The sequence below is a fragment of the Arvicanthis niloticus genome, chromosome 29, assembly GCF_011762505.2.
Source record: "Arvicanthis niloticus isolate mArvNil1 chromosome 29, mArvNil1.pat.X, whole genome shotgun sequence".
Lineage (NCBI taxonomy): Eukaryota > Metazoa > Chordata > Mammalia > Rodentia > Muridae > Arvicanthis > Arvicanthis niloticus.
In genome coordinates this window covers 25,034,757-25,161,213 of record NC_133437.1, presented here as the reverse complement: position 1 = coordinate 25,161,213, position 126,457 = coordinate 25,034,757, and the positions used below count along the sequence as shown (strand labels likewise).

The 126,457-nt window shown below is 47.5% G+C and overlaps 4 protein-coding genes across 15 annotated transcripts; 3 read left to right on the top strand and 1 right to left on the bottom strand.

Moving 5' to 3' along the window:
* Positions 1–10,768: 10,768 nt before the first annotated feature.
* Positions 10,769–69,064, top strand: Sae1 (SUMO1 activating enzyme subunit 1). The gene is made up of 9 exons (XM_076927351.1): positions 10,769–10,963; positions 19,060–19,171; positions 25,901–26,074; positions 28,135–28,277; positions 30,055–30,154; positions 38,972–39,077; positions 60,346–60,490; positions 65,720–65,789; positions 68,155–69,064. Exons 1-9 carry the CDS (start codon positions 10,860–10,862, stop codon positions 68,245–68,247), a joined length of 1,047 nt encoding a protein of 348 aa, XP_076783466.1. The 5' UTR covers positions 10,769–10,859; the 3' UTR covers positions 68,248–69,064.
* Positions 69,065–77,330: 8,266 nt separating this feature from the next.
* Bbc3 (BCL2 binding component 3) lies at positions 77,331–86,276 on the bottom strand. Of its 3 annotated transcripts, none has more exons than XM_076927350.1 (4): positions 86,187–86,276; positions 82,654–82,942; positions 81,212–81,402; positions 77,331–78,411 (listed from the first exon to the last, which is right to left on the bottom strand). In XM_076927350.1, exons 2-4 carry the CDS (start codon positions 82,925–82,927, stop codon positions 78,295–78,297), a joined length of 582 nt encoding a protein of 193 aa, XP_076783465.1. In that variant the 5' UTR covers positions 82,928–82,942; positions 86,187–86,276; the 3' UTR covers positions 77,331–78,294. The 3 variants fall into 3 exon arrangements, with proteins under 3 accessions (XP_076783465.1, XP_076783464.1, XP_076783463.1); XM_076927349.1 differs by lacking the exon at positions 86,187–86,276 and adding an exon at positions 85,172–85,471; XM_076927348.1 differs by lacking the exon at positions 86,187–86,276 and adding an exon at positions 84,499–84,623.
* Positions 86,277–104,576: 18,300 nt separating this feature from the next.
* Ccdc9 (coiled-coil domain containing 9) lies at positions 104,577–117,203 on the top strand. Of its 10 annotated transcripts, none has more exons than XM_076927342.1 (15): positions 104,577–104,728; positions 106,789–106,840; positions 106,961–107,111; positions 108,394–108,492; positions 108,637–108,885; positions 110,482–110,565; positions 110,652–110,825; positions 112,451–112,632; positions 114,205–114,251; positions 114,348–114,483; positions 114,680–114,773; positions 114,869–115,280; positions 115,592–115,684; positions 116,508–116,557; positions 117,002–117,203. In XM_076927342.1, exons 3-15 carry the CDS (start codon positions 106,998–107,000, stop codon positions 117,017–117,019), a joined length of 1,752 nt encoding a protein of 583 aa, XP_076783457.1. In that variant the 5' UTR covers positions 104,577–104,728; positions 106,789–106,840; positions 106,961–106,997; the 3' UTR covers positions 117,020–117,203. The 10 variants fall into 10 exon arrangements, with proteins under 10 accessions (XP_076783457.1, XP_076783452.1, XP_076783455.1 ...); XM_076927337.1 differs by having other exon boundaries at positions 115,592–115,708; XM_076927340.1 differs by having other exon boundaries at positions 114,872–115,280; positions 115,592–115,708; positions 117,002–117,202.
* Positions 117,204–117,481: 278 nt separating this feature from the next.
* Positions 117,482–118,923, top strand: Inafm1 (InaF motif containing 1). Its single transcript, XM_076927347.1, has one exon. It carries the CDS (start codon positions 117,631–117,633, stop codon positions 118,015–118,017), a length of 387 nt encoding a protein of 128 aa, XP_076783462.1. The 5' UTR covers positions 117,482–117,630; the 3' UTR covers positions 118,018–118,923.
* The last annotated feature ends 7,534 nt before the right edge of the window (positions 118,924–126,457 follow it).

The window sequence follows — 126,457 nt, the reverse complement described above, 5'->3', positions numbered from 1 at the left end:
AAATTACACCTTGTAACAGATCTGGTATAAAGAGAATTTGGGGGGGAAGGGACAGGAGTGAAGGTCTGGAGAAGGGGTAAAGGCAGATAGACTGGGGCAGAGCCATAAGAACAAAGGACAGACAAAGGGGGCACCAGAGACTGAAATAGGAAGAGAGATCGCAGAGAACACACGCATACATGCGGGGGAGGGGGAGAGACAGAGAGGAAATTGAGGCGGAGGAGTCCTTTTATCCGGAGCACACACCTGCCGAACCTAGCAGCAGGAGGTGATGACTTAAACCATCACTAGGTACCTGGGGCAGGACAGCTGGATCTTTTGTATGCTAACATGGGGGCCTTGACACAAAACTCTTCTGAGAAACTAGTGAGCCACTCATCTGAGACTGCTTGCTAGAGCCTCTTGTCTGGATACAATCCTTAATCTAATTTCTTTGGGGTATAACCCAAAGCCTTGTATTTGCTATACAAATTGCTAGAGTAGACACATCCCCAGCCTCAGTTCCTAATCTAATAGGGCTAGACTGGGCTACATAGCTCTGTCAAGAAAGAAGGACGCCAGGTGTGGTGGCACATGCCTTTAGTCCTAGCACACCACAGGCAGAGGCTGATGGATCTCTGTGGTTTGAGGTTGAGTCCAGCCTGCTCTATAGAGAAAGTTCCAGGACAGCCAGAGCCGTTACACAGAGAACCCCTGTCTTGAAAAACCAAAAGGGGAAAGAGGAGGAGGGCGCGGGAGGAGAAGGAAGAGAAGGAAGAAGCAGCCAGCAAAATGAATACAGCCCTTACTGCCAAGTCTGATGACCTGACTTAGGTCAGCCAGGGTCTGCTGGGCCCCGGCATGGTAAGAGGAAGAGACTGTTGGTCTACCTAACTAGATCGATAGATCTTTATCCCAGCAAGGTCATTCTTACTACACAGTGTGTTTTAGCCCAGGGCTAAATAGCAAGACCTTGTCTGAAACAAGCAAAATTTTCTGTGGAAGCACTGTTGAACCATCCCAGCAGAGCATGGTGGGATACACCTTTACCCCAGTACTCAGGAGCAGAGGCAGGCAGATCTCTGTGAGTTTGAGAACAGACTGGTTTACAGTTCCAGGACAGCCAGGGTTTTGTAGAGATCCATCACACCCTCCCTAGCAAAACGTCTTCCTAGGAGATTTCACATACTGGGCAGATACTTTTGAGTCTCATCCTCAGTACTTTAACTTGTTGACTTTTTAAAAACAAGTGTCAAGTGGTGAGGGCACATGACTTTAGTTCCAGTGCTCACAAGGCACAGGCAGGCAGTCTGTGAGTTCAAGGCCATCTGGTCTGCAGAGTGAGTTTCAAGACAGCCATGTCTACAGAGAAACCCTGTCTTCTGCAGGGGTGGGAGATGGGGTTGGGGGTGTGGACAGTATCATTTAGCCCAGGCTTGCCTTAAACTTTATATAGAGCTGAGAAAAACCCTAAACTCCATAACCCCCATCTCCAATTTCTACTTGCTGGCAGTACAGATGTGTCACCCTACCTGACTGTTGCCATTTATTATTGGAGAAAAAAACAAAAAACAAAACAAAACAAACAAACAAAAAAAAAAAATGCCAGTAGACCTCCTCCCTGGATCTCTTTGTGCCTTGCTTTGTCCCTTGTCATCCCACTTCTCTTCCCAAATTGGCCTTTGTTATGTTACTGGAATAGCCTGGAAGTCCTAGGTTATTCTCTCTAATCCTCTAACCGAAGATAAGACTGGAGGTGCCCATCACCACCCTCAATGCTCTCCCTATCTGGATATTTGACAGCCTCATGTAGACCAGGCTAGCTTTCAGCTTCCTATATAGTGGAGGATGACCTTGAACTTCTGAGCATTCTGCCTCCACTTCCGGGGTGCTGGAATTACAGTCAGGCATCATCCTATCTAGGGGATCAAAGAGAATTTCCTGTGTACCTAGTAAACTCTCTAACCAACTGAACTCTGTCCCCAGACCAACAAGGTTTTTTTCTGTCTGGCTCTAAGGAGGGTTTTATTATGTCAAGGAAAGGGTTCTACTGAGAAGATACTCTCATTCTCTTTGAGTAAGGAAGTCTGGTACCAGCCCCTAGAGCCATCTGGAAGAGAAAGGAACCCATCAAAACCTAGCAGTGCAGGTGCACACCTTTAATTCAGCACTGGGGAGGCAGAGGCAGCTGCATCTCTGAGTTAGAGGCCCAACCTGGCCTGGTCAACCGAGCAAGTTTCAGGAGAGCCAGTGCTACTCAGAATAACCCTCTCTTAAAAAAAAAAAAAAAAAAAAGAAAGAAAGAAAGAAAGGAAGGAAGGAAGGAAGGAAGGAAAGAAGGAAGGAAGGAAGATGGGAGACATTACAATAACTTGTCTCTGCTGCATGCAAACCAATTACTCTTTCCCTCTTATTTTATAATTCAACCCAGCTTTTAGCAAAAATGTGCCAGAGAATAAAAATCTAAACGGACAGATTCATTCTCTTCTCAGGGGATGATATCGCCCCCTAGAGGACCTCTGTGAAATTACTGAGGAAATTAATGAGCAGTTTTCAGTAATCAACTTTCTCCTGGGAACAGCATACCCTCCCTCAGGATCGCTTGTTTTGGTTTGGTTTTTGGGTTTCTTTTTAATTAATTTTTTACTGTTAGTTACAATGATGAGGGGTTTATTTCCAGGGACCAGACGTTCATCATAAGTGATTACCTCATTAACAGGTAATGAAAGCCAGGCCTGGGGCAAAAGGCAAAAATTCCAGAAATATAGAAGTCTAAACAGCACAATCAGGAGTTCATGGTCATCCTCCATTACATGGCAACTTGGAGTTGAGCTGGGGCAACGTGAGATCTTGTCAAAAAAAAGAAAGAAAGGGCTGAAGAGGTGCCTTAGTGGTTAAGAGCACTGAGTGCTCTTTCAGAAGTACTGAGTTCAACTCCAAGCAACCGCATGGTGGCTCACAACTGTCTGTAACTCCAGTCTCAGGGGATCCCAGGAGTGTGCATGTGGTGCATAGACATACATGAAGGCAAAACACCCATACACAAGATAGGTTTTATGATTATGATTATTACTAAACTATGGAGAGCTTTTGGGGCACTTGACAAGAATCTGACATTGGCCAAGGACAAGGAAATGGGCTTTAAGCAGAAATCTGACTTTGGGCCATGACAGGGAAGTAAGTTCAGGCAGGAATCTAATTTTAGGCTAAAACAGAGAAGTAATTTCAGTCAGGAATCTAAGTCTTAGGCTAGAACAAAGAAGTAGGCTCAGATTGAAGACCCCCTCTCTGGGGAGACCCTCACTCAAGTCTCTGGAAGTCATGGCCACCCAAAAACTTGCAAGACACCGAATCTGGATGCAAACAGCAGAGACTTTATTCGGGAGAGTTAGCCGGCTAATGGTCAATTCATTTGCCCACGCAGGAGCTGAATTGACAAAGACTGGCTGGCTGAGGGGCTTTTTAAAAGGGGAAAACCACAAGCTAGGGGAGTGAGGAGGGGGTGAGGGGTTGCTAAGGAAATATAACATAAAAATATCAGAGAATTCTGGAGGAACCCAACCTAAGTGAGTCAGGGCCATGTGGAAAACACTCTGTATACTCATTCTTCTCAAAAATGTGGTCTTGCCATGCCACTGTGGCCTTGCCCTGTCACTGTGGCCTTGCCCTGTCACTTGTTCAACTATTTCTCAGTTGCTCCGGACACAGCCCTGCTCTGTCATCGTGGTCACTAGTTTCTCAGCCCCACCTAGATGACTTGCATTCCTCTCCTCCCTTTGTGGTTAGGCAGTTCCTGAAACCGGCCAGTCTACATTTTTAGCTTGCTTCAGAGAAAATTTTCCATGTCCTTTAAAGTGGGGCTTAGGGAAAAGCCTATATATATTTTATAAGATGATTTTTATAATTTTTCACTCTACAAGATAGTTTTGTCATCCTGATGAGCCCTTAGAAACAGTGATCAGGGAGTGATCACAGGACTTTGTCTATTGCCTTGTTTGTTCCTTGACTATTTGTATCATATTGCTGCCTCCTTAACCTAGAACTGACCTTAATACTTGCATGCAATTAAAATGGTTTAAAAGAAAAGAGAAAAAATAAACCCGCCTCAGCCTTCAGCCTCAGAATTGGCTGGGGTCATGCTATGATGTTGTCTAATTGTCTTTTTTTTTTTTTCTTTTTAATCCTCACTCCTGCGCTGGAGAACCTGTTGACTGACTGGGCTGGCTTGGTCACTAAAAAATACTCAGGGTTGAAGGTGGTTTAAAGATGCTTATAGAGAAGAAATAAGAATGGGCTGTAGATTAAGTCAGTGATAAAGGTTCATGTCCCAGCCCTGATTCCATCACCAGCAGTGCAGAAAAAACAAGCCAACAACTTGTATGTAGTAGCCCAGCATGGTTTCTTATACCTGTAATCCTAGTACTCCAGATGCTGAAGCAGGAGGATTGTTTTTAGTTGCAGGCCAGGCTATGATACTGAGTGATATCTCAATCTTTAATCCCAACACTAGAGGCAGGGGGTCTCTGAGATCCAGGCTGGTCAGGGCTACCTAGTATGTGCGTACCACATACATGTGGACATCCCTGGAGGCTAGTTGAGGGTGTGGGTTGACTGGAACTTGAGTTACAGGTAGTTGTAAGCAGCAGATGTTCTAACCTTCCTACCAGCCCCTTGCGAGCCTCCCCCCCCCCTTTTGTTTTTTATTTGTTTTGAGACAGATTTTTCTCTTGTGTAGCTCCAACTTGAATTCACTCTGTAGACCAGGCTGACCTCAAACTCAGGAGTCCAACTGCCCCTGCCTCTTCCCAAGTGCTAGAAATAAAGGCTTGTGCTACCCATTCCCAGGTATTTGTTGTCATTGTTGTTTGACCAGGTGGCCTTTAACTCAGAGATTTACCTGTCTCTGCCTCTCAGCTGCTGGGATTTAATGGCTTGCAGGCCATTTCCAAGTATTTAACTCACAGTGACACTTAGTACACTTACTGTATGTCTTAGACAGGGTTCTTTAGGGTCACAGAACTTATGGAATATCTCTATATATTTAGGGAATTTATTGTAATGACTTACATTTTGTAGTTCAGCTAAATAAACAATAGGCAGCTGTGAACAAGAAGTCCAAGAATCTAGTAGTTACTCTGTCCCACGAAGCTAGTTGTTTCAGCTGGTCTTCTGTAAAAGTTTAGATTCCAACAGATGTGCTAACAAGTAAGTGCCAGCAGTCGAAGAAGAGCCTTCCAAAACCCTTATGTAGGCCTCTAGCAGAACGTGTGGCCCAGATTAAAGGTGTATACCACCTTTGCTTTGGCCCAGGCTGACCTTGAACTCAGAGATCTCCTTGCCTTAGTCTCCTGGGATTAAAGGCTTCTACTACCTTGCTTGGGTCTAAACTATTCATAGCCACTATGCCTCAAGATCACCAAGGCAAGATCCAGGCTAGAGACCTGTGTCTTCTAGCCTCAAGATCTGGATGATCTTCCAATCATGAGCCTTCCAATTCTGGACTGTAGTTCATTCCAGATATGGTAAGTCGACTACCAGGAATAGCCACCACACTATGCCAGCCAATCACTGGCTCTAATGACACAAATTTTTTCTTTCTTTCTGTCTCTCTCCCCCTCTCTTTCTCCCTTCTCTCTCTCTCTCTCCCTTCTCTCTTTCTTTCTCTCTTTCTTTCTTTTTTTCTTACTTTCTTTCTTTTGTTCTTTCTTTCTTTTGTTCTTTCTTTCTTTCTTCCTTTCCTTTAAGGTTTAGTTATTGACCCTCTGGCAGTGGTTTGCCTTGCTTTCTTCATTGATCTTCCCTGGTCATGACTTTTTAGAGAAGAAATACACCAAAGAACTTCTGGAGGTGTTCTGGATGCTTCCTGCTGCCTCAGCAGACTCAGGCTGATTAGTTTCTTCTGGATTGAGCTGTTGCTGCTTCCAGTGGATTGACAGCAAAGATTGGAATCCCCCCAAGGAACTCCTGCTAAACAGGTCCATGTCCCCCTTGTCCTGCTAGCCATTTTTTCTCCCCTGCCTTTGGTCTGTGTGCTATAAGAGAGGTTGAAACGCTGGGCAGTGGTGGCGCATGCCTTTAATCCCAGCACTTGGGAGGCAGAGGCAGGTGGATTTCTGAGTTCGAGGCCAGCCTGGTCTACAGAGTGAGCTCCAGGACAGCCAGGGCTACACAGAGAAACCCTGTCTCAAAAAAAAAACAAAAAAAAAAAAACAAAAAACAAAACAAAAAAAAAGAGGTTGAAGTGATTAAGAACTCCTATTAAAGTAGGTTTTGAAAAATATAAGCCCAGACTTCCTGTTTCAGATAAGAGTGTAAAAAGTCTAACTGTTTGTAGTAAATCAACAACCTGGACCTGGTTTTCATTCCCAGTGACCATATCAGGAGACTTTAGTTGGATATATATATATATATATATATATATATATGGCTATATAACTATATAACTGTAATAGTATGGGGTTGGGGTGGTTCTTCTGTCCCTTTGCTCCCCAATAACTGCAGGCATTTCTACTCACAGGCTGAACAGTTTCTTAAGACAAAGCAACAAATGATTCCTTCCAAGTATGTGCAAAGGAAACTAAACATAGCATCCCCAAGACCTGTTGGTGCTGGTGTGCTCCTTTCCATGAAAAATTGTATCTATTTGTTACCTGATAGAAGCAGTTTTTGGATGGAAGAGTCTGTTCTGACTCACAGTGTGAGGGGACCTTCCATTGTGGTGGATGGAGCAGGTTTGGAAGCAGAAGTTTGTGGTTGCTGGACACATGGAATCAGCAGCCAGAAACCATAGAAGCATGGATGCTGGTGCTTAGCTTGCTTTCCACAGTCTGAGATGGCAGAGTGATGCTGCTCTCAGTGAGAGTGGGCCTTTCTCTCGCTCTCTTTCTCAAATTAACCTAAGCTGGAAACTCTCACCAGTATGCCAGAGGTTTGTCTCTAGGTGACACTCTCATCTTGTAAAAACAGACAAAGTTAACCATTGCATCAGCTCTAGTCCTTTTGAAAATTATTTTATTACATTTGTTTTTATTTCTTTAGTTGTGTGTGTGCGCGCACACACATGTCTATCACCACAGATTGGAGAATGAATTTTGGGATCGGGTTCTCTCCTTCCTCTGTGTGGGTCATGTTGATTAACTCAAGCCATCAAGCTTAGTGGCATGTACCTTGTTCCACTGAGCCATCTCACTGGCAGGACTGAGGATGTCCTTGAACTTCCTCTGATCCCCCTGTCTCTACTTTGTTGGATTTACAAAGTGTTGCAATTGTAGGTGTGGTCCAGTATGCTCAGTTTCATACATAAGGTGCTAGGAATCCCATATAGAGCTTTATGTTAGATAAATACTCTATTAGATGAGCCACATACTCAAGTACTTTGTAAATGATGTGGGTTTTTGTTGTTGTTGTTTTTTGTTTTGTTTTTGGCTTTTCTCGACAGTGTTTCTCTATGTAGCCCTGGCTATCCTGGAACTCACTTTATAGACTAGGCTGGCCTCAAACTCAGAGATCCTCATACCTCTGTGTCCTGGTGTGCACCACCACTACCCTACTAAGTATTTTTAATTTACTTTTGACGATTCTATACATACACATAATGTGGTCCCATCATATTTTCCAGCTCCCACTATCCTTTTATCCCCTTCCCCCTCCCCATCAATTAATTGCTCTTCTAACAAAGGACCTCCAACTTCCAAGCTTTTTGATTTTATTTCATTTATGAGTGCATATGAGAGCGTGTGTGCATGTGTTTGCATGCATGCATATGTGTTTGTCTGTATGCGTGTGTGTCTGTGTCTGTGTGTGTCTGTGTGTTTGGCCCAGTACATTTAATTAGGGTTGCTTTCACAAGCTTTGGTTGGGAAAGTGTTAGCATTTATAATATTGTGTGTGGTGTATGGGAGCTCATCGGTGTCCCATCCTACCTGTGGAGGTCAGAGGATAACCTCTGGTGTCAGCTTTCATCTCCCACCTTGAATAAGACCACATCCCATTTTCACTGGAGCTTATGCTAGGCTATGGGAGTCTGTCTTTGTTTCCTATCTCAAGGTGTGAGTGCTGGGATTGAAGACATACTGACTACCAAATCTGACTTTATATGGGTTCTGAAGAGCCAAGTTAAAATTCTCACATTTGCAACACCATTGGCTAGTCTGGAGCTGCTATGTAGACCAGGCTAGCCTCAAGTCACAGGTCCATCTGCCTCTGCCTTTCAAGTACAGTATTAAAGGCATGTGTAACCATATTTGGATTTATTATTTATTTATTTTTTTTTTGAGATAGAGTCCTGCTATGTGGTCCAGGCTGGCTTTGAACTCTTAATCTTCTTATTTTTGCTTTGAGTGATGGGATTGGTTGCAAGCTCTATCATGCCCATTAATGAGCAATGATTGTCTCCGGGGACTAGATAAAGACTATCTGGAACCTATGACAAATCACTAATTTTTAAAAAAGATTTGTTTGTTTGTTTGTTTATTATGTATATAGTGCTCTGCCTGTTTGTATGCTTGCAGGACAGAAGAGGGCACCAGATCTCATGATAGATGGCTGTGAGCCACCATTTGGTTGCTGGGAATCAAACTCAGGCCCTCTGAGAGAGTAGTCAGTGCTCTTAACCACTGAGCCATCTCAACAGCACCAGACCAGTAACTTAAGCCTGGACTTTATTTTTATTTTATTTTATTTATTTTATTTTGGTTTTTAAAGGCAGGGTTTCTCTGTGTAGCCTTGACTGTCCTGGAACTCATCCTGTAGACCAGGCTGGTCTTGAACTTCCATTCATCTACCTGCCACTGCCTGGGATTAAAACTGTGTGTTACCATGCCTAGCACATATTTTATTTCTGTTTTGTTTGAAAGGCATTTTGAGACAGTCTTGCTATGCTATGTAGTGATACTGGCCTCAAACTCAAAATGGCATTGTTCCTGCATTAGCTTCCCAAGAGTGAGCCTAAACATGCTGCTTTTGGGGCTGGAGAGATGGCTCAGAGATTGAGAGCACTGTCTACCCTAGAGGTCCTGAGATCAGTTTCCAGCAACCACATGGTGGCTCACAACCACTATATTGAGGTCTGGTGCTCTCTTCTGGCCTGCAGGCACACATGAAGGCAGAATGCTGTATATATAATAAATCTAAAACAAACAAACAAACAAACAAAAAGCCATTCTGCTTTTGTTGTGTGTATGATGGTATCACATGCATGTGTGGAGGTGAAAGATTAATCTTGGATGTACTTAGGCGCTGTCTATTTTATTAGGGTTTTTTCAATTACTCATTATTAATGTGGAGGTGGGGAAGCCTGGAGAGATGGCTCAATGATGAACAGCACTCATTGTTCTTCCAGAGGATCTGGGCTCAATTCCTAGCACCTACATGGGGGTTTCTAACTACCTGTTTCTCCAGTTCTGGAGGAATTCAGCCTTCTCTTTCTTGGACCCAAAGATCCAAGACCGGGGACGCGCTCCCACAGAAACACTCACAGACAGGGGATTCGCTGCAAAAACATGAGGTTTAACGATAACCAGTGCACTGGGGCTCCCTCACACGCAGGCAAGAGAAACCCTGAGCCAAAGCTGGGAGCAGTTTTTATACAGAGACAACCACAAAGGCTGACCTTCCCAGGTCCAGTCTCTAGGTGACTCAGATTCACACATTATTTTTATGACAGTGAGTGTCTTCCGTTTGCCCAGGTTTACCACATTAAGGGCCCAGCTTCCTAACCACCTTCCATCCTGGGCCCCTCACCTTGCTCTGGGAATGTGTCTACTTGCTCTGGGCCTTCCTCACCTGCAGGTGGGTTCCCTCCCCTATGGTCTCTCTTCTTCCTCTGAATGTTAATCCAGCAAGTGTCCTCTGACTAGGGAATGTGCTCCTCCCAGAATGCGCCCTGGGACAGTGAATTCTAAGTTCAAACTGAGACCTGGATTTCCCACATTCCCCTGAATTTCCCACATCTTCTCATCTCCTTGTGTACACATCCATTGCACAGACAAAATATCTATACACATAATTTTTTTTGTTTGTTTTTTTCCAGACAGGGTTTCTATGTGTAGATCAAACTCAGATCTGGGCAAGCACTTTACTGAGCCATCTCTTCAGTCCTTGTTGGTTTTGACGTAGGATCTCACTTATAATAATTCTGCTTGAGCCTCATGAGTATGTGAATGCTGGGATTCATGATAATGCATGAGCCTATAAACCTAGGTTTGTGTCTGTTAACAGGATCTCATGTAACCCAGGCTGGCCTTGAACTTTTGATTCCTTTCACTTCTTTTTGTCCAAAAGCTGTGATCATAGGCATGGCCCACCATGACCAATTTGACTACTGCATCTTACATAAGGATTTGAGAATGTGTCCCAAGAGGGGAGGTGATGGGGAGGGGAGTCCTTCCTTCCTAAGCACTTCCAATTCCCTCCAGGAGGAATGTCTAGTTTTTTGTTTGTTTGTTTTCCCCTCAATAGGTAGTGAGTTCCATGTGGACAGGTCATTATTTTAAAGTAGTATCTTTATTTCGACACACCATCGACGCTGGAATCCCCGTGACAACTCGATAAACACCAGAACAGCTTCATAAATGACCGCGTGGACATCCTCGAAGAATCAAAACACCCGCCACTTTTCTTTTCTCTCTCTCTCTCTCTCTTTTTTTTTTTTTTTTTTTTTCTTTTTCTTCTCCAGGATTGATTGGCGTCTCCGACACGTGATCGGGGTAGCTAGGGAGCCTTGGAGTCTTGGGCATTCACGTGGTCTCCCGCAAACAACGGGGGCGGGACTACGCAGGCGCGGCAGTCTGCGCAGGCGCAAGCGCAAGCGCTTCCCTGGCGCACGGGTTGTCTGCTGGCGGTTAGAGCGAGCGGGAGCTGGTGAGCTGAAAGCCGGCGCCATGGTGGAGAAGGAGGAGGTCAGCGCCGGCGGCGGCATCAGCGAGGAGGAGGCGGCGCAGTATGACCGACAGATCCGCCTGTGGGGACTGGAGGCCCAGAAGCGGTGAGGGTCGCCGCGGGCCTGGGTCGGCGTGTGGGTTCTGAGGGAGCGGGTGCCGCCCTGTTGTAAGGCGGAGTCGGGATCGATGCAGTTGGGTTTTCTAGTGCCTCGGAATGGACGGATGGAGGAGGGTGTTTCTGCAAAGTATGGGAGGTGGAGATATCCCCTGAGTAGTAAGTAGTGCGAGTGTCCTCGGAGGAGGCAGGGAGCAGGGAGGATTCGAACTCTAGGCTCCCTCGGTGTCTGTACCTGGGGATGATGGGATTTAGGTGAAGCTTTTAGGGTGCAAGAGGAGTGAGCATGAGTGCACATTGTGGGGGCGGGCCCGAGCTCAATAATTTCTAGTCAATGGGAACCAGTGTTGGAAGCCCTGGGGACTTGACAAACGCCACAGGCTCCTTTTGAGGAGTGCTCGAGAGCAAGTCCTTGACAAAGGGACTCCTGGAGAGGCGCAGAGTGGTCGAATTTATTGACCACACAGCTACAGGTGCTGTCCCCCGTACCCTCAGACCAGGTTTCTCTGGGTAGCCCCGGCTGTCCTGGGACTCACTCTGTAGACCAGGCTGGCTTCACACTCAGAGATCCACCTGATTCTGCCTCCCAAATGAGTGCTGGGATTAAAAAGGCATGCGCCACCACTCCTGGCTTCCTTCACATTTTCAAGTTCTATTTTGTGGGGGGCAGGGTTGTTCATATTTTTAATTCTGGTACTCTGAAGGCAGAGGCAGGAATATCTCTTTTGAGTACAAGGTTAGTCTGATCTATGTAGCTCCAGGACAGCCAGGGCTACCACAGTGAGACTCTGTCTCAAAACAAACTCCAAAGTTAATGGTTTTTCTAGCATAGGCTGGTTTTGAACTTGCAGAGATCTTAGCCTCTCAAGTGCTGGGATACATGCATGCACCATCACACATCAGCTCCCTAAGCATTTTTAGGGGGAGAGGTTTTAGAATTTTATGTATTGACTTCTGTACGTTTTCCACGGTGTTGATGTTTTGTGCAGTCAGTTCTCTTCTTTCACCTTTATGTAGATTCTGAGGTTTAAACGCAGTTTGCCAGGTGTCCCCCAGGCATTTGAGACAAGCACTTTACTTGGTGAGGCATCTTGCTTGGGCTCCTTCCCAGGTTGAGGATTATATTTTGATACTGGCTAAGGGCAATATTCATAAATAATAAAGTCCCGTAGTAATATGGCTCTAGGATAGTGGCACACACCTGACATTGACATTGCAGTACCTAGGCTGAGGATGCAGGAATGAGCTCAAAACTAGTCTTCAGTACAGAGTTTGATTCCATTGTGAGATACAGGGACACCTTATCTCCAAAACCAAAAAATACTTCCAGGCATGGTGATACAAGCCTTGATCCTATCAAGAGGCAGGTTAGGTCTACGTAAACACCCCAACAAGCCAGAAAACTTTGTTCTGTACATTGTTGAGGTGGCTCACACTTGTAATCCCAGTATTCAGGAGGCTGAGGAGGGAGGCACCATATAAGCAAGATGTGTTGGTGTGTGTCTGTGATCTTAGCCCTCAAAAGGTGAGTGCAGGAAGATCAGAAGTTCAAGGCCTTGGCATGGTGGCATACTCCTTTATTCCCAGTGAGCTTGAGGCCACTCGGTCTATATAGTGAGACCCTTACTTTAAAAGAAGGAGTGGGTAGGGTGGGTGCTGGAGAGCAGCTCTTGGAAGTCAGCTCAGATTTTGTCCCCCCCTCATCCATGTGATGACTCACAACCACCTGTAACTCTGGTTGCAGGGAATCTGAAATCCTTTTCTGGCCTCTGGGCACTGCACACATGGTACTGCACATGCATCCTCTCAAATGTTCGACATACACAGTCTGAAAAAAAAAGGAACAAATAGACTCTATGATATTGTGTTATAAATGAGACAGCACATGGACAACTCCTACGCTCAGCCGACATCACAAGTCTGAATATCGAGCAACAGAAGAAAGGAAAATATTAAAAGAGTGTTGAACCACTGACATCCCTAAGAGGTTTTATGAGCAGTTAATAGTTTCAGGGCTAGAAGTGGAATCCCATGCTAGGCATGTGTGTTTTATTTGGGTTACAAATACTCCAGCTTCCCAGCCTATCTCAGCAAATGGCTTATTTTTCCTTAGACAGGGTTCCATTCTAGCCCAGGCTGGCATCAAACTTGGAGCAGTCCTGCCCAGTGCTAGGAGAGCTGGCATCATGGTGCAGTGATATTTATAATCCTAGTGTTTCCAAGGTGGCTTCAGGAGGACCAGGAGTTCAGGGCGAGCCTGGGCTACATGGGACTATCAAAAAAACAAAACAAGAAATTTCTGTTTTAAGGCCTTTTCTCTCTGAGGATTTTAATAATGTCAGTTAGCATAGAGGTTTGTGTTTTGTTGGCTGAAATTTGACCTGTGCCTTTTTATCCAGCATGTCACTTAAGCATGGTGTCATGCTGTTTGGTGTATAGCTCAGTTGATACAGTGCTTACTTAGCTTATACAGAGTCCTAGGTTCTGGTTCTTGCACTGTATAAGAAGCTGGTGTCCATAATCTCAACCCTGTCTCCCCCTCCTTAAAACCAAAACCAAAACAAACCCTGCAAAGTTTAGGTCATTATGGGCTTCTCTAGGAAAACGCTACTTTCCTAGAGAAAGTCTCATAACTAATGAATGAATCATTTGTTTAAACTTGGAGAGGTCAAATAAGATCCTTAATACCCAGGTCCTTTGTTGGGAGCAGCCTTACTTCCTGAGAAGAGAAGCAGGTTTGGCTTTAGCAGATTAGTGAGTTAAAGAGTATAGAATGAAAAATAAGGATCCACAGGACTGATTTTGCACCAAGCTTGCAGAGACCATTCAAAGATTTGAACATGTGACCAAATGTAGCTTACATTGTAAAAGGTTTATCTGGGCTGGTAAGTGGCTAGAGCAAGGGCCTAGCATATGAAGCCCTGAGTTGTGCCCAGTAGGTTAAACAAAACATGTCTTCCCCCAACCTCCCAAGATAGGAATTCTTTCTCTGTGTAGCTTTGGCTGTCTTGGAACTAAATCTGTAGGCCAGGCTGGCCTTGAGTTCAGAGATCATCCTCCTTCTGCCTCCCTAGTGCTGGAACTAAAGGTGTGTGCTACCACTGCTTTCTTACAAACATGTCTTTGAAGTGGGGACAGTAGATTATAAGGGATAAAATGGAAGCATGGGAGCCAGATGCATTTTGACAGGGTCTCCAGGCTTGCCTTAGACTCAGCCTGATTGACATCGGCCACAAGTCAAGTGGGTTCACCTGAAAGGGGGGCTGGGAATGAAAGGGGACGGAGGGCGAGAAGAGATGAAGCCAAGACAAAGTTCTCTGATCAAGGCTTGAAATTTAATAATTGGCTTTCACATATAAAGGGAAAGCCCCACCCCCAGATTCTCTTCTCAGTTCAGCCCAGGGGCTGGGCAAGGAGATAGCAGTCTGGAAGGTGTCAAGGCTAGCTCAGCAGGCAGTCCATTCTTCTTAGCTCAGGTAGCAGGCTCCAAGGTGCCAAGGCTGGTAATGTAATGCCTCTCCTAGGTCTTACAATTGCTTGATCTATTGTGGTAAAAGACTTGCAGGCCTTCTCAGGCCTGGGGGAAGGGCACACCTGATCACCTTGAACTTCTGGTCCTCCTATCTCTTGCCTCTCTCTCTGTCTCTGGAGTGCTTGGATTACAGCTGTGTGCCACGCACCATTTATGCTGTTCTGGGGATGGAGCCCAGTATTTTGTGCTTGCTAGGCGAGTACTTTATCAACTGAGTTATAGCCATGGCTTCTTTGTTTTTGTACTTTTAACTTGGGCTGTTGAGATGACTCAGTTAAGAGCACTTATGCTCTCTCAGGAGATTGGCGTTCAGTTCCTGGAACACACATGGCAGCTTACAACTTCCTGCAACACCACTTCCAGGGGATCTAGCCACCTGTGCCTCCTGCACACATGTGCACAAAAGTGTGTGCAAGTGAATACAACAATATTTTTTTTTTAAAGAAAGAAACAAGGTCTTGTTTTGTTCTTCCTGTGTTCAAGTAATGATCTTTCTGCCTCAGCTTCCAACATAGCTGGAATTATATATGCTTGCTTATTGTACTCGTGGGTACAGTTGAGAAGTAATGATCACAGGTATAAGATATCTAGAATATCTTATACCTAGATAGATAGATAGGTTGGTCAAGTAGAAGAATGTATATGGTGTACATATTTTTTCAACTCAAATATTGTGCCTCAGACAAACCTCATTGACTACACTATTGCCACAGTGCAAGCTTCTGTATAATTTTTATGTTTATGTACATCTGTAGGATTGAATCCTAAAAGGGGAATTGCTACTTCAGAGAATATAAATAATAGCTACTTCATTAAGTGCTGACTGTGTGCCAGCTAGTGTTTTAAGCCTTTTTCATATAATTGGGCCATAAGTAAGCTATGGTCTCTGGGGCCCTGGCATGTGTGGTTAAGATTAAAGCATGATACTCATTTCCATTTGCTGCTAAAGAAAGAGAATATTCTAGACCCCTCATTCTGAAGAGCTGTGTTGTAGTGGATGGGGGTTGGGGGACTGGAGAAGCCATGCAGTAACCTGAGACTGGTCAGAAGCCTTTTCTCCCTTTTTGTAAATTTGTTCACAGAATAGCCCTCTTTTTAGTGTTTCCAGCCGTCTGTGTGTGTGTTTTGAGACAGGGTCTCTCTGTGACAGCTGGTCTGGAACTTCCTTTGGCCCGCTGGATTTACAGGTATGAGCCACCTCTCCTAGCTAGCTTTACTCTGTACTTTTGATTCTGTCTCAGCCTCCTGAGCAGCTGGGATGGCAAGCCTGTGTCATTGGGACCATTAGAGACTTTAAATATTGCTGCTGCAAGAAAAGTTCTGGAGAGGTCATTCTCCCTTGAGTGTGCCATGGTAGGAAAGGCCCCCGAGGTTGGCAAGCTTGCTCAGCAGGTAAAGGTGTTTGCTGCAAATCCTGACAACATGATTTCAGTCTCAGGGACCTAAAAAGTGGAAGAATAGAATGGATCCCAGAGCATAAATGTGATAAAGAAGAATGTGAGAAGACTGGTGGAATTGCACACAATCAGCAAACAGGTGACAGTTGGTGCTCCGATCCCTGCTGTCCTTTTAAACGTTATCATTTTGTTTGTTTTGAGACAGGGTCTAGGAAGTAGTTATGTAGACCAGGCTGGTCTTGAACTCACACTTGCTACTGCCTCCTGAGTGGGAATTTTATTTATTATTGAATGTCTGTGACGGGGTGTATATCTGAGCAGGTATGCATGGAAGTCAGGGGACAGCTTTGTGGACTGGTTCTCATTAACTTCCTGTAGCTTCTGAGAATGGAACTCGTCCTCAGGCATGCATCCTCATGCAGCAGACATTTTGCTTGTGGAACCTGTGCCAGCTTTCTCCTTTTCATTGAATGTGCACCCACTCCATTGATTGACTGTGGTGCCCACAGTCAGGGTAGGTCTGGCCCCTTTTGTTGACCCTTATATAAACATTGTCATAGAACATACCCCGAGCTGTGTGCACATGGTGAGTCTAAATGATCAAGCTGACAGTGGATATTAACCTCCTCAGAACCCGAGGAAATGACACTGGAGGGGGGGAGGTGGTTGAATGGGCCAGAGAGGAAGAAGTATGTGTAAGGGGTGTGGAATGTTCTGATTTTGAAGTCCTGGTGAGCAGCCATGTGATAATGTTCGACAGAGCTGGTGAAGCAGTGCAGACCGTCCTGAGCAGCTGAGTGTGAGCTGGGAGCGGAGCGCCCTTGCTTGCCTTCCTTGCACGAATGAAGCCCGGGGTTTGATCCTAGTACCAAATATGCTAGGCAAGAAGGTACACACTGGAGGTAGAGGCAGGAGGGTTGGAGTTCAAGGCTATCCTGTGCTACATAGTTTAGGGCCACCTGATATATATGAGGCCAAGTCTCAAACAATTCTTTTTGAGAGTGGGTGCTGAAAAAAAAATCCAGATTCAAGTGTGTGACTAGCTAGGCTTTTTATAATGAAAGTGGTGGGGGTTAAGAAAAGTCTGTCTTAACACCTGTGTACTGTTTCTGTTTCTTACATGCCAGTTATTACCTCAGAATCTAGATGATGCTTCTGTTTGTGGTCCTGACAGGCTTGGAACTCAGTTCAAAGACCAATTTTGCAGCAATCCTCCTGCATTTGTCTGCCATTTGTTTTGTTTGGTTTTTAGTTTTTCAAGACAGGGTTTCTCTTATAGCCCTGGCTGTCCTGGAACTCACTCTGTAGTCCAGGTTGGCCTCCAGAGACCCATCACTTGTCTCTGCCTCCCAAGTGCTGGGAAGACATGTGCTGTTGCTGCTACTACCACCTGGCTTAAATATTAGCTTTTAAAATTTTTTCTTTTGAGAGTATTAATTTCTACTCCATAACCATAAAGTTGGCTTTCATATGAACCTGTGTGGTGTGTATTATGCCTTGTTGAGGTTTGTTTTTTTCTTCTTCTTTCATCTTTTAGAAAAGGTCTCATAGCCCAGGCTGACCTCAAGTAAAGAATGATCTTGAACTTTTGATCCAGGGGTTGGGATTACAGGATGGCCCACCATGTCCAGCTTTATTTTGTCTTTAGTTTTAAGATTATATAGTACTATAACTGGCCTCAGACTTCCCATCCTTCTTCCTTAGGATCTTGGGTATGCACCTCAGCACCTGACAGCTGCTGGGCTTACTAAAGACTCTTGATGTAACTCTAAGTAAGCACTCACTGATTGTTGTAGCCATTTTGGAGAAGAGCCCCTGGTGTTCTCCAGGTGCTTTGTTTGTTTTGGGTTTTTGTCTTATTTTTCTTTATAGAGATCAGAACAATTCCCCTACCTGTTGTTTTTGTTGTGCTCAGCTTGGCCTCAAACTTTACGATGTGGCAGAGCATGACTCTGACCCCTTATCCTGTCTCCATCTCTCCAGTCTTGGGATTCCATGTGTGCACTCATTCTTATGCTTCCATGTGTTTTGCTTGAGTGCTTCAGATTAAATAATGTTCCTCTTGCTGAGCTAGGGTTATACTTCATTGGTAAAGCACTTGCCTGCTCTGGCAGGAGTCCTTGAGTTGAGTCTCCAATACCATAATAAATACCCTGCCCTTTTCACCACCTCTTTGGTTATTGTACTAGTCTGAGTTGGTGTGCACACATAACCACTCCAGTCTTCTATTAACTGTGGCATCATCTCACCCTATGGTTTCTAGTGCCCGCCCAGAGCCCTCATGCCATGCACCGCATTTTCATCCCTCACATTTGTCTTTTCTGCACCACTTTGTAGCCTCTTTGTTTTTGCTGTCTCTGAAAACAGTCAAGCCAGGCACCCATCCCTTTTTCCTCTCCTTTTTCTTGTTTCTGAAACACGTTTTTTTGTGTAACAGCCCTGGTTCTCCTGGAACTCGTTTTGTAGACCAGGATGGCCTTGAACTCACATAGATCTGCCTACCTCTGCCTCCCAAGTGCTGAGACTAAAGGTGTGCACCACCCTTCCCAGCCTCAAGTATCCCTTCTCGGGCTTGTGTGTTTACAGGTTTAGTTTTCTATAGTTGGAATGTTTTCTTTTCAACTATCTGTATGTTGATTGGTTGTTTATTTTATTTTGATTAAAAACCACCTCTGGGTTTCTTTTTGTTGTTGAGACAAGGTCTTTGTAATCCAGTCTGGATGTGAACTTCTTGGGATCCCTCTCGTCTCAGCTTCCTAGCTGCTCAGATTACAGATACACTCCTTCAGAAAGGTTTTCATCAGTACCACTGGTCTGTTTAAAACTGCATCTTCCTTTTGTCTTCCTTTTATTCATTTATTTTGTGGTTTTGCGGATCCATGCAGGACCTCATACATGCAAGGCAAGTGTTGTACGTACTGAGCTATATCCCTGGCCCAGCATCTGGTCTTATGTGTGAAGAGCTGCTTTCTTTACTGCTCTGTACATTGTGGGGAGGATGCACAGCACATGCTTGATAAAGAAGTCATTGTCTGTGCAGAATTGTTTGGGACCAGTTTTCTAGATCTGAAGGTTCAGTGATGTTTCTGTGGTACATATAGTGAAAATCAAGTTAACATTTGGGGTCATCAGATTAATATAACATGTGTTTCATAGGCTTCGAGCTTCCCGGGTGCTGATTGTTGGCATGAAAGGACTTGGGGCTGAAATTGCCAAGAATCTTATCCTGGCAGGAGTAAAAGGGCTCACCATGCTGGACCACGAACAGGTATGTGCTGTCTGCTTGCCCTGTCTCCCCTCAAGAGGCAGTGCTGTGAGTGCTGCTGGGCAAATCCATGTTCACTGGCACTGTAGGTGGGAGACGGATGGAGGCTTCCGCAAATATGTAGCCCTCAACTCCTGAGCTGCTGATTCAGAAGGCTTAGAGTGGTTCAGGAATGGGAACATATAGATGTCTGGGTTCAATGTGATAGCACATACCTATAGTCCTCAGGAGATTGAAGCAGGATTATAAATTCAAGTCTAGCTTTTGCTACATAATGAGGCTCCTAAAAAAGTCGCAATGGGGCTGCAGAGATGGCTCATCAGTTAAATGTGCTGACTGCTCTTCCAGAGTTCAAATCCTAGCACTCACATGGCAGCTCACAACTGTTTTTAACTCCAAGATCTGACATTCTCACATAGACATACATGCAGACAAAACACCAATGCACATAAAATAAAGGTATATAAATAAAAAATAGTCAAAATAATTTTGTTGTAGATGGCTCACCATCATTACTTTGAAAAATATTGAATCAGAGAAAAGGTATATAGACTGCATATACAGAGTGGTGAGCATCTAGTGTTAAGCTGTACATCATACAGAGATAGCACAGCAGTGCCTGCCTGGTTCATGTGCAGCTCTCTCTGGCTTGTCTTTCCTTTAGGGTGGAAGTATTTGTTTATACATTTCAAGCTTCACTGACATGTAAATTTTCTAACAATTTTTTGTTGTTTATTTGCTTGCTTTTTGGTCTTTGGAGGCAGGGTCTCACTGTGTAGTGCAGGCTGCCATGGGACTTGGAGTGTAGCCTCAAACTTACAAGACCTTGTCTCAAAAAACTAGAACTTTCTACTGTTATATGAAGAAAGCCATGGGCTTTACTTGTTCTGTGTCACAACTTTTGTTTGTTTGTTAGTTTCTTTTGTGACAGAGTTTCTCTGTAGTTCCTGGCTGCCCTGGAACTTGCTATGTAGACCAATCTGGTCTTGAACGCACAGAGATCTACCTGTCTCCACCTCCTGAGTGCTGGATTAAAGGCAGGCATATATGCTCTTTCGTGCCTGGCAGGGTTGACTATGTAGGATTGGCTGGGAGCTTTCTATGTAGACCAAGCTGACCTCAAACTCACAGAGATCAGCCTGCCATCTGCCTCCACAGTGCTGAGATCAAAAGAATATGCCATGCTGGGCAGTGGTGGTGCACGCCTTTAATCCCAGCACTTGAGAGGCAGAGGCAGGCGGATTTCTGAGTTCGAGGCCAGCCTGGTCTACAGAGTGAGTTCCAGGACAGCCAGAACTACACAGAGAAACCCTGTCTTGAAAAACAAACAAACAAACAAACGAATATGCCATTGATTCTGGCTTTTTTTTTTTTTTCTTTTTGGTTTTTCGAGACAGGCTTTCTCTGTGTAGCCCTGGCTGTCCTAGAACTCACTCTGTAGACCAGGCTGGCCTCCGCCTGCCTATGCCTCCGCCTCCCAAGTGCTGGGATTAAAGGCGTTCGCCACCACTGCCCGGCAATTCTGGCATTTTTATTGCTATTGAGGTAGGATTTCAGTTAGCTCAAGCTAACTGAACAGGTGAAGGTGACTTTGAACTCTCTGATCTTGCCTCTACTTCCCCAGTGCTGTTACTACAGGCATGAGTCACCACACTATTTATAAAGCACTGATGGTCAAACCTAGAGCTGCATTGTTAGACAGATATTATTGCCAACTAGGCTATATCCCCATCTAAAAATTAAGTTAAGTCTAAGAAGGAAAGTGGTATGGTGATACATACCTATAACCCCAGCACTCAGAAAGCAGAGGTAGGAGGATTGCTGCAAGTTCGGATTCATCTTGGGCTACACATCAAAACTCTAATACAGCAAACATTTAGAGAGAGAGAGAGAGAGAGAGAATATGAAAATACATTATCTGTGAGCAAACAGCATAGATGATATTTCTAAGACTACAGTGCCCCCTACAGGCAGGAGCACATCTCGAGGATTAGTACATGTGCCACCAAGCAGTTGTCTGGCTGTGGGGCTCTAGTAGTTCTATTGAATACCAGATACGTGAGGTGGCTCTGATGCCATGTCAGCTCTGATGCCATGTCAGAAGAGTGCTAAGGGCTGCCAAGTGTTGAAAGGCATGGATGGGCTGATTTTCTTTCCCTGCTCACTTGGAGGGCCACAGTACCTTCTTGAGTGTCCTCAACCCCAGCTACACCATAGAGAACCCAGGCAGTGATACAAATACAAAAGCACTCCAGGGTTGGTGTTAGGTATGGTTTATGATGGACTTCCTGAAGCCTAGTGCTACTCCCATCAGATACATTTAACAGTCCATAAATACACTATGCTTTTCCTTCTGCAATTTCCTGAACACTGTTGGAGGCAGAGGTGTAAAATAGTTTGGAAGGCTGTGGAATCATGTGGACTTGGCTATAGTCCCAGCTTCTACAGCTACACAATGGACTTCTCAGACTTTGTTTTCATTTAGATGAGGGTTTTAATGTCTGCCCCTTAGGATTTTTAGTCTATATTCACACATCTTAGAGCACTTCCCGGGGATCTGAAGTCTGCTGTGCCCTGAATAAAAGGGTGCTTACAGTCTGGTTCACATTCTCAAAGCACTATCCAGAAGCCAGTCTGGCTTCCTTAACTCAGATTGTGATATGGAGACTTGAGAGGTTTCCTAGGGTTCTGATCTGAGTTAAGGAGGTGTTTATCAAGTTGAAAGACTTCTTTGGCAAGAGATCTTTTAAGAGGGTCTGCTAGAGCTGAAACTATTCATTAAATAGTTTCAAAGAAAGGGAGAAGGCAACCTGAACAGCCTTGGCCTCTATCACCAGTCAAGATGACCTCCATTATTGAAGTTCATCGCTAATCTAGATCTTCTAGGTGTGTTTGAGTGTATCAGTAATCACTGCAGTAATTGTTGACTCAAGATGTAAGGTTAAGACCATTTTACAAGTGTGCTACATACTGTAGATGAGCCGTGAAAAGGGTCTAAGCAGTTGTAGTGATGAGATGTCAAGAAGTGCACTGGGCCAGGCAGTGGTGGCGCACGCTTTTAGTCCCAGCACTTGGGAGGCAGAGGCAGAGGCAGGGGCAGGTGGATTTCTGAGTTCGAGGCCAGCCTGGTCTACAGAGTGAGTTCCAGGATAGCCAAGGTTATACAGAGAAACCCTGTCTCGAAAAACCAAAAAATAAAATAAATAAATAAATTTAAAAAAAAAGTGCACTGGTGTGAGAAACAGGAGAATCTGTTGGAACATACATGCATGAATTCAAAGCCAAGAAGAGGAACAGAAGATGACTTTCAACTGGGTTTTTTTGTTCTCAGAATTACTTGAGTTCTGAGACCTGTCACCATCTGCTAGATAAGTAAATCGAGGGAGAAGAAGTTAGGTCCTGGTTACTGCAGGCCTCAGTCTTGGTAAGGAGTCCAGGGCCCACACCCTTAGCCAGCTTACTTCAGGGCTACACTCAAGGGCTACATGCAGGCCAGGAATGTGAAGACAGGGTTTTTGGCTTTGGCAATTAATGTATTGTTTGTTTTGGGGTGGGGGGTTGAGACAGGGTTTCTTTGTATAGCCCTGGTTGTCCTGGAACTCTGTAGACCAGGCTGGCCTCGAACTCAGAAATCCACCTGCCTCTGCCTCCCAAATGCTGGGATTAAAGGCGTGTGCCACCACTGCCAGGCCGATTAGTGTTTTGTTAATGACTTATCTCCAGAAGGCAGTAGGTAAGAAAACTCAGGTCTGGTGACTTTAATAGACTGAGGTGGATGACTGGAGGGGTCCCAGTCTGCAGCAAGAGTGACTTTAAAAATGACACCATCTTTTGGTAGAAATTAAAAGTGCCAGTGAGTTGGTTTTGGAACTATGCAGAGTGAAGTCAATGGACCCTGAGATGGAATCTTACACACAGCTTTACTTCACAGGGCCTTATGGAGACTAGAATGTTTTTATCAATGGAAGAAGAGCCAAGATCTGATCTCAGGGTAGTAGCATATTGTGTGGTAGGTGATAATCTGTGGAATGATGAGTATCTATACTGTTTCTTATACACTTAGGCAGTACAGTCAGTGGTGACCCAGGATTTGATTTAACCAGAACAGTCCAGAGCCATTGCCCTTAGTCACAGATTTCTGCCTTGCATTAAGGGAGTGAGATCCCAACAGGATGTGGTAACTCAAAACATGACACTGACAGAGCGCTGCTTGGAAAAAATGCCACCCCTTTTTATTATTAATATTTCAAGACAGGGTTTCTCTTGTAGCTCTGGCTTTCCTGGAACTGGTTCTCTGTAGACCAGGCTGGACTCAAACTCAGAGATCCACCCACCTCTACTCCTGTGTGCTGGGTTTTAAGACATGTGCTACCAACTCCTGACTTGGCTCTTCCTTTTTAAATACTTATTTATTTTATGTATATGAGTACACTGTAGCTGTCTTCAGACACACCAGAAGAGGGCATCAGATGCCATTGCAGGTGGTTGTGAGCCACCATGTGGTTGCTGGGAATTGAATTCAGGACCTCTGGAAGAACAGTCAGTGCTCTTAATCACTGAGCTATCTCTCCAGCCAGACTTGGCACATTTTCTTGATACTAAGAAAGAGTGTGTCCTGCCAGGCAGTGGTGGCGTACACCTTTAATCCCAGCACTTGGGAGGCAGAGGCAGGCGGATTTCTGAGTTTGAGGCCAGCCTGGTCTACAGAGTTGAGTTCTAGGACAGCCAGGACTACACAGAAAAACCCTGTCAAGAGTATGTCTTTTGAATAGTTGGGAGGCAATGGGAGGAGATGACTCAACTTCGCCTGAACCTAATTCTGGTGAATTCATTTGGTAAGTTAGATGTTTTGTGTATGAAATATTTTTGAGTGATATGGATGGATCTACTTGGTAGCCCTGGTCTCTGAGGCTCTGCTGGCATCTACCCTTGATGAAGAAGTCAGTTACTCTGCTTGCTTCCATGCCCCCACAGGGTAGGGAGGGGTTCTTCCCATTCAGGGAAGGAAGGAAGGAAGGTCCTGTGTCCTAGGGAAGGACTTTACTACTGAATTAATAGTCGATTGTTTTACTAAGTAAAATGTAAGTAGAGGAAATCTTAAACTTTGCTTGGAGAGTTTCCCTTGTAAACACAAGAGGGTGCTCTTTAACCATCAATGGCCAGTTTTAAAAAGTTAACTGCAGTGATTACAGCCTCAGAAGGAAGAACAGTCAGCTGGGTTTCTATTGCTGTGATAAATACTATGACCAAAAGCAGCTCAGAAAGAAAACACTTTATTTAAGCTTGCAACTTTCAGGTTACCTCATGACTGAGGGACGTTAGGGCAGAAATGTGGAGGTAAGGATGGAAACAGTCACGGGGAACAGTGCTTACTGGTGTGCTTAGCTTCCGGTCTCACGGAGACAATCAGGGACACCCCTACCTGTAGTGAATTGGGCCCTCCTACAGCGACCATCAATCAAGAAAACACCCCCCCACACACCTTGCCTGTGAGCAATCTGCTTGAAGGCATTCTCTCATTTTGAGTTTCCTCTTTCCGAATAATTTTAGCTTGATAAGTTGGCCAAAAACTCCCCTCCCCAAAAACCAAAAAAACTAACACATCACTAATTATATCTTTTCCTTTCTGATTTGTCCCCAATAAGATACTAAACAGTCTTTTTTTTTTTTTTTAAATTCAAGCACTTTAACAGTTCAGTCTCTTTAAACATTAAGAAATAACCAAGTCTCTTAATTAACTGTGTGCTCCTGCAAAATTTTAAAAAGAAAGAAAGAAAGTTAAGTGCTTCCTTACTCTTAAGAGGGAAAAACCTGAGCTCAGTCAAAGTCCAACAGCGCAAACCTTGGTGTCAGACGCCTGTGACGCAGGATCTTCTGGTCTCCAAAGAGCCTGAGGAGCACCATTCCACAGCTGCTTCTGTCTTTGGTACTAGCATCTCCAAGTGCTGGCATCTCTGTGGCAACTGGGCTGCATCTTCACCACAGGCCTCTTTTGGGCTCTCTTCAGGCACTCTGACCCTGCAGTACCTCAGCTGCTATCATAAGGTAGGTCTAGGCCCTGTCTGGACCACAGCTGTGTGCTGACCCTGAGCAAACATTTCCCAACAAGATTGGCCTCAGTGATGCTGGCTGACCTCTTGCTTTGTTTTGTTTGAGACAGGGTTTGTCTGTGTCCTTGGCTGTTCTAGAACTAAGCAGACTCTAACTCAGATCATTTCTGTCTCTCAAGTACCAGGATTAAAGACATGCATTGCTACATCCAGCTGCCTGTTTCCTTCTTAATTACAGTTGAGTCTTCAGCTCCACTGTGGTTGCTGGGGATTGAACTCAGGACCTCTGGAAGAGTAGTCAGTGCTCTTAACCACTGAGCTATTTCTTCAGCCCTGTCTGAGAGTTTCTATTGCCTTGATAAAACACTTGACAAAAAGCAGTTTGGTGAGGAAAGGGTTGGTTTGTTTGCCTTACGTGTCCCAAGTCCGTTGAGGGGAACAAAGGCAGGAACTGAAGTAGAAGCCATAGAAATGTGCTGCTTACTGGCTGGCTCCTCCTGGCTTGCTCGGTTTACTTTCTTTCATACCAGGACCACCTGCCCTGGGATGGACTGGACCCTTCCACATCAATCATTAATCAAGAAAATGCACTACAGACTTGCCCACTGGCCAGTCTGATAGAGGCAGTTTCTCAACTGAGGTTTCCTCTTTTCTAGAAGAATTAAGGAGAATTTTTTCCTAGGTATCTCCAGAAGACCCTGGAGCTCAGTTCTTGATTCGGACTGGGTCTGTGGGGCGAAATAGGGCCGAGGCCTCTTTGGAACGAGCCCAGAATCTCAACCCCATGGTGGATGTAAAGGCAGACACTGAGGATATAGAGAAGAAGCCAGAGTCCTTCTTCACAAAGTTTGATGCGGTAAGTTTGTTGGTATTAAGCCTGTTGGGAGAGTCAAGCAAGTTGAAGTAGTAGTGGAAAGCTCCGTGTGGATTCATACTCTAACCTAGTGCTTAGGAACCAAGGCGGGAAGGAGGACTGCTCCAAGCTGAGGCCAAACATCTTGTTGGTATCAGGCTCCAAACCCAGTAACATCACATCTAGGCGACCCCCACACCGTTGCCAAGGCAACCGCTATACGCTCTCAGACTCCACCTGGCTACCTCACCTTTACCTGGGAGCTACTACGTCACTGCTCATGTAAAACAGGCAGGACCCCCTGACCTCACTCTCTTCTTCCATCTTCTTCCCTCCACCTTTGCCTTATCTCCTGAATAAGCCTCCCCTCCCCCCTCGCCCCCCTTGGAACTGTGTGGTCTGGAGTGGTCTGTTTGCTGCGGTCGGACGTCTGAGCTAACAACTTAACAGGACTGCCTAACAATATTAATTGTGGGTGTACAAGAGATTTCAAATCACACACACTGAACTTTTCTCCCATGTGTGTTTATAGACTGTTCTCTTCTATAGGCTTGACACATTGTGTAAATGTTTCTAAGTAGGTCCAGTCTTTTAGACCTATTGTGGTTGTTTGTAAGGTGCCTGCTGTCTTCTCTGTCTGGGCTTCTGTTATCCGAGACTAGGTTTCAGCATTAGCGTTTATCTTTCTTCAGAATCTTTGCCCGTGTGTTCTGAAAATTTAAGTTGTTGATTAATTTTGTTGCCAGCTGCACGTAATTTGATAGAAATATCAAGCTATAGCCTATGTTTTGTGTTAAGGAAGGAAGCAAGCAAACATACCTGGTCAAGAGATCAAGACTGAGTTTGAGGCCAGTCTGGGCTACCTGAGGCTGTCTTATTTTGTTGGTTTTTGTTTTAAGACAGTTTCTCTGTAGTCTTGGCATCCTGGAACTTGCTCTGTAGACCAGGTTGGCCTTTGAACTTGAAGATTTGCATGGTTTGCCTCCTGAATGCTGCAATTAAAGGTGTGCACCACCACCTCCTTGCTTTGTCTTAAAAAACAGAGATAACTAATAACCAGCACATCTGCTCTCAATGTGTCTGTGCCTTTGTTTTACACAATCACTTTGGCTATGGAATTGACAGTGATACACCAAATGAGGCATATCTAACTAACCTCATCTGTTCTCAATTCTGTGTCAGTGTCCGTTAGGTTTTCTTGTTTGTTTTTCAGGCAGGATCTCTCTACAGATCTCTAGAGTCCTGAAACTCACTATTGTAGACCAGGCTGCTTTGGAATCTTGGGAGACAGGCAGAGATTTTATTTTCCCTTTCCTTGCCTCTCTAGTGCAGAGATTTTTGTTTTTTGTTTTTTGAGACAGGGTTTCTCTGTGTAGCCCTGGCTGTCCTGGAACTCACTCTGTAGACCAGGCTGGCCTCATCAAACTCAGAAATCCACCTGCCTCTGCCTCCGCCTCCCAAGTGGTGGGATTAAAGGCACTTAATTCCACCACTGCCCTGCTAGTGCAGAGATTTAAAGGCTTGTGCTGCCACATCTGGCTGACTTCAGCCTCTTAAGACAGGGTTCCCTGTACCCTGGGAAAGCTTGAGCGATCTTGGACAAATAGTTAAAAAAAATTAAAGTGTGTGTGTGTGTGTGTGTGTGTGTGTGTGAGTATATACTCAAACATGACCTTTTGGTCAGTTAAAAAACTGGCTTTTCTTGTCACCAGAACTTGCTTGATTTGTAGTTTAGATTACCTTGATAGCTTGTCTTCATAAGAACTATTAAGTGTAGTTTATATGCTCATGGATTAAGGGAACAGATTGTCTTGAGTGGTTTTACTGTCCAGCTAAATTCTTCTCTTAGGTGTCAGAAGTGGTCATCATATCATGTATATTTTCTACACCCCAAAACCTGCAACTTCTCTTGTCTTTTACTCACAGCACCCAAAGAACCTGTTGTTCCTGTTGAAACTGGTCTTAAGCCTGCCAGAGAGCCAGTTAATTTAAAATTTATGTAGACACCAGGGCAGTGATTCACAGTTTGCAGCTCTTACCAGTCAGTTCCTGTCTCCCTTCAGGTGTGCCTGACTTGCTGCTCCAGAGATGTCATCATTAAAGTCGACCAGATCTGTCACAGAAACAGCATCAAGTTCTTCACAGGAGATGTCTTTGGGTACCATGGGTACACCTTTGCAAATCTTGGAGAGCATGAATTTGTAGAGTAAGTGCTGGGAGGAGAGGCTGAAGGGAGCATTTCCACAGTTGAGTAGTAGTTATGGTAGCAAAGGAACTGCCTCAATGAAGTAGCTTACTTTACTATAATATAATACTTCAGAACATTCTGAAACAAGAGATTAACACATTATGAAGTAGAGTTATTTTGTGGATTCACATTTTTGTCGGTGTCTTCCCCCCCCCCCCAAGGCATGGCTTCTTTGTTTGGCTGTCCTGGAACTCTGTGGGCCAGGCTAACTTCCAGCTCAGAGATCCACCTACCTCTGCCTACCTAGTGGTAGGATCAAAGGCATGTGCTGCCATGCCTGCCTAGCTTGTGGGTTCAGAATTTTAGGAGACATGTAGACCCCATTTTTGAAAGCAGTGATGTCATCTGAAGCCCAAAGCATGCAATGTTGTGGACAAACTGCATCGTGTGGGTGTCCCAACTCCTGAACTTGAGGGTTGGAACTCACATGCTGTCCAGGGAAAGTGTGCTTGGGTTTTAAACACTTGTTCCTTAGCTTGTGCTTGCATGTTGAGAGATAAAGATGGAGTACCTGCTAGTTGAATGGGTTGTCCTTTGGGCACGTTCAGCCTGCCTTGGAAAAGCTCCAAGGTTCAGAGCCTACTATGGAGCAGACAGACCTTATCCCTCGTTTTGAACATGAAGCTGTAGAGCTTAATAATTCTCACATGACACAACCTGCAGTGTTTTTATTTACAACTTTCAAGAGAAAGATGGCAGACGGTAGAGTATTTATAAAACTGTATGAGCTGGGTATTTGGCTACCCTTCATTATATTTTTACTTTCTTGCTCACTCTCTCATCTCAATCTCTCAAATAGCATCTAAAGCCTGCCTTGCCAATGAGGGCACAATGTTGGGCACAGCTTCCTCCTAAACAGTGTTCTCATTGTTCAGCCCCTCCAGCAAGTCATTGGTATTTCTCAGGCCCACAAGTTTCTTGGCTGGTGCACACCTTTAATCCCAGCACCTGGGGAGCAGAGGCAGGTGGATCTCTGAGTTCTAGGCCAGCCTGGTCTATAGAGTGAATTCCAGGACAGCCAGGACTACACAGAGAAACCCTGTCTCAAACACGAGTTGGGGTGGGGGCTAACAACCTTTGAAAGGGGCAAACATGTTCTCACCATCTCCTACCCTAGCCACCCAGAAGCTTTAGAAAGGTCTGGTCCTAGGACTGTAATGAATCGAACAGTTATAACAGAAGCAGGCTGGGCTACTGTAACATGAGAACAGTTATAACATATAACATATAACATGAGAACAGTTATAACAGAAGCAGGCTGGGCTACTGTAACATGAGATTTCCACAGCAGGGGGAGGAATTAGGTTTGGCTCTTTAGTTCTTGATTCCTTAAGAATGTTTGCAAAGCAGTCTCTCTGGCTTATGGGAGCATGCTTATGCTGGCAGTTTGTTTATGCCGTTGTCTTCCCATAATCACATCAGGGACAGCTAGTCTTAAGAATTCTTACCTGATTTATCAGATCTCTCCAGTGGCCAAGGTGAGATTTGAGCTCAGGTCTCATTGATTCCAAAACCTTTTTGCTCTTTTTTTTTTGTTTATATATTTGTTTTGTTTATCAAGGCAGGGTTTCTTTGTGTAGCCTTGGCTATCTAGACTCTGTAGACCAGGCTGGGTTCAAACTCAGCTTTTTGCTCATTAGATGTAGGTATCCTGTGAGTTGATAAACATTTTCTAAAATTTACATTCCAGTGATGTAACTTTCAAACTTGGCTTCCTCCCATTGTCTGTCTCTAGAGAAAAAACCAAAGTTGCCAAAGTCAGCCAAGGAGTGGAAGATGGACCTGATGCCAAGAGAGCAAAGCTTGATTCATCAGAGACAACCATGGTCAAAAAGGTAAGTGAGAGAACTGAGGTCAGAAACCCTCGGACCTTATGGGGAGGGCCTTTCATAACTGCAAATGAGGTAAGCCTGACAGTGGGTGAGCATTCAGTAGGGCTTGGCTACTGCTGATTCCAGCCAGCTCTTCCCTTCCAAGAAAATGGGTTTATATTCCAAATGAGATTTTTCTAGAAAATTAAAAATCCTTTACAATTCTGGCAGCCTTTTCAAATGATTTAAGTACTGTTCTGGTGCATGGCTGTGGTGGCCAGATGACAAGCTTATTTAACCGGTTTGGCATAAAAGGCATCAGTTTTGATCCTCTAGTGTCAGACTGGAGCAGAAGTAGTTACTTTTCCCTCTCTTATCTGTTGTGACCTTTACTCTTCCTCAACGCTTTGCCTCAACACTTTTGGGGCTAAGTGCTCTGGTCAAGAGAGAGACAGTGGAGCTGCAGGGGCAGGAGACTCTCGAAGAATGGAGACAAGACAGGGTGTGATCAAGTCTCTCCTATTGAAGGGAATTCTGAGGTATTTATATACACACGCAGGAGAACACAGGTGAAAACACTTTACCACGTGCACCATACAGCTGGGGTCACTAAACAGCAAAACAAGCTATGTGGGATAAACAATATATTTATCAGAGTGTGCTTCAGCTGCTATAGGCTTTTGACAACCAAGTCTTTCATCAGGGTATATGGTTCCAGATGGCTGCAAAGTTGATCTAGCCGCTTTCTGCTAAAGTCGGCTCCCAACACTTATCACCTACTCCCCTTCAATCATTTTCTTCTACATTGGTATACAGTTCAGTAAGGTCCTAACTGTGCAGGAGCCAGTTTACATTTACCCCACCCCCCAGATTGGGTTTCTCTGTGTAGCTCTTCACTTTTTCTTTTACCCTTTATGTATATGGGTGATTTACCTTTATATATATGTGTGTGCCGTGTGACAGTGACCTATGAGGCTGGAAGAGGGTGTTAGACCTTTCTGAGACTGGTGTTACAGACGGTTGTGAGCCACAACGTGACTTGAGATGCTCAGTTAATAGTGTTTACTGTACAAGGGTGGTGATGAGCAAGTTCATCCCCAGAACTCCTGGCAGCTCATGCCCATGTGTAAGCCAGTGCCAGGGAGGTGGGGACAAGCAGATTCCTGAGTCTTGCTGATTGGTCATTGTAGTGAGTACCAGGTTCAGTAATAGATCCTGTCTCAGAAAGGTGAAGAGTTGGGCTGGAGCTCTCTGTTGTAGAGGAGGATCTGGGTACTCCCTGTGACACATAAACCCAGCATGGTGACTCATGCCGTATAATCCCAGCATTTAGGAAGTTGAGACTGAGGACCTATTTGCTCCAGTTCTAGGTTTGCCTGGGCTTTGTGAGACTTTGTCTCAAAACAAGCAGAAAAGTCTTTAATATATGTATAGTAATTGCTGGTGTTGTGTGTGGGTTTTCTTTTTCTTGGTTTTTTTCCCCCCCAGTATTGGGTGTAGAACCTGGGGACTTGGCCATGTGTTGGGTTTAATGCAGTGTTTAATCTCATTTTAGAGAAATCAGTTAGGAAAGCGGTCAGAAAGCAATGGTTTCTTTAGCTGGTGTTAGACAAGAGAATCTTAATCTTGCACTGGTAAAAACAATTTGAAGTAGCTTGTATTGGTTTTGTTAATCTGAGAAATGATGGGACCAATCCCATATTTATTCTTTGCCTTGTAGATTTAAATGTTGAGAAAGGAAAGCAGCTGATTGGAACATCCATGTAAAGTTGCGTTGAGCATTGGAGCTTCTGTGCAGGATCCACAGCACTGGGAGGAAGTTTTCCTGCAAGGCAGAACTGTGCATTTTGTGTCCCTTACTTCTCTGTGTGTGTTGGGGTAGCTTTATCTGTCTGTGAGCCTGCTGCAGAGGATTATCAAGCCCTAATTCTAGTGTCTATTCACAGGACTGTAATTACCCAGAGTGAACATTGGAGTTTGGGCCAGACCTGGAGTCTTTTCTTTCTGAGGCCCACTCAGGCTTTCTCTGCATGGCTGCTTGAGTCTGGTGGGGAGAGAAGTTGTTAACAAATGGAGGAGCACAGAAGGAGCTTTGTGGGCGGCTCTGTCAGTTTATAAATCACACCCTCTTACAAGTGTGACACTTGGCCCTGGCCTGAAGGGTTTTATGGCTTAAGGGCCTTCTCTGATTGAGGCCCACATTTTGCATTCAAATGGAAAAAGCCCTTGCTTTGTTAGCCATTCACAGCTGGAAGTTTCCCTGAAGTCACTTCTGATGATGCCCACTAGGGTGGATATGGAAGCTTCATTTGGGAGCCACTTTTCTCTCACTATGAAGAGAATGTGGGGACCCCGGGCCAGTACTTGGCAGCCTTGATGTGCCATTTCTGAGTGCTCTGCTCTCTGCCGGCACTTTGCCCTTTGTGCGGTATCTTCCTTACAGAGGGCAGAAATTGAAGATATCAAAATATTCCCCAGCTGGCATTCTTAGTCAGCTGTTACAATGGGCCTGTTGAGCCTGCAGCACATTCCATCTGACAATCCCCTGGATTCCAGACCTTGGCTTTGTCTCACAAGAACACAGGGCAAGGACAGGGTGTGGCAGTGTTTGGCCTGTGGCTTTGCCACCTGGTAGTAACAACTTCTCTATTTGGGCAGAGAGGGCCTTGGGATTTTATTTTACTTATTTATAATTTTTTGAGTGTGTCTGTCACTCCTGGCTGGCCTGGAACTCAGAATGTTGACCAGGTTCACCCAGATCTTCCTGCCACCAGATGAAGTGGCCCTGGGGTGTTGAAGTTTTGTCTAGTTAAGTTCCTTCACCCGGATTTTAAGGTTTCCTAAATTGTACAGAATAAATAGTTGGGCTCTACTCAGATTGCAAGATGGGGTGAGGGAAGCAGCTACTTCCTGTTTCCTGTGAAAGGTGTCTGTCAGAGTCCCCCCCTCTCCTCCCACTTGTCCTGGGTTCAATCAAATGTTGTAAAACCACTTTGGGTTCAAGGTACACGGTGTGCTCCTAAATTAGAAACTTCAGAAAACAAAGAGGAAAAACAGAGCTTGTGGTTTTCACACATCTAGGAAGTTGGGCCTTTTTAACACACATGTGCCTATGATAAATAGGGCAGTAGGAAAGGCCTAACTGGAGGCAGCTGGCACTTGGGCTTGTTAGCATCTTTTTGGTACTTTGCTTTTAAATTTCATGTGTTTACTTTGTGTGTGTCTGTGTCTGGGGCCTGTTCAGTATTGTAGGCAAGTCTTTTACCACTGAGCTACAGCTCCATCTTCCCTTAAGATTTTAGTCCCTGGGCTGCTTAGATGGATGGGTAAAGGGACTTGTCACCCAACCACATCATCTAAGTTGGTACTTCAGGACACACGTAGTGGGAGGAGAGAGTCAACTCCTACAAATTGGCCTCTGACCAATGTGTGCACACACAATAAATGAATAAATAAATGTGCCTTTAAAATACTTGATTTGGGGGCTGGAGAGATGGCTTAGTGGTTAAGAGCACTGACTATCTTCCAGAGGTCCTGAGTTCAATTCCCGGCAACCACGTGGTGAACTTAGAACCATCTGCAATGGGGGCTGATGCCGTCTTCCGGTGTGTCTGAAGAGAGCAATGGTGTACTCACATAAAATAAAAAAAAAAAATCATTAAAATGATTAGGAAAGTTTTGTTTATTGCCATCTTCTTAGGCCAGTGCTTAGCACAGTCATAGTTAGAAAGTACCGTTCAGTGTAATGACAGTGTAATGCAGCAGGAAAGGACAGCCTTGAAGGAGATCTTTGACATTCAAACCTAGGTCGTGGAATTAACTGTGGGATGAACTAAATGACTTAGCCCTGCAGCACATTAGTTTTCGTAAATCAGTTACTTGACCTGAGAGAACAGAATTCCAAAGATAAACTTCCTCAGAAACAGAAGTGACTTACTGAATTGTCAAGACAGGGTCCTCACAGACGAGTGAGGCTTATGGCCCTCCTAGGTATCAAGATTGCTTGGTTTAGAGCTGCTGTTGCCAACTTTTTTGGGTGTCGAATGACTGACTTTTCATGGGATCACTGTTGAAAAAACGCAGATATTTACATTATGATTCATAATAGTAGCCAAATTATAGTTCAGAAGTAGCAATGAAAGTAGTTATGTGTGCACACCTTTAATCTCAGCACTGGGGAAGCAGAGGCAGGCAGATCTCTTGAGTTCAGCGACAGCCTGGTCTACAGAGCTGAGTTCTGGGTCAGTTAAGGCTCCTCAGAGAAACCCTGTCTTGAAAACAAACAAGAAGGGAAGGAAAGGAAGGAAGGAAGGAGAGGGAGGGAAAAAAGAAAAAATAATTTTATGGTTGGGGGTCAAATATGAGGACGGGTTGCAGCATTAGGAAGGTGAAGAACTACTGGTTTAGAGACATGAAATGTACTGTTGTCTATGAAGTGTTTGGTGAGAGACTGGTGTCAGGTTTTCCAGGGAAGATAATTAGCTGAGATGGGGAGTGATGTCTTGCTTTATGGGGAAATTTTTTCAGTTCCAACGACACGAACACAGAGGACGACCCCTCCTCATCAAGTGTGTGTGTGTGTGTGTGTGTCTCTTTGCCTGTGTGTGTTTCCAGCCATCCATTCCTTCCCTTCATCTCTTTTTTTCCTCTCTTTATGACTGAAAAACGGTAGCCCCTCTGGGTTTAAACTCAGTCTGTAGCCCAAAGAAGCCTTGTGTTTTCAGTCTTTAATGCTTCAGAATGCTGAGTCCAAGGTTTACTGTTGGCACTGTATCTGATACATGTGTAAATATGCATGTAACTGTTTATTTCATGTACAGAAATACGTCACATCCTTGAAGGTTAACAGGAATAATAAAATTAAGACATCCATGTTCTCAGTGCTGGCCGCCTTTTATTCTCTGCTTTATTTTACTCCTAAACAGGTGACTCTGGGGCTCTTGGGATGTGTGAGTAGATTAAAAAGGCACCCAAAAGGTCAGACCACACTCATGCTTACTTGCCTTTGATTTAATCATGTTTGTAAATCTAAAGAACTCAGATTTTGGGGACTGGAGAGAGAGGGCTCAGCATTTGAGAGCACATGTTGCTCTTGAAAGGACCCCAGTTCCAGGGGATCCAGCAGCTGTGTATGTAGTCCATAACATTCATATACCCACCTACAGGAAATGGTTTGGTTTTAGTCGCTCTCTAAAAAAAAAAAAAAAAAAAAAAGATGGACTTTCTGTACAAGAGTTTAAGCATAACTAAGAGTCTTAGCTAGCACCGTACATACTACCAAATTAAAGAAGCACACGTTTGACGAGGCGTGGCTGAGCCTTTCTGCTCCTTGTCAGTGTAAATAATGGTTATCTGCAGTTGGTTCTTGTTCCCACCTCTTGTCTGTGTGCCTTATCTGTAGTCTTGCTTCCCATGTCTCTTCACTACTTAAGAACTGGTTTCCTGTTGCATGTGTGCTGCCACCTGCTATGTGAGAGAAGCATTATGTTGGTGGGGCCATCTGTTTGTGGAGCTTTGCTGTCCTTTGTGGTAGTTACTAGATGCATATGGCTATTTAATATTAAATACAGTATAAAAACAACAACTCTAGCGCTCAGTAAGCACCTGTAGCTGCTGGCATGGGAGTTGCACACCATGTATTCATGGCTACACCATCATAACCAGCCCTCTTGGACAGTACAGCAGGGCTTCCTTCTTACTGTTTACATATCTGTGCTGTTGATGGCATTCAGGTGTGTAAACTTACCCTGTTAGAACTGCTGTGCTAAGCATTCTGTTTGTGCATGTGAGATTGTATATAATCTACTTGGGCAATTGTGTTCTTTTCTATAGGGTAAAATTAGGATGAGGGTATCTTCACTTTTTCCAGATTTTGTTGTTACTCTCAAGAATTTTTGCCAATTTACATTCCATGGCTAGTAGCATGTAATAGTGCTGTTAAGTAAAAATTATTCGACTTATGGTTGTCATTTGGTTGAGTACTTTTTTTCTTTTCAGATAGGTTCTCAAAATATATAGCTCTGGCTGATCCAGGAAGTAGCTTTATAGCCTAGGGTATAAAGTTGTCATTCTCCTGCCTCTGCCTCCCACATTCTGGAATTGTAAATAAGTATGCACCAGCATGATGGGCACTTTTTTTTTTTTTTTTTAAATTAAAAAATTGCCATTAGATGCTAGTGGCACATGCCTTTACTCCCAGTATGCAGGAGGCAGAAGACAAATACCTTGAGTCAAGGCCAGCCTGGTCTACAGGGTGAGGTCCAGGACAGCCATGGTTGGTTACACAGAGAAACAATGTCTCCCCTTTATTTTACATGTATGGGTATTTTGCCTGCATGAATGTGTGTATGTACCTCATGCATGTAGGGTTTTTTGTTTTGTTGGATTTTTTTGTTTCTGTTTTGCACAAACCTGACTTATTACTTAGTTTTTAAAACTTTCATGTTCTTTTATTTTGTTGTTGTTTTTTGGTTTTTGGGTTTTTTTTTGTTTTTTTTTTGTTTTTTTGGTTTTTCCAGACAGGGTTTCTCTGTGTATCCCTGCCTGTCCTGGAACTCACTCTGTAGACCAGGCTGGTCTCGAACTCAGAAATCCACCTGCCTCTGCCTCCCAAGTGCTGGGATTAAAGGTGTGTGCCACCACCGCCCGGCCTTTTTTCTTTTTTTATTGGATATTTTATTTATTTACATTTCAGAAGTTGTCCCCTTTCCACATTCACCCCCCCCCCCAAGCTCCCTATCCCATTCCTCCTCCTTTTTGCTTTTATACCATTTTAATTACATGCAAGTATTAAGGTCAGTTCTAGGTTGAGGAACTAGCAATACAATAGATGCAAATAGTCAAGGAACAAGCAAGATAATAAATCCAGATAGTCAAAGAACAAGCAAGGCAATAAACAAATTTCTGGCTTATCAGGATGACCAAAATATCTGAGCCTACTTCCCTGTCCTAGCCCAAAGTCATTTTCATGCCTGAATGCATGTAGTTTTTATGGAAGGCCAGAAGAGGGGTCAGATTCCCTGGGACTGGAGTTACAGATGGTAGCAAGCTGCTCTATGGATGCTGAGAATCAAACCCAGGTCTGATGTAAGAGCAGCCAGGACTATTTACCACTGAGCCGGCTCTAGCCTCTGAGAGGTTGCTTTTTCTGCTGCGATGATAAATGTTTTGTGGAGAGGTACTTTTTAAAAAAATGGTACAAACTCATTTCTCAGCAAACTCATGAGTGAATCTACACATTTATGCCATTCATGCTTATGGGTTATACATGTTTGCACATAGAAGCCACCTGAGGTTAACATCAGGCTGTCTGTTGTTCTTGATTGCTATGTTTAATTTATTTAATGAGGTCAGCTGTCTTTCTTGAACCCAGAGCCCACCTTTTCAGCTAGTCCAGCTAGCCAGCTTGCCTCTCAGGTGCTGGGATTATAAGCCTACAACATGCCTAACCAATAACCAGCTAAATTTATTTCTCTATGTATTGCCAGTGAGTTCAGTACCTCTTAACACAATATTCATTCTAGTTTTTTACTGTTCCATGTGTTAATTAATTAGGGAAGCCTGGCTTCCTGGATTGCAGTACTTGCTTGTGGTAGCCACTGGATGGAACCAGTGTTCTGTTACTGTTTCTATGGAGATAGCGTTCTTATTCTATTTACTAGACTTTTCACCCAAGTCACCTATCTCCTGCATGCTTTCTTGGAAATTCCCTTCCCAGAAAATGTGTATGTTTGGGTAATATGGGACTGTATTGCTCAGGAGAAAGTAAGTGATGTTTGGGTCTTTTTTAATGTTTCTTTTTAATTATGGGTATATTCAGGTACCTATGCAGGCAAGAAGCTCAGGTCTCTTGGAATGGAAATTATATGATTATATGAACTGAGCATGGAAGCTGAGAATTGAACTTAGTTCCTCTGCAAGAACAGTATGTGCGCTTAACTGCTGGCCATCTCTTGTAGGCTACATATGCTCTTTTTATTTTAATGTTGCCTGTATGCGTTCATGTGTGCATGCATACATCTCATGGGAATCAGTTCTCTTTTTTCCATCATGTGGGCTCCAGGGGGTGACCTCAGGTTGTCAGACTTGACCAGCACCCTGACCTTGTTGAACAATCTCTCTGGCCCTGTGTTGTTTTTCCCTTTTGCTGTTTCCTAATTTTTAGAGGGAGATCAGTAATACTTTTGCACTAAGTAAATTACAATTTAAAATTAATACGTCCCATTGAATTTTTCGGCTAGATTAATGGTAGAGCATTTGCTCACCAGTTGGAATGCCATGGCCAACCAGCACAAGACAAGAAGTAATGACTCCATGCCTCTAGTCCTGCCACAGGACCTTTGCAAATGCTGTTTCTGTTTCTGTAGCCTGAACCTTTTGTCCCATCCCTTACTCTTTTTTATACTGTCAACATCAAACCATTGTACTGGGAAATATTTAAATTTTTGTTTCCTTCATAATTAAAGAATGCTCTGTTTAATACCTTTTGTAGTTTTTTAGATTTGAGTCTTGCTATGTAGTAGCTCAATCTGGCTGTCCATCTCCTGCCTTAAGCCCTTGGGTTCCAGAATTAAAGGCTTGTGTACCACCTCATCCAGTTGAGTCTGGGAGGCTGAAACAGGAGGATCTCTGCAAGTTTGAGGTCAGCCTGGTCTAAATAGTGAGACCAAATGAAACAGGTCTTAGGAGGTTGGCTGTGCCGTCTTCCTACATAGGGAGCACATGTTCAGAGTATGAAGGAGGTATGGCTCTGAATGTTTAAATTTGTGTGACCTGGAAAGTGTTCCTGCTCTGATTGAAACCAGCAGACTTATTTGTGAGCATTCTGCCTTTTTCCCACAGAAAGTGCTTTTCTGCCCTGTAAAAGAAGCACTAGAAGTGGACTGGAGTGGAGAGAAAGCCAAGGCTGCCCTGAAGCGTACTGCCCCAGACTACTTTCTGCTGCAAGGTGAGATCTGGAGATGGAGCCACCCCAGCCGGGCTTGTGCTGTGGCCCAGTATTAAAGCTGTGTAGGTTCCTCTGTCTCCTCCACACAGTGTGACATGCAGCCTCACTGAGGTCTGGTTTCTGGTGACTTTCTAAAGTTGTTAGAATGCCTTGTTCTTTACAGTTGCACCTGAGGTGACTGTCAGCTCCCTAGCGGCTTTTCACACTGCCCCTCCAGAACTGGTCTAAACCCTTATTCTCCTGACAAGAGTTTTGAATGTTTTCCTGTCTTTGAGTTGAGTTGTTTGCTTTTTACCCTTTGCAGTGAGGCCTCACAGAAGAGCCCAGGTTGAACTTGAGGTGATCCTCCTGCCTCAGTCTCCCATATTTACCATTTATCCTGCCTGGTTTCTCCCTCGATGAATGAGCCATCGTTCAGGGATTTGGTAGGAAAATACTGGTTGACCTCTCAGTGTTGCTTTTGTCCCTGACAGTTTCAATCGTTTGCTTTTAATTTTTATTTTGTTGTTGAGATAGTGTTTCAGTATATAACGTTGGTCGGGAATTGGCTGTTTAGACCAAGCAGGCCTTGAACTCACAGAGATCCCCTCCCCACCTTTTAATTTATATGTACATGCATTATCTATGTAAAAGTACAGGGCATGTGTGTTTGCTATTCACAGAATACTGAGGAGTGTGCTAGCTCTCCTCTTCTGATGGTCGTGAGCCACCTTGTCAGTGTAGGAACCAAACTTAAGTCCTTTGCAAGAACAACAAGTGCTCTTAATTGCTGAACACTTAATTCCAGCCCCATCAAGATTCAGTTTTTAAAATGCCACTTAAATAATTGTTGGGACATGGTGACACAGGCCTGTAATTCTAGCTAGCACTTGGGATTCAGACACAGGAAGATCATCAAACTCATTTTCAGCTATCTCATACATTTGAGGATAGCCTGTGCTACATGAAATGCTGTCTCAAAATCAGGGAAAGGATGGAGGATAGGAAAATTTAGCGTGTGAACTATTTTAAAAGCCTGAATGTCGATTCATATAGAAATACTTAAGTGGGTTAAGTAGGAATGAGTGTTAGGCATGTGAGAAATGCCTTCTAAGGACTGTGGGACCCTGTGTGGAAGAAGTGCCAGCTGCACTGTGAGCAGCACCTGCTCCTCTGGGCCAGGGTTGCCTGGAAGCCCTGTATATGGCACAGGAAGCCAAAGTCCCTAGCTTGCAACATTTGTGTGTATGATGAAACCCTTTCTAGTAAGCAGCCCCTGAGTCTGACCTGGCCTGCCTGGGTCTGGTAGGGTAGTTCTAGTTCTGGTTGTTAGAATGCAATGGGGAGCATTCCTACATCTGTCTAGTGGGAAGAAGTGAGTGATGTCACTCAACATCCTCCAGCAGCTCCCATGGCAGAGATTGAACCACTAGAAACGACAGTGCAAGCTCTTACCTCACACAGTCCTAGCTCTGGGGAGTTTGACACAGGAGAATTACAAGTTCAAGGCTAGCCTCAAACAGTGAGACTGTATCTCAAAGAAAAAGAGTAGGAAAGAAAACAGGACGTCATGTCTGAGAATGGCAGTTTCTGGGGTGGCCTCCCATCTATCTCAAGATTACAACATTCTCCTAAGGTGGGTTAGATGGTCCTCGGTTTGTGCTTTCATTTCTTTCATTCATTCACCTCATTTATCTGTCTGTCCTATTTATTTTCAATTTCTTTTTGTAGCTCTGGGTGACCTGGAACTTGATTTGTAGGCCCAGCTGGCCTCAGATTCGCTATATAGCTGAGGATGATCTCTGAGTTTTCTCAAATAGTGGAATTAGAGGCATGTGCCTCTGTCTGTTGCCCAGTTTTTATAGGCTACTTTGGTTGAATCCAGGGCTTTGTGTGTTCTGGGCAAGCACTGCCAGCTTGGGTCCAGCCCTTTGAAGTCCAGGTAAGCCTTGTGTGGGACTGGGTACCAAGAGCATCCAGGTGCCTAGGCTTGGAGGGACAGACAGTTATCCAGCAAGAAACAAGAGCTGCCTGGTTTTGCTTTTGTTTTTCCATAACTACATAGCCCAGGCTGACCACCGATTTGCAGTACTGCTTCAGTTTTTCAGGTGCTACCATTTCAAGTATATGTCACTATAGCTGCATCAACTGTAATATCATGATCGTGTGGCATCCTATGATGTATGGTTTGTTCTGTTTTTAGAGACCGGCTCTCACTATGTAGCTTTGGCTGCCTTGGAACTTACTATGTAGACCAGGCTGGCCTTGAAGTCTCAGAGTACCTGCCTCTGCTTCCCAAGTGCTACTTAGACCAGATGTTTGGAATAAAAACTGACCTAACATTTCTGGCCTATTCTGCCATTTTTCTTAGATGAGGGATCCTGAGGTAAGGCCTACAATTTGGTTCATTAAAAATTCTGAAAGGGGTTTGGGGTCGAGTACCTAATTATTGAACAGTTAGTTGCCTAGCGCATCCAAGGTCTTCAAGATCAATCCCCAGCAACACAGAGAAGCAAAGTTTTTGGAAGAGAACAAAGAGGAAAAATAATACAGTGTGGGGCTGTATTCTTCAAACTGTCACCTTGTTACCTTTTCCTGTAGAGTGCACCCCTGAGGGCCTTACCCTACAGAGTGCTATAAGGAGTGCTCTTAGGGCGTGGCTGTTGGTTACCAAAGCCTGTTGCTTTTCCATGATGCAGTACTGCCAGCTACTTCCTTGTCAATCTATAAACAGTGAGTAGTCAGGGGTGGGGCTCACCAATAATCCCAGCACTGAGAAAGCAGAGGTAAGAGGATTGTAGTGACTGTGAGGAGAGCCTGGCCTACAGTTTAAAAAACAAAATGAAAAACAAAAAAACAAGAAACTGGGGAAAAGGAGTTAAAAATAGATTGGACAAAAATTGATTCTAATAATTGACTCTAGGACTAACTGAAAGATCTGTATTAAACTGTTTTCTTATATCTGTGGTACTGAAGATTCAGCATATGTGACCTTGCACTTGTTAGGCAAGCTCCTTACTACTGAGTCAGCATCTCCAGCCCTTTGTTTTGTTATTGCTGGTTGTTTTTTTGTTTCTTTGTTTGTTTAGGGTTTCTCTGTGATTTCTCTTGAGTATCCCTGACTGTCCTAGAACTTACTCTGTATACCTGAGATCTATCTTCTGAGTGGCAAGATCAAAGGTGTGCACCACAACCGCCTACCTGTTGTTTGTTTGTTTGTTTTTTTCCCTTACATGAGTACACTGTAGCTGTCTTCAGACACACCAGAAGAGAGCATCAGATCCCATTACAGATGGCTGTGAGCCACCATGTGGTTGCTCGGAATTGAACTCAGGACCTCAGGAAGGTACACTTAACCTCTGAGCCATCTCCGGCAACCCTGTTGGTTTTTGATAAGTATACTTAATGAAACACAGCCTGGTAGCACTGGACAGTAATCCCAGGTTCTTGGGAGGCTGAAGCAGGATGATGGCAAATTTAAGGTCTCTAAATTGTAACATGATCTCAAGTCAACCTAGACAAGTTAATAATATCTTGTCTCAAAACAAGAAGTATAAAACTGGAGGGTGCATCCCAGTGGTTAGAGTACTTGTCTTGCCAGTGCAATTGGTCCAGTGAAACTCACACTTCATTAGGTTATTTAATTCTGATTTAAGAAACTGGTCAGTTATTTTTTTTTTCCTGTCATATCATAGCTGAGTAAACAAACTCCCTAAAACCCTCAAGGCAGGGTTGTAGCCCAGGCTACATAGAGCATTTGCTTTCCTGAATTAGCTCTGTAGACCAGGCTAGCCTCGAACTTGGAGATTGTGAATGTTGGAATCAAAGTTGAGCGCCACTACCACTCAGCAGCAGATTGATTTCTTTACTCAAGATTCCAACCACAGTTAATGGCAAGGATGCTTAGCAGAAAACCAGTATACACATGGAAGCTGATCTGCTGCCTGAGAAGTGGAATGACATTTAGTATAGGTGAGAGTTCTTGGTTGGGGACTGGAGATGTGGCTGCTCAGTGGTTAGCACTGGTTCCTCTTACAGAGGGTTGGGGTTCAGTTTCCAACACCCCCACAGTGGCTCATAACTATCCATAACTCCAGTTCCAGGCTATCCAACACTCTTCTGATCTCCATGGGTGCCAGGCACACAAGTAGTGCAAGGACTATGTGTAGGCAAAACACTCATACATATATAAATCTATTATGCTCATTAACTAAAGAAAAAATAATGATTATATTGTAACCAAGAAATAAATTAATAAGATACATGTCTGTGAACTTAAGACAAAGGCATTGAGCTAAGGCTGGGATTCAGTGGTAGAATGCTTAACTTCATTTGCATGAAGCCCTGGTTCTACCAAAGGAAAAAGAAGTATTACATATACTAATACTTCTTATATAACATATTATATATTAATTATAATAATTATAATTAATATATTATAATATATATAAGAAGTATTATTATATATAAGCAGAAAGTAAACCAAGCTTGTCCTCTCTGCATCTGGATGCTCCATTTCTCATTGTAGCACCTCTGGAAATGTGTGACCACTCAAGATAAAAGCAGGGGCCTTCATAGATGTCTCTGGGGTTAAGACTGCTTTCTTCTCTGCTAAGGACCCATGTCTGGCTTATAGCCGCCTGTAACTCCAGCTCCAGGGGATCCAGCACCCTATTCTGTCTAACCTACATAGGCATTGCATTCGTACAGATACATAAAGGGGGCCAGCAGAATCACTCAGTGGATAACAGCTGTTATGACCTGAGTTTAGTCCCCAGAATCCACATAATAATGGAAGGAGACAACCGATTTCACAAAATTTTTCTCTAGCTTTCACACAATATGCTTGCCCCAAACAGTAGTAATAAATGGAAATTAAAAGAAAAGAAAATCAGGAACATAGTTGTTGACATCGTGACCATTGGGGCTTGTCATGTGCTACCAAGAAAGCAAAGCCCAGGAAGAGGGTATGTGGGGTGTCTAGAGGAAGATGAGTAGGTCTGTGAAGAACCAGGGCCTGGGGCTAGAGAGAGGTCTCAACAGTTAAGAGCACTGACTGCTCTTCGAGAGAAACTGGGTTCAAATCCCAGCACCCACAAGGCAGCTCACAACTGTCTGTAACTGCAAAGATCTGACACTGTCACATAGACGTACATGCAGGCAAAACACCAATGCACATAAAATAAAATAAATGGATTAAAAGGAGGGAGGGGCTGAGAGAAGTGAGAGGCTTGGGATTTTATAGCTAAGCTGTTTACTATGTTGTGCAGTTTGGTTTTGTTTATTTGGTTCATTGAATTTTGTAATTGTGCATGCGCACACGTACTCACTTGAGTGTAGGTACCCTCAGAAGTCAGAAGAAAGAGTATTGGATTCTCTCAAGCTGGAGTTAATAGGTGGTTTTTGAGGCCTCTCACTGTGAGTGCTGGAATTGGCCCCTTCTGTAAGAACAGTACTGAACAGAGAGAGTCAGAAAAACAGAGACAGACAGATAGACATACGGTCGATAGAAAAGTTGGTCTTGAACTCCCAGTCCTTCTGCTTCTACTACACCCAGATAATTTGCTATTTTGCAGTGATAGCTTAAATGATACTGAAAGATCTTTAAACTAGTGAGTGATCTTGTTGGCTGGACAAAAAACCATCATCTTACCTGGAAAGATGTATAAGTAGTTTTCAGTATTTTCAGGCCTGAGAATGTGACCCAAATGGGCTGATGATGCCTTAGTGATGAATTCACATCACCTGGTTGAGCTCAGTGAGGACAGGGTGGTTGGCTGTGATACAACTCTGAGAAAAAAGAACCTGACCTCATTGCCTCCTTGCCTGGTTGGAAACACTGGGTGCTTGTATGAGTGACTGGTTATTGCTTATCTGCTCATCTATTCCACTTCGTATTCCACTTCGGAATGCAAGCTGCTCACGTGTTGGTATCCCTTCAGCATCCGTTGCTGTCTGGCAAGGCTTCTTTTTGTCTTTGCTCTTCCCTCCTCCCACTAATCCACCTCAAGACTTGGGGCTAAGGCTAGAGCCAGCCTAAAGTGTATAAGTGATTTCTCACGTTGTTCTAAACCTTTAAAAACACATTTCTAGGGCTAGAAAGATAGTTCAGTACTTAAGAGCACTGGCTGCTCTTGTGGGGGCCCTGGCTTTGATTCCCAGCACCCACGTGGCAGGTTACAGCTGTCTGTTATTCTGGTTCCAAGGGGTCTGACACTCTTCTGGCCTCTGTGAGCACTAGGCATGCACATAGTGTAGGCATATATGCAGGTTAGACACTCATACACATAAAATAATTTAAAGGTTTTTTTTTTTTTTTTTTTTTTTTTTTTTTTAAATTTGAGACACCAGGTTGTCTTTAGATGGCTTGAGGTTGTGATCCTCCTGCCTCATCTCTCCATAGCTAGGGTAATAACACCATCAAACCCAGCACAAACCAGGTTGATGTCCAGTGTCTTCCAGAGTCTCCTGTTGCTCTGCTGTCCCTGTGTGTGTGCTTGGCGTGTTTGGGAACTTGGTGTTTTTCCAGTTAATCTAATACAATAGTGGCCAGACCAAATGTTTCTTGCTGCATTTTTCCACTATCTTGAGAGCTGTCCTTTCTATCTGTGAGCAGAAAGGGCTCATCTTTTTATTATTCTCCCATGGTGTGTTTCAAAACATTAAGTGTGATCTGGTTTCCTGTGGCAAAAAGTTGACTTTGATTTGTTCTTTTTGAGGTTACTGTGAGTTTATCATAACAGGAGCGCTAAAAATAGTGGCTCTCAGATGGAAACTGTTCTCTTACCAACATGGACATCAACACGCAGACTTACCCAGGAGCAGAAAGGAGTGGACCACATCTCAAGATGAGTTACTATCAGAGGGTCCTGCTGTCTCCATGCTCTCAGTCTCTTCTAATAAACTGTGGAAAAATACTTAGCACATACTGCTGCTTTACAACTGAAGGCAAAAATAACCCAAGATCAAACATTTGGAGTATATCTGGTATTTGCAAGATCTGTAGCTAAAAATCAGGAGGAAGAATTTATCTCCTTATCAATGGATTCACAAACGTTAACTCCTTGTGAGGAAAGCCCTAATGTAGGCTATAGAACAAAACTGCCCTATCATGTAGCTGTTTCAGTGTGACCAAATAGCTCCACAGCTATCAAAGCAGGCAGGTACCTTTTCAGATTGAGGTAGGAGGAGGATAGTGTTGCAAGCCAAAGAGCAGCATAGGGCAGCAAGAGGCTGAATCTCAATGGATATGATACCAGAATCACCCGGGGAATATTGAGAAAGTGCAGATCAACTAACTATTGCTCATGTTGCCAGCTCAGAATAACAGGATGACTTACTTCCTGGCATTTTTCTTAAGTTTCTCAGATGAGACCTTCTATAGTAGGAAAAGAAGCCATACTTCAAAGCAAAAACCCCAGTCACCTATTTTAATTTAACATGTTCTAGGTTCTTATTCTTTAACAGTATTGTACTAAAACAGGAATAATAGGAAGCTCCTGGAATACCTCTTGAGTGCAGTGGGCTTATTTTGTTGTTTGTTTGTTGAGACAGGATCTCAAACAGGGTAAATGAGTGTGGTAGCCTCAGAAGCTGTGTAGCCAAAGCTGGCCTTGAACCTCTGATCTTCTTGCTTCTATTTAGTATTTGCTGAAATTACAGACCTATGTATAACCACCAGGTTTTATTTTAGTACAGTAGTTTTTATGTGTATCAGTCTGAAGAAAGAACTGAAAATTAGTAATTTGCTTTTCAGTGTTAACAGTTTTAGAAACTACTTAATATAGATTGAGGAGTGAGCAAGTAGGTAAACAGTGTGGATGAGGACAGCCAGATGTTTGTTTGTGTGTTTGTTTTCTAGCAGATTGTTGTGTTTGTGGAAGGAGGACAGGCTAGAAGGAACCCTGAGAGAGGGGGTGGGATTGGAGAGAGCAGGGCAGATATGCTTGTGGCTTCTTATCTGCAGAACTGGGCATGTGTGCATTGTCTCTTATGCAGATGCATTTCTTAAGTCTATGAGTCAAAAACTTAAATGCAAAAGCCCCCTGGAGCGACTGACCTCGCTAACTTAGACCACAGTGGTTACTATCTTTTTCCACTAAGTGGAACCAAGGCTTCTTAGAGAAGTGGATAATTTCAGAGGTGGGATAGGAAAATTACAGGTGAGCTTGTAACATCTTGCTGTGCCAGAAAATACAAACCTTCTTAAGAATGGTGGCACCTGTCAAAAGAATAAGACTAATAATCAATATACATAGGAGGAATGACGGACATGTAAAAACCGGTGGCTGTTGCGATGGCTCAGTAGATAACCACACCTCTCTCCAATTAATTATGAGTACTAGAGTTCAAATCCCAGCATACCCACAGGAACAAATTAGTAAAATATAATATAAAAAGAGAAGTTGTGCTGGCCAGTGGTGGCACACACCTTTAATCCCAGGACTTGAGAGGCAGAGGCAGGCGGATTTCTGAGTTCGAGGACAGCCAGGGCTACACAGAGAAACCTGTCTCGAATCCCCCCACCCCCAGAGAGAGAGACAGAGACAGAGACCGTTACCTGGGTGTGTTGGTGTGTATGCCTCTATTACCGTTACCTGAGAAATGGAGGCAGGAAGATCACGTGAGCTCTTTTATTTTTAAGAAAGTCAAGCATTGATGTGAGAACTTATCTCAAGAAAGGGAGAGGGTAGTAGGCTGGAAAGATGGCTCAGAAATGAACTATTTGTAACTCCAGCTTCAGGCAGTCCAAATCCTCTGGTCTCTGAGGGCACCTGCACTCACAGGCGTACACACACACACACACACACACACACACACACCATGCACATACAGATGACATACACATAAAGTGGGACAGGAAGCCTAAAAACACAAGACAGTACCTAAAAAGAAATGTGCCAGCATTGAATACAAGACGCTGTGCTAATTCTCTAGAAAGATGTTTGTTTGTTTTTAAGATTTACTTATTCATTTTATGTATATGTGTACATTATAGCTATCTTTAGTCTTTAGACACACCAGAAAGAAGGCATCCAATCCCATTACAGATGGTTTTGTGTGATTGCTGGGAATTGAACTCAGGACCTCTAGAAGAGCAGTCAGTGCTCTTAACTGCTGAGCCATCTCTCCAACCCAAAGAAAAGCTGTGTTTAATTTACTTCAGTGGTTTTTCCACCCGCTCCATCCCTTTCCCCATTTTAATGGAGGAGATCCAATACCCAGAATGTACTAGATAAGCAATTAGTCACTGTGTGGTATCTCCAGCCCCAAAGCTGTGTTCAACATCCCTCCTGACAGGGCTCTTAAAATGAAATTCCTTGTGTATACTCACTTGGGAATAGAGAGTTGTGTTTTGTTTCTGAAAGAGCAAAGCTTTTGTGATGTGTTGGGGATGGGGGTTGTCCAGTAAGGCACTTTCTTTCTAAATGGTTTTTTATTTTTATCAAATACTGGTGTTGGGGGTCTAGGGACTATGAACAGCTACTGGTGATGATTGCAGACAGATTCAACTTTATTAAAAGCTGATCAGGGCCTGAGGGTAGCTGTGCAGTGTAGGATAGAGTAGGGTGCACAGGATGGATAGGGTAAGTCACCTTCCTCACCTAGAATGGGCAAATTCACGATAAGCACAGGAGGCCGGGCACGATGGCCCACAGGTTAAATGGCTCACCACTCTTGCGGAAGACCAAAGTTCAGTTTGAGGCTTTCCATATCATATATCTCGCAGCCATCTGAATGTAGCTCTAGGGATTTGATGCCCTCTTGGGTACCTGCATTTGTATGTACATGTGTTTATGCTTTTGTTTTTTACACAAATTACGAAAAAATGAAATTTTATTGTTGTTATTTTATATGTGAGCATTTGGTCTTCCTGTATATATTACATGTGAATGCATGCTTGCTGTTCTTGGAGGCCTGAAGTGAGAACTGGAGCCTCTAGAACTAGACTTAAGGATGGTGAGACCCCACCACGGGTGCTGAGGTTCATACTTGTCATTCTCTACAAGAACAGCCACTGCTCTCCAGGGCTGTTGTGGTTTACATGTTTAGCCCAGCACTTGAGAAGCAGAAGCAGGCGGATCTTGTGAGTTCCAGGGCAGCCAAGGCTACACAGAGAAACCCTATCTCAATAACACTGAACCGTCTCTCCAGCCCCAAATGAAAAATCTGATATTTAATGGGGGAAAGATTCATGGATACTCAATATGTTAAAACCCAGTATGTTCAGGCCTCCCGAGTGCTAGGATGAAAGGCATGTGTTACCCTACCCCACCTCCTCTGGCTTGAGCACACTGGTTTTTAACATTGATCTCAGTATTCTCTGTCGTCATTTTTCAAGAATTGTGCTTGAGTTCTCTTCTGACCCTTTACTACATTCTCTTCCTTTTCTTTTTTTGGAGACAAGAGTATCACTGTGTTCCTGTTGGCTGTCCTAGAACTTGTAGATCTGGCTAGCCCGGGATACATAGTAGTCTCAAAAAGATGGCAGCCCCTTTACACAGCTGGTGAGCAGCAGCATAAAATACATGCAAAAAGCTGGAACTTATCCTAGGTGAATCCATGTCTCACACTCACTGGCAGAGGCCTGCTACAGTGGTCCTCCTTATTACCACATTGGCTCACCTGGGTATCCAGACACTTCTGTGATCCTCTTTTTATCCCAGAGATAGTCCTCACTGCCCAATTCTAGACACTCTATCTACCACTAAGTCATGTCCATAATTCCCCTTTTCTTCAGAAAACAGTTCTGACTATAGGTACATATAGGTCTCCTCCCTCTCCCCCTCCCCCTCCCCCTCCCCCTCCCCCTCCCCCTCCCTCTCTCCCTCTCTCCCTCTCTCTCCCTCCCTCCCTCCCTCCCTCCCTCCCTCTCTCCCTCTCTCCCTCTCCCTCCCTCCCCCTCCCTCCTCCTCCCCCTCCCCCTCCCTCTCCCTCCCTCCCTCCCCCTCCCCCTCCCCCTCCCCCTCCCCCTCCCCCTCCCCCTCCTGTTTCTCTTTCCTTGTGTTTGCATTAGGTTCCCTTCCTCTAATCCTCCCACCTTCTGGACAAGAGCACTGGTTTGACACAGTGCTACTTGCTAAACAGGGACCCTTTGAGATCGCTTGGCACCTTCCCAAATTTGGAGATTGTAACTAATTCTTCCTCCGTTGCTGTGTTAGTTTATTCTAGGCCCTTGTGAAGCGGTATATAAGGTAATTTGCATAGTAGACTGCCATCTTCCTACTGTTTGTCAGCCAGGAAATGCATCTAAACCTAGAAGTGCAGGGCTGTGCCCTTCCGGAGGACTGCTACTGGCCTGGTTACACACACAGTTAGGAACTTGTAGCCATGCTGAGAACTGGCCCATGGGGAAGATGATATCAGGCAGCTGCTTGTTGGTTTCAGAAGTGAGCTGGTTCACACACAGCTTTCTTCCCAAAGGAAGTACTTGGTTAGTGCTGGAGAGATGGCTCAGCAGTGGAGAGCCTGGATTTGATTCCCAGAAGTCACATGGTGGCTCACCAACTCCTATAACTCCAGTCCCAGGGGATCTGACACCCTCTTCTGACCTCAGTGAGTATAGGCATGTACATGCATGGTGCACACATACATGCAGACAAAATACCCATATTTTGTATTACATGAATACAGTTTTGTTTTCTCGAGACAGAGTTTCTTTGTGTAGTCCTCGATGTTCAGAAGCTCACTCTATAGACCAGGATGGCCTCAAACTCAGAGATCTGCCTGTCTCTGCCTCTTGAGTGCTGGGGCTAAAGGTGTGTGACACCACTGCCTGGATAGTTACTTTTTTAAAAAAAGAAAAAAGGACTTAAGTTGGTTTGGATTTGAAAGAACTTTGGGTTCATACTTACTGTGTAGTAGTTAGTGGCTTCCCGCCATTGAGCAATTCCTGTTGCTTCTCATGGGTTACAAAGAGAAGGACCACAGCGGTCTGTCACTCCCAATTTTCACATTAAGCATTATTCTAGTCTCCATTCGGTTTCTAAAAAATAATTCTTTAGTACCATTTTGTTTTAATTCCTGGAAGGAAACGGCCACTTGGACCTCCTCATGTTTTACCCATCATTCTCCTTGTTACTCTACAGACTCTTCTGTCCGATGTGTTGTTAGAGTCATTTTCAGAGCTTGTTTGCTCTTGCCACTCCTACCTCCACCTCTGCCAGTAGCTTTGCTGTATTACATAGACTGGCTTCCAACTCATGAACCCCTGCTTCTGCCTCCTGAGTGCTAAAATAACAGTCGTAAACCACCACACCTGTCTCTCTTGTAGTATTTAAGTCGTGTTTCTTAGGTCTCTGCCTGATGTGGGGATGGATCCTCTTTAGAAAAAAACTTTGTATTTTAGAACTCATAACCTTTGCTAGATGTGCCATAGGCAGACACTGGTGCTTCCCAGTGGAGTTTTGGTGCCCAGCAACGGTAAGAATTCCCGAGAAGCAGTTAGCCAGGGCAGATACCTGTGATAATGGGAGTAGCAACTGACTGCTTGTTGATTTGCTGCCATTGTGACCACAGATGTTTAAAAATAATTTATAGGCAAAAAGCAGTGGTGGTGTTTGTGTCTGTGTGGCTCTTACCAGTGGTAGGTTTGAAAGACCACAATCATTAAGAAAAGAGGAAGGTCTTACCATCCAGGGGCAAGCAGGGATGATCCTCCAGCAGGAGTTCAGGCCCAGAAACACAAGTCCTAAAGCTGGGTGATTAGTGGAGTCACGGTAGTTTCTGGTGGCATGCTTCACTAGGGCCTGTTACCTTCATGCCCACAGAAGGGCAAATCATACTCTGCTTTCACACAGAGAAATCTGAATCAGTGTTAGAGCTAAACTCAGCAAAGATTATATCCAAGGTACCTGTTTAAGCATCACCTCAAAAGCGCAGGGAGACTGGTGGCCCTGACTGACACTCTGAATGGTGCCAGTGGAACCATTACTTTATCTGAACTTGAGAAGCTCTGGGACCTTGTCTTACTACACTTTGCACGATAGGAAAACTGAGACCTACCATGATCAGATGAAATAGTGAGCCACATTGTTAGCCACTGGCTATGTCCCCTCCCCCCAGCTTCCAGCATCTGTCTGTGAGCTGTTGACAGGCCCCAGTCCCAGCTGCAGTTGTTGTTAGAGCCTCACATCTTTCTCTGACTGTCAGATAATAGTCACGGGAATGTCCTGTGCCATCTTCCTTCTCAAGTGTGGTTGGCAGAGAGCAGCAGATGCCCAGATTCAAGGCCACGTGCCACTCAAGTGCTGGGCTGGAGAAAAGACCCTCTTTCCCTGCTGCTTGTGACCAGGCAGAGTGGGCGGAGTGCAGAGGGCCATCTCCGTGGTTGTGTGACTGTTGTGCACTGGCCAGGCTGGTAGATACAGAGCCGTGCAGGACACAGCCGTGGGCTCACACTACTCCCCTTTGTGATTTGCCTCTTGTTTGTTTTGTTTTCCTTCATTAATTACGGTCTTTTTATGCTAGTTGGAATGTCCCCATTGAGGTAAAAGTCAAACTCAGGAATCATTTATAGACAGAAAAGTAGACTTTCTGTCAGAAACTAGTCTTGAATAGGAGTGTGTCAGAGGTTTTAATCCAATTGATGAAAGAAATGTAACTATGCAGCTCACAGATTCTGGTAGTTACAGAATGCTCTGTTCTGTTCATAGTTACCATCTTCTTACTAAGATTAGTAGCTGAGGTTCATTCACTATGGTATAAATAACATGATAGTGAACACTTGTATATAATCAGTCAAAGCTATGGCTTAGCATGGTGTGAGGAATCCTTTTCTTGAGAGTCAGCTGTACTGCCTGTCCTTGACCTCACGGTAGACAAGGCCTCAGGCTTGCAGTCACCCTAAAGCTCCGATCATCTAGGTGTTTGTTAGCTGGTGTGTGATGCACTGAGCACTCCTGCCTCTGCTGAGCACTGCATGAGATACAGGCCCTCTGCCTTTTGCTTGAGTAATTTTAGTGTAATTTGATAGGCAAAAAGGGTGTCTTATTTTGAGTCATTTCTTTCTTTATTTTTTTTTAAATTGCTTATTTTATTTAAATTATGAGTCATTTCTGAGAATTGGTCCTCTCGTTCACCCATCAGCAGCTTTCATGTGGCTGTCTGAGGGTTTTTCAAAAGCGAGTGAGAGACTGACAATGAGAGATGGTGTCTTTCTGTCTTTTGAGCTGATTCATCATGAGGCCATTGATTAACTTTTATTGGAGAGATTAAAGGGTGAGGTGCTAGCTTTCTGTCATTATAACAGATAACTTGAGGCAGTAAATTGTTTATAGAGGAAAAGGGTCCCAGTGTGTTGTCACTGGGTGGGTAGGGCAGTAGGATAGCTGCAGGTTCTGGGCCAATGTCGTCTGCATAGCTAGTTTGAGACACTAAGGTTGCATAATGTGATCATCTCGAAAAGTATAGGTGGGTGGCTGGTCCGGTCCCTTGGAACTGACTGTGGGTATACACAGCTGAGCAAGACCATTCATGTGCCGTAGACAAGAGGAGGTCAAGGTTCTATAATCCCTATCAGGTATACCTTCAGCAACCTACAGACCTCCCAGTCATGCAAGCTAGGAGCCAAGGCCTTGTCATGTGAACACTTAGACAAGCTGTGGGTAGGACTTGGAGCTCACACAGGTCATCTGAGAGAGTCTTCAGGGAGTCTGTTCTAGAGGATGATCTGAGCATCCTGTGGCTCTGTCATCAAGCAGGACCCTTTATATCATTGTGGATCCTAGGGTTCCTAGCTCAGGCTTGGGGTAGAGCTCAAGAGCTCAGGAAGTGTTTATGAAGTTAGTATACCTATCATGCACTGATGCTGCTACAACTGGACATGAGGAAAACACTGGGCACTGATCTGAGCAGATGCCACAAGTCACCAGTTTGCTTGCCAACTCATAGTAGCCTCCAGGTATCCCTGTCTTCCACGACCAGCTATACCCTACTGCCTCTGAGCTTCAAGTACAACATTGTGACCTCTAAGAGATTTGGGGGGGGGGGGGGGGAGGTATTTGAAGCAAGGTTTCCTTTATTCCGGGCTTGTATTAACTATTATGTAGTAAAAGATTACCTCGAGCTTCTAATGGTCTTGCCTTCACCTCCTAAGTGATGGTGTTATAGATCTGTGCCACTATGTCCAGCTCAAAGGGCCATTTCTCTGTTTTGGGGATTGACTAAGGATGGCTTTGAAGTTCTGCCTCTACCTTCAGAGTTCTGCGATTATAGGCATACACCACACCTTTATTTCATGGGGTAATTTGTTTCATTTTGTGTATGGGTTTTGTGCCTGCATGTTGATCTGTGCACTATGTATAGGCAGTGTCCATGCAAGCCAGAAGAGGATATCATATTTCCCTGGAACTGGAGGGTTATGAGTCCTGGGTCCTCTGGAAGAGCATATTGGGTGTTTATAAAGTGGCATTGCCATCAGGTCTCTTCCTTCAGCAGATAGAGTGTATTCCTGTCCTGGTGACTCATCCATGATTGCCTTGTTTATAAATACTTGATAGGAAACAGAATGAGGGACCAGAAAGATGGCCTAGTAAAGCAGTGAAGAAAACCACACTTGCAGTCCTCCAAAGGACTCGAGTCCAGTTCCTGGCACCCAGCTGAAGCTACCTAACAACTTACAGCTGCTGGGGATACAGCTCCCTTTTCTAACTCCTGTCTACACCTGCACATATATGGTGCACGCTCACACAAACATAAAATCTTTTTTAAAAGAGATAAAGCTATTAGGGTTATCTTAGAAACTACTCAGTTTGTCAAGCGTATTAACACATTCCTGTGATCTAAGCATTTGGGATGGGATGCTGAGCCAAGAGGACTGCCAAAAGCTTGCCTGCCTGGACAAGAGTGACAGAGACCTTAATGAAGAAGAGAGAAAGAAACTAAGGTGAGAAGAGTGAAACAGAAAGAGGAAGGAAGGACGGGCTGAATGCTTAGAACAGATAAATGAGTAACCAGAGCTAGTGCTGCCTGCTGCCTCTAGGGGGCGTGTGAGCTGGGGTGCCACACAGGGAGAGCAAGGGACAGACTGGTAGGTATCTTTTTTGGTGTGCTTGTCTGGGATTCTCAAGAAATTCTCAAAAGGAGAGGGGAAAATCTTACCCAAGGGAAAAAGTCCTAGACCGAGGGTCAGTGAAAGACTGAATGTCTCCCATCCTCAAGGGCAATGGGGGAGGGGTACCTCTGAGCTCAAGAACTCTCCCCCTGGGACCATACAGACCATACTCTGACCAGTGGGGGTACAAGGGGGCAGGTACCAGTTCTGGGGTAACGATCATGAATCTCCATATGTTGGCTGGGGTGGGATGCAAACCTGCAGGATTTCTAAATTCAAGTCCCAGGGTTTGACACCAGTGATGTGTTTTAAAAGATAAAGAGAAGGGAGATAGGTTCTATGGAGGTGTGGTGAGGTATGGGGGATGAGGGTATCTCAGTGGGCACACGCCAAGGCATCCCTTCCCCCTGAGGGACCAGCCACACAACAGTATAGAATAGAGTTTATTCAGGGCATGGGGAGGGGAGTTAAGAGGTCAGTAGAGGCAGAGAGAGGGGTGGGGGAGGGAGAAGAGAAGTAGAGGCTGGCCATGAGCATGTGGAGGGGGGCGGAGTGGGCAAGGGGACAGAGTGGGAGCATGAGGGGAAGAGCAAGAGAGCAAGGAGGGGCAAGCTACCCCTTTTATAGTGGGTCAGGCCTACTTGACTATTGCCAGATAACTGTGGGTTGAAGCTTAGACAGAATGCTAACACTTACACGCTGTCCTTGGGGTTTGAACATCTTAGCTAAGTGTTCTTTAGTCTAGTTTTCCCAAAAGAGTCTTGAGCCATATGGATGGTATTTTGTCCTACCCTCCAACTTGCCAGATCTCTGGCCTGGGGTGCCTGTGGCACAGAAGATGCAGCTTAGCAGAAAGAACTAAGTGTATATGGTTCTGCCTGTGGGCGAGACTGACTGCTTAGAAGAGCATTCCCCTGCACCCCTCAGCTGTAGAGCTTCTGAAGTTGTTCCCACTAGTCCCTGTGTGGTTTTTGACCAATGTGGTCACCCTGTCAGAATCCTCTGGGGAGATAGATGGAGCATCCCATTGCTCGTCCCTGCCCAGCCATGGTCTGAGCACTGGTTAGTATACATACTAACCAGTATATACTGAGTGCCAACTCATGGTGGCCTCCAAGAATCCCTGTCTTCCCTCACTAGCTGTGTCCTACTGAATGGATGATTGGCTCAATGTCAGCCCCATAGTGTTCCTGTGGGAAGTCCAGCACTAAGGATGCCGAGGCAAGGGAGTCACTCACTGGTAGATGAGTTCTAGATGAACCTGGACAATGTAATAATGAACCTGTATCTAAAAAACAAAATGAAGGAAGTCTCACTAAGTGAGCCAGCTGGGACTGGATTAGGAGGATGAAGCCATAGTCATCTGGTCAAAAGACCCTGGGGCATAAGTCAGGTGATATTGGATACAAGTTCAGCTTGCTGTCCTCAGCTGAGCCACTCTTGGAAGCTATCTTGTGTTGGGGCTAATTTTTGACACTTCTTTGTCTTCTATTAAATGCTGTGTGTATGCTATTTGGGTGGCCTTGGTGATCACATTAGCACCTATTGCAGTATTTGACTGATTTATTCTTGCTTCTCTGCTGGGGATGAAACCCAGGGCCTTACACTTACTGGGTAAATATACCATTACTAAGGTACATCCCTAGTCCCTGCTTTAATAGTACTTTATTTATTTATCTAATTATATAGGTTTTTCCAAGACAGGATTTCTCTGTAGCATTGGCTGTCCTGGAACTCACTCTGTAGACTGGGCTGGCCTCGAACTCAGAGACATCTGCCTGCCTCTGAGTGCTGGGATTAAGGATTAAGACATGCTGCCACCACCACCTGGCTTTTTTTTGAGACAGCATGACACAATATAGCCCAGGCTGGACTTGAATGGGAACTTCTCAGTGACTTTGTGCCTGTGTTTCCACAGCTGCTTGAAGCTCTGAGCTGGTGTTCTGAATGCAGATGAAGTTTGCATATGTTTAGATATTTTTTTGTAAAGGTTGTGTTATGCTCACATACACAGACATTCTCTTTGAAATAACATGAAAAGACACCTTTCCCCCCAAAACAGGGTTTCTTTCACTCTGTATACTAGGCTAGCCTTGAACACAGTTATTGACCTGCCACTGCCTTCTGAGTGCTGGGGTTGAAGGCATACACCACCAGCACCACCACCCAACTGGTAGTTGTGAGCAAAGGTTGTCTTTCCCATTACATGGGCAGATCCTAAGCTTAAGCAGAGACACGGGTCGCCCATCCATCAGCTCCAACCGTAGATGTCAGCCCCATCGACTCGGGCAATCAACATCCAGTAGTTCAGATGAAGTTAATTAAGTTTGGAACTCTGATTTTTGTAGTTTGTTATGTTATCCGATGAGTCATCTTTTGTTAGAGCTGTTCTCCATCCCTGTTTGAGTGAATTATAACCCACAATGGTAAGGGTGCACTTCACAGACACAGTCAACAGCAGTATGTGTCTATGACTCCCTGCTTAAGAGCAGCAGAAAGTAAAACAGAGCAGAACATAGTAAGAACTTGTGAGGGTCTGGCGTAAGTCCTGAGGTTGCTGCCTTTCTAGAACATGTGTTTCTTCTTGACCTCTGTGAATGAGTGCTGACATTGGAAGAAGAGTGAAAAAGACAGCTTCTATTTGCTTTACTGCATGCAAATAAAGGCTCAGCTGCTGGCCGCCTTCCCAGTGGCCTGAGAGCACTTCGGATGTGGTCAGTGAGGTATGTGCAAGGTGCCAGCCTGCTGGCCTCATCTGGGCACACTACACCCAGAACGGCTAAGCTGATGCGTCTTCCTTTGCTCTTCTCGTGATGTCACCTGGTTTCTTTCTGAAGTGAAGCTGATATTACTCTGACGCCAGATAGGCAAGGGTTTCCTATGCTCCCTCTGATATAGTTAGTAGTTTGCAGTGGATGTTATCTTTGTGAGCATCCAAGACCATCTAGAAAAACGCACCTTGTAAAAATGTAGTCCAGTATGCCAAAGAGCCAGACCACTTAACACCTTAGATGGAAGGTTCCTGAATGGTTCTGCCACTTTTGGGTTCCAGAAGCAAGCCTCTGTTTATACTCCTCATCCTTTCCTCATAGTTCAGTGAGTTGTGCCCTCTGGGTGTTTCTTTCTCTGGAAGTAGATGGGTGGTGGTTCTAGGGTTACCCTTGCTAAGATCCAGGGTGCTCAAACCTGAAGCATGTTCAGCATTGCTCCTCACACACAGCAGGTCTGTCACAGATCAGGCTTTGTTTCCAGAGTTGTGTTTGTAACGTTGGTAGTGAAGGCTGGTCACTTGTGAAAGTAATTAACTCCCAACAACAGAAAGGACAGGATTGTGCAGGCCACCACTGTAGGGCTGCTTCTCCTTGCTTCAGGAGCTTACAGGCTGGCTTCCTCTTGCTGTTGTGAGCCACTGTGCCTCATCTGGCTATTTGGCATCACATCCATCCTCTGTTAACAGTACCCATGGCCCACTCTAGGCGTTAGTACCTTGTCTTCTCAGGAGTCACTGACATTGTGCATCCACCAGAGAAACTTTTCTGCTAGGCTGGTGTCTGGGTCTTCCTGTTTTCATGGGACATTAGTTGGGACACAACAGAGAGCAGCTTCCATGCCAGCCAGTCCCAGGTGCAGCCAGTCATTCACTACACATCTGATGTGAAGCTAGAAGCCAAGCTCACATGATGCAGGGCGTGGCAGCTGTCCTCTAGTATGTTAGGTGCTCAGACAGCACTAAGGGGACCAACAGTGCCCTTGGAGAGGCTAGCATCCCAGACTGCAGACAGTACCCTGAGCAAGCAGTTGTTCCAAAGATTTTTGGTTGTTGGTTTTTTAATGCTTTCCATACATAGACCCTACACTAGACATGTAAGAGTTGCCAGAGAAATAGAGACTTGACATTTTATTCAGCAGAGATGTGCCAGAAATCAGACTTTTCTTCTATGCCGGCTCTTGTGGTTTGTGATTTTTCTTGAAAAACTTGAAACCCATTTTCAAACTCTGCTCAAACTTCAGTGGAGTTCCATTGGCTTTGTGGATTTTCTGTCATGAATGCAGCCCTAGCCATAAGCTTCACAGATGCAGAAATCAAGACTCACTCACTAGTATACTTCGAAACCTAGGTTTACCTGGCACCTAGTCAGTGCCTCAGTGCTGGCTGGATAAAGTATGTGCTAATTGGAGACTGGGACACAGTCTTGGATGCTCATTTGCCAAGCTGTGTGTCAGTCTCAAAATAATAGTGTGGACTTTAAAAACAGACAGACAGCCTGGGGTTAGAGAGATGATGGTTCCGGAGTTTAGAAAGCTTTGTGATCTTCCAGAGGATCAGAGTTAGGTTCCTAGCACCCAGTTCAGGCCACTCAGCCATCTGTAACTCAAGGAGATCCGATACCTCTGGCTTCCACAGCAACTTGCACTTGTGTGTATACCCACATAAAGATGCACACGCGTATACATAAAGTCTCCATCCAGGTAAGTGGAGTATAGAGCATCCAGGACTTAGGCTAAAAAGCCAATTCACGTATCTCTACTGATACTCCACAATTTACTGTGTGTTCTGGCACAAACTGTGACACCCAGTAGTCATTCTGCCTTGTAAGATGTGCATGGTCACAGCAGGCCAGGTATAGCAGCAGCAGAAAGTGCTTGTGTTGCTACTGTTTCATTTGGACTAAGGTGTAGGTAGCCTTGTTGGGGTCTCCTGGCTCCAAGCCCAGGTTGGAACCTTTCTTCTGCTTCCTTGATTCCTGGATGTTGACATAGTTTTTGTATTAAGGGAGGTTTATTTCTAGTAACCTGCCTGTCTGGTGAGTGAGTATTTGGCCTTTCTGGCTGAAACAGCCCTTTGAACTGGTTCCTAGATTGCAGACCTCCTGCCCTGGCCTCTCCTCCAGGTTGTAATAGGGCCTTCCCTTCTATTGGCCTTTTCTGCCCACACACATTCTGTTTGTTGCCTCCTCAGGAAAACCTTACCTGACTTTGACCTGTGGCTGGGACAGACCCTGTTTTACTTTCCAGTCTCTTGTCACAGAAAATTTCTTACTGTAATTCATTGCTTTCTGAATGCATTTGTTGGATAGGTGAAAGTGTATTACCTTTCACCTGGCCTACATTTTGATTTATATATTACTTCCTATGGGTGAATACAAGAAAACAGATGTTTGGGGGTTTTCTTCTAGAGAGTTTTAAATGGTCAGTACGAGAAGAGCTTTCTAACCTCTCTTTCCCGTTTCCCAGTGCTGCTGAAATTCCGCACAGATAAGGGAAGAGACCCTACCTCTGATAGCTACGACGAGGATGCGGAGCTGCTGCTGCAGATACGGAATGACGTGCTTGACTCGCTGGGCGTCAGTCCCGACGTGCTTCCCGATGACTTTGTCAGGTTGGCATCTGAACAGACAGACAGCTGTTTTGGGTGTTTGTCTTTGTGGAGACCAGAGTCTCAAAGGGGACTCCTGTGCCACATTTGCCAGCTGCCTAAACCACCTCCTGCCGGTGCTGTAACCAACATTACAAGAGAAGTGAAGACTTGTAGGTTTGGGTTTTCATGTGGTTTGAAGTTTAAGGTGCCATGTGGTCTGTTGACATGTTGCCTTCTGTTCTACCTCTGTCGATATCTGATTTCCTTGCCTACCATAGGATGGAGGATCCCAGCATAAAGAGTTTTGCACAGCCCCCTGCTTGTTGGCCTTGTGTTCAGCCTTTGCTATGAAATGCTGCAGTGTGTCTCCTTGTGTCCAGATTCGGCTGTAAGGAGGGAGTTGCTGGGTGTAAAGGTGTGATTGGTCACTCGGGTATTTGTCATCCATTGGGCACCTGACTATACCCTTATCAGCTGAGACCTTATATCCACTCCCCAGGCTTCGGGAAGCTCTGGCTGTGGGGGTCTCTTGCCCTCGCACAGTCAGGTTTGAGGTATTTTAGACAAGTGGCCTTGAGCTTCTGAGCAGCTCTGCCATCTTGGGCACACTTAGTTTGCCACATCGCTGAGCTTCCAGGCTGTAGCCCGAGGGACTGGCGAGCACAGTTCATCTGCTGCAATTTCTGAGCAGTTCTCTGCAACAGGCAGCAGCAGGGCAGTTGCTCAGTCTCGTGGTCTTAGTCCTACTTAATGATCTGAATGTAGTTCGTAGGTGAGGAGACAGAAGCTCAGAGAAGTGAAGTAGTCTCATGCTAAGAGGTACCATGCACAGAGGTCTTTGCTCAGTTGAGTTTGTCACAGAGGTCTTGTGATTGTAGATTATTTCCCTGTTAGTTAAATGAAGCGGTAGATTCTAGAGATGCAGTCACATTTTGTTATCTTGCTATCGTCTTTTGAGATGTGGCTTTGTGGGTGCTTATGACAGGTGTGTACCACACTACCTGGCTCTGTCCAAGGGTTTTGTCAGTCACACTAGTGCTGCCACCTCTCACCACAGCAGCCCAGACTGCTTTCCGGTGCTTCTCAGCAATACAGTTGTCCAGAGAGCTCCTTCTAGTGCCTTCTCTCTTCCTGCACTCCTCATGCCCCCTAGCCAACATCCTTCATGTTGGTCTCCCTGCAGAGCCATGAACTAAAGGCTGTCCTCCACAGCTAGGAAGCACTCTTTGAGGTACTTTGTCAAGAGTGGCACTGTAAGATCAGGCACTGTAAGCATCACATGCTTAGTCTTGGCTCTTACTGCAGGAAAGACCTGACCCTGAGGTACACTCACTCCCACCAAGCTTCCCTCCAGCAGACCCTCCCGGAGAGTGGCAAGTTTGATGTTGGGCTGTGAACATGCAGCTAGTTAAGTGACTGACGTTTAGGGTGATAAGCGGGTAGTTCTACCTTCCCCAGGCAACAGTTAAAGGCCTTACTTCCCAGAAGTGACAGCCCACATACGGCCTAATGAGCTATTGGCCAGCTCTTCTTTCCCTGACTACCTCCTATGGAAACTACATTCCTGGTCTAGGTTCTGTGTGCTCAGCCACTTCTCCTATTGCCTTCTAAGTAAGAGGTATTCAGAGGCCTCTTAAAGCCTGTCTGCTGGCAGGCCGGGGGTAGGATAGATGTGAGTGAGGAAGTGAGTCTCCGCCTCACAGCTGAGCTACCCGTACAAATTGTTTGATGATGCTGCTGAGCAGGGACAGCTGTGCTTGAGCCTCTGTCTGTCTTCATCTGATGGTGGCCTGTGCTTTCACCTTCTTGTTCTGAGTGCTCTCTCCTCGAAGACAGAGCCTTATTGCTTTTCTGATGATGAGAAAAGATGACCTGTTTCAGCCACTGCTAGCATCTTTAGGTCTGAGCTCACAGATATAGATAGATAGATAGATAGATAGATAGATAGATAGATAGATAGGTAGATAGATGGGTAGATAGATGTATATTTATATATATTTGTATTTCTACTGTTTATCACAGTGGACATTCTTCAGTTGCCTCTTTGAACTATAACCATATGCTCTATACTAGACAGAACCATGTTACTTGTATGTCAAGGTATTGCACGACCTGATGTGCAGCTGTTAACCTTCATTTTGTTAGGGTGTGTTTACTGTTCCAGCCTTCATAGATACTCGTAACTTCATGTGTAAAATGACATTATATTTTTAAATTTAGCAGTCGAGGAGGTAAAGGCAGAAGGATAAAGAGTGCAGGCCATCTTCTACTATATAGTGTATTTAAAGCTAGCCTGAGTTACAGGAGATCCTATCTCAAAACAAATTTATAATAAACCGTACATGACAGAAATAGCCATCTTAGGGGGCTGGGAAGATAGCTCATGGGTAGAATGTTTGCCACCAGTTCTGTCAACTCAAGGCCAAAACACAGCCTCCTGCAGGTTCTCATCTGACCTCCGCTCTGCTGCGGCCTGCTCACACATACTGATAGAGGTGGAAGTGAGTAAGAAAATTAGTAATAACGTCCTCCTGGTTTAACCATTTTAGCACTTTATTTGAGTGTGGCAGTGTGTGATGGTATGGAGGTCAGGGGATACCTGCAGGGTCAGTTTTCTCTTTACCTTTACCCAGGCTCCTGGGGTGGATCTCAGGAGAGCCCACTGAGTTATTTCCCTGAGCCTCACAACAATCTGTGTTTTAAATTAGTCTTTTTTTTTTTCTTTAATTGTATTTAGTATGTATGGCTGTGTGTATGTCTATGCCATATGCATGCAGGTGCACACAGGCCCAAGAGGGTGTCAGATGCCCTGGAACTTGGCATAACAGGTGGTTGTGAGCCAATTTATGGTGCTGGGAATTGAACCTAGGTCCTCTATCGCAACAAGTGCTTTTAACCCCATTTTATCCATCTAGCGCACTTAGTAAGTGCTTTCAAGTCCCATCCGAGTCCTCTTTAAACATGCTACACCTAGGCGCTGATTTTCCTTTGCTGCTGTGTAATCATCACAGTTGGCTTCCTGTTCTGTGCCTCCCAGCTCCTGGCGCCTCTAGTGCACTGTATTTTGAACCCCTCATTTAAGTGGAATCATGTAGTTCTTTCCTTAGTATCAGATATCTCAGCATCACTTCTGAAGCAGGGGGACAAGAATTGCCGTGAGTTCAAGGCTAACCAGGACTCTAGAGAGACTGGTTCAACCTCTTACCTACCCATGCTGTCCTTAGTGAGCTTTCTGAGATTTTTGTTGTTGTCTTTGGTTTTGTTATTTTGGATTTATTTTTTGTTTTGCTTTGGTTTGGTTTTGTTTGTTTATTTGTATGTTTTTGTTCTGGAGACTGGGCTCAAATGTAAAGTGAATTTACAATTCTAGCACGCTCCTATAAAAGACACACAATGCAGGTATTTTATTTACAAGTTGTAAGCCTAGATTGGGCAGGTTTAAGGATATTTTAAATTATTTTTCCAGCTATAAAGTCCCTTGTTGCTTACTGTTTCTCTTAGCCACGTGCTCGTGGTCTGTCTCCTCTCATGGCAGCCTCTTTGACCTCTGCCACTTTTCTTCTTTTCCCTCTACCTGCGGCCCCTCACTCAGTCCTCAGGTCGAACCTTTTTCCCTCCACTGCCCAATCTCGGGCTGTAGCCTTTTATTGACCAGTTAAATTGGGGAGCACGGGTATCAGTGCACTGTTTGAGGAGGCAAAAAGTTAAAGTGCTATGGAATGTTAGCATGTAGAATGTAGGTGTGTGAGTGGTTTTGGGCTGGTTGGTTGTTTAAATATCTGGATGTGGCGGTGCAGCCTATGACGTCAGTTGCTCAGAAGGTGAAGGCAGAAAGATCACAAGTTCAAGGTCAGGTTGGACAACTTAGATCCCGTCTTAAAAAGTAAAAAGAGGGCTGATCGAGTGTCTGTGATAGGGTGGTAGAGCACCTTCAGTTCCAGCAAAACAAGCAAAAAAAGAAAGAAAAGAAGCTGGAACTATTACTGGCTTTGTATCTCCAGCATGGTGCCAGCTTGAGCTACATAGTCTTGTTTCTGTTTTGTTTTGTGATAAAGGGAACATTGTTGCCACACCTGGTCATGGGGGGGGGTTACTTTGTTATGTTTTATGTGCCGTGTGCAATGGAGGTCTTTAGTATGCAGCCGATCCTTCTGCAGTGTATACATTACATTCCAATGTAACAGTGCATCACCAACATGTGTCATTTTAAGAGACATCAGAAGCTCAATACCAAGTTGGATGGTTGATGTGTGGTTCCATGAAAAGTTTAAACACCTGCCATTGGTTTGCCAGATCAAAGAATGGATGTTGGTAATTGGGTTTACATTATTGTGTGTGTAAGTGGTACACCTTTAGAAAAGTCTAGAAGGCATTTGTACCCATGTGACAGGGTCAGGGTGGCCCGATATCCCAGTTTGCTCCTCTAACTGACCCTTCTGTGTTGAGAGCTAGGAACTAGCCTGACAGCTTCTTTTGACAGCCTGTTTTTTGGACCCTGGAAGGGTGATTGGAGGCTGGTTAGCAGTGTCCTGAGACTTGTCCTCTGAGCATGCCAGCCAGGTCCAGAAGGAAGGAGCTGCTGCTTGTGAGGGTCGTGCAGACTTTGTGCTGTACCCATGTTCACTTTCTTCTAGCACATAACACAAGCCTGTTCACCCATGGTTCTGGGAATAGCAAACAGAGGAACCCACTGCCCGTGTGCTGAGAGGAGAATTACGAGAATGTGCTGGGGCCACTCACACATCTGGTGTTTGTAGGACCTTATTTTTAGGAAGCACAGATATAGTCTTTCCTTGAACTTAAAAAAAAAAAAAGAAAGAAAAGAAAAAAAGAAAGAAAAAAAAAGAATCATGTGAAGGAATTCATGCTTTGCAAAGTTAAAGGTCTTCCCCACCCACTTAGGAGCCCCTGAGGTCAAATTTAATTTTTTTTTTTTTTTTTTTTTTTTTATTTATTCTTTTGGTTTTTCGAGACAGGGTTTCTCTGTGTAGCCCTGGCTGTCCTGGGACTCACTCTGTAGACCAGGCTGACCTCAATCTCAGAAATCCGCCTGCCTCTGCCTCCCAAGTGCTGGGATTAAAGGCGTGCGCCACCACCGCCCGGCCAAATTTAATTTTCATGCCTGGATACCAGCTCTAGCACTGCCCTCTGACAGGGACTTTTATCCAAGATGGCCCCTGGCTGATTCCGACCCCTCCACCTTCCTGTGCCCTGGTGCTATGTTGCTTTGTTTTGTTTTCTGTCTTCTAGGTACTGCTTCTCTGAGATGGCCCCAGTATGTGCTGTGGTTGGAGGGATCTTGGCACAAGAAATTGTGAAGGTAAAGTCATCATGGAGCTGACTGCTGACCTCAGCGCCCTGGCTCTGTACCAAGGCCACCGTGGGCCAACCAGCTAGTGGCCTTGGATGCTTCCTATAGTTGCCACTTTGTCTGATCTACCAGTTGTGTAAGTAGATGGAGATTTCCATCTAAGAGGAAAAGGAAACACAGAAAAGAGACTCCAACACTGTGCTCCTAACCCCATCAGAGTGATGTCAGGCGCCCTGTTTATTCTGCATGCTGTGAGTATGTGTAGAGGAGGGTTAAGTTGAGTGTTTATAGGACACGTGATCTACCAGCAGCCACATGAGTGGCTCTACAGTGATTTGTGACCTTCTCTATGGACAGTTAATGACTTAAAAGAAGACTAGGTCTGGGAACTATGTAGCCCAGCCCTTCTAGAATATTTGGTTTGCTAAAACTGTGGCAAACTTTGAATTAGATTTTACTTCTTTGGAGATTAAATATTTGCCCAACTTTCTTAAATTTGTCTTATGCAGAGCTATGGTGTAGCTCAGTGCTAAAGTGTTTGTTTAGCATGCCCAAGGATCCTGCATTCAGTCCATAGAAGCTTTAGTTTTGTTTTGTTTGTATCTTAATCTATAACTCAGGCTAACCTTGAACTCTCAGCTCCCTGAGTGCTTGGGAATACAAGCATGAGCCACCATGACAGAACTGTCTGTAATCATGTCTGTTGTGGACAGAGACATGTCTAGCTGGCTGACTTCCACATCTCTGCAAGTTCAGACCAAGGAGGGCAGTGTATAGAGACACCAGTTCTTGCTGCTTTGACTTGGGGTCTTGTTGCGTGTAAAGATTCAGCCTGAATCCTGTAGCTTTACCATCTTTTTCTCTCCTTTGCTGATTGGCTCTCTGGACTAAACTCATTTGCCCAAGTCACCCCCGCGTTTACACTCCAGACGTCAAGGGTTGGAGAAGCAGGAGAACCTAGAGGCTCTGCAGATGTTAGCTTGCAGATGTTGCACTAACAGCACCACTCCAGAGACTAGCATGGCACTGTTTGCCCTGGGGGTGGGAGGGTGGAGAGTGGAGGTTGGGGCAGGTGGCCTGGAACTATTGTTGACGGTGGCTTCTACACATCCCTGTCTTAGTGCTGCCCCTCCTTCCTGCCTGCTGGGTACAGCTGTTGCTCAGCGTCTTGTTTCTGTTTACCCCAGACAGCCAGAGCACTCTACATTCTTGGTTGCTGGGTGTGTTTGGAATCTCGTACCCCATCTTGCTCGGGAAACACTTTACCTTTTGCCCCATGTTCGCCCTCTGCCCTGTCCCTTCATCCCTCCACTCCCCCTGCTTAGCACACTACACCAGCTGGCAGGAGGGCCTGCATCTGAGGCCCTCTCTCTGAGCACCTATTAAAAGTACTTGGGAGCAGTTAGGGGGTGTGTGTGAGAGTCCTGCAAATCAGCTTTCTCCTTCCCTCCCTCCCTCCCTCCCTCCTTCCCATCCTTCTAGTCACTTACTGTCCTGGCAGCTTTAGGCTTCAGTCATCCCTGTGGTCCATGAGTTTCTGTCCATGGTGGTAGAGGCATAGGTGGAAGCAGCAGCCACAGCAGACCCCATATTAAAACATGAGTTGAGCTGACACCTGCAGTAGTTGCAGCTGCTCGGGAGGCTGGAGCACTGATCCAGGGAACCCAGGACACCCAAGACCAGTCTAGTCAGCACAGCCATGAAGGAAAAAGATACTGGTCGAGTCCACTTTGGCTTGGAGGCTCTGGGAGTGTTGTCTATGGCCCCAGTAGACAGTGCTCCTTCCCATGGATGGCAACAGCTCCTGGTACTGAGAAATGTACCCTGGGGAGGGACAAGAAAGGGATGGCAGAGGTGTTCCTGCATATACTGGTGACCCCTGGAGCATAGGTGTGCCATTCCCAGTTGAGGAGCACTGTCCTAAACCAATTATATATAGTTGGTTTGTTTCTGACAAAGTCCCACCTGCACTGTGTTGGCCTTGAACTTACAGAGATCTGAATGCCATTCCAAGGATTAAACTCAATTTATTTAACTCTAAAGCTGGGTGAAAGCCTCTGTTTAAGCTTGGCCATGGTTGTGTTAGGCTTCTTGCTTTTTTTCTTTGTTTGTTTTGTTTTAAATGGTATTTTTCTAAACATGGTTTCTTTATGGGCCAAGCTAGCCTGGAACTCAGAGAGATCTACCTGCTCTGCCTCCTAAGTCCTAGGATTAAAGACCTGGGCCACCACCTTCCGGCTTAAGCAGAAGCTTTTACCCAGAGTACTCTTGGCCCTTTCTTTGTAGTTTTCATTTTACTTTTCCCTGGTCCACTGTAGAAGGCCGTCAGTTTGCTGTCTGTCCACACTGAAGCTGAGCCCTCTTCTCTCTCCAGGCCCTGTCTCAGAGGGACCCTCCTCACAACAACTTCTTCTTCTTCGATGGCATGAAGGGGAGTGGAATTGTAGAGTGCCTCGGTCCCCAGTGAGCCTGAGGTGTGTACAAGGCCACCTACCCTCTCTACGAAGGCATGTCTGGATCATTTTTCTAGGGCAACAAGGCCAGACTTCACCCTGCCTTTTCTTGTCCTTGAAGCTGTCAGGGACCTGCTGGCTCCTGAGATGATAATCACTTGGCACCCCTCTGGCATTGCTTCCCTGTGCTGTCATTGGGGACTGGCAACGCCTGGTAAGAGCATCATGCTTCATGATGTCAGAGTTTCTTGTCGCTTTTTGGACTTAACTTTCTTCTATAAGTCAACAGAGAAGAACAGGACTTCAGTGGGGATTTGAGGCCCAGAGCCTCTGAAACCCAATGGAGAACTGGGAACAGCCCTCTGTTGTTGACCCTTCCTTCAGCTGGAGCCTGGGTGTTGGAAAGGAGAGACTGTCACCCAGTTGTCGTGTCTTTTGGTTGTGAGTCTGTGCACCTAATCTTTAATGGCTGAGCCATCTTTTCAGCCCAAACAGTTTTATTTCTAAAAGGTGGATTTAATGCTAGGGTCCCTTTATTCAGGCTTGTAATCTTAGAAATTGGGATGCCAGGGCAGGAGGATTGCTGTAAATTTCAAGGCCAAGCTGGTCTACATATATACCAAGAACTTTTCTCAAAATATAATAAAAGGTGTATTCCAGAGTTAGGGTGGGGCACTATGTCTCCCAGTTCCTCATATTGGGCACCCAGGTCCCCCAGGGGAGGGCCGAATTGGTTTGGTCTTCCTTCTAGGAGTGTAGAGGCAACTTGTCTAGTGTGTAGATTCCCTTGGTTGTTGGATGAAGGATGATAATAAAGTGTGTTTCTCTCAAGCTTGCTTGTCTCCTCTGTTTTAGAAACTTGTGGTTGGGTGTCTGGTCTCCTATTTTCCTCAAATCTGAAAAATTGACACCCTCTTATGCTTTCAAAGGTTTCTGCTGTCTCCAGTCCCGCCCCCTTGCTTCCTTTGTCCTTTTGATAATATTGCAGTTGGACTGCAGACAGGACACCTAGATGTTTAGGCTCCTGTATGTGTACAGAGGGTGAGCCAGAGAGCCCAGCTTAACCATGGTGGGTGCCACACTCCTGTCATTTCAGCACCTAGGAGGCTGAGACAGGAAGGTCACAAGTTCAAAGCTAGCCCCTGCTGTGCAGCCAGTTGGGGAGGTGGCGAGCAGACTATAAGATGGGGCTTTCCCTGCAGTACCATCAGCTGCTGTTATTAGCCCTCTGTGCTCTCACTGGTGCAAAATACAGTTCCAGCCATGTCCCTGAATATCCATCCCAGGTGCAGTGGAACCCTGTTGTAGAGGAGTCCCTTTCTGGGCACCATTAGTACAGCTGCAGCACCGGGATCTGCAGTCCTGTGTGTGTTGTGGGTATGGAAGGCAAAAGAAGACACCTTTATGGTTGTAATGTAAAGTCTTGGTCACAAGGGGGAGCAGATACTCCTGAACCTACATGAAACAAACTTTCCAGCTGGTACCTCTAGATCACAGACTGAGTCACCAGGAGGGCCTCTGAGGAATCTGGAAGCTGCCAGCCACAGGCAAGCAGTCACTGAGCTTTCAAATTCCACGCATCTCCAGATTACAAGTACCCTACAGCTGGGAATATCCTTAAGTGTCTGGAAGTCAGTGAAGTGATGGCTTCTAGAACCTCTGGAAGGTACACAACTCTCTTGGGACAGAACTGATCCTCAGAGGAGTCATGGGAGGAGGGCATAGGGGGTGAGCTGCCCAGAGGCACACTGTCTCCAGTCCACCCTTCTCAAAAGCATGCTGGAGAGTGGATTACACAAAGGACAAACAGCTGGACAAAGTAGCCTGTGCCTGTACTCCCAGCATGCAGGAAGTGGAAGCAGGACAATCATGAAATCCAGGACAGCTAGGACTACATAGACCTTGTCTCAAACCAAAATTAATAAAGCAATTACTTACTTTAAAAAAAAAATGCTTAATGCGTTTTACTGAGTATGGTTAAGTGTGTAGGTGCACATACCACTGTTCTCATGCTAAGGTGGGAGAACAAAAGATTTAAAATGGTGCTGAGCATGGTGGCCCACACCTTAAATCCCACTCTGGAGGCAGAGACAGGTGGATGTCTGAGTTTTGAGGTCAGCTTGGTCTGCATAGTGAGTTCCAGGACAGTCAGGGATACACGGTCAGCCCCATATCAAAAACAGACAAAACCCCATAACATTTATAATGCTTTTGCATTTGCTCTGGGGATACTTGTATCATGTTAGACTTACACAATTATGACCTGACCGGTTATTTTCATTTGAAAATTAAACATAAGAAGATAGGATTGGTTGTCAACTTGACCACATCTGGAATTAACTGAAACCTAAACAACTGGGTTACACTTGTGAGGGTTCTTAACTCATTTGACATGGGAAGACCCACCATCATCTGGGCTGTACCTAATAGCAAGGGTGGCAGATAGAACCTTCCACCTTGTAGGTTCTGGGAGTCAACTCAGGTCAAGATCTCTCTGCCTAAACAGTTCACTGTCTCAGTCATTCCACAAGCTCCCTCTGCTCTCTTCAAAAGCCTCTCCTCTGTGTTTTAAGCTCAATATGGTAGCAGTATGTGCCTATATTCCCAGCTGTTCCTGGGACAGGAGGATCACAAGTTCAAACTCGGCGTGAGCTAAACAGCGAGAAGTCATCTCAAAGAATAAACAAGAAAAAAATGTTCAGTGCATCAGGCAGCCTGGCAGCCTGTTAGACTCATAATCCTAACAGCTGCCCTCATGGCTGAACTCAGGATTTTGGAGAGAAACGTGAGATGCTTTTTGGATGTGTTGGCTATATCCACTCTCCCTGCCCCGAGGTCACCCTCATAAGTCTTGAGAGGGAAGCTTTCCAGATGGCCAAGTTCCACCCACACTCAGCTATGTAGATGTATGACCACCGTGGGCAAGTGAGGTTTTTTTTTAACCTCCTTTACACAGCTTGTGTTTAAGAATAATATGTTAAAAAGTCAATTGGTGCTGGTACATGCCTTTAATTCCAGCACTCAGGAGGCAGAGGCAAGTGGGTGTCTGAATTCAAGGCCAGCCTGGTCTATAGAGTGAGTTCCTGGACAACCTGGACAACTGTTACACAGAGAAACCCTGTCTCAAAAAAAAAAAACAAGGAAAAAAAGAAGACTGTATGTTAGGGCCAACAAAATGACCCAACAGCTAAAGTTATGTGCTGCCAAGCCTGATGAGCTGGGTCTCTACACGATGCACCAAGGAATGCTTGTGGGGGTCAGAGGATTCAGGAATGCTATGGGGGCTCCAGGCGTCACCCACTGAGCCATCTCACTGGTCCCGCTTAGGTGAATTTATGTTTTAATTTTATGTGTATAGTTGTTATACCTGCATGTATGTGTTTCTATGCACCACATTCTTGCCTGGTGCCCACTGAGGCCAGGACAGGGCATCAGTTCCTCTAGACCTTGGAGTTACATATCTTTGTGAGCCACCATGTGGGTGCTGGCATCCGAACTCCAGTCCTCCACCAGAGCAACAAGTACTCTTAACTGCTGAGCCATCTGTGATACTTTGTTTTGTTTTTTGTTTTTCGGAAACAGTTTTTCTCTGTATAGCCTTGACCTTCCTGGAATTCAATCTGTAGGCCAGGCTGGCCTCGAACTCAGAAATCTGCCTTCCCCTCTGCCTCCCTACTGCTGGAATTAAAGGGATGCACCATAACCACCTGATACTGTGACAATTTTTAAGAAGGAAATAAACTTGTAGACAAAAGTTCATCTTTCTCTAAAGCAGCCATGTCAGGACGGGGACATGTGCAGAGCAGAGATGCTGAGCCTCTTCCTGGGAAGGTGTGGGGCCACTTAGTTCTGCATCCCTTGGGCAGAAGCCATGGTGGCTGCAGCTGCTTCCTTTTCTCTTGGGTTTATTTTTCTAGGAGCCTGTTGGGTTTGCACAGCATAGCTTCTGGCTGTAAGTATCCCTGCATCTTTGATGCAAGCAGGACATTTTCTACTCTCAGTGTTTGGGTCTGTGAAAAGAAGGAAATGTGAAGGCTGGAGAGACAGCTCTGGCTCAGAGTACCACCTTGCTGAGGACCTGGGTTCAGGTCCCAGCACCCACACAGTGGCTTACAACCAGTGGTAACTCAAAGGGATTTATCTGATACCCTCTTCTATCCTCTGCAAGCCCCAAGCATACAGTATAGTATACACACATATGTGGCGGGGGATCACATACACATACAGAATAAAAACAAATCTTTAACATAGGAAAAGACTGGGCAAGGGCAGCGATAGGCAGATCTCCACTAAATAGCAAGTTGAATGTAAATAAGCCCAGGGTACAGGTTCCTGGTATAGCTAGAATCAGCAATACATGGTATAAACCAAATGAATATTCTAGGGCTGGAAAATGTACTAATATAATGGAGGTGAGAATCATTAAATTGAAAACAGGGATGGAGAGATGGCTCAGTGGTTAAGAACACTGACTGCTCTTCCAGAGGTCCTGAGTTCAATTCCCAGCAACTACATGGTGGCCACAACCATCTGTAATGAGATCCAATACCCTCTTATGATGTGTCTGAAGAGAGAGTGGTATACTCATATACATAAATAAAGGAATCGTTAAAAAGAAAACAAATTTTGCAGCCCAAAAAATGTATAAAAAGGTTGAGCAAGCTGACTTAGCAGGTACAGCCAAGCTCAATGACTGGAGTTTGTTCCCTAGGACCCATGTGGTAGAATACAAAACCCAAATCTCACAAGTTGTTCTCTGACCTACACACATACACAGAGAGAGAGAGACAGACAGACACACACACACATACATATATACATACATACACACAGATACAGGTATATGCACACACAGACAAAGATACATACATGCATATATATACACAGACACAGGTACGTGGACACGTAGACACAGACACATGCACAGACAGACACACAGACACACACAACATGCATACATGCACACAGACATTCATACATATGCACACAAACATATACATGAAGCATATGTACACTGTGTAAAAGAACTCCATAATATCTTGTGAGAAATTATCTAAAGGTCTGAACTATGGCACACAGGCCTTGTGCTATAGAACCAGAATTGCTGCCTGAGTCATCTTTCCCACTCACAAAATATTCAAATTGTAAAGCTAAGAGGCAAATGTGTTGGCTCAAACCTGTGAACCTAGCACTCAGACTGAGGCAGAAAATGGAGGACTGGGTCGGGGTGGAGCACACTTCTAATTCCAGCACTCAGAAGGCAGAGGCAGGTGAATCTCTAAATCCAAGTTCACCCTGGGTCCCTATTCCCTGCTTCTAGCCTGAGCTTTCTGCTTTTGTGCTGCTAGAGGTGTGAGCAAGCCAGACACTCAATCAAGTGTCCAGGGCTGCCCCAGCCAGCCACTAGGATGGACATTACCCTTCAGACGGTGAGTTGAGAGACTGGCATGTGGCTTGCATGCATGAAGCCCTGGGATCAATTGCCAATGCTTAGGAGGTAAAGCAGGAAGATTGGGAGTTCGAGGCCAACTTGAGCTAAGTGAAACTTGTCTCAAAAGAAAAAAAGAGAGGGCAAGAGTCAGAAAAACTGAAGGAAGAGTTGGGGTGTAGCTTAGTGATTTAGCACTTGCCTACTATGTATGAGGCCCTTGAGTTCTATCCCTAGCCCCATAAAACATAAATAGGACCAAGGAATTGGCTCTGTGGGTAAAGCTCAAGCCTGATTTGATTTGAGTTTGATTCCTGGACCCCATGTGAAAGGCTGGGTGTGGCTGCCTGTGCCTGTAACCCTAGCATTGAGGATTGAAGACAAGGGCATATTCTCAGAGCACCATGGGGGGAGTGGGGGGGGGGGGGGAGAAGGGGGTGGGGAGGAGTAGCCTGGTGGAAATCCTGTCTCAAAGCAGGAAGATGGTCCTGTCTCAAAGCAGAAAAGCAGGCCCTCATCCCTGTATAGTCACCAACTCACAAAGCAAAATGTAAACAAGCTAGTGAAAGAAGAAAAGACTTCACCCCTCTATCTCACCAGCTCTGGCTACAGCTACATATATTTTCTTTTAAAAAAAAATCACATCTGAAATGTAAATAAATATCCAATTTAAAAATAAATCAGTAATAAGCTATAAACCAGGCTGCGGGAGGGCACTCCCTTAATCCCAGTACTCAGGAGGCAGAGGCAGGTGGTTCAAGGCCAGCCTGGTCTACAGAGTGTTGCAAGACAGCCAGAGCTACAGACAGAGAAACCCTGTCTCAAAAATAACAAAAAGGAAAAAGAATATCCGTTGAGACAGTGCAGTAGACCTTGTGAGACAACGGGATTTGATGCCAGCAGAAGATCCAATGGCAGCGTTTGAGACTTACAAGAGAGGGGACGGGAGGAACGTGGGCTGTGGAGTTCCGGTGGCCATAGTTTGGAAACAGCATCTCACTGCCTATAGCCCAGGCTGGCCTCAGCATTTCTGGGTGAGAACTGGTTTTCTCTGAGACACTGTGATAATTTACTGTGAGCGTCACCTTTGACAGGAGGGTCCTCACAGTTTCTCAGAGACAAACTTTTAAGTCTCTAGATTGAGTTCGTTTTGGGGGTTGGGGGGAAGACCGACCTGTCTTAAGTTTGGGCAGCGCCATTCTGTGGGCCAGGATTCCAGACAAAAAGAAGAAAGCAAGCGTGAACAGGAGTGATCACCTGTCTCTGCTTCCCGACTGTGGGTATGGTGTGACCAGCCGCCTTAGGTTCCTGCCGCCAGGTTTGGTAGACGGTCCTCTCCAACTATGAGCCAGAATACGCCTGCCTTCCACCTTTAAGTTGCTTCTTCTTTTTTCTTTCTTTCTTTTCCTTATTTATTTATTTATTTATTTATTTATTTATTTATTTATTGGTTTTTTTCGAGATAGGGTTTCTCTGTGTAGTCCTGGCTGTCCTGGAACTCACTCTGTAGACCAGGCTGGCCTCGAACTCAGAAATCCACCTGCCTCTGCCTCCCAAGTGCTGGGATTAAAGGCGAGCGCCACCACCGCCCGGCCTAACCTTGGACTCCTGATCCTCCTGCCTCCATATTTCCCAAGTACTGGAACTTCAGACATGTGCTTGCAATCTGGCCCATACAACACTTATGAAAATTAATTGGTTAAATCTTACTAAAGACATTAAAAATATCAAAAGAAACCATAGTTTTAAAGGCACAGTGCTTGTGTGGAGGTCAGAGGACAACTCCACGGAGAACAGTTGTCTCCTCGGGTAATGGGTCTGGACTCTGAACTCAGGTTCTCACACCTGGTGGCAGACTTCTTTACCTGTTCATCCATCTCACCGGCCCTACACTTACAGCATTTTTAGACTGGTTGTACTGTCCAGGAACAATGAAGCCAATTGTATTGTTTCTATATATAACTAGACCAGACTTGGCACTTCCCCCTTCCCCAAAGTTTCTCTATGTAGCCATGGCTGTCCTGAAACTTGTTTTGTAGACCAGACTGGACTCCAGCTCACAAGAATCTGCCTGCCTCTGGCTCCCGAGTGCTGGGATTAGATGCCACACATCATGTCCCGGACTTGGCACTTTTGTATGCACAGTACACTTGAATTCTTGAACACATACACTGTCTTCTAATGGAAATGCTCAGGAGAGCAGTGGACATGGCTTCATCAGACTCCTCTCCTGTATGCCCACAGCCCTGTAGAAGACCTGTTTCCCCTGAATTGCCTTTACTGTTATTGGCCACCAGGAAAGGATACATTACCTGCCTCTTTCTAGAGTCATTACAAGGCTGGTGCATGAGAGGGTTCAAGGACAGCATTGGGCCAATTAAATTCTCAGGAAGTTAGTAGGGAAGACTCTCCTTTCTCAAAATAATGCAAGGTAGGCTCTGAGGCTGGGCTCTGTGCTCTCGAGAGCTGCCTGTGTGCTTGGCCTTACGACAATGGTACAAGAAATGTCTCAGTTTGATCTTAGCTCAAGGTGCCCTTCCAGCCACAGAGGCAACCTGAGGCTGATCACAGGGCCAGGCTAGATCCCATGTCACCCAGGACAGAGCTCACAATCTGTAACTCAAACTCCTGAAACAGTGGCTTCTAAATTATAAGCTATTCATTCATTCATACAGTAAATCTCAAGCTTAATTACACTGTTCATACCTGACAGAATAAAGATGCATAAGGTATTATACCCACTGTTTGCTTGTTCTCTTAAGACTACAGCAGTAGCTGCCAGCTCTGTGTAGCTACAACTTGTCTGCCTCTCCCAAACTGCCTTCCTTTTTCTCTCTTGGTATAAGTAATTGAGCCCAGGGCCTTGTGCTCGGTTGAGCCACACCTTCAGATCCTACTAGGCAGGGGCTCTACCACTGAACCACACCCCCAGCCCCTCACTGGGGGATTCTAGGCAGGGGCTCTACCACTGAGCCACGCCCCCAGCCCCTCACTGGGGGATCCCAGGTAGGGGCTCATTGAGCAATATTCCCAGTCTTTCCACTACTTTTAAAAAATTGTTTTTTAATTAATTAATTGTATATGAGGGTTGTATCTGCACAAATGCCTGCACGCAGGCTTCTCACAACTATGTATGCCCTCTTCTGACCTGCAGACATTCATCACATACCACATGGTTGTGAGCCACCATTTGGTTGCTGGGAATTGAACTCAGGACCTCTGGAAGAACAGCCAGTGCTCTTAACCGCTGAGCCATCTCTCCAGCCCATTTACTTATTTTATGTGCATATTTGTGTTTTTTTGTTTTGTCTGTAGGTAATGGGCATTATGCATATGCCTACCTAGTACCCACAGAGGCCAGAAGGTGTCAGATCTCCTGGAACTTGAGTTACAGATTGTGAGCTGCCATTTGGGTGCTGGGAACTGAATGCAGACCCTCTTGAAAAACAGCCCGTGCTCTTACCGGCTGTCCCCTTCCCATTATTTGAGACTGAGTCTCACTTAGTTGCTCAGCCTTCTAAGAAGCTATGATAAGCCTTTGCCAGCAGACCAGCCCCTAGCTTGCCTTTTAGTATGAGAGCCCCTAAAAGTCCACAAGTCCCAGTTTCTTTCCTGTCCTCACTGGTCGTGCCGGATGCCCTGCCGCTGGTGCGGCTAACAAAGAGTGTCCACTGTTCAATCGGATTTTATTGAAAAGGAAACATACAAAAATCATGTACAAAAAAAATTAACCAAACATGTACAGAAAATTCATTCCGGTATATCTACAGCAGTGCATGTACAGTATTTTACAGGCTGGGCCATCCCTCCCCGCTCCCAGACTCCTCCCTCTTCTGAGACTTCCCCCCTCCCTGACTCCCCATCTTCCTCCCCAGCGCTTGCCCTGGGGACTAAGGCTGGGGTGGCTTCCGCCAATATCTCCCACCCCCCAAATGAATGCCAGTGGTCACACGTGCTCTCTCTAAACCTATGCAATGGGATGGATGGGAATTGGGGGGGGGGTGGTCCCGGGCAGAGCACAGGATTCACAGTCTGGACCCCTCCTGGACACCCCCAGATGAAGGTGAGGCAGGCATCAGTTACCACCCGCCGGCGGCTCAGGGAAGATGGCTGGGCACTGGGTTGAGAAGGCCTTCACATGCCCCCCATTCTCTGGCTCCAGGAGGCTAGTGGTCAGGTTTGGCTCATATGCTCTTCACAGGCCCCCTCCTCAGGAGGAGGGGGGGAAGCACCAGGGGCCTGAGGCCAGGCCCAAAGTGAAGGCGCACTGGGGACACCCCCAGAGTCCCCCCTGCAGCTGGAACGGGCAGCCAGCACCAGCAGCCTTTCCTGAGATGGTGGTGGGCGGCAGAGGCGGGCGGCTCGGTCCCCACCCCCTCGGTCACCATGAGTCCTTCAGCCCTCCCTTCCCTGGCTTTCGGGAGGCCAGGGTCCCCCAAGTCCGTATCTCCATCAGTGCACCCAGGCTGCCCGGGCTCGAGTGGCTTCCCTTGCCTGCCCCTGGGACAAGCAAGGCTGGCAGTCCAGTATGCTACATGGTGCAGAAAAAGTCCCCCGCGCTGGCCAGGGTGTCAGAAGGCGGAGGGGGTCCTGCCCCACAAGTCTTCGACGTCCCCCGGGCGGGTGTAGGCACCTAGTTGGGCTCCATTTCTGGGGCTCCAGGATCCCTGGGTAAGGGGAGGAGTCCCATGAAGAGATTGTACATGACCCTCCAGGGCGAGGGTCGGTGTCGATGCTGCTCTTCTTGTCTCTGGGGAGAGAAAGAGGTGGGAATTAGCTTGGACCCGCAGACACTGGGTGAGTGAGCAAGGTGTGGGTTTGAGATTGGTCCCAAAACCGAGTGCAACCCTCTTACCAGCCATCTTTCAGCCCCTCAGTCACCAGGGCACACTCTCCCAGGATAGGTGGGAAGGGGCAGGAGCAGAATCCCCACAGCATAGGGCCTAGCACAATCACCTTACAAATCACAAGGGCTCTAAGGGTTGGGCTGAAATGCAGCCCATTCAAGGTGAGAGACTGGCATGGTGGCTCGCACTCTGAATCCTAGCACGACTCACTAACTTTGTGCTAGAGCACAGGCTCCTATCTGGAAAAACCAAACCAACCAAACGAAAGGCTGTTGGGATGTGGGAGGGAGCAAGGAAAGCAAGGAATGGCCCTGCAGCCTTAGCAATTCTCAAACAACTCAGGAGGAGAGCTGAGAACAGCATGCCATCCCAGCAAGGCTGAGAGAAGGTGTCTTTTGGCAATGCTGGATTCAGGGAAACCCTTGTTCTCTCCCTGGTGGCAGAGGAAAAAGTGTGATTTGGCGTCTAGATTCCCTCAGTGATGGCACAGGCCTGTAATCCCAGGGAGTCGGGAGGCTGAGGCAGGCCTAGCATGGTGGTCTACATAGTGAGTTCTAGGACAGCCAGTGCTGAAAGAAACAAAGAAAGAAAGGAGGAAAGGAAGAAAGAAAGGAGGAAAGGAAGAAAGAAAGGGAGAGAAGAGGCTTTTATTTGGTGTCTCCACTGGCTACATGGCCAAGCAGATTCACCCAGCTCACCCTCTTGGTTGCAAAGAAGAATGCAATCCACTTCAAAGATGTCAGGCAAATGACCCCATTGGAGTACATGCCCAGAGCTAGCCCAGGCCTCCTGTGCCCTCCTCCTCCTTGCCGCCGGGCAAGGTAGTGGGTGCCACCTTGTGAGCCCACCATCATTATACTTAGCATATTAGGGGAGCACAGAGCTGGGTGTTCACTCTGGAGACAACAGCATATGGGTTAAGCCAGAGATGGGCGTCTCTTAGAAAAGAGAAAAAAAGAATAAAACTAAACAATGTCCCCTGCTAAGCGACCCCTTTTGTCACTCACTGGTGGATTCCAGGCAGGTCTTTAAAAAGCCCAGCTGAGTGGGAACCTGTAACCCAGCACTTGGGCAGGGGTAGTGGGAAAGTGGGGGAAAGGGGAAACCTCTGAGTTCCTGGCCAGCCTGGTCTACAGAGTGAGTTCCAGGACAACCAGGACTACACAGAGAAACCCTGTCTTGCAAAACCAAAAGAAAAGAAAAAAAAAAAAAAAAGAAAAGAAAGAAAAGAAAAGAAAATCTTTTTGCTTCTGAGATGTGATCTCATGTAGCTCAGGCTGTCCTGGAACTGAAAATGTATTTGAGGATGACCTTGACCCACAGACCTTAAGGCTCAGTGTCTCTCCTAGGCAAGCGCTCCACGCTCCAGCAATGGAGCGACATCAACGTCCCCTAAACTTTAAAAACCAAAACCAAAACCAAAACAAAACTAAAAAAACTAGTTGATTGTGTATGTGCTGGCAGATACCACAGGGAGTTGGATCCCTGGAACTGGAGTTACAGGCAGTTGTCAGCTGGGAATATGGCTCTGGTTTTCTGCAAGAGTTCTCTTAGCCACTAAGCCCTCTTTAACGTGTGTGTGTGTGTGTGTGTGTGAGAGAGAGAGAGAGAGAGAGAGAGAGAGAGAGAGAGAGAGAGAGAGAGATGTGCAGCACACGTGGAAGTTAAAGAGCACTATGTAGGATTAGCACTGTCTTTTACTATGGGGGGTCCTGAGGATCAAACTCAGTTCATCACTTTTGGTAGCAAGCACCTTTAGCCTCTGAGCCACCTCAAAGGCTCTTTATTTCTGAAGCAGGGTATCACTCACTAGCTTGCCCAGGCTGGCTTTGAACTTTCTCCCTTCCTGAGTAGGTGGGAATTACAGGAAGCAGCCACCAGGCCACGCTACTTGGCTATGTCTCTGGGATGTGCTCAGTGGTAACCAATGAAGGGGGATGGAAGACTTTGGAAAGCCATAGTTAGAAGGCGCGCCAGAGCCAGGGTGGGAGCTAAAAACAACGCCCCTGGCTGTGCACATAAGCGGGTGCAAAAAAAATTAAAATAAACCTGCTGGAAGTGAGTCGCAGCTGGGAGGATGTCCCTTTTACAAAAGGTAGGGGACAGGGACAGGGAGCAGAGGGACCTATACCCATCCAACCAACGTCAGTGGGGGTCTCTCTCTCTCTCTCTCTCTCTCTCTCTCTCTCTCTCTCTCTCTCTCTCTCTCTCTCTCTCTGTGTCTCAGCAAACAATGCAAGGGCCATGTGCAGAGTGCACAGCGCTAGGGGCGGGCACCGAGGTCTGGGGGTTCCATGGGGGGCTCCGACCTAGGGGGACTAAGTGACGGGCCCGGCCCAGGGCAGTGCGGGCGCGAAGCAGCCGGCGGGAGGCGCTGCGGGGCGCAGCTCGGCGGGGGCGGGCGCGGCGGGCGCGGCGCGTTGCTGACTCACCGGCTATAAATAGCCCGGGATATAGGAGCCGCCGCGCCGAGCGCCGCCCTCAGTCCCCGCGACCGCGGGCTCCGAACAGCGTTCACCGACCCTGCCTGGGGCTCCGGTCTTGATCTGGCCCCCACCGGATCCCAGCATCCAGTCGATTCCTTCCCCCACACCCCCATCTGCTTGTCCCCGGCGCGACCTCGCGCGCGCTGGGCCAGCAGCTGCAGCACATCTGGCGGGGCCGTGCAACCCCCTCCCCACCTGCCCGCCGCCCCGCACTCACCCGCCGCTCGTACTGCGCGTTGAGGTCGTCCGCCATCCGCCGCAGCTGGGCCCCGATCTCCCGGGCCCACTCCTCCTCCTCCACACGCACTCCCGGGGCAGCTTGGGTGGGGCCTCCCGCCAGGGCCTCCGGGGCGCTGGGCACGGGCGACTCTAGGTGCTGCTGGGCTGGTGACAGCGAGGGCTGAGGACCTGGGAGAGGGGAAAGGGGCGTGGTCACCATCCACCCAGTCTGCCCGGAGGCGTCCCGGAGCCACCTAGGTAGCTACACCGTGCTTTCTCCTCCGCTTCTCTGTTCAGTCATAGAAATTCCTTTTCCCACTCTTCCCCGCAGGCCCTAGAAAGGAGTCTCGAGGAAGTGGCTCTGGGGTCATCTGGATGGCCAGTTACCCACTAAAGCTTATATCAATGTGGAAGTCCCTCAACTTATCCGACCTAAGTACCCCTATTCTAATACAGGGTCAAATCCAGCCTGCTCTATTTGACAGACGGGGAAACTGAGGTTCCACCCAGAGAAGTGACCAAGGTCACACGGGGATACCGCCACTCACCCCACCCAATCACTACCCTCAGGTCTCCAGCTCACTCCTGCCCAACCACAGTGAGGCCACACCCCCGGATGTGGCATTGGCTTGATGACCAGAAGACCAGACCGGGGCTAACCCAGAGGAATAGGGCTTGGGTGGGGGTGGCAAGGGTACTGGGTTAGACTTTGTGCCCCACCCCCTCTAGAGCTCATCCTTGTCCCTCCGTCCTGTCACATCAGGTCCTGGGCCTCAGTTTCTATTATCTCTGAATCTAGTCCTGAAACCCAGGGAAAGTTGGAAAGTTTTTCTCTCTTTAACCTCTGGGCTCAGGAGTCTGTATGGGGAGGTGGGGCAGATAGAAAGGGAAACTCAGATGGCCATTCCCTGTAGCCGGGCACCACAGGGTTAACAGCCCATCAGGCGAGGGACCTTTAACCCTTCCCTCCCTGAGCCTCACCCTCTCCCCGAAGGGGACTTTCCCAACACAATGGCCCCTCCCCCTCTCCTTCCTCCCCAGGGACTGCGGACTAACTCTGCCAGTGCCAAAGAGATTCAAATAAAAGGGTAAGGCCTCCGACCCCTCCCCAAAGTCCTGAGGTGACAATCCTCCCACTGGCCACACTCCTTCCCACTGCAATCCTCATGGGGGGTGGGGGAGCCCAGGGACCCGGGCTGGGGGAGGGGAGCTGAGAAACAGCTGTTGCCCGAGGTCCGGGAAGGGACGTGGGCTGCAACTCGGGGGACTGCAGTCAGATTCCAAGAGGGACTTCCCACTCGACCTGGCCCCTCCATCCATGTCTCCCACTCTGTCTTCCTGGTTCTTGCTACACAAAGACCACACTGGCCACACCCTCCCGGTGGCCCCACTCAGCTCCATTCCCGCTTCAGCTTCCCCGGGTGCAGGGCGGGCACTCACCGTCCGGACGCGGGCCTCGGGGCCGGCTGCGGTGACCCCCAGGCCAGCGGGGGCCCCCCAGGGCGGCGGTGACGGCAGGCGGGGCGGTGGGGGCGCAGAGGTAGGCGGCCGGCAGCAAGGCAGGGGCAGCAGGGGCGGCGGGCAGGCCGGGCTCGCAGAGGCCGCAGGATACAGCGGAGGGCATCAGTCGGCCGAGCGGGAAGGGGCGCGGGCTGTCGCGGGCTAGGCCCTCTACGGGCTCCGGAGAGCTGCCCTCCTGGCGTGCGCGGGCCATGGCGCTCCCTGGAGCCTGCGGGACACGGCGGGAGGTCAGCGGGGCGACTGCAGAGGGGCTGCAGGACCCTACCTCGCAGACACCCCGCCTGGAGGTCACTCGCACCCAGGAGGGGATGACCCCAGGGACAGCCTGGCCGGGACACCTGGTGATGGGCGCACCGGGGCGGAGGTGAGGGGCGCACAGACTGCGTCTGGGATTTGTAGCAAAGTCCGCCAGGAAAACTGCCTAGGACTCTCAGGGCTTGGGCCACGGAGAACTTTCTCAACAGAAGAGAGCGCAGCAGGGGTGCTGGGGCTCCCTGGATACACCTTGCTGTCACCGAACCCAAGTGTGTGTGTGTAAAGGGAAGACACCAGAGAACTCATAGAAGCGTCCAACTTCACGGCCCCTCCTGCCCCCAGTGAGGTGGCTCACTCAGAAACACATGGGGACACACTCAGACATGCACACGCAGCCATCTAGAGCCCTCCACACATTTACACCAGTCTCACACTGACCCGCTGCTGACATGCCCGCGCTCACCCACCCACAATGCAGCCGTCACACACTGAAGCACAACAGACTCGAGACTGCAACGTGTTTCTCCTGCATACACACAGACAAGCCGAAGATACAAGGCACCCCTACTATACCTTAGCACACGCACCTCCATCATCTCAAAACACACCTGAATGTGCACCCCTCAACTTTAAGCTTGTGAGCTATGTGTGGCTGGGAACAGCCACACACAGACACATGTCATCACAACCAGATACATCATCTTCCCTCGCGTGCGGGCCAGCCACATGGGGAGGCACTAGCCGCAGCTGGTAGAAGCCATCCGTCCAGCCTCTCCTCTCAGTCCCAATACACCACAGCCAACTGTCAGCCCCAGAAAACACACCACACACACACATGCACACACACACACACAAACACACACAGAGCGCAGCAGCACACACCTAATGCAGAGACAGAAAACACTGGCCTCACGTGACTGGTATAAACACTACATAGAGAGAGAACCACATGACACATAGGAGCCACGGATCACGGAGACAAACCCCTCAGACCCAAAACACACACACACACACACACACACACACACACACACACACACACACAGCATGCAGAGAGAGAGGCTGGCACTGAACCCTCTAGATCTCCCCCAACCCCCAGAGCCCTTCATGCTCAGTGTGCCTTGTGCCTCTTGCCACTCAGAAGTCACCCACGGAGCGATCAGGCACTGGGTGGCATCCCATCCCAAAAGCTGGGTGCAGCAGATGCTTGTCTTGGAGACACCCAGAGACAGCACGCGCGCGCGCGCGCTCACACACACACACACACACGCAGCGCACACTCGGGCGAGACCCCTGCACAGCAACACAGCTCACTCAAGCGACACACAAACACAGCTCAAGTGCCCCCATCGTCCGCACCACCACCACTAGCACTACCGGGCAAGCGACAGATCCCCCTATTCATCCCTTAAGAGCACACGGATACAACTCTGGTTGGGGGGGTTGGCCACCCACACCCGTAAACGGACAGGTACACCCCACCCCACAGACACGCGGGCAAGGACTCACGCAGACACCCCTCCGGGTGACAAACGCCAACATCTCGGTGTAGAGATACAAACTCGGGAGCCAGACACGAGCACACACACCCAGGCGAGACACCTGCAGATCCACAGCCCCGCACGCGCGGTCCCCGCCGCCCCTCCGCTGTCACAGCCCCCTCCACGCCGCCACGTGCGCCCGCCCCGCCCGCCCAGCGCGCGCGGGGCCAATAACCGGCTGTTGCTGGGGCGCAGCCCCCGCCCGCGGGAGCCACAGCCTCCGCCGCCCCCTGTCGCCGCCCCCGGCGGGCGCGCGCTCTGGGTGTGGCCGATTCTCGGTGCCACCCCCCACCCCGACCCTCCCGCAGTGGGACTCGGGGGACCCGAGCGAGCCCGGGGCCACGCTCCTCCCCGGTCTCACTAGCCACCAGGGGGCGCGGGCGAGCCCGAACCCCATTGTTTGTAAACAAACCCGCCAGACCGCTGTGGCACCTGTGCGCCCAGACGGGGCGCCCCGAGTCCCAGGTGCTTCCTTTCCGCCCGCCCGGCCCAGCCTTAGTCCCAGTGATGAAAACTGGAGTACAAGCTGCGGGTATGCAAGGCGACCGCCCTCTCTGCCCGTGCACTCCGTCACCTCCTCCAGGGAGCCCTCCTGGCCTGGCTGCTTCTAAGCAGCTTCAGGGATCGGGGTGAGCACTCACCCCGGGGGCATGAACACGCCGGAGGAAGGAGGCGATGGGGTGGCGGGCGGCTGCCTTCTGGAGGGCTCGCCCGCCGAGTTGCTTGCTACTACTGAGGCTCCTTGCGGCTGCTGCTGTTCTAACTGCAGTGGCTGCTACTGCTGCTTCTGGTGCGTTCCTGTCTGCGTCCGGATCACCGCTGCTGCTTGCTCGCTGGTGTCGCCGCCGCCTCCTGGGCGCCCCGCTCGCATGTGGATCTGCGAAGCTTCTCAGGCCTCCCGGCAGATCCCCGGGCCCCGCTCGCTCGGCGGCCGCCCCGCCCCGCCCCGCCTCTCGCTGGCTCCCACGCCCCGCCCCCGCGTGACGCCAGGGCCCCGCCTGCGGCCGGGGAGAAGTCGGGGACAAGTCGGGGCTTGCAGGCAGGCGCCGCGCCCCCTACCTCCGCGCGGGGGGTTTCCCGGCAGCCAGAGGGGCGGGGCGAGGCCTGGTCAGGGCAGGAGGAACACCGTGGGGACAGCCCAGACCTAGGGTGTCAAGACACACGATTGACACACTGACACACTGACTGGGACCCACACCCACACCCGAGGAGTACGCTCAGACTAACGGACTGGCACCCATCAGGGTGCCCTGAGTCACTGTTGACACTGGGACACAAAGTCAGACCAGAGGCACAGATACACACTGGGACAAGGGCCTGGGCGCACAAGCTCACACAGTCCCAGACTTCCAGATTATCTTCCTTGTTGGCTCACAGGGACACACACAGACAGTGACAACCCCACACATTGTTGCACAAACAATATTCAAGCAGGCTCAGACTCACAAACCCGTGTGTCTCCACTCAACCTGACACCCCTTCTCAGAACAACTCCCTGACAGGTTCAGAAGGACACACACCCGGATCCAAAATCACACTCCCCCCCCCCCCGGGGCTGGCACCCGCAAGAGCTGACAAAGCACACCCACCCACGAGATTCCTCTAGCTGACCCTACTAAACACACCAGTCACATACAGAAGAAACTGACCCCTGACCTGTGCTCACAAAAGTCACTCCTGGGACCGGTTCCTGCTAAGTGGCTCGATGGTGGGCTACACTCGTGAACATAAACACCTGGCCCGGCGTAATACCAATCTGGCACTGGACACGTGGGGAAGAGGCAGCCCTGAGCTCCTGGCACTGACATGCCCGGGCAGCCCCCAGCACCCTATTTCATCAAGTCTTGTTTTTGTTTCCTTTCCCTTTTCTAAAAGTCATTTCCCTTCCCTTCTGAAACTGTGACCTCTCCTACCAAGCCTTGGACATCTGTCTCTCATGGCACCTGACAGACTCTCTGTGTCTCACCCAAACTGTCACCTTACCTATGGGTGCCCAGCACTGGGCTGGCTGTGAAAGGGTGTCACACAGCCATGTGAGAGACATTTGTTTAAAACAAAACAAACAAAACAAAAAAAAACAAACAAACAAACAAAAAAAACCACGGTCACTTACACCTGTCTTCCCAGCACTTCTGGAGGATGAAGCCCAGCGTGGTTGCAGGGTTGGAGTCTGTCCGATTTACACAGTGAGTCCCAGGCCCATTTTTCGAGCACAGCAAGTGATTTTTTTTTTTTTTTTTTTTTTTAATGGAGCAAGTGCTAGAGACAGCTCGGTTTTAAGAGTGCTTACAGCTCTTCCCAAGGACCTGGGTTGTGTTCCCAGTACCTACATCAGGTGGCTTGCAATGGCGTGTTACCCTAGCTCCAGGGAATCTGATGCCTCCTTAGACACCTGTCTGTGTCCACATACTCACACACGCACACACAATTAAAAATAAAATAACCCACAAACGGACCATCTGCAGACAGTGAAAGACCTTGGAGCTTTCAGCTGTAAATTGGATGTTTTCGTCAAAGTCCTTTCCTCAGGGTTCAGGGATCCAAGCAGAAGAGGGGGTGAAAAGATCACCAGAGGTGGCAGTGACTCCAAGAAAAGTGTCTTCCGGACACAACAGGGCTGTGACACCGTCTGTGTGCACACACAAACATCACCTGTACAGGTTCAAAACAGACAAAATCCCAGCACTGAGTAGGGTAGGACACAAGGTCCCACTTCTAGCTCAGAAGCTATTTGTAATTGATTCCTTTTGAGGGGAAGGACAGTTTTCTCCAGTGGACTGTCACTGGGCTTATATGCTCTGAGATGGGTCTGACACTCACACCTTCAGTAGCTGGCCAACCCAAAACAGACTGCTATTTTATATGCTTCTTCCAGAGTTTAGTTTTGGTTTGGTTTAGTCTTTTTGGTTTTCTGTTTGTTTTGATTTTTGGTTTCGGAGAGTTTTGTTTTGCTGAGACACAGAGAGATAGAACATGAAGTTGGGTGGGTAGAGTGGTGGGCAGGATCTGGGAGGAACTGGGGGAGGCGTAAGAACATGATCAAAACATACTGTATGAAAAGAATTAATAAATAGAAAAGTGGTTAGGTATGGTAGCGCATGCCCTTATGGCAGAGGCAGGAAGATATCTGTGAATTTGAAGCAAGACTTCAAATACAGCAGCTTCTAGGCCAGACAGCTACATAAAAAAAAACAAAAAAACAAACAAAAAAAAAATCCTGCCTCAGAATAATCTACAAAATTAATTAATTAATTAATTAATTAAATTTAAAAAAAGCAACAAAGAAGAGGGGACTAGGAACTTAAACATCTCCAAGCAAATCTGGGGTCAGGATCTCATGAGCGATCTTCCTATTTTGAAAACCTGAGATTGCAGATTTTAGGATTCCCACCCCCCCACCCCACCCCCACACACACACACTTCATTCCTTCCATCTTCACCCTTTCTCCCGAGATTTTGTGGTACTTTGGTCTAGTGCAGACTACAAGGTGTGGTCGTGGGGGATGTCACTGCAATCATGGACAACCATCACCCCGAGCCTCCCACCTCACCAGCTTACATCAGTCATTGACAAATGTATATAGGCAATAAAGTACACCCTTTCCTTTTGGGGACAACAGGTTCAATGAGTCTGAGTATACCTTTTACCAGATATGGTGGCCCAAGCCTGTGATCCCAGCCCTGGAGCTATAGAGACAGGAGGAGAGAGAGTATAAGGCCTGCATGGAGAGACCACAGTTCAAAAACAAAGAGAACACTTGCTCAGCAAACATGAGGCCCTGGGGTCCATCCCCAGCACCTCACATCTACAAAATAATTAAATTAAAACAAATCCCCACATGTATATGCTGAGGATACAGCTCAGCTAGTAAAGTGTTTGCCTAGCATGCGTAAAGCCATGGCTCTGGTCCTCAGCAAGCAATGAGGGAGTCTGCCTGTAACCCCAGCCCTTGCAAAACTGGGGTAAGGCAGTTACATTGGGGATTTGAGTTACACCCAGGACGTATGAGATCCTACCACAAACCAGCAAATCATAGCGAATGCACAGCACATACAAAAGTATATTTCTTTTTCCCCTGACACTGGGTTTCTCTGTGTAGTCCTGGCTGTCCTGGAACTTGCTCTGTAAACCAGGCTGACCTCAAACTCAGAGATCCGCCTGCCTCTGCCTTCTGAGTGCTGGGATTAAAGGCGTGCGCCACCAGTGCTGTAAAGGTGTATTTCTAAGTGTAGGTCAAACTCAGAGGCACCAGCACAACCCTGCTTTTGACTTATTAAATGAGATGCTTCTCCAAGTCATTAAATGCAGCGTCTGACATGAAGGCCTAATCAGTATTTGCTGTTGTCATTAGTAGAACTAATTTGGAACAGTGTGTTTGCTCAGGGCCTCACAGGGAAGTGGCTGGGAGGGAGACAGGCCTTGGGCCTATAGTCCCTCCGAGGTCCCTTTCTCACCATCCAGTGACCTCCAGTCACTAATGGCAGATCAGACTGACTGGAATGTTCCTTTAAGAAGGAATTAAGTATGAAATGGGTGGGAAATCTGACTGGGTAGGGAGGCTGTGTAGAGCCAGGTCTCAGCCCCTCTCAGAAGCATCTCCAGCATCCTCCACCCTGTCACTCTAAACCTGAGGGCTAATCTCAAGAGCCATTACCAAATAAAGCAAAGTGGTAAAGGCCAGCCTAGTATTTCAGACCTGTCATCCCAGCTACTCTAGAGGGTGAGGCGGGAAGATGGGGAAAAAAAAAAACAGCAACTTACTGATGTCCCAAAATTTAAAAAGTGGAATGAGGGCTGCAGATATAACTCAGCTGGGACCATCAAGAAGGCTAGGCAGAGCTGGGTAGTGGGGGCGCACACCTTTAATCCCAGCACTCAGGAAGAAGAGGCAGGAAAATCTGTGAGTTTGAGGCCAGCCTGGTCTTCAAAATGAGTTTCAGGAAAGCCAAGGTTACATAAAGAGGCCCTGTCTATAAATAAATAAACAAACAAACAAACAAATAAATAAATAAATAAAACCAAGATGGTTGATCAGCTAAAGAGACCTACAATCAAGGCCAGCAATTTGGGTTTGATACCTGGGACCTACATAAAAGAGAAAACCAGGTCCTTTTTTTTTTTTTTTTTTCTAATGTAACTGTTTTTAAAGTTATTTACTTTACATGTATTGGCGTTTTGCCTACATGTATGTCTATAAAAGTGCTGGTGCCCTGCAACTGCGGTTACAGACAAGTGTGAGCTGCCATGTGGGAGCTGGGAATTGAACCCCAGTCCTTTTGAAGAGTAACCACCGAGCCGTCTCTCCAGCTTCCCACAAGTTTTCTACTGAACTTCAGCATGTGTGCGTGCACAAACATAATAAATAAATTTATTTTTTTAATTATTTTTATTTCGGTTTTCAAGACAGTGTTTCTCTATCTAGCCTTCGATGTCCCAGAACTAACTCTGTAGCAGCTGGTCTCAAATTCACAGAGATTCACCTGCCTCTGTCTCCTGAGTGCTGGGATTAAAGATGTGCACCCCCACTCACTGGCATAAATTTATTTATTTTTTTAAAGAGCAGTAGAGTCCTTACCCACCAGTGTATGTGTGTATGGAGCAGTAGAGTCCTTACCCACCAGTGTATGTGTGTATGGAGCAGTAGAGTCCTTACCCACCAGTGTATGTGTGGAGATGAAGGTATGGCCCAATGGTAGAACATGGAAGAGACCTTGGATTCAAACCTCAGCATCTCAAATAAGTAAGAAAGTTACTTCACTGTGAAGAATTAGGGACTCCTGGGGATTGTGGCTAAAAGTATATGCCAATGGGTCAAAGGCTCAAAGGCTGATTTTTGTTTGTTTGGTTGGTTTTTTTGTTTTTGTTTTTTGAGACAGGGTTTCTCTGTGTAGCCCTGGCTGTCCTGAAACTCACTTTGTAGCCCAGGCTGGCCTCAAACTCACAAGAGATCCTTCTGCCTCTGCCTCCCGAGTGCTGGAATTAAAGGCCTGCATTACCTCTGCCTGGCTACTCACCTTATTTTTTAATAACTTATTTAATTTTCTCTTCATGTGCATTCGTGTTTTTTTTTTTTTTTTTTTTTTCTGCGTGTCTATCTGTGTGACTGTGTCAGATCTCCTAGAACTGCAATTACAGACAGTTGTGAGCTGTGATGTGGGTGCTGGGAATTGAACCTGGGTCTTCTGGAAGAGCAGCAAGTGCTCTTAGCCACTGAGCCATCTCTCTAGCCCCTCACCTTATTATTCAAGACAAGGTCTTTCACTGATTGTCTACACTAGTTAGCTAGTGAGCCCTGGGTCCTCCTATCTCTGCCGCCCAATGCTGGAGTTACAGACCCACACTATAATATCTAGCTTTTTATGCAGGTGTTAGAACTGAACTCAGGCCCCAAGCTTATGTCGTAAGTACTTCACCGATCAAACTTTCTCCCCAGCTCCAAACGCTGTGTTTCCAGACCCCTTTACCTTAGGGCAGCGGTTCTCAACCCTTTTCACAGGGTTTGCATACCCGATATTTACATTTCAATTCATAACAGTAGCAAAATTACAGGTATGAAGAAGCAATGAAAATAATGTTATTGCTAGGTGTTACCACAGTGTGAGGTGTTAGGAAGGCTGAGAACCATTGATCTAGGGTGACAGAGATTGAAGACAGATGGCACTTCCATTCTCATGTTAAGATTGTCTTCCAGGCCTGGTCTACAGAGTGAGTTCCAGGACAGCCAAGACTAACAGAGAAACCCTGTCTCGAAAAAACAAAAAACAAAACAAAACAAACAAACAAACAAACAAACAAAAAAGTTTGTCTTCCAGGATCCTAGCAGGACTCCAAGGTTTGAAACGTTGTCAGCTGGACGTGGTGGTTCACTCCTTTATTCTCAGCACTCAGGAGACAGAGGCAGGCAGATCTTGATGAGTTTAAAGCCAGCCTGGTCTACAGAGTGAGTTCCAGGACAGTTGAGACTACACAGAGAAACCTTGACTGGAGAGACAGAGAGAGACAGAGACAGAGAGACAGAGATGTGAGTGGGTGGAGAGTGTCTGGGCAGACGGTCAGGCTAGACCTGGGCTTCCCCTCTTCTGCTCTATAGACATTTAGGATTGAATACATCTTTGTTGTGGGGCACTGTAGCATGCTTAGTAACATCTGATGTCCTCAACCCACAGGACACCACAGCACCTCTCTGTTGGGCCTCATTTCGGCACTGGTTTGGGCCTTGTGGGCAAACCCAAGCCTGGCTCCAGTTTCTGTGGCCTTGTGGGAGAGCCTAAGCTTAGCTCTAGAGTTTGAGACCGAGTTTGAGACCTGTCTTAGTCACTTCTGTACGGGGTGACTAAACAGGACCTGTTTGGCCCCGCCTCTGCTCAGCTGTTGCTGATGTGGAGCTTTGCCCTGTCAGTCACCCCATACCCTCGGTCACCCTTCCTGGTCCCCTAAGTCATCTCAACCCACCAAAACTCCTCCCTATGCTCCAAGTTTATATAAACAACTTTACATTAAAGTTGAGTTCCTGCTTCGACAAGACTCCCTACCGGGTGTGTGGGCATGTTTCTTTTGGGCCTTCGACACTAACCATGACACTAACCCTCCCACTCAGCACCAGAGAGACCAGGCAGGACCGGATGGCTCTCCTCTTGCCTGGACCTGCTGGCAAGGAGCTGACACCTCTCCCAACAAGGCAGAATGTTCCCTGGAGTAGGGATGTAGCTCAGTGGTAGAGCCCCTGCCTAGGATCCTCCAGTGAGGGGCTGGGGGTGTGGCTCAGTGGTAGAGCCCCTGCCTAGGATCCTCCAGTGAGGGGCTGGGGGTGTGGCTCAGTGGTAGAGCCCCTGACTAGGATCCTCCAGTGAGGGGCTAGGGGTGTGGCTCAGTAGTAGAGCCCCTGCCTAGAATCCCTCTAGTGAGTTGAAATGTAAAACTAGTGCAGTCCCTGGTGCACATCTGACAGGATGCTCCAAAGTTCAAGGCTGACCAGATCCTCATATGCTCCTGTTTTGTTCTGCTGAAGACTGAACTCAGAGCCGTGATTGCACTAGTCTAATCAACCGTTCTGTTGCTCAGCTATATCCTCAGCCCTTATTTTTTGTTTATTTGTTTGTTTGGCTTTCTGAGTCTGGGTCTCGTTCTGTAACACAGGCTGGCCTTGAACCTGCCCTAATTCTCCTCTTTCAGACCTTTATGTACTGATATGATGAAAGTGAGCCACCACCCCCGATTTTTTTTATGTGCATTGGTGTTTTGCCTGTATGTATGTCTGTGTGAGGGTGTTGGATCCTCGGAACTGAAGTTACAGAGAGTTGTGTGCTGCCATGCAGGTGCTGGGAATTGAACCTAGGTCCTCTGAAAGAGCAGCCAGTGCTCTTAACCACGGAGCCATCTCCCCATTCCCAGTTTCTTTCTTTCTTTCTTTCTTTCTTTCTTTCTTTCTTTTTCTTTTTCTTTTTCTTTTTTGTTTGTTTGTTTGTTTGTTTTGGGTTTTTTTGTTTTTTCGAGACAGGGTTTCTCTGTGTAGCTCTGGCTGTCCTGGAACTCACTCTGTAGACCAGGCTAGCCTGGAACTCAGAAATCCACCTGCCTCTGCCTCCCAAGTGCTGGGATTAAAGGCGGCGTGCACCACCACCGCCTGGCCCATTCCCAGTTTCTTAAATTTTATTTTGTTTTCTTTGAGAAAGAGTCTCAGTATGCAGCCCAGGCTGGCCACCCTCAGCCATGTTTCTTCAAGAGCCTTGAGCACAGGGCTGTGGATGAGGCCCCAGACTTTGATGCTAGCTTCCCAGATAACTTGGTGGAGTATCTCTGCTTCTTTTTGTCTTTCTCTCCTCATGTGCCCCCAAACCAAACATCTGTGGACCTTGTTTTGGAGTGCTTGCCGAAACCTGTTGAGGACCGTTCCAGCAGCTACACTTTTCCCTGTGAGATGCAGGCTCCAAAATTCAGGTGTCGCTGGGCGGTGGTGGCGCACGCCGCCTTTAATCACAGCACTTGGGAGGCAGAGGCAGGTGGATTTCTGAGTTCAAGGCCAGCCTGGTCTTCAGAGTGAGTTCCAGGACAGCCAGGGCTACACAGAGAAACCCTGTCTCCAAAAACACACACAAAAAAACAAACAAACAAAATTCAGGTGTCAGGGCTGAGGACGCGGCTCTGCTGTACTGTCTGCTAAGGATTCACGAGGCCCCCAGCTCAGTCTCAAGCACCCCATAAGACTGGGTGTGGTTGTACACGTCTGAACGGTCAGAAGTCCAAGGTCATCTTGTACTGGCAGTAAGTTCTAGGCCACTCTAGGCTATAGGAGACCCTGCTCAGAAATTATTTAAAATAAAATAAATAAACAGATGTCAGTCAGGCATGGTGTTACACCCTTGTCATCCTAGCACCCGAGAGAGAGAGAGAGAGAGAGAGAGAGAGAGAGAGAGAGAGAGAGGCGCTGAGGTAGGAGAATTGCTGCAAGTTAGAGGCCAGCCCTGTGTTATATGAGACCTTGTTTCAAGAGTAAAGTTGAGTAAGAGAGACGTGATGGTGAAGGTCTTTAAACCCAGCACTCAGAGGGCAGAGGTGGACCCATCGCTGTGAGTTTGAGAGTAGCCTGGTGTGCATGGGGTTGGGGCCTGCTAGGGCTACCTGTCTTACAAAAAACAATTAAAAAAAAATATATCGTAAAATAAGCAGTTGTCAGTTCAGCGTGGAAGAGATGCACACATGTCATCTCAGAACTTGAGGCGCTGAGGGTGGAGTATTGTTGTGAGTTGGAGGCCAGCATGGGCTGCAGAATGAGACCCTGTCTAAAATATAAAACTGAAAAATGTAAAAAGCAGAAAACTGCAGCTCGGGAGTTGGGAAGGACTTAACTTTCCACCACAGGGCCCTGGTCAGAATTGGGAGCGACATCCTGTGTCCCCACGCGGGGCCCGAATACATTGGGCGGCGGGGCGTCCTGGCGTCCGCAGGGTCCGGGCTGCGCGTGTGAAGGTTACAGCTCTGCGCGGGGCGGGGGCCGCGCTGTTGCTGGGGTCTGCGGGGCCTGCCTGCGCCCGCGCCCTGCCTCCATCTCGGCCAGCCAGTGAGCGGTACTCGCCGCCGTTGCCAGGGGAAACTCGCCGCCCCGTTACCCAGCAACAAGCCTGGCCCAACCAGACGCGAGGAGTCCCCAGGCCCCGCCCGCCGCTGCCCATCGCGTGCCCAATGCCAGGCGGGCAGAGCCAGCCCGGCTCCCGGAGACGGCGAGAGCTCTCATTGGCCGCCGCCAAAGTCCTCCCGGATCTGGGGGAGCCCTCGTTGTAAGGCGGGGGTGCGGGGGAGTTGGGCCCCGGGGAGCTTCAGGCTGTGCGGCCCGCGAGCTCTGTGGCCGGTTGGGGTGAGACCTCGGCTCTTCATGCTGCCCCGCACACATTTTCAGGGCAAGGATGTGCAGTTAAAAAGGGATGGAAAGGGGTGGGGGTGGGGTAGGGGATGTGCAAAGTGCCCCAACGCCACTGCTGGGAGGTCCCATGGAGTTTGTCTTAGGAAAATAGCCACCAAGTATCCCTTTCCATAAAGAGACCTTTGCAGGGTGACCTCACAAAGGCAGGGAGTGGCTCTACCTATGCCCTTAACAGAATTCAGAGTCCCGGCTGTGGAAAACAAGTTGGAAGACTTTTACAGAAGAAAAATTCAGCTGTGGCTTCACAGAAACAATGGTACACTAGATATGTTGATGCTGCCCTGCCATCCCAGCACTCCAAAGGCCGAGGCAGGAGGATTGCTAAGGGTTTGAGGCCATCCTGTGTCACATAGCAAAACTTTCTCAAAAATAGAAAGGCAACACACACAATGGACTTCCAGAGTCGGAAAAAAAAAAAAAAAAAAAAAAAAAAAAAAAGGACATCACCAGTCATGGTGCCTCGTATCTTTATTTCAACCCTTGGGAGGCAGAGACAGACAAGAGGATCTCTGTAAGTTTAATGTCAGCATGATCTGCATAGAGAGAGGGAAGTAGAGGCCAGAGGGTCCCGAGGTTATCTCTGGCTACATAGTAAGTTTTTGAGGCCAGCTTCAATTATATGAGACCTTATTTAAAAACAAACAAATAAACAAACTGGGTGTGTATATGTGTGAAAGGCTAGGCAGGCATGTCTGAATGGTCCTTTGAAAATGAAGACCCACATCTCACCGCACAGGACATAGGAACTAGGGTTTTTGGGAAACAGACCCTCTGATGCCCCGGGGAACTCCCAGCCCAATTTACCATATTGGTACTGATAGACATGCCCCACCACCACCACACACACATTCACATAAGTCAGCAGACTTATGTCTAGTGCACCCATGTGGTCACATGCCCATCCTTGAGGCTCTGACCTGCACACTCTTCTCTCCTCTAACTACTTGTTCCCGGGATCCAGCTTGTTGATGTCCCAGAACCAAGGAGACCCAACCTCACATCTATTATGTACCCTTAGCACTCAATCTATCCCAGGCCTCAGCCAGAGAGCAGATGGAGCCTTTAAAGTGAAAGTGGGGAGCACCTGGGGCTGCCTGAGACTTTAGAACTGAATAGATATGGTGATTCATGCCTGTACCACCCAGGAGGGTGAGGCAGGAGGATTGCTAAGAGTTCCAGGTCAGATTGGGCTGCAAAGTGAGATCCTGTTTTCATAAAAACACCAACAAGCAGAGCCCAGTTATACAGGTCTGTATTCATTCCCAGCTACTTGCAAAACTGAGGCAGGAGGATAGAAAGTTTATAGTGTTTATGGACTACAAGTCACTAAAAAATTAAAAAAAAATAAAGTGTGGGTGTAGGTCAGTGAAGGATTCCTTGCCTAGTGTGGGTGAAGCCCTGGACTGAGTCCCCAGCACTGCCAAATAAATAAATAAACAAACAAACAAACAAACAAACAAATAATTCATCCCAACACCAAACACAAAGCAGCAAGTGAGTGAGAATTAACAAAAAGACCTGGAGCCTTAAAGATCCATAAGTCTGCTACCACCGATTCAGGGCTGGAAGCCCCCAGTCTCCGGGGACACTGATATGCACTGCACTCTTAAGTCACTTTAGAGAGGCCCAGATTCCTCAGTCCCTACCCCAGGGACACCAAAGGCGCCGAGCCTTCAGCTTCAGACCCCAGCTTCAGTTCTCAGTGGAGCCCAGGTGCGGTCCGCCCCTTCCCTGGTACCTGGGGGGAGGGGGCGGAGACTAGGATTACTCAGCCTCCAGAATGAGGCGATGACATCATCCTGGGGGGGGGGTGACTAATGGCCGCACTGGGGGGAGGCGGGGAAGTTTACCCGGTAACAGCGGCAGCCGCTTGGCCCCGCCCCCAGGAAGTGCAGGAAGGGGGAGGAACTGCACACAAATACACAAACACACGTCCTCCCTGCATCCCTCCCCCAGCATCCCACGTGCACTTAGCTTCCATGGACCAGGGCAGGAATGATGTGTTTATGTGGGTGACAGTTTCCTCTAGGCGTGTGGCCAGTGTGTTAGGGAGTTGTTCTATAAAAGTGATCGTGTCAGGGGGTTAGTGTGTCAGTGTGATGGTTCCTGTTAGCACGCTAAGTATGGTGATATGTGTGTGTCAGGGCGTTGAGACAAATAGTTGAGTCCTTGGGCTATTATAGGAGTCCTTGGGATGCTTTCCTGTGAAAAATGTGCAGATATAAGCCGTAGGCTGGCATGTGTCAATGCTATGGTTCCTATGTGGGGTTGTTTGTGTGACACTGGAATTGTGTCACAGCCACGAATGTGTGGGAAGGTTTGTGGATCTCTGTACGGATGTCAGGGTGTCTCTCTGATGCTGTCTGCCATGCCAGGCACCAGTAGGACTGTGTGCACATCATAGTAATGGGTGTGTTTACATGCTATACACTGCCACCAAGCATATACATTATGTATACAATGCCATGTGTCATTGTATATCACTGGGGTTGTGTCTGCAGGTTGAGTTGCGTGTCCCTGGGACTGTGCACACATTCGTGACATTGTGTTGATTATAAATCTCCCTCGAGTATGGAGTGGGGGCTTATGGCTGTGACACTGTTACTGTGACAAGGCCATTGTGTGTCAGTGTAGTGGTATGTGTGAACTGTGCATTGGTTTAGTGACTTTAAAAAGATGGTTAGTGCTGACTGTCCTGGGGCTGTGTCTGTGTCTTGGGGATTGTGCATGCCTGTAGGTGTGTGTGATATTGTGTCTATGTATGTTTGTATATATATTCATCTACGGTGTATGCTTGTGTTTATGTGCATCTGTGCACTCTGTATGTGCATGTGTGCATGTTTATATGTGTGTGCATAGGTATATGTGTGTGCACATGTGAGTTTATATGCGTGTATATGTGTAAATATTTGTGTATACCTGTGTTGTGTGTGCACGTGTGTAAATGTGTTTATGTGTGCGAATGCGGATATAGGTGCACGCGTGTGTATGAATGTGCGTGCACGTGTGTGGCTGTGGGACGGTCTCCGCGTGTGTGTTACCGGGGAGAAGAACTCCGCGTGTCCGCGGGACAGTGGCGGCGCGCGCTACCGAGCCTGTGTCAGCGGCTTCCTGGGTGTGGGAAGGTGCGCGTGTCTCCAGGCCTCCTGCCCGAGAACAGCGGCGCCGCTCTCTGATTGGCTGCAGCCTCGCCAGTCAGAAGCTCCTGAATCCTGCGGTAATTTGGTAACTTGGTAACTGGCCCGCGCCGCCGCGGGGCTGGGGGGCTGGGCGGGCCCACGACGCGCCCCATCCCGCAGGGCTGGTCCCTCCCGTCTCCACCGCGCCCATAGCCCGTCCTGCCTCAGCATCCTTGCCACTTGCTTGGTCCCTGTTGCCCGGGTCTCTCCCTATGACTGTTTTTCGCATTCCACCTCTCTTCCATCTGTTTTGACTTGAACCTGCTTTCTGTCTCTCCAACCTCTGCCTCAGTTTCTCTATCTTTGTCGCTCACAAAAAGTCTTTCCCATTCTTGTCTCTCCTCTCCTTCTTCCCCACCTCTTTTTCTCTCTCTCCCACTGCTGGGCTCAGAATTCACTTTCTTTTTTATTTTGCGAGAAAGAGCCACTTCGTCCTCGTCCCTACCCTCAGGCCCAGGGTTCTGGCAGCAGGCCCCATACAAGGCAGACTTCAGGAAGGACTTCCCGCCCTGGTTCCAAAGCAGAGCGTTATCGCTTGGGCCAGGCGGAGGCCGGGCGGCCCCGTGGCTTCCGGAGGCGCCCGGGCAGGATGAGCTCACTGCAAGTTGGCTAGGATTTCATCAGCTTCCTCTGCCTGAGTTGCCCCCGCGCTGGTCCTGCGCTGCCAATCCATCGTGCGCCTGCTGTCCCCTAGCGGCCAAAGGTGGAAGTGCAGGGCACTCGGACCAGGCAGAGGAATCTGAAGTTCTCACAGCAACCCAGGGACTTAGAGTTGGTTCTGTAGTGCTGGGACTCGAACCCAGAGCCACGGAGATGATCTACGGACCCTGAATTGACTGCGTGTGCAGTTTAGGGTTTGCACGTGTGTGTGCGTTTGCGTGTGTATTTAGGACTTCACACATCCTGGGAAGTTCTCATACACTTAATTATAACCCCAGCCCATTAAAGATTAAAAAACAAAAATGTGTGTAGGGGTTGGAAAGATGGGCTTAGTGGTTAAGAGCTCTGGCTGCTCTTTCAGTGTTGGTGTCCCAAGATCCACAAGGCTGGCTTCATTTTTAACTCCAGTCCCAGGGTCTCTGACGCCCTCTTTTGGCCACTGCTGGCACTGCACAAATGATATACAAATGAACATTGCAGGGACAAACTTTGCAGAGACAGAAAATAATAAATGCTCCTAAAAAAAAAAAAAGGTGGTTTATGCCTTTAAACCCAGCGCTTGGGAGGCAGAAGCAAGTGGATCTCTGAGTTCGAGGCCAGCTGGTTTACAGAGTGAGTCCCAAGACAGCCAGAGTTAAACAGAGATAACCCTATCTCATAAAAAATAAAAAAGCCTAACTAACTAACTAACTAACTATGTGTATGTGCATGTGTGTCTCTGTGCATGTGGTCAGGAGAGGAGATTGTATCCCCTGGAGTTGGAGTTACAGAACATAGTGAGCTGATCATTGTAGGTGCTGGGGGAACCCAACTCGGGTCCCCTAAAGGACAGTATTTGCTCTCAACCCAGGAACCATTCTCAGCTTATCTGTACTTTTTTTGTTTACTGACAGAGTCTTCTTGTTAAACTGCCTAAGCTGGCCTTGAACTTACCCAGTATTCCAGACAGGCCTCAAATTCGACACACAGACACACACACACACACACACACACACACAATCAAACGTGAACTAGTGCATAAACAACTTGCAGAAGTAGGCTGTCTTTTCCCATCTTTTCCCATCACATGTATTCCAAGGCTCCAACTCTGGTTATCAGTCTTGGTGATAAACACTATTACATATGGAGCTAACCACCTTGCTAACCCTCCATGTCAGGTCTATCCTTGAACCTGGAGTTCACAAATCTAGGTATTGAGCTCCAACACCTACCTGTCCTGGCCTTCTTAATTTGGGGATTACAGATATGCTTTTACCAGCATCCTGGGGGATCTGAACTCAGGTCTTTATGCTTTTGTGGCAAGCATGTTACTGAGTGAGTCAACTCCCCAGGACCTCCTCCCCCCCCCTTTTTAAAAAAAAATAGGTTTCCCTGTCTAGTCCTGGCTGTCCTGGAACTCAATCTATAGACAAGGCTGGTCTCCAACTTGGAGCCTCTTGAGTGCTGTGCACAATCATGCCTGATTTCCAGGCCCCTTTTAAAAATTTTAACATTTAAGACAGGGTCAGATGTAGCCCAGGCTGGCCTTGAACTCATTATGTAGCCAGAGTTGTTCTTGAAGTCCAGAGCCTCCTTTCTCTGAGCTGGAACTACGTTGCCAGGCTTCCAAGAATTGTTGAATGAATGAGTCTGGTTTCTAACTGCAGCCAGCGCCCCCTCGTGGCGAGTGAGGAGTATATCACCTGCAACGCTATCAAAGTTCTGGCCACATCTTGTTAGCCTGTTGGCAAGTCTGCAAGTAACTGAACTAACCCTTCCACAAAAGATCTTCTATGATTATTCTTGAACATTTTACGTGTGTAAGTGTGTGTGTGTGTGTGTGTGTATGTGTGTGGTATTGAGGCATGCACTCTTTGTTTGGTTGGTTTTTGAGACAAACAAACGAAGAGTGTAGCTGTCCTAGATCTAGGTGGTTTTGATCTCACAAAACTGATGGCCTTTGGCTCCTGAGAGCTGGGATTAAAGGTGTGTGCCACCACTGCCTGGACAGGTTATGTGCTCTTAGCCATGAATTACAGCTCAACCCTCTCCTCACTTTTTATTTTATAACAGGGTCTCAGCATATAGCTCAAGCTGACTTTGACGTGTCAATCCTCCTGCCTCAGCTTCCCCAGTGTCTGGGATCCCAGTACTACTTGCCCTGCTCTGATCTGCTCTGTGACTTTTTATATATAACACTTTAACTTTGGTACAAGTTCCAGGCTCCAGGCAGTCTGATTGGATCTGCTGTAGGTCATTTTACTGTCAAATAAATGATCCAGAAATTTGTGTGCTTGGAAGCAACAATAATGGTACACACCTATTAAGAATCTATAGTTTGCTTTACCTTTAATTTGTATCTTTATCTATTTATTTATTGAGGCAGGCTCTCACTATATATCCCTGGCTGGCCTGGAACACTCTGTGTTGACAAGACTGGCCTTAAACTCACAGAAGTCTGCCTGCCTCTGCCTCCTGAGTGTTGGGATTATAGGTGCTTGCTACTATATCCTGCCTATGTGCTTTTTGAAGCAGACTTACAGGTCATTTACTGCAAAACATGTGTGACTAATAAAAAGCATTGCATATTTCAGATCAAGAAAAATGTGACTATTCTTTTTTTTTTTTTTTTTTTTTTGGTTTTTCGAGACAGGGTTTTTCTGTGTAGCCCTGGCCGTCCTGGAACTCACTCTGTAGACCAGGCTGGCCTCGAACTCAGAAATCCACCTGCCTCTGCCTCCCAAGTGCTGGGATTAAAAGCGTGCGCCACCACTGCCCGGCAAATGTGACTATTCTTGACCCCCCCCCCCCAAAAATGATAAATGTAGCCAGGTGACGGTGGCCCATGCCTTTAGTCCCAGCACTCTGGAGGCAGAGGCAGGTGAATCTTTGAGTTCAAGGCCAGCCTGGTCTACAGAGTGAATTCCAGGACAGCCAGGGCTACATAGAGAAGCCCTGTCTCAAAAAACAAAAACCAAACCAAACCAAACCAAACCAAACCAAACCAAACAAAAAACCAAGTGTTTCAGGTGACCAAATATGTCAGTTACTGGGATCTGATCATTACACATTATTTTACATATATCAAAATATTACAGCATGTGCACAGTTATATGTCAACTAAAATAAAACAATGAAACAAATCATTAGGCTGGGTATGATGACCCCACCTGTTACCCCGGCACTCAGAAGGCAGAGGCAGATGGATCTCTATGTCTTTGAGAACACCCTGGTCTACAATAGAGAGTTCCAGACCAGCCAGGGCTATACTGTGAGACTCTATCTCAAAAAAATAAACCTTTTTACACCCCCAAAACCCCAAACAAAATAGGTAGGCAAGGTGGCTCTGGCTAGGCAGGTACAGGAGCCTCCTGCCAAATCTTTATGTCTGAGTTTATCCCTAGACCCCATATGGTAGGAGAGAACCAACTTCTGTAGGTTGTTCTTTGGTCTCCACCTATGCCATGGCTGTGTGCTTCCTTTCCTCCCCCCAAATTAAAACAATAAAAAAAAAAAAAAAACCAGGCATGGGCAGAGTAGTTCACATCTGTAATTCCAGCATTCAGGAGACAGAAACAGGAGAATCATCTGGAGTTTGAAGAGCTTAGACAAATAGGAAGAGCCTATCTCAAAAAATGAAAATGTGCAGATTGGCTTAGCAGTTAACAGTGCTTAAGCCTGGGCTGGAGAGATGGCTCAGTGGTTAAAAGCATTGACTGCTGTTCCAGAGGTCCTGAGTTCAATCTCAGCAACCATATGATGGCTCACAACCATCTGTAACGGGATCTTCTGGTGTGTCTGAAGACAGAGACAGTGTGCTCATATATACAAAATAAGTAAATCTTTAAAACAAACAAACAAACAAAAAAAAGAGTGCTTAATACTTTTGCAGAGGAACCAAGTTCAGTTCCCAGCACCCACACGGTGCACAAGTGGTACACAGAAATACATGCAGGTAAAACACACACACACACACACACACACACACACACACACACCGGGCGGTGGTGGCGCACACCTTTAATCCCAGCACTTGGGAGGCAGAGGCAGGCAGATTTCTGAGTTCGAGGCCAGCCTGGTCTACAGAGTGAGTTCCAGGACAGCCAGGGCTACAGAGAAACCCTGTCTCGAAAAACCAAAACACACACACACACTCACACACACACACAAATATAAAACTTTTAATTTTGTGAGATAGGGTCTTACTATGTAGCTCTGGCTGCCCTGAAACTCACTATGTAGACCAGGCTGGCCTTTAACACATAGTCAGCCTCCCTAGTGCTGGGATTAAAGGTGTTCAGCACCACTGCTCAGGGATGGCTGGCATATGTTTCAATTTAAAAGAAATAACAAAATTGGGCTGAGGATGGTAGCTAAGTGACAGAACCTGGTCACAAGCCTATTTTGTCTACAACACACACACACACACACACACACACACACACACACACACACCAGCAAAGTATTGTCGGCAATTCCTGCTAACTGAAACAACCCTAACATCCATGAGATGGGTTGGGCAAATTGTGGCCATTTGTCAGATGGGATATCTCATAGCAGTTTAAGATGGTCAATTTGGTGGGCACAGCTGCTCAGACCTGTAATCCTACCCTTGTACTGAAGAGGCTGAAGCGGGAAAATCAGGAGTTTGGGGTCAACTGAGATATTGTTTTAGTCAGTATTTTATTGTTGAGACAAAACTCCATGACCAAAAAGCAACTTGGGAGGAAAAGGTTTATTTGGTCTATGTTTTCATATTGCAATCCATTACTGGAGGAAGTCAGCATAGGACCTCAATCAGGCTAGCAACCTGGAGTCAGGAGCTAACGTGGAGGTCATGAAGGCGTCATACTTACTGGCCTGCTTTCTTATAGAACCCAGGACCATCAGTCCAGAGATGGCACCACTCACAATGGCCTGGGTCCTCCCCCATCAATCACTAACTGAGAAAACGCCTTACAGCTAGATCTCATGGAGGGATTTTCACAACTGAGACTCCTTCCTCTCTGATGACTCTAACTTGTGTTAACAACAAACCGAGCCAATACAGATATTTTTTAAAAAAGTAATAATTCAAGTGCCAGCACATTGCTCAACAGGTAAAAGAGGTTGTGTACCTGATGACCGAGGTCATCATAATCGGCCAAGTGCCTTTACTCTCTCAGCCATGTCACCTTTTTTTTTCTCCTTTGAGACAGGGTCTATGTATCCCTGGCCATCCATCCATCCATCCATCCATCCATCATGCTGTTTTTGACCCAATCCTCCTGCCTCAGTCTCCCAAGTGCTGAAATTAGAGGCACCTGTTACGGCACCCAGCTTTATATAGTTGATTTTTTTAAAATATATTTCTAAGACTTTATTTATGTATATGAGTACACTGTTGCTGTCTTCAGACACACCAGAAGAGGGAATTGGATCCCATTACAGATGGTTATGAGCCACCATGCTGTTGCTGGGGATTAAACTCAGGACCTCTGGAAGAGTAGTCAGTGCTCTTAACCATTGAGCCATCTCTCCAGACCCTATATAGTTGATTTTTAAAGTTTTTATATTTTTGTGAATTGGTTTCTATAATTAAGGTTTCATTTGCAAGAAGAGGCCATGAAACCAGTTTAGGTTTCCAGGAGTTCCTGTACAATGTCTGATTTTTACTTAGTAAAATCTGGAACTAGTAGCTCGGGATGGAAAAAGTCTAACCCAAAAAAACGAGCCCAGAGATTTAGGGCTACATGCCTACTCTCTAAGACCAGGAAGAAGAAACACGCTTCTGCCACCGTCTGCAGAACCTGAGGGTGTGTGGACCCTTTAAGGCACCCGGAAATGAGATTTCAAGACCGGAAGTGTCCTACTTATTTTCTCTTCACGTGGTCTGGACCGGAAGTGACGCGTGAGGCCCGGGAGCTGCGGACGCGAAGGCGGACGGAGCCGAGTCGCAGACACCGCGGGGTCTCCGGGACAGGTGACCGGGGGAGGGGGCCGGGAGCGTGCCCGGAGAGGGCGGGGCCTGTTCGCCCACGTGAGGGGAGCGTGAACGCGCGCGGACTGGGAGACGAGCCGCCGGCGGGGGCGGGGTCAGGGTACTCTGCGGGGGGCGGGGACGCGACGCCCACATGTGTCGCTCGAGGGGTGCTGAGGCTGGGCCGCGAGCATGTGGGCAGGGCCAGACGAGCGGGTGCGGGCGGGCCCGGAGCCTGGACGGCTTACAGAGCGGGGCGGGGCTTTGCAAAGCTGTGTTCGGGCTGAGGGCGGGGCCAGACTTTTTCCTGGAGGACTAGGGGGCCGGCTCGGGACGTTGGGCGGAGACGCTGGGGGCGGGACCAAATAGTGTGGGGTGGGGATAAGAGGCGGGGTCTGGGCGTTGGCCGTATGAACCTGGGGGCAGGACTAAAGTGTTGGGGCGTGGAAGGGGTGGTGTTTGGGCGGTAGGCGGACGAGCTGAGGGCGTGGTCAGAACGGCGCAGGGCGGGATAAAAGATGGTGGGCGGGGTGAACTGGTGGAGGGGCGTGGTCATGAGGGCCGGGGGCGGAGCTAAAGGGGTGGGCTGCTGGGGGCGGGGCCAAAGTTTGGAGGGAAGTGGGGAAAGGGGTAGGGTTTGGGCTTTGAGTGAAGAGGTGATGACTGAACTGCGGCGTTGTGCTGGGTTTGGTCAAGATGCTGGGGTTATAGCCAGAATGTTGTCCTTGGTGTTTTGGGCACTGATAGCTGCTCTAGGGCATGGTTACAGTATTTAGTGGATGGTTACAGTATTTAGTGGATTTAGAGTTTAGGGTTTGAGACCCCCTAGGTGAGGCAGGAAAGTTTCTTGGTTCTGGTAGTACATCCTGATCATTGCCCAGAAGCTAGGGGAGGGTCCAGGGGCTGGCTGAGACTGCATGGAGGTGGAGCTAAGATAGCAGGGATTTCGCGGGTGGGGCTAGGGTGCTGCCGCTGGAGAGTGGCAAGTGGCTGGGGTGGAGGTGGGGCTAGGGTGCTAGTGGAGAATGGCGAATAGCGGGGATGCCGCTAGAAAGTTTTTACTGAGCTGAGAGCGCAACAGAACACGGGCAGGGAAGTAGGTAGGGAACTCAGAGGCAAGGTCAGAAGGTTTCCAGGCGTGTTGGGGCGGAGCCATAGGGCAGACCGGTTAAATTGGAGGTGGCACCAGGGTGTGTGATTTTTTTTGTGGGCGGGGCCAGAAGTCTGGCGAGAAAGGAGGGGCCTGAAGTTTCACCCTAGTTAGGGGCGGGACCACGAAGGTTTTGGAGGTCAGGGGTGCGGTTGCGGGTGGCAGTTTTCTCTTGTAAGCCTCTATAGAAGTCCTGTCTTCTGCCTTGAGTATCGCTATGAAGGTCAAGTCCGGTCCAGGAAGGCCCCTGCAATGGACCCTGGGCCTGCTTGCTGAATCTTTTCCGCCTTGGTAGGATGAGTGCCTTTTTAGGTTGCTGGGGGCTGGGCTACATCAATCTTAGGGGAGCCACGGACTAAAGTTGTCTCAGAGTTGGAACTATTTTTCTTTATGTTTTATTTATTTTGTACATGTATGAGTGATCACATGGAGGTCAGAGGACAACTGGTGGGAGTCAGTTCTCTTCTACTTTGTAGGTCCTGGGGATTGAACTCAGGTTTTCAGGCTTGGCAGCAAGCACCTTTACTCCAGGAGCCGTCCCTCTTGGCCCCCCTAGAAGTTACTTTTGCGGGTTGGAAGGAAAGGTTGGAGCTGACCTTCTGAGATTCAGATCCTGGCTAACATTGTCATAGGAAATGGAGCCTGGACTGACATCTTTGGAGGAATTAGTATTAGTTACAGGGGTGGGGTCAGAATTTTCCCAAGGTGGGTCTGACTAATTGCATGGGTGGATCTAAAACTAAAGGGTAGGGTTTGTGTTTCTTTAGGAGAGAGGAGAGGCTAGTACTTGAGAATTTCCTTGGTGAAGTGCAAGTACATTTTTCTGTGAGTGTGTTTTTGGAACCTGCAGTGAAGGAGGGGAGACAGCATTTCAGAATACTGTTGATTTTAACATCCTGTTCTCTGCCCTCAGGAGCCCCCAGTGCTACATGTATTTTCTGTAAGGGAGGTCACAGCCAATGATGGTGAGCTGGAGAGGGGTGGGCAAGGTGGGCTGGAGAGACTAAGCCCTCAGATCCTGGGTAAAATGCCTTTGTGGTAGGGAGACTTTTTCTGTCCAACTTTCAACTGCTTCCCTGTCACAGGCTACCACACTAGATTTGAAGTCAAAGGAGGAGAAGGATGCCGAGTTGGACAAGAGGATCGAGGCTCTTCGCCGGAAGAATGAGGCCCTCATCCGGCGCTACCAGGTGCCCTAGCCCTGCCCTGGAGACCCCATCCCCTCTCCTCCCCGCAGTGAGTTTTCCTCACTTCTCCCTTCAAGCTTTCTCATGTTTCCCCTTCACTCACAGGATGCAAGCCAAAGGCCGTGGTCTGGCCTCCCTCCCTCCATCCTATCATTCATTCATTCATTCATGGATTTACACTCTGCTCACTGATGCCTCCAGAGTCCCTGCTCCATGCTGAGTGGTCCTGGGTACACAGTTCCCAGACCTGTTCTTAGGGATCACTGTCCAATTTGGGACATAGTTGCCCTTCATGATGACCCAGAGTAGACAAGGCTGGGATGGGGGGATTAACAGTCTGTGGGAGTCCAGGGCTCTCTCTCTAGCCTGAAGACATTAGGGAGGGCTTTCTGGTAAAGGGGTTTCTGAGAACTGAAGGGTGTCTTGATGTTAGGAAAGGAATTGGAAAGGAAATGAGTTACCTTTCACACAGGGGAAGTTTGGTCAAATTTTGGATGCAAGAGAGGGCTTAGAAAATTAGCTGGTGGAGAATTGATCTGTGGAGGTCATCAGGGGCCAGCCAAGTATGGAGAGTGCCTAAGGGCACTAGGGAGCCATGGAGGCTTTGAGTGGGAGTGAGGCCTGGGGAGAACACTCGGTATAGGGAGACAGACTCAGTTTTTCTATGTAGTAGTGGATGGTAAGGTGTCATCTTAGAGTCCAGATAGAAACCTTGGGCAGGGGTCAGTGACCAAGGGGGTTGGGGCTAGAATGGGAAGAGGAGGGAGGGCCCAAGAGGCCATAGTGGTGCTATCTCTATGAAGGGACTTGGGAGAAGGGTGGCCCTCATTGACTCATTTTTCATGCATTCATTCATCAAAACAAAAGAAAAAACTAAAAGCTGGGTTTGATTGTATGCCAGGCAGCACTGGAGGCTGGGAGGAGGGGTGCATCCCAGAACAGTCTCAACAGGTATCCCCACGCTTTACCAAGCAGGGGATGAGAACAGAGAAATGCAGGTTGGTGGTGAGACATTTGAAACCTGAGTAGTTACAGAGGCAGTTCTGAGCCCTGGGGAATAGCAAGAAGGCCTGCAAATGAGCAGGAGAGGGTTCCCACTGTGGGTTCCCTGGCGATGGGAAAGCATTAGGCTCTTACTGATGGGCTTACTCACAGTGGGGGCTTTGGAGCAGCAGAGTAGTGTGCAGGGGTTTGATGGGAGACACTGTGACCCGTGTCTGAGGCTCTGGAGAGAAGCCTGAGAAGAGATGCAGGGAAAATGTAGAGGACTGTGGGAGTCCAGCTGCTGGACAGGACCCCAACACTCCATTCCCCTGGGTGTTTGCTTCTAGGAGATTGAGGAGGATCGGAAAAAAGCTGAACTGGAAGGTGTGGCAGTGACAGCCCCCCGGAAGAGCCGTTCAATGGAGAAGGAGAATATGGCAGTGGAGGTGGAGAGCCCAGCATATCTGACTGCAGAAAGGGGAGGAGGCTGAGGGCCGAGGCCTGGGACCAAGACCTGCCACCTGCCTCTTAGCCTAGGATGCTCCAGTCTATCTAGCCTTTGACTGATTGCTTTTTCCTCTCCCTTTCAGGAGAAGAGCCTGGGTTCCTCTCGGAGGACTCCTGGGACTCCTCGGCCCCCGGGGGCCAGCAGAGGGGGCCGGACCCATCCCCAGCAGGGAGGCCGGGCAGGCGTAGGCCGGGCATCCCGAGGCTGGGAGGATGGTGCTGGGGAGCAGCTTCGAGGGGGTACTGGGGGCCGGGGCCGCAGGGGCCGGGGCCGGGGCTCCCCTCATCTCTTAGGGGCAGGAGACAACTCAACCTCTGATCGCAAGTCCAAGGTAGGCACCAAGCAGGCCATGAAGCTTGGGCCAAGGTTTTCTGTTCCCTGTTTTTTACTCATTTGTTCATTCATTCATTCTTCATTCATTCATTAATTTTTCTGGTCTTGGGATAGAAATTGGGGCCTTGTGCATGTTACGTGTTTTACCATTGAGCTACATCCTTAGTCCTGAGCTTTTATTTTGAGACAGGATATCATCTCACTAGGTTGCCCAGGCTGGCCTTGAATTTGACATCTTTTTGCTCAGCCTCTTCAGTGGCTGGGAAAACAGGCCTGCCCTGCTGTGTCTAGCTAGTTCATTTCTCTCCCTTTACCTTTCCTCTATGCTCTCTCCTCCCTGATCCTCTGTCTTTGGGTCCCTTGTCCCTCCAGCTAGCTTTCAGAGGGGTTCTCTTTTTCTTTTTTTGACCAGCACGCTGTGTGTGTCTTAGGTTCTGATTCTGACTTTCTGCTCTTGCCTGTTTCCTGTGTAGAGTCTGCTTTGTGGTCACTCTGTGTCTGTCTGTGTGGCTCTGTGTTCAGATTCATGTCGGGAGTAGTGGCCTTACCGTGGCGGCTCCTCCCCAGAAGCCAGTGGCCTGGGCGATGGCTCATGGCTTGTGTGGACTTGTGTCTAAGCTGGTTCTATGAGTCTCTGCCCTGGTGACGTTGCTTTCTTTCTGAGTGTAAAGATTCTTGCTCTTAAAGGAAACACCAGTTAGGGTTTGCTGAGCTGCTGCTGCATGGGTTGCAAGTCTGGGAGATAACTTGGTCACTAAAGTACTTGAGGCGTGGGTCCCTAGAACCCATAGAAGAGATGAGTATGGTAGTGCAGGCTTGTGATCTGTACTCTAGTGGTTGCAGTGGAGACAGGTGGACCGTGGGCACTGTGGTCAGCCATGCCAAACTATGTGGTGAGCTCCAGACTAGGAGAGGCTCTCTTTAAACAATGGTGGGTAGGCATGGTGTTGTGGTGCACACCTTTCATTCCAGGAGAGGAAGGCAAGCACATTCTGCTAGTGAGTTCCAGGCTTGTTGGAGCTACATAGTGAGACTCTGTCTCCAAAGAAGAAAATGAGACTAGTGCTCAAAGTTGTCCTTCTGGCCTCCACATGTATACATATGAACATGCATGTGCATGCATGGACACGATGCAGTGGCCTCAGTAGAATCGGGCTTTGTTTCTCTCACGTTAAGTACTGTGGATCAGGAGGCCAAGGCCTGCAGATTGATATTCACAAGGTGACACTGGGGCACTGACAACACATTTTCTTACATTTTTATTGGGAAGATTTTTATTGGCCACATTGACCAGCAGTGGAGGCTGGGAAACGAGAGGCCTGTCCAGCTGGCTATTGTTTGTAGTAAAGTGTGTTAGTGTTGCAGATGGGAAGGGTAAGGATTGAGTGCTCGCCTGTTGCTTGCCAAGTCACTAGCTACCTCATGCATTTCTGTGCTGGCTGAGGTGTTTCAGGGTCCCCAACATCCACACAAGTTTTAAGTTAGGTACCCTTTGTCACCTGTCTGTCCTTGGGGAATTTGGGCTGCCTTATCTTTTCTGTCTAGCTAGTTGTGTGGTTCTTTCTGACAGCCATGTGCCATCTTGTTCCCACAGGAGTGGGAGGAGCGGCGCAGGCAGAATATTGAGAAGATGAATGAGGAGATGGAGAAGATCGCCGAATACGAGCGCAACCAGCGGGTCTGCACCGGGCAGCTTGGGGGTGGGCTGAGTGGAAGGCACCCGGTGCCTGCCAGCCTGTCCACATGCCAGCTCTTCTGCTGTAGGAAGGGGTGCTGGAGCCCAATCCAGTACGCAACTTCCTGGATGATCCCCGACGTCGGGGTGGGCCCCTTGAGGAGTCTGAGAGGGATCGCCGGGAAGGCAGCCGCCGGCATGGACGAAACTGGGGAGGCTCGGATTTTGAGCGGGTGCGCTCTGGCTTGGAACAGGAGCGGCAGGTGCGTGCTGCATCTCTCTGTGGCGGGCTTCCCAAGAGCTGTGCTTGGCTGGCTGTGATGGGCGGATGCGGGGTTGCTTTTTGTGAGGATTAGCATTAGCTTGATTTGGGGGATTTTGGTAGGGTCTTGGGCTGGTTAGGAGCTCACTGTGTAGTCTAGGCATTTGGATGGCCATGCTTGGTCAGTGTTTCCTATTTCCTTCCATCTAGCCCTGGTGACCCGGGCCTCCAGGCAGCCTAGTCTACATGAGTTGTAGCTTTAAGCCCAGCACAGACATCTGCCTGTCTGTACCCTGAGTGCTGGGCTTAAAGCTGTGCACCACTATGCCCTGCTGCCAGGGTTTTCTTTGTTAGGGATTTATGCTGGACTTTTTTTTTCTCGTGTTGGCATATAACCCAGGGTCTTACACATGCCATACAAACTATGTATCAGGAGGTACATCCCCAGTCCTTTTTATCTTTATTAGGACTGCCCAGGTAGTCTTGGAACTCTTGATCCTTGTAAGTGCTGGGATTACTGGCCAGGGAAAATAGTTCCAAGACAAAGTTATAGTGTATCCCAGTGGAAACTGAATGGGTAAAAGTCTAATTATAGGCTGGGTATACGAAACGTCACCACCCCAGATACTGAGGGTCAGGGATGTTTCTTAAGAAAAATGAGGAGAGGGCTGGAAAGACTCTTCAGTGCTTAAGAGTGCTGAATTATGCTGGGCAGTGTGGCGCACGCCTTTAATCCCAGCACTTGGGAGGCAGAGGCAGGCAGATTTCTGAGTTCGAGGCCAGCCTGAACTGAGTCAGTTCCAGGACAGCCAGGGCTACACAGAGAAACCCTGTCTCAAAAAAAAAGTGCTTTTCTGAGTACTCATGTTTAGTTTTCAGAACCCACTGGGCAAGTCAGGACTGCCTGTAATGCCAACTCCAAAGCACCTGACACCATGTTCTGGCCCTTGTGGGTACCTATACACATGTGGCTTATATTCACACAGAGACATACACATGGTATATATAGGAAAATAATAAAATCTTTAAAAAAGGCAAGATAGGGAGAAAGGCCAAGTAAGAGTGCTTGGTAGGTAAGCAGTAGAAGCTGGGTTTGAACCCCCATCACTCATGTGAAAGGTTGAGTATGTCTCCATGCATGCCTAGGGATGGAGACAGGAAGATTGTTGGGACTTGCTGTCTGCTAACCTAAGTCCGAGTCCCTGCTTCAAGGGTGACAGAGCAGGACAAACCTCTGGCCTTCACACATACACTACCAAATGGAAATGCTTAATTCTAGAAAGATGAGATCTGGCACTTGGAAGGTGGAAGCCAGCCAGTCTGGTGTGGGCATTTTCCCAAACAACTGTAGCTTGTGTCAAGTTGACATAAAACTAGCCAGCACAAGGGGTTTAAGGCCATCCTTACCTCTATGGTGAGTCTGAGGCAGCCACCCTGGGCTACACGAGACCCTGTTTGAAACCAAAAATTTAAGAGATAGATCCATTCTGAGGAGGCCACTTCAGCCACACACGTGCTGCTTGTCGTGTCTGAACAGTGGTTCTGTCCTATCCTGTGTGCCCTGCATATGGGGGGAGGGGCATGGGGCAGAGTTGGAGACTGATTGATCGGCTGTGGTACTGGCAGGGCCGCAGGGCTGGCCTGGGCAGTGGGGGCGACATGACAATGTCCATGACCGGCCGGGAGCGGTCAGAGTACCTGCGCTGGAAGCAGGAGAGAGAGAAGATCGACCAAGAGCGTCTGCAGCGACACCGCAAGCCCACCGGGCAGTGGCGGCGGGAGTGGGATGCCGAGAAGACGGATGGCATGTGAGTCAGTCTCTCCTGCTGGGCCCCGGCTCCAGCAGCTGCTGTCTCTGGTGATGCTTGCTACAGCTGACCATGTCTCAGTGGCGTGTGGAAGCCTGCCTTTCTCTTTCTCTTTTTGCTACTGGGGACTGAAGCGATGGCCTCTGGTATGCTGAAAGTGCTGCAGTGCTAAGCTAGGCCCCCAGCTCCTCACTGGGGGACGCTAGACAAGTGCTCCGACCACTGAGCATCTCTACAGCCCCCATCCCCACCTTTAAAACTTTATGTGTGTGAGTGTTTAGTCTGCATGTGTGTTTGTGTACTATTGCATGCCTGGTGCCCATGGAGTCTGTAAGACAGTGTCAGATCCCCTGAAACTAGAGTTAGAGGGTTGTGAGTTACCATGTAGGCACTGGGAGATAAACCTGGGTCCTCTGTCCTCTGGAAGTGCAGCCAGAGCTACATGAGCCCCGTCTTCTGTCCTTTCACCTTTTTACTTTTCGAGGCAGTATGTTAACTAGGCTGGCTTTGATCTTTCAACCTTACTGCCTCAGCTGCTTTTTATTACGTTTCATGTAATTTGTTTGGTTTTTTTGAGACAGGGTTTCTCTGTGTAGCCCTGGCTGTCCTGTAACTCAGAGAGATCTGCCTGCCTGGGATTAAAGGCATGCACTACCGTGCTCGGCTTGTATGTTATTTTTATTTATTGAGAGAGCAAGAAAGCACAGAAGACAGCTCATAGGGAGAAGTTCTATGGTGTGGATCTGGGGATTAATGGCAGTCACCTTTGCCTGTTGAGCTGTCTTGCTGGCCCAACTACTTAAGTGCTGTGATTATAGGCTGTGCAGCTCAAGTGGGCACAGAATTCAGCATCTTCCAGCATTGGCCTCACAGATGCCCAGCTTGTATAAGGCAAGTTTTGTCATGTGCTTACATGCCTGCTGGGTTGTATTGACCCACGTTAGCACAAGACTCTAGGTCTCCCAGGCTCTGTATCTCCCTGTATGATGAGTGCCACAGATGCTCAACAAGGTGCAACCAGCACAGGGTAAGGGATGAGAAAAACTTAGAGCTGCTGACCCCGAGTGCCAGTCTTCCCTGGGCTCACTCAGCCTGCTTCCCTGGAGGTTAGTGGCAGAGTGATGCTCTTCATTACTTACAAGGCCTCAAGGCAGCCTGAACCCTCAATTCTCCTGCCTCTACCTCTGAAATGCTAGGATCCCATGCCTGGCCTGCAGTTACATCCCCCTGTTTTGAACATGCACTGAATGTGTTCATTCTGGGATGCAGGCTGAGGGCAGCAACCCTAGGAGACCTGCCTGTCTTGGTGTGTTAGACACACACGGTGCGGAGGTCCATGGGGAAGTGTCCATCTGTCCAGTCTCTACAGTTTTCACATTCTGTATCTTTGCCTGATTTTGTCAATAGGAAGCTTGGTTTGCCCCTCATCCATCATTCTACCCTCACCCTGTCTAACCCTTGGCCCCTTTGAAGCTTTTTTGGTTTGTTCTGGCCCTGCCTCTGACTCTGCCCTGCTTTCTCCTGCCTTCCCTAGTTCCCTCAGCTATTGCTGGCTCTGCTCTCTTTTGCTAGGTTCAAGGATGGCCCAGCTCCTCCTCATGACCTGTCCCACCGCTATGGTGAGTGGTGTCTCGGAAAGGTTAGGCAGTGGGGTTGAATGTGGCATGTGCTGTGTCCCTCTCCCCTAAATCCTTGGATCTGGGCTTCTGTTGTAGATGACCAAGCTTGGGCAAGACCTCCTAAGCCTCCCACTTTTGGAGAGTTCCTTTCTCAGCACAAAGCTGAAGTCAACAGCCGCAGGAGGAGAAAGAACAGCCGACCTCAGGCCAAGGTGGCCCCTCGTGCCTATAGGTGGGGTGCCCCTCCCTTGGGACATTCCCCTCCTCAGTGTGCTTGGGTGTGTGGAGTCCTCTCTGGCTTCAGTTCAAGTGTACACTGCCCTGTCTACTGTCCCCTCTGCCCTCAGTGCAGCGTGCCAGATGTTCTCTGAGGAGAAGTCTATCCCATCCCTCACCTAGGCCTTACCTCTTTGCTCTGTCCACTCTAGTGACCATGATAATCGCTGGGAGACAAAAGAGGAAGCTGTGTCCTCAGCCCCCGAGTCCTCTCAGTCCATGTCCCTGGAGGAGACACCCACACAGGTAAGGCAGAGTGGGTATAAGACAGGGTGTGTGTATGGGGGGGTCTGTGGGGGTGACAGGTTCCAAGCATTTCCTTGATCTGCCTGTGTTCCCAGCAGCCTCCTGAGACCCCAACCCCAGCCCACCGGCCTCCTGAGGAGGATGGTGAGGAAGATGTGGGGGAAGAGGAGGAGGATGAAGAATGGGAGGACGTGAGTGAAGACGTTACTGAGGAGGAAGATGAGGAAGAAGAAGAAGAAGAGTTTGAAGAGGAGGAAGAGGGTCCCAAGGACCAGGAAGCAGCCCCTGTTCCTGATCACCAGCCTGAGGCAGAGCCTGCTGGGAAGCCCACCTGTGAGCAGGTGGACCCCGTGCCTGCCGGGCCCCAGGAGTTGCTGTCCCCAGTCCCCGTTGAACCTCCCAGCCCCTTCTCACCCTCTGAGGACCACCAGCCTGTGTCTGACTGGGGTGAGGAGATGGAACTGAATTCTCCCGGCACTGCCCACTCGCCTGGTGCCCACTCTTCGGGTGAGGCCTGGCCTTTTGGGAATGCTTGAAATTGGCTGCCTGTGTGTGTGTTTGTGTGTATGTGTGTGCACAAGGTTGTGGCTGTGCCCACACCTCCATCGACCCCCGTGGGAAGGGCAGTTGGTGCCTACTTCATGCCCTTATCCCAATTCCCAGAGCCTGCTCTTGCTGGTTCAGAGCCTCTCTCCAATAAAAAAGTTCACTTCCTTAAATGACACCCACCCCACTGTGTCCTTGAACCCCCCCTTGCTCTCCTCATATGGGGAGATGTTTGGAAAAGGAGGGGCTTGACTGAGCCTCCCCTTCTCCAGGAGGTGACCAGCCTGCCCTTGCCTCCTTGGAGAGCGGGCCCAGCTTGGCAGGAACCCTGAAGTCTGAAGAAGAGGGGCCTGAGGCATCTCCAGGTGGGATGCATGAGGCTGGTGGAGGTGGGTGGCCTGCTTGTCTTCCTTGGGGAAGGAAGGGCTTGGGGATTGAAAACAAGTGGGCCCTGTGAGGGCTTAGAACAAGGCAAGAGCTGAGTCAGGTGCTGTGCTGGGTTGGGCCTAGAGTCAGGCTGTTGTGGTGCAAAGGGTGGGCTCTAAGGCTCCAGCTAATAGAAATTGTGAATAACGCTGGGCTCAGGGAAGGAGCTAAAAGTGGGATTCCAAATCTGAATGTTCTCAGGGATAAGAGGCTGAAGCAGTAGGATTTGGAGTTTAAAACCCAATTCTGGTTAGAGGTCCCGTGGTTAGTTAAAGGTAGGAACGACTGAATGAATGGAGCCGGCTGTTAAGACTGATCTGAGGGCAGGGTTAGTGTTTTGGGTCGGACCAGAATGGGATTTTGGACCCCACAGAGTAGAAGCAAGAGACGTTGGTCACCTTAACGAGGTCGGCCAGGGTCCTGCTTGTGTTCATCTTTCAGTTCCCCTGCAGTAGAATAAGATGTGGGACAGAACCCAGGAAAGGCTGACAAAGGAACGGTGGGAGTGGATGCCAAGGGCATCTTCGGAAAGGGGCAGGGCCAAACAGGACAGTTCGGGGGTCCTGGGGGGAGTGGGTGAGCTCATTAGACTAGCACTTCCCAGTAATCGACTTCCCATTACAGAGGTAAATTGGAGGGGTTCATGGGTCTCCTGAGGGTTGAGTAAGTTGGAGGCCAAGTTGTAGGTGGGTTTCATTAGGGTTTGGGATAGGGTGGGTCGGGCAGGCTGGTCCTCCCATTTACCGCTTTTTGTCTCCTCAGAGGTAGGCCCCGAGGGCCAGGAGACGGCGGAGATCACAGACTTCCAGAGGGTGCGTTTCTGCAAGGTGGTGGCGGCTGCTCCGCCGCCGGGGGCTGCCCGCTGACAGTGCCAGCAGACCGGGGTGCCTCGATCTGCACTAACCTTCAGCTCCTCTGCTTCTGCTACACTCTGTCCAGGACAGGGTTAAATTTAGGAGGGAGGAAGCAGATTAGCAGATTAGCCCGAGGGGAGTCTTCTAAATTCGCTGAGGACCCAGTGGGACCAGTTGTATGATACTCGTCTGGCCAAGCCCTCGGAGTCAGTCTCTGTGAGGCCTGGGTGTGCAGGAACCTGCAGCTAGGGCTTGAATTAAACGCGTGCTACCGCCAACTTTTCGAATTGTGCTGCTAGCTGGGCTGCTGGGCTGCTGGGCTTGGCGGGCTTTGATGTGGCAGAAAAGGCGGGACAAGAATGCTCTTCGTCATCCTCACACCTATCCCCTCCCACCCCGCAGGCCGTCCCGCAATCCTGAAGACGCTGCTGGGAGGGGTGGCAGCGCAGGTTTGCCTGGCTCCCAGGCTGGCTGCTCTCCTCCTTGCAGTCCACCCTGGATCCCTCGCCTCTAGGGAACAGAAGTTTACGCTGGTGTGGAGTTACTGGGGAAGGGGCCAGCAGGAGTGTTGAGTAGAACTGGGTCTCAGCAGTCGAGGGACGTGAACCTGGGAGGGGCGGGGCTGGGGCTTGGTGGGCGGGGCTAGCGTTCCGAAGCTCTGTAGGCCTCCCGCTTCAACAGCCTAGGAGCCTTACCTCCGGCGGGCTGAAGGTTGCTAGTGTACGGAGCTGCAGTCGGTGGAAGAAGGAAGGGGGTTCTATGAGCGCGGAGAGGGCTAGGGTAGGGAGCAGGAGTTGGAGGTTGGAAACCGGACCCAGCTAGGGCGGGAGAAGAGCGGGTGGGCGCGGCTTCGAGGGGGTGGGGCCAGGAAATCTTTCCTTGATAGTGGTGGGTCAGAGGCGGTAGGGGCGTGTCTAGGATGTAGGGATTTGGCTTAGCTGGGTGGGGGGCGGTCTAACAGGGCGTGGTCCTGGAAGGGGCGTGGCTTGCTTGATATGGGCGGGGTCAGTGCAGGCTGAGTGGGCAGCGCGATGCGGGGTTCGAGCTGCGTGGGCAGTGGTGGCGAGAGCCCAGGTGGTACCGGGCTGAGCGAGGGGCCCCGCGGCCGATGGCTGCGGCTCGCCCCTGTTTGCGCGTACTTCCTGTGTGTGTCCTTGGCGGCTGTGCTCCTTGCCGTGTACTACGGGCTCATCTGGGTCCCCACGCGGCCGCCTGCGGGCCCCGCCGACCCCCTGCCCAGCGCTGCGGTCGCTCCGTGTGCTCGAGCAGCACCACCCGCCCCACCTCCGGCCTCGTCCTGCTTACTTGGGGCCTCCGGCGGGCCACGACCGATGCCAGGACTGCTGCGGAGCCGCCGCCACGGCCGCCGCCCAGCTCCAGAAGCGACGCCGGAGACCGCTCACCGAGCGCCTGGATAGTCTGGCCCGCCCCCACCGTGGCCCGCGCCTGTCTGACTGCACCACCGGGCCTCGCCTGCGCGGCGCCGCCTCTCTCCTGGCCGCGGTCCTGATCCTACCCGACCTTATCCCACCACGCTCCTTCCCGGGATTCAGAGCTCATCGGCAATAAACTCTAGCCTCAGCTGGCTTATCTGGACTGGTCTCTTCTAACGCCGTGGCCGCGGGGCCTTAAAGGCATTTCTCTTTCATTGCTCGCATGTAATTTTTGGGTTGGAATGGGAAAAAGCAGCTTGCCAGTTTTCAGGGCCATTGAAGGTCAGATACTGTAAAGGCCTTAGCAGTTTTCGGGGTGTCATGGGCTCTTGTATAGCGTCAGAGACAATGGTGTGTGCTGGAAACTGCAGTTGGTATAGTTTACAATGGCAGGGGTAGAGGATGTCACCCGTGTGCTAGCTTGTCCTGGCTTGGGTGGTGATGGGACACATTTGCTGCTTTGGAAGTGTGGAACATATAGCTGAACCAGAAACAAAAAAACCAAACCAAACCAAACCAAAACTGGTCTGCACTGCTGTTGGTGCCAAGCTGAGAAGCTGGTGTCACTTCTGATAAAGAAGTCATGTGGTTTAGTCCATTTTCTCTTACCCATGATTGTGGCTTGGCCGTAGGCAGGCCTGGAATACCCTACTGCCCTGTTGCAAAAAGAGGTTTTCTTTATGGCCTTCTTCCTTTTGGGCTGGACAGCATCAGGAACCTGAGGCCTCTTGTCAGATGGGAGTGTATTACCTGCCCTGCTGGTCCCCTTCTGTCCTACCAGCATCCCCCACGGGATGATGTACAGCAATGTACTTAAACTTCTCTGGTCTTGTAAAATGAAGACAACACATTGTTGCTCAGAGAATTAAACTAGTGTTCCAAACCTGAGAACAGCGTTGGTTTGTGCCGTCTCTACTTTGTCCTCCAGCCTTTCAGAGAGTTATAGCCTGTATTCCCTGGGGATAGCCTGTCAGCCCAAAGACTGTACACCCTCAAGTAGTGAGTTGGGGGAGGAGTCCTCTTGTCCGTCCCTTTAGACCTCTCTGCTTTCCAATTCTCTTTCTTCCAGACCCTCGGCCCCCCCGCCTTTCTTCATCTCCCTCCACTATCTTCTCTTTGCTTTTCTCCTCTGTTTTTATAATGTCTCCATATTGTCACTATGCTCCCGTGTCTACTGACTCACACTGTTTCTGTAGTGTTCTTCCACTGAGCCACCCTCTCCCCCTTTGTGGCAAGGTCTTTGTGTTCTCAGCAGACCCCCTTCCTCTGTCTCCGGAGGACTGAGATTGCAGATGTGTACTGCAAAGTTCACCTTGTAGGCTTTGAACTCTGATTAGCTCTGACCACTTTAACCATTTTGGGGGTGGGGGGGGTGGGGAATAATTTTACTTCTCACATGATGACAAATCAACTCATACCAAGCTATTTGTATTTTTTATTTATCCCTTCCAGTGTGAGTGTTCACACATTTTGCTGCAAAAAGACATTACCATGTCCAGCAGGGGAAGTGGACAGTGCCTGCCTCAGGCCCCTGGGAGTGTGCATAACAGGTACAGAATGGCTTTTCTAAAATTGGATCAGCCTTGAGTTCTGAAATACATCTGTCCCTGAAGAGCTCAGCAAGGGACTATGGACCTGCAGTTTGGCACACTGTCAAACCCGACTTATCTTAATTACTAGTTCAACATTTACTTAATGGTTTGGTTAAAAAAAAAAACCTAATTTTTCATCACCTTTTAAAAAAGGTCTCTTATGACCCAAGCTGGTCTTGAACTTGATGTAGCAGAGGCTGACGCTTTCATTATGTTGATTTTTTTCCTGGGGGACAGGAGCAAATGCCTCCTCACCCACACAGGGCACTGCCAAGTGAATTTGTTTGGGGCAGGGGCATTAATTGTAGGAGAGTGTGGGTGACTCAAAGGCAGCTATACCATCACAAAGCTGGATCTGCCAGATGACCAACAGTTCACAAAGCCGAGGCACTGGTGTTTTGTTTTGTTTTTTTTTTTTGTTTTTTTTTTTTGTTTTTTGTTTTTGTTTTTGTTTTTGTTTTTCGAGACAGGGTTTCTCTATAGCCTTGGCTGACCTGGAACTCACTCTGTAGACCAGGCTGGCCTCGAACTCAGAAATCCACCTGCCTCTGCCTCCCAAGTGATGGAATTAAAGGCGTGCACCACCACTGCCCGGCCCGAGGCACTGGTGTAACCTGAGTGATCTAGAAGCCACCGGACAGCCAGGCAGATCAGAGGCTGTAGATGACGCTTCCACTCTAGTCACACGTGGCGAAGTCATTCACATATTCCAGAGCATCTCATGCCTTGGAGATCACACCATGGGCCTCAGTAAGACCATTAAAACCCTGTACCATGCCACAGTTCCTGTGGAATCAGCCTTCCGCTGTTTGTTCTAGTCATGTGTGCACATGTAGGGGTCAGAGGATAACTTCTGGAGTTGTTTTTCTCCTTCCACTATGGTACCTGGGCATTGAACTCTGGACTTCTGGGTTGTGCTATAGACATCTTTCCTCACTGAGCCATATGGGCAGTCCTGGATCTGTATAAATGACATGACGACGTGACTACCCCATGGTATGGCTGAAGGGAAGGCTTTTATTGTAGATGAGGGAGAGAGAGAGAAAGAGAGAGAGAGAGAGAGAGAGAGAGAGAGAGAGAGAGAGAGAACGAGAACACAGTCAGAAGCAACTGGATATGGCCATGGTGGGGTAGGGGGAGCCAGAGAGGGCAAGAGAAAGAACTGAGACAGGGAGAGTAAAGAGGAGGCCCACAGCTGGAACAGCAGGGTTATGAGAAGAATGAGCAGCTGGAGGAAGGAAACCCTGAGCTGGAGGAGTTCTGACTCGGGAGGAGGTGAAGAGAGCTGAGAAGAGCGGGGATGCTGACACGGACTCTGAAATGTGTAACTGGCACTTGTGATACTGAGCGAGCCTGAGGGCCAGCATGGGCTTTGGTATATGCTAATAGGCATCACAGGCAGCCATTTGTCCCTTCTGCAGGTGGCAAGGTGATAAGGTGTAAGGCCTCCTTTTGGTAGAGGTCTCTAACCATCAGAATTTGGGGAGTTTCATTTGGACTGGCAGGATCATTCTGCTGGCCCAGTGAACTGAGCATCAGATACTACTCTCCTCATGCTGAGTTCTCTCAGTAATGCCTGTCCTTCCTCTGTCCCTGACACCCATGGAGGACATGTGTCCCTAATGCCCCAGAGAAGCCAGCCTACTGGGGACTGCTTTCCCTCAGATAGTCTCAGCTTATGCAGCTTTCATCTTGAGGAGAGACAGGCAGCTCTGCTGCTCAGTTTTTCTTCCTCCACAGCAGCCAGGCTGATGCCATATGCCCCCACGTCTCACAGGCTCAGAAGCCAGGCTGTGACAGCTCCTTCTGCCGATCTGAGAGCTCCTTGCTTGTCACTGTCTCCTTGTGCTGCCCATGGTGTATTGAATCCTAGATTCTCTCTCTCTATTAAACATTGCACCCAAGGGCTGGCTTCTGCACTTTTCCTTCTCTCCCTCCTCCTCTCCCTCCTCCTCTCCCTCCTCCTCTCCCTCCTCTTCTCCCTCTTCTTCTCCCTCCTCCTCTCCTTCCTCCTCTCCCTCCTCCTCTCCCTCCTCTCCCTCCTCCTCTTCTTGTCTTAAGATTTATTTATACAAGTACACTGTAGCTGTGTTCAGAAAAAGCACTGGATGGTTGTGACCCACAGTGTGGTTGTTGAGAATTGAACCCGGGTCCTCTGGAAGAGCAATCAGTGCTCTTAACCGCTGAGCCATCTCTCCAGCCCTCCTGTCCTCTTCTTCCTCAATCTTGATTCTTGCTTTGGGTTGCAAGTTCCAGTGGCTTTTGTGCATTCATCTATCTGACACACTTTTCCTTTTGGCGCTCCAGCCATGAAAATGGCAACCCAGCCCTTCTGTCTCATCCCCACACCATCAGTTTTACCCTGAGGTGTCAGAGGCTAGCCCGTCCACCAAGTCAGAAGCTAACATAGAAGATGCTGGTTGCATGTAGCTACACAATGGCCGCAGTGGCTTGGGGACAGTTTTGCCCTGTGAATGCTACTCTTGGCAACTACAGTGTGTTCCGTCTTCCTTCAGCCATGTTCAGTGACTCAGCCTGTGGACTTTACTCATCCAGCCAAGACGCTGCTCTGTACCATACAGGAAAAACAGCCACCATGGGATTCCTCGTGGATCCATAGGCTGTCATCCATCTGGGATCAGCAAGGAGACACCCGCCCCTGCTGTAAGGAATGGAAGCTGCCTCTAGGTGGAGACATGCCTTTTCCTCATCCTGTAAGGGGCAGGACAGGTCAGACAGTGAGACTGTCTCTAAAGGAAAGGCAGACAGTAGCAATAAAAGCCAGGGCTGCTGAAATTCCGAGCTTGCTTACCTGGCAGACACAAAGCCCCGGTGTGCTCCTCTCAGTCCTCAACTTGGTGAGTTCTAGGGTCACCTTGAGCCTCTGGGCATGTATGTGGAAGGGCATCTAGGTTACCCAAGGTGGGAAGACCTTCCCCTCTGGGTGGCACCATCCCATGGATTGGGGGCCCATAGCTGAATACAAAGGAGAAAGCAAGCTGGCCACCATCATTCATCCCTCAACTTCCCGAGTGGGGGAGTACAATGGACTCAGCTGCCTCAAACTGATGGATGGTACCCTAATCAACCCTTCTTCCTTCCCTCCCTCCCTCCTTGTCCCCTCCCTCCCTCCCTCCCTCCCTTAAGTTGCTTTTCTCATAGCAACAGCCAGACATGGTGGCACACATCTGAAATCCCAGTGCTCAGAAGGTAGAGGCAGAATCAAGAAGCTCAAGGCTATCAAGGCTATCCTTGGCTACATCAATGGGTTTGAGGGCTAGACTGTGAGATCCTGTCTCAAAACAAAACTCAGAACAAATTACATTCGCTCAATTTCTGCATCATTGAAGTTGTTTACAATAGGAGTTCATTAACCACTTGAATAATTTATAGAAGGGGAAAATGGCATCCTAATTGCTAGACACTCTGTCTCATCTTAATTTCAATAAATAAATATGAAAATGGATTGCAGGAGAATCAAACTCCTGCTGAGAGGATGCTATTTAAAGTTAGCCGACTTCCTGGGAAAGGTTGTGACTGTGTTGCTTAAATCTGCACTGGGGTTGCCCAGGGTCCGAATGGTTGTCTCCTCCAAAATGCCATCCAGAAGCTGACCACGGCAGCACATGCCTGCAGTCCTACTTGCAGATGCACCAGAATCGCTGAGTTCCAGGCCAGCTTGGGTTCTATAGTGAGACTCCATCCAGCCTCACCTCAGTTTGCTATGTATCTTATGACTGACACTGTGGGAAGAATCAACTTGAGGAAGAAAAAGCTTATTTGAGTTCTGATTACAGTTCCATCACTGAGGGAAGCCAGTCAGGTCAGGTAGTGGAAAACTGCCCATAACTCCAGGGGATCTGACACCCTCTGCTGGCTCCTGTGGGCACATGCACCCACTTGGCATACACACACAAGGAGAGGCAGACATTCATATACATAATTGAAATATAAAATATGTCTTTCTTTTTAAAGTCAGTTACCTGAGTGGTAGAAAGGAGAGGACTGACCCCTCCAGTTTCCTCACCCACACGATGTGGCATGTGTGTAGTTACACACACACACACACACACACATACACATACTACATCACTAAACAAATAATATTTTAATAGCTATAACAACCCACCATGCTGGGTCATACATGTCACACAGGCACCCAGGAGGCTGAGACAGGATGTTCATGAGTTTAAGCTGTATAGTAACTTCCAGGACAGCTTGAACCACATAGCAAGACCCTGTCTCAAAAAAAAAAAATTTTTTTTTCAGTTTGTTTGTTTGAGACAGGGTCTTACTATGTACCTTTGGAACTCAATGCATAGACCAGGCTAGCCTCAAACTCACAGAGATCTGCCTGTCTCTGCCTCCTGAGTGCTGGAATTAAAGGCATATGCCACCAAGCCCAAAAGCCAAAAGAGAGAGATTATAATGGTAAAGTTTACATTGTATACATTTTACCACAACTTTAAGAATAAACAGTATTCGGGCTGGAGAAATGGCTCAGCAGTTAAGAGCACTGACTGCTCTTCCAGAGGTCCTGAGTTCAATTCCCAGCAACCACATGGTAGCTCACAACAGTCTGTAATGGGATCTGATGCCCTCTTCTGGTGTGTCTGAAGGCAGCTACAGTGTACTCATATAAAAATAAGTAAATATTTTAAAAAAGAATAAACAGTATTCAAAAGCTTTGTGAGAGAGACTCTGAAAAGACTATGTATGTATGTACGTACATATGTATGTATGTATGTATGTATGTATGTATGTATGTATTTTGTGAGGGTAGGGAGTAGCTCAGTTTGTAACATTCATGCCTAGTAAGCACAAGGCCCGAATTTGAGTCATAGAATAAAGTTCATTAAGAAAAAATAAAAATTAGGGTGTGGTGGCACATGCTTTAATCCCAGCACCAGGGAGGCAGAGGCAGGAGGATGTCTGTGGCTAAATCAGTGAGCCCCTACTTCATGAAGGAGCCTCCTCCCTCAACAACAACAACAACAACAACAACAACAACAACAGCAAGAGATGAGAGGCTCCAGAGGAATGACACCCTAGATTGTTTTGTCCTCTGACTTTCATAAATGTGAACGGATATGAGTGTGCACCTGCACACATATGTGAATGTGCACACATACACACAGAATTTCTTCCAGAGATGAAGACCATGGCCCCTTTCTATATAGTGAAATATTACTCTACATCAGAGCCTGGTTCAAATGGTCTAAGTAGAGGCGGCACAGTGGCTTAGCAGGTAAGGGCGTGGTGGTGTTGGAAAGAGGACCCAGGCCCTCAGGCCTTCCTCTGAGCCCAGCTACTGTGGTGCGGTACACACTTCCACCTCCCCCACAGTAGGTGCAAAAACATAATTTGAGAAAATCAGTTATAAACCTTCCCATGTGCTGTATGGAAGCCTGCATGAATATTAATAACCCAACCAGCTTGTTCTGTTCTTTGCTGATAGGAATGTATCTTGGAATTATCCCCAAAGCAAAAGGTTCTGGAAACCAGCGCCGTGTTCCGTGAGCATGCCCTTCGGAGAGAAGTCATTACTGCAGCTGTCCATCCGTCGGGGTCATGAGTTGCTTTGGTGTTCTCGCTAAAGGCCCCACTGTGTGCTCACCATTCTCCATTGCCTTAGCAACAGAATCCCCTGCTGAGAATGAGAAAACTGATGGATGCTGTGAATTAACAACTGGGCCAGCCAGGTGAGGCAGTCTATACCGTCAATCCCAACAGGCTCTGAATTCAAGGCCAACATAGTCCACATAGCAAGTTCCAGACAAGCCACTACCTGAGGAGGCTTGGTCTTCAAAACCAAAACAAAATCCCCAAACCAAAAGCCAAAAGAAAACGAAATAAAACCCCCAAACCAACAACCAAATTACATTTATTTTTCAGTTTCTAAAGCAAAAAAAGCAAAAATCAAAACAAAACAACAAAAAATAAATAAAAAACACAAACAAAAAACTTCACAAAACAACAATCAAGTTACATCATTTACTCTTCAGTTTCTACAGCAAGAGAGCAAAGAAAAAAAGGAAGGAAGAAAGGAAGGAAGAAAAATTCCCAGGACAATCAATTATTAAACACCAAGTTTGGTGTTGGCTTTTTTTTTTCTTTTTTCTTTCTTTCTTTCTTTTTTTTTTTTTTTTTGAGACAGGGTTTCTCTGTATAGCCCTGGCTGTCCTGGAACTCACTCTGTAGACCAGGCTGACCTCGAACTCAGAAATCCACCTGCCTCTGCCTCCCAAGTGCTGGGATTAAAGGCGTGTGCCACCACTGCCTGGCAAGTTTGGTGTTTTAAAAAGACAAAAGCAGGCTGGAGAGATGGCTCAGCAGTTAAGTGCACTGGCTGCTTTTCCAAAGTATTTAGGTTCGATTCCCAGCACCCACACAGTGGTATACAACTGTGTATAACTCCAGTTTCACGGGACCTGTTGCTCTCTTCTGGCACTGCATGAATGTGGTTCACATTATGTACACGTGCATGAAAAACGCCCATACACCGAATAAATACGGTTTTAAAAGCAAAAGGAGACTCATACATGTTATTTAAACTTCATCTACATCTTCTTTTTAATCAAAACGTTTCTCTTTGGAGAAAACAAAAGCGGCTCTCGCGTGTGTCCATCTTCCTAGTTCACAGTTTGGCATGGCTGACCTTGGCTACAGCTGCCTGCCCTCTAGTGGTTGAAGTGATTCCAGTATTAAGTAATTTCTCCATTGGGCGGTAAAAGTAAACTTTCTGCCACCAGAAATCCCCCAAAATGATTCCTGACAGAAACCAATGCAGTTTTTCAGAAAACAGAAAGTGTGGGTGAGGACCCGTTCTGACT

Coding starts and splice junctions, on each gene's coding strand:
- Sae1 (XM_076927351.1), top strand. CDS start 10,860: ATGGTGGAGAAGGAGGAGGTCAGCGCCGGCGGCGGCATCAGCGAGGAG. Junction 26,075..28,134: donor TCTTCACAAAGTTTGATGCG/GTAAGTTTGTTG, acceptor GTCTCCCTTCAG/GTGTGCCTGACTTGCTGCTC. Junction 60,491..65,719: donor CTTCCCGATGACTTTGTCAG/GTTGGCATCTGA, acceptor TCTGTCTTCTAG/GTACTGCTTCTCTGAGATGG.
- Bbc3 (XM_076927348.1), bottom strand. CDS start 84,531: ATGTTGGCGTTTGTCACCCGGAGGGGTGTCTGC. Junction 82,943..84,498: donor TCACCCGGAGGGGTGTCTGC/GTGAGTCCTTGC, acceptor CGTGTCCCGCAG/GCTCCAGGGAGCGCCATGGC. Junction 78,412..81,211: donor ACGCGCAGTACGAGCGGCGG/GTGAGTGCGGGG, acceptor TTCTCTCCCCAG/AGACAAGAAGAGCAGCATCG.
- Ccdc9 (XM_076927337.1), top strand. CDS start 106,998: ATGCCGAGTTGGACAAGAGGATCGAGGCTCTTCGCCGGAAGAATGAGG. Junction 108,886..110,481: donor CCTCTGATCGCAAGTCCAAG/GTAGGCACCAAG, acceptor TTGTTCCCACAG/GAGTGGGAGGAGCGGCGCAG. Junction 112,633..114,204: donor GCCGAGAAGACGGATGGCAT/GTGAGTCAGTCT, acceptor CTCTTTTGCTAG/GTTCAAGGATGGCCCAGCTC.
- Inafm1 (XM_076927347.1), top strand. CDS start 117,631: ATGCGGGGTTCGAGCTGCGTGGGCAGTGGTGGCGAGAGCCCAGGTGGT.